At 43.4% G+C, this 111,415-nt stretch overlaps 1 protein-coding gene across 4 annotated transcripts; it reads left to right on the top strand.

Moving 5' to 3' along the window:
- Positions 1-8,246: 8,246 nt before the first annotated feature.
- Positions 8,247-103,339, top strand: LOC115137254 (sema domain, immunoglobulin domain (Ig), short basic domain, secreted, (semaphorin) 3Fb). 4 transcript variants are annotated; one of them, XM_029673471.2, is made up of 19 exons: positions 8,247-8,635; positions 11,034-11,189; positions 64,653-64,813; positions 65,255-65,317; positions 66,836-66,955; positions 73,347-73,436; positions 75,262-75,355; positions 84,190-84,306; positions 84,593-84,732; positions 86,105-86,219; positions 94,204-94,273; positions 94,421-94,565; positions 94,807-95,029; positions 96,012-96,100; positions 96,208-96,249; positions 97,418-97,575; positions 98,358-98,425; positions 98,630-98,763; positions 100,499-103,339. In XM_029673471.2, exons 2-19 carry the CDS (start codon positions 11,072-11,074, stop codon positions 100,931-100,933), a joined length of 2,382 nt encoding a protein of 793 aa, XP_029529331.1. In that variant the 5' UTR covers positions 8,247-8,635; positions 11,034-11,071; the 3' UTR covers positions 100,934-103,339. The 4 variants fall into 4 exon arrangements, with proteins under 4 accessions (XP_029529331.1, XP_064883902.1, XP_029529347.1 ...); XM_065027830.1 differs by having other exon boundaries at positions 97,418-97,574; positions 98,342-98,425; XM_029673487.2 differs by lacking the exon at positions 73,347-73,436.
- The last annotated feature ends 8,076 nt before the right edge of the window (positions 103,340-111,415 follow it).

The raw sequence follows: 111,415 nt of genomic DNA on the forward strand, positions 1-111,415 counted from the left end.
ACCTTACAAAGGACCATAGAGTTTCGTCTGCTTCATGTTTTCTTTTTTGCCATGGAAAAATGTGTATCAAAGTATTGCGATATTGATATTGTGAAAAAGCTTACTGTGAGGTGGTGGACACTCATCCTGAGATTAGCTGAAGTGTACAAACACTTGTTCTGACAGTCCCTTTTCAGACAGCTTTTGTCAATTATCCTCTTGAAGGACCTGCGTCATACATCATGACTCCAGGTTAGGGTTAGAAACAGTATGAGTCAATTCTCTTGGCTCCAATTGGTCGGAAGCAAACAGGTGGTTTCAAGTTGCGATATCTCGACTGCTCATCTTTCCTGTGAACGATATGAGAGTGGGTTTCCATGACTTCTGGGTGGTGTGCATGTGGGAGTTATGAGTTATGTCCTAGAGTGACGTCTGGAGAGCACAACATGGCACATTGGAACCCTGGGCTTTGCCTGGCTTCCTGTGGGCTGGCACAGGGAAAATAAGCAAGCATCAGCAGGGAAGGGAAACAGAAACTACATGGGAGAATGTTTCCTTTATTATGAAATGACGTGATGAGGAGTGCGCCACTGTCCTGAATGACTGTCAGACGCACACCCTTTTTCCCGAAAATCCTCATGGTTAAACTCAGCCACTTGTGCTGTCTGCCACTCACACATTACCTGTACAAATCCCCATTGTAATGTGTTTATGAAGGTTATGAACATCATGGATACTCACCCACCGGTGTTGTAGTACATGAATAGGAAGGGGGACTGTTGATACCTTCCTCTCATAGGTCTAATGTATTCTCCAACCAGCATCCAAAGACAGCAGACAGAGCAACCAAAGTCTCAACACACCTCATTGACAGTGTGAATGTTGTCAGATGGTGTTTCATTCGGGTGTGGTACAACACAGTAGACACCACTGCTGTGTACTGTAGGCTATCTCCCATGTCTTATCTCTAGTCTACTCGATCATTGGGGGTGTCACCTCGATCAACGAGAGGAAGGGGAGTGCTCTGTTTCTGCTGCTGCATTAGCTGATAGGACAGCCAGTGAGATTCTCCCAGGCCTTTTTCACCCGAGACCTCTCTAGACTCTTTACTCTGGCAACCGTCATAAGCCCAACTCACAGTGGCCAGAATGGATATGAAGACAGATTCCGCAAAACAGTCAACCCATTCCATTACTACCATGGCTGTACAGTATGCAGGAGAGGTTTGCATTGGCAGAATGACATATTACATACATATTACACATCCCCAGTAGGATGTTGCGACAGGTGTCACAGCCCCACTGCCAAATAGGAAGACCAATTAGACAGAGGAACCCCTGCTCTCTTATCCAGTAGGAGCCTGCTACCTTCCCACAGTATCCTCATGAAGTATCAATGGACTGGGCAATGCCAAGCCTACAGCACAATAGACCAGCTGGGGAGAGAGGCCACTGAATGTTCCAACGGTAGCTGACTTCCTTTGGCACAAGAGAGGGACTAAGTAAAAGATGAATACAGAACTTGACGTATTTTTTTCTGTCACTTCAAGATGTGTATCATATAACTGGTAAAAATAAAAAACAGAGGGTAGACAAAAATACATCAAACATGTAGGGATAAAGGTTATTGGTTGAGCACAAAGTGGAAGGAAAAGGTCCCAGTACAGCCTCGTGTAAGCAGATGGTGGTGAGAAGTGAACATGCAGCCTGCCCGACGGAGTGCCTGCACGGTCTCAGTGACCCCACTGACATGACCGCCTGCTCCATGGGCTGTCCACTACATGAACATGATCATGATAAGTGATTCAATGTTGTCCTTGTGGTCGTTAGTGTTTACTGCCTATCTGTTACTCAATAATACCGAAGTCTATCTTTATGTAGTGGTATGCAACCATACAAGGTGATAGTGTTTACTGCCTAATGAGCACAAGGGACCACATTGAATCATTATCATGATCGTGTTCATATAGGGGACAGTGATGACAGAGACACTGGGTGTCTGTCATCACTGGGGCTGACAGGCCCATGTTGTCTCTACCTTCTTGCCCTTTGTGCTGTTGTCTGTGCCCAATAATGTTTGTACCATGTGTGTGCTGCCACCATGTTGTGATGCTGCCATGTTGTGTTGCTACCGTGTTGTCGTCATGTCGTGTTGCTACCATGCTATGTTGTCATGTGTTGCTGCCATGCTGTGTTGTTGTCTTTAGGTCTCTCTTCATGTAGTGTTGTGGTGTCTCTCTTGTCGTGTTTTGTGTGTTTTGTCCTACATTTTTAATCCCAGCCTCCGTCCCTGCAGGAGGCCTTTTGTCTTTTGGTAGGCCGTCCTTGTAAATAAGAATTTGCTCTTAACTGACTTGCTGAGTTAAATAAAGGTTAAATAAATAAATAAAACCTTGTTGTAGAGATGAACCCTCGCATTCCTCTGGGGGAGATGCAGATGTGTCCTTACATGAACCACCACCGTAGCTGGAAGTGAGACTGTGTGGCATTGGCAATGTGCTGGGGGCATGCAGCGATGAGAGAGAGACAGCTGCTGATATGTTTTTTAAACGTACCCATGCCTCTCAGTTGCTTTCCACGGTCTCCGTTTGTCTGATGGACACACCACAATGTCAGTGTAGCAATACGATACGATACAATACGATTTTCTTGTCCAATGTAACATCTTGATTGGTGGTTTTCATCATTGGGGACAGTAGAAAATGAAAAAGGCCTGGTGATATCACAATCAGATGTTGGATTTACAGTATATTGGTATTTGCAACTGTATGGAGATTTACTCTTATTCAAATGAACTTGTTGTAAATACTGTAGACACTCCTAACGATGCCTGCCTTCCAATAATAATGCAATAATTACATAATAGACCATTTGACTTCTCGCAAGGGTACCAGCCAGCACAAAGCACAAGTCCACACAGTACTTGCTCTTACCTCCCTGAAACTTCCCCTGGAATGTCATCAAAGAATGACCCACCTTCTAATTGTGCTTATTTCCTTTTATCGAAACTGTTCCTTTTCCACAGAATGAATCACCACTCAAAGTTTGGAAGACGGATTGTATGTTTACATTTCTGCCCCTTGACTTTAGCAGCCAAGAATGGCCACAGAATTTGAAGTTGAGGTCCTGCCCTTTAAGAACAGAGGTTTATTGCGGAACATTTAGTTTGTGGCCACTGATATGTTCTCCATCCTAGCACTGTAGAGTTGTGATTTTATTAAATGACAGACTATTTACTTTAGACATATTTCAACATTGATGTAGGGCAGTCCTGGGTAAAAATTAAGTCACCTCTTCCTCCACACACACACACACACACACACACACACACACACACACACACACACACACACACACACACACACACACACACACACACACACACACACACACACACACACACACACACACACACACACATTAGGAAGTGGTCTAGTAGTCTCACTGGGATACTGGTATATTTGTGCAGCTTAGACGAGAGCAGTTTATAGTGCTACTTCCCTATTTGATGTGTGAAAGGTGGAAGGAAATCAAAGCCATTCCTTCAAATGGTTCTGGCTACAGTGGGTTGTGGCTCCAATGAGAGACTGGCAGTAAGGAAACACGGGGGGGGGGGGGGCTGCATTCAGTCTGGGAGGGAGGGAGGGAGGGAAGGAGGTATGGAGATGTGCTGCATGCAGGGCTCAACCCTCTGCCAAAAACAACAGGGGAAACTGTGGCTCAATCCCTCCAACCACAGGTACGGGAAAAGAAGGTGGCCCTGTAACATTAGTGTTCTTGTGAGTACCATGCTATTACGAGCATTCAGAGAACATTATCAATACATATAATCTTTGAAATGTAGTTGATTTCTGGCACTGGTCAAGCTGAGGGGGCAGCTGTATAAACAGGCACGGTTATGTGGTAAGAGCTGCAGAGGGTTGTGGTCTGTTGCTAAAGGGGCCATCACACGGCCAGTCGGCTTGTTCAACACTGCTGCCAGGCCACACTCACTCCCTCTCTCAGCCATTCGCTCGCTATCTTGCTCACTCACTCTCTCACTCACTCTTGCTCGCTCACTTGCTTCTATACATCATCTCAGGTGGATTCATAGTGCATGTGTGTTTAATTTGAAAAGTATTTTCAGCTGAAGTACTTCTGACTGTCCTTCATTAGACCTGCGGCAGGTCTATAAGTTCATACCAACGAAAATATAAACACTTTTCCAAAAACTCTCACTCTAGACACGGGTCTTTCCTATAAGCAGTATAGGAAAAGGTTTCTTCCATGATCAAGGTGAGATGCTGTCTACTGCAATATCTTCTTTTCCCATTTAAATGCAAATAACTCTGAGAACATTGACTTCACACTAGCAAAGAGTCAGGCTTTTTGTCATATCTCGTCACACCATAAGGTTAAAGCTTTTCTATGGAAGCTGAAAGATTACCACATGTGCAGTCCTGAAACTCAACAGGGCAATCTCTTTCTGTGTTTAGGGTCATGAGTAAAAATGCCCAGTTGCCCATTATTCTGGCCACCATGACTAGAAGAAGAGATCTCAGTGACTTTGAAAGAGGGGTCTTTAACGGAGCAGGGGGGGGTTAAAGTGTGTGTGTGTGTGTGTGTGTGTGTGTGTGTGTGTGTGTGTGTGTGTGTGTGTGTGTGTGTGTGTGTGTGTGTGTGTGTGTGTGTGTGTGCGTGCGTGTGTGCGTGTGTGCGTGCGTGCGTGCGTGCGTGCGTGCGTGTGTGCGTGTGCGTGTGTGCATTTTTCCTTTTAACATTGTTTCTCCCTTGGTGATGTTTGTGATTATGCTTTACCTTTAGGCTTATTGAGAAGGACTTAAAACTCTCACGAGTTTCACAAACAGAGTGTTTGTGATTGGAATTCCCTTTGTTATGACCATGGAACAGGGTCAATATTGTCCTGTTGACTTCCTGTTTTCAGGGCAGAACAACCCATGGGGTTACGATATGTATCTTTCTCTGAACACAAAAGAGGAGAGCGGAGAGAAATGATCTCTGTATTAATTAACATCAACTCACAAAACATAGCAGGAGGGGTTGAAGACTTGAAGACTCAACAGCACTATGTACCAAGAAAACGTTCATTGAAATGGCAACACAGCATGTGGAGACAGCATGTGGAGACAGCATGTGCCAACACAGCATATCACAACCACATTATAACCAGGTTCATATGTGAATGATAGATATTGTAAAATACCAATGAGTTGGAATTTCCCCAAAATGAGAAAAACACCACTGCTAAGAAAATGTTCATTGACATGGCAACACAGCATGTGGAAACTGCAATACCCATTTCCAGGACGAACAAAACACCTCGTGTTTTTCTCACAAAATGGCGAAAACATGTCCCACAACTTGCCTGAAACATTGAGCTTAGAGACAGAGTTCAGGGCTGACAACTACACCTTTCAGCTCAGCAGCACCGACTCGAGGTGGATTCTGAACCCTGCCTTGCTCAGCAGAACGCCAGCAGCACTGGATCCCATGCAGTCACAAAGAGTGGAGAGTGAGACATGCACCAGGGGTGTTACATCTCCCTACACAATAAGCCTACACAATGTGGATGAACCCTGGAACTCTGCAGTGTGGTGTCCAATGCCAGCCCTCCATTTGAGCCCCAAAGGCAGTCAGTGGCCCTGAGCAGGTATTGCACACTCCATTTGGAATGCAGCGTATTCTGCAGAACACTAAAAACAACGTCATACACCACTTAGATAGATGTCAACAGCATCATTAAATCGTGTGCTGGCAAGATTTTATCCAAAATATTATAGTTCAGGCCCACTTAAAAAGTCATGTTGGCGGCAAAATGTGCACATGTCATGTTGTATTTCTATCAAGCAAAAAAGCTCAACTCCCATATGGGCAGAGTGGAACTAGATCTGACACCCCCAACTTTTGTCTTTAAGCGTGAAGACTGGATGGGGAGAAGAATGTAGAGATGGCTTTGCAGGACTCTCAGGCTTGCTTCTCATCTCAGCCAGCAAATCCATTCTCACCCTCAGCGAACAGATAACTTGTCGGACCTTGCCTGAAGAGATGGAGAGGAAAAAGTCAACTTGGAATCACCGGGGAGATCTTTTTCATTTGACCTCTGCCAAGTGGATTTGTAAAAGGACCTTTATGGAAGGCCAGAATAGATTGGAGATTCAGGAGTATAGAGTGAATGGCATGGCTTTGTATGTGTGAATACTTGGAAGGGACAGTTTCTTTTGACCACATTGATTCCATCCTGACACTTCCAGCTAACTTCTTTCAAGTCATTGGCAGGCTTTCTTGAGAAACTAATGCATGACATTTAAAGGGATGAGGTTGAATAAGGAACTGATAATGCAGGTAGGAAAGGACGGTGAAAAGAACGAGTCTCCTTTTGAAAATTAACAAGTCTTTATAAGCAATAACTCAATGAATATATTAAGTTCTATCAGTTTGGAAGGGGAAAGTAACAATTTTAATGGTAATTTCCCAATCGCTGTTAAATAAATTACACCGGCTGCCCTCTGAAAAGTACTATTCAAATGATCATCATTAAGTACGTGACGAAGATAACACTTTGTAATTTCTGACATTTGCAATGGGGTTATTAATCAGCACCTGTTAAGGTGCTCTGTCTTCAGTCGCATTAGTGGAAGTGAAAGTCAAACATTATTTGGAAAGAGATATGAATGAGGTTTAAAGGCTTAAAGGTCAAGTTAGTATGTGATCTCACACAGTATTCATGGCCACAGAGGTAGCGAACTGAACGTACGCAACATGTGCATTACCAGTGATTTGCAATAGGTCTTCATTTGTCCATTTTTCTTCGTACATGAAGTTCCAGTGAAAACACACAGAAAAGTATATTTTATACCACTTGTGGATTGGACAAGCATTGAAATCCGTAGGAATACACAACACATTATTAGGAAGTGTATACTCAGCCAAATCCTGTTGAATATTTCCCGTCCACATTTCATGTGAGGGTGGCAGATGGTGCGTTGCTGGCTGTCGGTGAGACGGGAGATGGAAATAATACAGACAGGCAGTTGATTCAAAGCAAACAAACACCCTCTCAATAGTCAGATTCAGACATGGTCATATAAATTCCAAAGGAGGAAATAGAGTATGAATAACCGGATTTTGAGTCATTCCCATTCCCAAGTGCTGAAAACATAAAGACGTCAGCGGTTACTTTCTCTAACATATTTTTCATATCCATTACAGTTTTGAGAACTATTTTGTAACATTGGAATACACATTTCTGTGTTTACAGGATAAGTCACAGCTGTTCCATAAGCAAGTCTCTGATTTGTTGACAATTGAAAGGAGCCAATCAAAGGGGAATGTAGAATATTTGAAGGTGAATGTTTTGTTGACCTTTGTTTGAAGGTAATCTTGTCAGTTTGTCTCAGCTGTAATAGCAATGCAATGTGCTACTCCTGTTGTGTGTAATGAAATATTGCCTATAATATACAGACCTAATGTAAATCTTCCAAAAGTCTGACGTTCGAGTCGAGCAACAATATCCATTTAACTGTGTTTGAACTTCCTTCTTGTTGATGTATGGCTAGATGTGTGCCTTCCTGCTATATTGTTAGTGGCTGTCTGTCTTCATTTGAGTCCATACACCACACCTACATTCCAACATCAAAGACATTGTTCATGGAAGCGTGTCAAAGACCAAGATGTTATTGCTGTCAGGTACAGTATGTTCCATCATAGGTAAGTGATTTAATCTTCTTAATTCCGGATTCATCTCTGATATTTTCTTCTCATATCATTATCATACAGACTAAGGCAGTATGCCCTGTGAGCAGGTAAGGTCTACACGTAGGCTATAACAATGTGTAGGCTAGTAGGGGTGGCAGGTAGCCCAGCGATTAAGAGCGTTGGGGTGCAGGTTAGAATCTCTGAGCTGGCTAGGTGATGTGCCCTTGAGCAATGCACTTAACCCTAATTGCTCCTGTCGCAATTGTAAGTGTTCACTGTAATTACAATAGACGTCGATAAGAGTTTATAATATAGGTTTAAGGTCATATACATTGGTAACACACTATCAAAGCAAAAAGCCTTAAGCGTATGTGTTTTTCATAATTGTGGAAGCAATCTGGTTTGAGGGCCACTGTTGTCCAGTTAGTCACCACAATACTCCGATATTTTCTAAAAGCCTGCTCATCGAGATGCTGGAGGAATGGGCGGTGGCAGCTAAGGTACTTCCCGCCTAGTGGGCGTGTTTTACGCAAATGACCATTGCATCCACCTGCCAGCGCGTTTCCCCAGCAGTCAGGAGCGAATACACTTTCACCAGTAACACTGGCTGCATGTTTAGCCGAGTTTCAGACGAGGAATTCTTTAAATTGACAATTTGGAAGGAGCTGTCACATTGGACTTGTCACAACTTCTGGTCATTAAACTTACACTAGATTTACTTGGAGAGACGATATTTTCAGCTGCGCCTCATGAGCATTGGACCGGGCAGCGGTAAACACACCGGGCTCCAGGTGTATCTCTATAAGGACTCCTGCAACGGGGCCACGGCACCCCGGATCTTATACATTTTAAACTTGGAGAATTGAGGCGAACGATTCCGTGGAATTCTGTTGGTTTCTTCGATGACTTGTAAGGTTGGACTTGGACTCAAAGTTACTTGTGTAGAGTAAAGTGACAATCAGGTATGCATAATTATTTATAACGTTAATGATTTGCATTCAAACAGCCTGCAATTGGCTCGCACAGCACTGTCATTTTTAATTTACTTTATATTACCGTGAGAGGTATACCTGTGCTGTTTACTTTACTGGTGTGTTACATGGGACATTTGGTTACCTCAAAATAACTGTGACAAAATGGTTTTAATAAGTTCTATACTGGCATTGTAACCCGTAAACATGTTAATTCGATTAGGCTTAATTAGCCTTGTGAAAACCATCATGAGGCTATTTCAATTATAACAATCAACTTTAGCATTTGAAAGTGTGACAGTAATATTTGGACACTTAGACTTTGTTATAAACATCGAATTAAATATTATATTTCATGTCAGTGAGTTTTAACGTGCTTTAAATTAGTATTTTGATGTTATTATATGCCCTCTTGCAAGTTGCGCATGAACTCCTAACAGGTTCAAATTGTTTACAGCATTAAAATCAGAAAAATGTATAGCTTTTATCTCTCGCAGTCCAACACCGATAGTGTTGATGTGAAATTGGGGAAATATTTCTCGATATCATTCAATTCAATTGCCAGACTACTTATTCATAGCCTATTGCTTTGTTCGCACTGGAATTTGACAGCTGAAGTGTTTTCAAAATAGCATAACAATAAAAAAAATGGTTGAAAGTGGTTTTGTAATACACTAGGTGTTTTCTTTTTAGAATAAATATACGGACGGGATGGATTTAGTAATCCACAAAGTTTATGTTGCTGCTGGTAAAAGCGCACAAATCATTAACAGCGCACACATGTCTCTAAGAAAAGCAATGCAGTATTTAGCCTACCCACGCCTGAAAGGGAAAAATAGCTAATTACCAAATAATTGGGAACATGAACAAATGTAGGCTACTCTTGGAATACGATCCCCTATGGACGGTTGAATTTACAAGCGCGACTGGACCAAGCAGGGAGGGTGATTGGCTGAAAGCGCGTTTTAATAGTGGTCTTTACCACCCTGCGCTTGTAAATCATGCTCAACATGTCGATTGTCTTGACTCTTGACTCACAATATAGCAATAAGTTAAGTTTGGCTGTCTAAAACACATGCAAGAACTGCGAAAAGACAATTGGTCAACACTCACCTTTTATAGGAATGGTCTTGATAAAAGTAATAAACGAGGTACCGTTCAAAATGCCAGTGAACCGATGGCGTGGGGGATACGTTGCCTTAATGTAGATGTCATGTTTATTATACATGGTTGATCCTTTGATTAGAATTATGTCAAGGCTACTGACCTTGATTCCTGTATTTAGCGCCAAATATGTTTTAGCGTGTGTGTTTGTGTCTGCCTATGTGGTGTGTGTTGAAATGTAATTTGTAAATAGTCTGTTGTTTAATTTAATTGTGTAAATATATCTGCCCTTGACTTAGAATAAACAGCTGGCCAGTTAACACATTGCCCATAAATAGCTGAGGTTTGCGCTGATGTTTATACTCGTAAATCCCCCCTAACCAACCCGTTTGGTTCGAGGATATATTTTGGACTGTAGGCTCTGGCTCCAGCTCTCCAGCAGTCTACATGTTGAGTTTGTGTTTGTGGTGGAAGTGCCCTTTAAAATGTGCCCTCTGGCAATCACATGCAGAGTGGTTAGATGGCCGTCAAGCCATTAAATAAGACCAATTTGTAGATTTGTTAAATAACGTTTCTAGGCAACCCTCTATACCCATAAAGAAGCATGCAGTATTCTGCTTACCCTTTCTAACTTGAGTTTATTGCACATTCCTGTTTGATGTGGTTGGCTCCTTTACACAATTTAATTACAATGTTATATACAGTTTCAATCAACAGTCCCAAATGGTTCTGGCAAGACTGATTTGATTTATCTTCAGTACCATATTGTCCTTTGTAGAGATGCGATTACATCAGTGACCATTTGTCACACTGAATTGTGTGACAACAAGGTATATTGCGTGACGAAGACAAGGTAGAACCTTACATTAGGTGACTACAGTACATAATTACAGAGTAGTGCACAGGGTTGGTGGTCATGCAAGAGGAATGTGTTTGGTGGGACTAGGAGACAACAGCATCTTCTTGCACAAGAGGCAGGGAACAGTGGAGGAGGCATCATTGTGTCACACATACATAAAGGTCAAATATGACTCTTGCCAAATGGAATTGTATAGAAAACTAAAAGGCTGGATTCTCTACGTTCGAAAGGCATTAGGTCCCAATGGTCTGGTTATAATCCCTGAACATCAGTGATGTACTTCAGATGTTCACATCTCTCACAAAGAAGCTCTCATGAAGACCAATGTTTCGAGATCTACACTCAAGGATGCTGTGTTATAATGTGTATGGCTTTTCGCAGCGGAAGTTTTAAAATCTTTAATTGTTGACCTCTTCTTTCCTCCAGCGTTCTGCGATCGTTCTATTCCTGGAGGTTGGTTTACCATGCTGTTGGACAGTCTGTGGACGGTCCACATGCTCCTGGCCCTGGTTGTCGGGGCTCTGTGCAATCACAACATCATCGACCCTCATGCTGCACCCCGCGTCTTCATCTCCTTCAAAGGTAAGAGGCAAACGTCTCTGGTCTATTTCTCCCCCAACCACATCCCTATCTCTTTAGTGTTTTGTGCTAGTGGTTTCTACGTGGTGTCTTGAGTTCATGCAGTGCTCTCCTCTAATAGCTCGGTGTATCGTCTTTAAAATGTGCTGTTTTCTGCTACTCTGAAATGTGTGTGTGCACCCTTATGTGTGACTGAAGAGTTGATGATCAGATAAATGGGACGATTCTGGCTTTGATAAGTGCTCTAGATTCCATAGGAAGAACTCAGACTCTCAGGTTACACTGCAGACCCGTCCCAGTGACCACTAACAAATCATGCAATGCTAATTTGCTTCCCCTCTTAAACATCCTGGCATGGTAATTCTCAGCAGCTGCTTCCACTTGACTGTATGTACGAATAATTAAAAACATAAACAAAGATGGAAAAAATGGTTCAAATTGAGGTTAACAGAGACAACAGTGTATTTTTGAGAAGCCTTTTGCGTCTGGTACAGAATGCTTAGTTATAAGGTGTCCTTGAATCAACATGATTAGATTCTCTGATGTTTTTGAAATTGAAAAGGAACAATCTAAAAGTGAAAGTGATGCATTAAAAAGACTTCGCCTGCAGCATATTAGCATGTAATAATAACACTATCATGGTCATTATCAGATTGGGGGTCCCTCTACAGAAAGACACATCTCAGGGCTTTGTTCATGCACTTCAGTGGTCATGTAGATGAGGTGGGGTAGGGAGGGAGCAGGTAGCGGGTATTACTGAGAGCAAATTGCCTGGTTCAGCCAAGCAGAGCGCTGTCTGTCCCTAAGGTCTGTCCCACTCTCAGATCTAGCTTGCGATTAGCAGCCGGAGCAGAGCTAAGGGACTGAGCAGTGCCCCTGTTTGCTTTGCCTTCCATTTCCCTGGGCTCTCTCCACGGCACCAGTTGACTTAATTAACTGGACAGGCACAGTTCACTACTAAAGGTTCTTTCCCTTTTTAATCAAGTCGAATTTTACATGTCACTGAGCACATATCCAGAGCTCAGCAATTCCTTCATGTTTTTTTTCAAAATATTATTTACCCAGTTCTCTAGTTTAATATCTGCAAATATATTGCTTTTACTCAACTGTAGGTTGGTCTTTTCGTTTTTTTTCAGTTCAATGATTTTCTTAGAATGGATGACTTTTTATTCAAATCTTTTTCTCAGAAGTATGTAGTTGAAATTTTTGCCAGTTCTTTATTCACCTGCAAGACTCTAAAAGAGTCATTCATTTCTGTTAAACCAGCTTACTATAGCAGTATTGTTTAGCTGACGAGAAGACGGAGGAGTCCCTTGCTCTCTTGCTTACCTGTTTGTTTTTCTCCCGTCAACATGCATGTCACGGTCGACTCTGCTTTTCTCCAAAGCTCTGGAGAGAGCATTTTACCTTTAAATATTGTGAAATGCACTTAATTGTTTTTCTAATCTCTTGGTAACCTCACCTATATATCATAGTGTTTTAGTACGTTGACTATTGGCCAGCAATTTAGGTTACTAGATTGTTGGCAACAAGTTTTAGATCCTCTTTAGCACCCTTAGATGTTTTGGCTATGGGCTTTGGCACAGCATAAAGTTGATAATGATATATTTTTTGCTAGAATATACTCGTTATGAACGTGCCGTATAAAGGTGCTGTATCATATTAAACATATCTCTAATTAAAAACTTTAAGCTTACATCCCTCTCTTGGTTACCTGACGGTCCGGTCTCTCAATATTACAAAGTTGGCTGCCTGCCAAAAACTGATTAACTCTGTTTCTCCCGAGACGGTTTAAGGACCGTGACCTCTTACTCAAGAGGCCCTCACTTCCCCATTAAAACAGGTCGTACACATGTGGAGAGTAAATCAAGAACCTCTTAATTGTTTTTTCTTTCTTTCCCCTTTATTTTGTGCTTCACTTAAATGTTTCCCCGGGGAACACCATCTATGATCCACAGTCTGGTCTACTGACTGAGTGTCCATTAAATGCAGATATGTTAGTTAGTATGTCTCAAGATATTCACTCTAATGCTTGATAGTTAGAAATGCTTATGTACTGCACATACAGTATGTTTTGGAGCTAAATTATGTAACTGTTGATATGAACCACAGTGAGGAAGTGTAGCCATCAAAAGGATACTCCTCTGTAGCTCGCGAAAACATGAGGTAAGAGCCTTGTAAGCCTGACCAAAGTCTACTTTTCCAACTGTCTCCGGCCCTGCAGGATCACAGCCAGGGTGAAGGACTTTGATAGCCAGAGCTGTGAAGTCTGCTTCAGTTAGGAGAGCTTATAGGAATCTGTGTAATCAATACCGCACAGCTTGTTTAAATTGCCAACCTAACTTAGGCATAAAGAGAAGTGTGTCGCCATAGATAATCAATTGCACTCTATGGGTGTAGCTCAGACAAGACTGCTGTCTCCAGAAATCTCCAAGAAGGGAATGTCTCCTCCCCTCTTCGCACGTAAGTCAGAGGGCCTGGAAAGAAAATGGAAAAAACAGTGAATTTGTTTGAGCCTTTCCCCAATGACCGTATTTTAAGGATCAAAGTTGAGTTCCGAGCCAGCGGGAATTCATAGGGAGTGAAATCTGCCGTAACTCTGTGTGCCTGAGCCCAAAAATAATATTCCTTTCTACGGAACTCGATGACCAACACAGTTCTATATTTATGTAATAAATGGAGTTAAGGGCATTATTCCAGATTGGGTTTATTGCCATGCAAAAGGATTGTGTGAGAGAATACAGGCCTCCAATGTGACAACTACTAAGTTATTGTTTACATGCAAGGCCCCTTGTAAATCCATTTAAAGATTACAACAGATGTATCTGTGTACTTTTACAGATTACTCATTCCGTATCACAGTTTGACAATAGCCATGGAGAATGACAAATCATTTGGATGAACAAATGCACTGCTAGGCATTGCTCCAGGGAAGTTTCTTCATTATGTTTTGGTATAGAATTCCCCTGCATCACAGAAGTGTAACCTTACTATGTTGGCCCATATTCCCCCTCTGACACATTTCTGCTCATGTGTTACAGATCTAAATTCATGCTTATAGCTCTGCTTTTTGAGGTCTTAAACCACACGTGGACCCTGGCTACAGCTGTGCTGGTAAATACGTAGCTTACTATAACTGACTCAATGCTTATTGTACTCTTATAGAACGTCAGCTTTTGTTTAATGTTATTGTAAAAGGCACAGGGTCAAGAGCCACTACAGTTGTAAATAACATGACCATGGCTGTGAAGGTGACATGGCCCTCCCCTGCAACCGCCATCACTAGATACATGCTGATAAGACCATGGAGCACACTAGTGTGTATACTCGCATATAATTGGTTGTGTTTGATGTTGTGTTTGATGTTTCTAGCTTCCTATTAACTGCTAGTGAGAAGTTATACATGCACCTTTACTCTCCCTTTCACCTTTTCCCTGACGGACTTAATGACATTTGAAACGGCTGTTCTCCAGTGTAGTCCCTGGAATTATGGACCATGGTGGGAATGCCGTGACATCACATTACTCCCCCATTGGCGTACAGGACCAAATCCACTGGAAGGGGGTCACTGTTACCACCGTGGTTGTGGTCGGGAATGCCAGCGGTAGGTGTCTCAGAGCAGGAGGAAGCTACACTGAATGATTGCCCCTGTCTTTCAATCACAGTTGTCATCTGCATCCTCCCCATCCATGCCGGGGGTAGCAGCAGACTCTATTTCGGGTGCTGTTGGGGTTAAAAACTCCCCTTCAGGGCTAAAAGCCCTGCACTCATGAATGGCAGTGCCCTTGAAGTACAGTATTAATTTATCTGTAATCTAAAGTGTTATTTGCCAGTGTTTTTCTGGGTTAACGCATTAGAACCTGCACAACAACAGAGAAGGATTTAAAAACCATGAATAAAAAGCAGCTTAATACTGTTAGTACATGCCGTTTAGCAATAGTTGTTTTCCTTTTAAAAAATCTGAGTGCCAGTTCATCTTTCAGCTAATCCCCCAGTTGTGCCCTCTCACTGTCTCCACTAGTCAATGTTTAAAACATTACAACATTGATACAGAATACAGACAATAGCCCAAGTGTTCACTTAGGTTAGGAATACATTAGACAGAGTTGTCTCATCCTGAACTCCTGAGTATGTTTGTTTACATGCACACTAATAGTTTGATATTAAACTGATTATTATTAAACTGATTATGGCAGTAGGTCGTACACATAAAAAAAGTGTGATTTATCAAACAATCCTATGAGTGTCATACACACATGGAAACATGACTCTCTTGGGATATACTGTCCCTGTCCATACAGCCAGGCTTCTCAGTACATCGCGCAGTCAGGAATAAAGAAGTCTTCAGGAAGAATGGTGTGATTGTGATAACATACAGAAACTCAATTCCTTTTGTTCCCCACACCTAGAATACATCACAATCAAATGCCAACCATATTACCTCCAAAGAGAATTATCTTTGTTTATAGTCAGAGCCGTGTATATTCCCTCTCAAGCCGATACCATGACGGCCCTCAAAGAACTACACTGGACTTTATGCAAACTGGAAACCACATATCCTAAGGCAGCATTTATTGTATCTGGGGATTTTAACAAAGCAAATGTGAGGAAAATGCTACCGAAGTTCTACCAACACATTGGCTGTAGTACTCACGCTGGGAAAACATTGGACCACTGCTACTTTTCGAAATTCTTACAAGGCTCTCCCCCGACCTCCCATTGGCAAATCTGATCATGACTCCATTTTGCTCATCCCTTCCTATAGGCAGAAACTCAAACAAGAAGTACCCATGCTAAGGTCTACTCAACGCTAGTCTGACCAATCCGAATTCATGCTTCAAGATTGTTTGATCACTCGGCCTGGGATATGTTCCGGGTAGCCTCTGAGAATAACAGCAACAAATATATGTATACGGTGACTGAGTTCATCAGGAAGTGTATAGGAGATGTTGTACCCACTGTGACCTACCCAGACCAGAAACCGTGGATAGATGGCAGCATTCGCGCAAAACTGAAAGTGCAAACCACTGCATTTAACCATGGCATGGTGACTGGCAATATGGCTGAATACGAACAGTGTGGTTATTCTCTCTGTTAGGCTATCAAACAGGCAATACATCAATACAGAGACAAAGTGGAGTCGCAATTCAACGTCTCAGACACGAGACATGTGTGGCAGACAATTACTCACTACAATGGGAAAACCAGCCACGTTGCGGACACCAACGTCTTGCTTCCGGACTAGCTAAACACCTTCTTTGCCCGCTTTGACGACAACACAGTGCCACCAACGCGGCCCGTTATCAAAGACTGTGGGCTCTCCTTCTCCGTGGCTAAACGTGAGTAGGACATTTAAGCGTGTTAACCCTCGCAATGCTGCCGGCCCAGATGGCATCCATACCCGCGTCCTCAGAGCATGCGAAGACCAGATGGCTTTAGTGTTTACGGACATATTCAATCTCTTCCTATCCCAGTCTGCTGTCCCCACTTTCTTCAAGATGTCCACCATTGTTCCTGTACCCAAGAAAGCAAAGGTAACTGAACTAAATGACTATCGCCCCGTAGCACTCACTTCTGTCATGAAGTGCTTTTAGAGGCTAATTAAAGATCATTTCACCTCTACTTTACCTGACACCCTAGACCCACTTCAATTTGCTTACTGCCCCAATAGATCCACAGACGATGCAATTCCCATCGCACTGCAGACCGCTCTTTCCCATCTGGACAAGAGGAATACCTATGTAAGAATGCTGTTCATTGACTATAGCTCAGCATTCAACACCATAGTATCCTCCAAACTCATCATTAAGCTCGGGGCCCTGTGTCTGAACCCCGCCCCGTGCAACTGGATCCTGGACTTCATGACAGGCCTCCCCCAGGTGGTGAAGGTAGGAATCAACACTTCCACTTCGCTGATTCTCAACACAGGGGCCCCACAAGGGTGCGTTCTCAGCCCCCTCCTGTATTGTCCACCCATGACTGCGTGGCCAATCACACCTCCAACTCAATCATTAAGTTTAAAGACAACCCAAAAGTAGTAGGCCTGATTACCAACAATGATGAGACAGCCTACAGGGAGGAGGTGAGGGCCCTGGGAAAGTGGTACCATGAAAATAACCTCTCACTCAACGTCAATAAAACAAAATCAAGGAGCTGATTGTGGACTTCAGGAAACAACAGAGGGAGCACGCCCCTTTCCGGGATCGCAGTGGAGAAGGTGGAAAGCTTCAAGTTCCTCGACGCGCACATCACTGACAATCTGAAATGGTCCACCCACACAGACAGTGTGGTGAAGAAGGTGCAAAAGTGCCTCCTCCACGTCAGGAGGTTGATTTTTTGGGGGGGCTTGGCCCCTAAAACCCTCACAAACTTTTACATATTCACAATTTAGAGCATCCTGTCGGGCTGTATCGCCGCCTGGTATGGCAACTGCACCGCCCGCAACTGCAGGGCTCTCCAGGGGGTGGTGTATCACCGGGGGCAACCTACCTGCACTCCAGGACACCTACAGCACAAGATTGTCACAGGAAGGCCAGGAAGATCATCAAGGACATCAACCACCCATAATGTGGTTTCCATATGAAGATCATTAATATAGGGACAATTGGCTGTGTGTATGAGGCTATTAGCTCCATGACAGTTTCCATGGCTGTCTCTCCAACCTGCCCTGATTTTCATGGCACCTCAAGCGTACACATTTAGACACACCTTTACACCGAATACCTAGCTCATAACACTCCTATGGACCACAAGACGTGTTGAATCTATGAAACCAAACCGCTGTCATCTGGCACAGATGAAAATGTTTGGCTATGTTTTCTAATTACAGTTAGCAGGCCAGTGGTGGAGAGGTAATTACTGAGAAAGCATTAAAAAATATATATTACATTGGCCCTGGCCCAGACCTCAGTTTCTCCCCATAGCAGCTATATTTAGTGAGAAATGCTGTGCTCCGCTAAGTGTCAGGCACATAGCGCTCATCTGTAATATAGTTGTTAATCAGAGACAGATGAAGGCCAGTGGATATGTGGAAACACTGCCTGGTCGTGCCTTTCTCTCTGGGTTTTGTATTCATGATACACGTGTCAAGTGTGTCACTTCTGTCAGGCAAGCAAGTCTCACTCTGTCAGATGCATATTGTTTGTGTACAAAATTGTGTGTGTGTGTGTGTGTGTGTGCGCGCATGAGAGACAGAGAGAGAGAGATTGTTGAAGCTCTATGCTGTGAGGTCAGTAGATTGAGCTCTTGTGTTCCAAAACCAGTTTTGATCCTCCACTTTGGTCCACATGATAGGAGGGGGTGATGGGGAGGGGAAGGGAGTGGAAGGGAAGAGATGGGAGGGGAAGTGAGGGGGGGGGGGGTAGTGGAAGGGAGGTGAAGGTAAGGGTGTGTAAGGGGTGAAGGGGAGGGTGGCATGAGTCCCCCCCACTTAGTGAGTGGTTGGCTGGCATACCAACAGTATAGCTCCATGGATTAGTAATTAACCAAAACTATTTGTAAATCTGTTTACACAGTGTGAGAGCACTAAAGGCAGAGCTGTGTTTCCTACTTGACAGGATTAGTCATGTAGAAAGCTGCCTTCATCTTACACCTACCCCTACCCCTACCTCTCACCCTTACCCCCCCACCTCACCACCGCACCCCCTCACCCTTACCCCCTCACCCTCACCCACATCAGGTGGTGTGTTAGAGGGGTTTGTGATCCCAGAAGGGTCACACATGGGGGAGTGGTTCTGCACATACTGTCCTAAATTCAGTTGTAATATTGTCTCACATCTTCATGTGTTGGTCAGTAAAGGCACACTGTAGGTTTTATGACAGCCCATGAATTGAGGTCATTGTAGTGATGGGTTATAGAATTGCTGTTACAGAATCTTGCCAGTTGGCACTTGAGTCTGCAGAAAGCTTACAGTACAGTATCTAAGGCCATGTGGCCATTTTATTTATTTTTAATTAACCTCTATCTAAGCAGGGAGTCATGCTGAGACCACGTTTTTATGCCATACTGAGACCACAGCCATGAAGTCTTTAAGAGAATATGTATCAAAAACCACTTGGGTGGTCCTCATTTTTTATGCTGATAATGGGTTGGGGCTTCTCTCTGGAATCTATTGGGGTTAAATAAGAGTTAGTAGCATTGCTCAGTGTGTGCACATCTGGGCCCAGTTGCTGAAAGATAGATGTTGATAAAGTCTGTGCTTTCATGCTTTCATGAGGGATCTGTTGTGTGGTAGTGCGTGTGTGCGGAGTGCATATGTGTGTGTGTGTCATTAAGTGTGTAAACAGATTCTGTGGAGGAACAGGAGACACAGGCAGGTCCAATCCCCACTGTGCTCGGCAGGGACCCTAAGTGCAGCAGGCGGATTATTCTGGGGAGGGAAACTGAAGGTGACAGTGTGTCATCTAAACATAGCCCTCCCCATCTCAGCCGCTCAGTTTTCTGGTGCAGAGCTCCCTCTCCTACTCCCACTCCCTCTCCTACTCCCACTCCCTCTCCTACTCCCACAACCTCTCTCCTACTCCCACTCCCTCTCTCCTACTCCCACTCCCTCTCTCCTATTCCCACTCCCTCTCTCCTATTCCCACCCCCTCTCTCCTATTTCCACTCCCTCTCTTCTCAAACTCCCTCCCCCCTTTCTCTCACTCCTTCTTTCTTCCTTCTCTCTTCAAATAACAAGGAAATGGCAGTAAATGCAAAGGGAGTGGAGTGTTTGGGATTCCTGGAGTGGCAGTGGTGATCTCTTTTAGCACACACAGGAACAGAGCTGCTGGCGTGTGCGTGTGCGTGTGCGTGTGTGTGTGTGTGTGTGTGTGTGTGTGTGATGTCCACTTTCACCTGTGGACATCCTCGCTGGACTCGGGTTCCTGATTCTTTTAGAGCCTTGTCTTCATTGAAACTGAGATTGTCCCAAAAAGACTTCTGTTTCGCAGCCATGTTGTTGCATCTGTTGCTCCCTCGCCATGCTGCAAAATCCAAATCATCCAGACACTATGAATAACTTCTACCCTACTGTAGCAGACCAGCGGGGCCTGTACACATTTGTTTTTATATTGATATTGTGAAGGTTACACTGAAACTCTTACAGAGAACGTGTGCAGACATTTCCAGTCTACAAGCAAAGTCAGTCTTCTCTCCCATTGGTAAGGAATGACATTTAGTGAACTACATGCAGCTACAGTTACAGATGGCTTGTACAGTGCCTTGCAAAAGTATTCATCCCCCTTGGCATTTTTCCTATTTTGATGCATTACAACTTGTAATTTAAAAATATTTGGGGGGGGATTTCATGTAATACACATACACAAAATAGTCCCAATTGGTGAAGTGAAATGAAACAAATAACTTCAAAAATTCAAAACAGAAAAGTGGTGCGTGCATATGTATTCACCCTCTTTGCTATTAGGCCCCTAAATAAGATATGGTGCAACCAATTACCTTCAGAAGTCACCTAATTGTTAAATAAAGTCCACCTGTGTGCAATCTAAGTGTCACATGATCTGTCACATAATCTCAGTATATATACACACGTGTCCTGAAAGGCCCCAGAGTCTGCAACACCACTAAGCAAGTGGCACCACCAAGCAAGCGGCACCATGAAGACCAAGGAGCTCTCCAAACAGATCAGGGACAAAGTTGTGGAGAAGTACAGATCAGGGTTGGGTTATAAAAAATATATCAGAAACTTTGAACATCTCACGGAGCACCATTAAATCCATTATACTTTTTTTTTAAAGAATATGGCACCACAACAAACCTGCCAAGAGAGGGCCGCACACCAAAACTCACAGACCAGGCAAGGAGGGCATTAATCAGAGAGGCAACAAAGAGACCCAAGATAACCCTGAAGGAGCTGCAAAACTCCACAGCGGACATTGGTGTATCTGTCCATAGAACCACTTTGAGCCATACACTCCACTGAGATGGGCTTTATGGAGTGGCCAGAAAAAACATTGCTTAAAGAAAGAAATAAGCAAACATGCTTGGTGTTCGCCAAAAGGCTTGTGGGAGACTCCCCAAACATATGGAAGAAGGTACTCTGGTCAGATGAGACTAAAATTTAGATTTTTGTCCATCAAGGAAAACGCTACGTCTGGCGCAAACCCAACACCTCTCCTCACCCCGAGAACACCATCCCCACATTGAAGCATGGTGGTGGCAGCATCATGCTGTGGGGATGTTTTACATTGGCAGGGACTGGGAAACTGGTTAGAATTGAAGAAAGGATGAATGATTCTAAATACAGTGAAATTCTTGAGGGAAACCTGTTTCAGTCTTCCAGAGATTTGAGACTGGGACGGAGGTTCACCTTCCAAAGGACCATAAGCATACTGTTAAAGCAACACTCGAGTGGTTTAATGGGAAACATTTAAATGTCTTGGAATGGCCTAGTAAAAGCCCAGACCTCAATCGAATTGAGAATCTTTGGTATGACTTAAAGATTGCTGTACACCAGCAGAACCCATCCAACTTGAAGGAGCTGGAGCAGTTTTGCCTTGAAGAATGGGCTAAATTCCCAGTGGCTATATGTGCCAATCTTATAGAGACATACCCCAAGAGACATGCATTTGTAATTGCTGCAAAAGGTAATAGTATTGTTGTTGTAGTATTTTTGTTGGGGTGAATAGTTATGCACACCCAAGTTTTCATTTTGTTGTCTTATTTCTTTTTGGTTTCACAATAAAACATATTTTGCATCTTCAAAATGGTAGGCATGTTGTGTAAATCAAATGATACAAACCCCCCCCCCCCCCCCCAAAAAAAATATATTTTAATTCCAGGATGTAAGGCAACATAATAGGAAATATGTTAGGGGTGAATACTTTCGCAAGCCACTGTATATGGACAAACTTAGAGAGCAAGATTATATTGTCACTTTGTCCAAAAATATGATACAAAAACTGATAGAGCAATACATGGTTCTCAGAAATGAGCTCTCTTTCAGAACAGGCTTGCCAGGTTCAACCGGAACAGTGAAACTAACATGTTTCCCTCACCTGCAGGGTTTTACCCTTCAAGGTGACTCTTTTCTAGGTGGCACAATTGGCACATCCTGTGGGATTTGGTGGCTTTTCTCACCAGTCAAGACAGAGCATTAGTGCTTACTGGATAAACAGGTCTAGAATCCTGCCAGGCTTTGTCCTGTTGTACCCGGCACTCTCTGCTCTCAGTTTGAGACCTGAACCACAGTGTATTCTTAGATGTAGTACTAAGCCTGTGGAAGATACGATTAAGGTGTCAGTGAGAATGATAGTCCAGATGGATTAGATGCCTAATAATTAGTTACGTGTGCATGCATGGATGTATCCTCCCTAAACCTGAGCTGAGGCTGGAAGGCTACCTGAAAACAGAACCCTGGTGAAAGTGAGAGTATTATAACAGGACCAACTTAAAATGCTCTGATTTACTGGAGTGGTGGGAAAAAGAGAGAATGAGGGAGGGAGAGACAGAGAGAGAGCGAGCGAGAACCTGAATGCAGTGACCCACGCAGTGATCAAGTGCAGTTTGACTGTGCCATGACCTTGACAGGCTTCTTTGTCTTCTCATTTGGATACAGGGAGAAAACCCAACAGAGTTGGGGATGGGTGGTTGCACAGTAAATTCATGTAGTTTTAATCATGTTTTGTCCTCCATCTGTTTAAGGAAATCTCTCTCAGGGTGTCAGGGTGGGAACAAGATGGTTGTGATGGCTCCTGTCTTTCATGGTAGCTACTGTTGTTTAGTAATTGGCTAAATCTCAAACTTGTCTCTCTCTCTCTCTCAGCAGTATGGGGAGCACGTTGAGGCACAACAACCATCCTCTGAAAATGTGTCCAGCTGGATAATCTATTTATTTAGTTGATGTTTGTTGGTATATCTCAGGAGTTATGCCACGTAACATGGGGTATGGACTTAACCCATACCCCATTTGTCTTAAACAGATAGACAGTAGCACTCTTACATGTATTCATGGACACTGCTCCTTTCTCCCAAGAGGTGAGCTATGTGGGAATTCCTCCGAAAGTTTGTGTCAGCAGGCCTTACTCTGACTGAGGAGGTCAAGGGCGCTCTTCCCCTCTGATCATTCCGCCCAACCATCATTTCTCACCCTTCTGTCAGTCGGAGATTCTGTTACCGTAGTCTCTCTCTCTCTGGGCTGACACTGGGAACACCATGCAGTCACCAAGCTGAGTTATGAGAGTGGGCGAGTAAAGTTTAGACCTGAACCAAATGGGCTCAACTGAGTTGGACCTCAGGAAGAAAAGGTCATATAAGTTGGCCATAGTACGATGTTGCAAACCAACTATTTAAAAAAGAAGACTCCATGCACCATGTCTGAACGTACAGTTCTGGGCATTAAAACATTCTGTTTTATCAAAATGCTAGCTACATCGTTAACTTCAGGTTAACAAGCTGGAATAATATGGATAATATAACAATATAATTTCCAGAGGTACACCTCTAAACGTCAAGTACGTTTTCATTTCTTCTGACTTCTGATTAAATTACCATCAGCATTTCACCCACTCTCTCTCGGTTCCCTTTATGACTGTCAAGTCCCCCCCACTCCACCTCTTCAACTGGTCAGCTGTAGTCATATCCCCCGTTTGGAACAGGGGAAACTAACTAATCCCTTAGGAAGGCACAATGTATGGGAAGTGGCCCCAAAGAGCACTCAGGCGTAATAGGATGCGTGTTGCTTTGATGCTTTTGTGGCGGGGCGTTTTGAAATGCTGATTTCTACTTTTCCCTTTGCTGCCTCTTGCATGTTGGCGGGAGTAGGTAGGTGTTGATTGTTATGTGAGGAGATGGACTCGCATCCACATCAATTGAGGCCATGCCAGGGCAGCTTCTACCCCCTCTGGTTTTGTTTGTGGCTCATCTTTTCAAGCCCCCCCCCCCCCTCCTTGGTGGTGCCTCCTCTCCATTGGTGAGGGAGTGAAAGGGGGGACCCCGGCATGCATTCCCCTTGTTGTTGTTGTTGTTGTTATGTGTCGCCCACACACTCTTCCCCCTGTGAAGGTCCCGCAGGCCTCTCAAGCCACAGGGCGTTTGTATAGGTCTGCCTCCCATTCACAGAAGTTCATTCACATTCTGGGAGACCTGGGGGTGGGTGTCAAACTGGCATCAGGCCTTTTTGTCAATGAATGCACCCGCACCGCATCCCACAGGCCTCTTTCGGTGCTGCATGTACTCTATAGGTCGGCCCCAGAGAGGTTTCGCTTTGGAGATGCAAAGGGACGACAGCTGCTTTGAATATGGGTGAAAAATGAAGTCCTTGGGTGGACATGGGGGTGCTTGGATGGAGTCAGAGGAGCTGGGAGGATTGTTCACTCTCTCTCCTCTGGCTGGCCTATCGCCATGTCGACATGAGCCCGGTGTTGTAATCGGAAATATCTGTGGATATTATGGGTGTGGAGAGAAAAGAGAATGCTTTTTTAAATGCCTTGGTGAATGCTATGACATAATACTCCACTTAACCCTGGGAGATTTCATTCATCTGATTTAATTTCTATTTGTTCCAGCTCTGGAGTTCTCTTATTCTCTTACCTCCCTCAGGTGCACCCCAAACCTGAGCTCATCAATGGCTTCCCATTGTTTTACAAATCTAGAAGGGGGTTTACAATGTTAAGTCTGTTTGACTTATTAACTTGGCCGCTTGTTTCGCCCGCTTCCTCTCTGAATGGGGGTTAATGAATACTTTATTGCTACTTTACTGTGTGTATCTCAGTGAGCGTATTTAACCCCCCCCCCCCCAGAGACGTCCCATGGCGTTTCCCAGAGTATCACGACAGCCTCATTTGCATTTCCTTTCTGTGGGAGGACAAACGAACCCAGAGTCTGAGAAAAACCACTCGCTCATACACTCCGAGAGAGGGAGAGAGGGAGTAAGAGCGAGAGAGAGAGAGGCAGAGGATAGGATAGGATTACACTCTCCCACTCCTCAGTTAGGCTCTCCATCGGTCCACAGACAATCTCTCTCTTGGGCTACAGCGTGGATCACATTTCATCCACAGTTGTTCTCTTCCACTTGCCCAGTTTTGGCATGTTTGTGCTGTGTCTTCCAGGACATGAATAGAGCGTAAGAGCAAAAGAACGGGGTGAGAGACGGAGAGACAAAAATTGTAGACTAGCGGAGGAGGATAGGGATGGAGTGAGTGAGCTGTTTGGGGGCAGAGCGTTGGGATTTGGCTGCAGCCCTGTCTGTAACTGTACACTGTGGTCCGTGGCGGCATGCGGGCACTTCCCTGGAGTTGAGAGCTACTAGTGAGTAGTCAGGCAGGGGTCCATGTGTTTGTCACCATTGAGGTTTTATTTCTGCTTCCTTTCGTGCCCGTATGAACAAACTACTCAACCTCACGCTTTTTCACTGTTGGATGACAGATATCATCAGCCCCTTTGTAACGTTGCTTTTTACTCCGTGGACTAAGAAAAGATACAGCGCATAACTCTGTCTGTTTATGGTAAATGACATGGCACGGCGGTGATGATGACAGTTGGCTATTTTAATCTATGTTATTAAGTAAATGCACCTCCTCATTTTCCGCTACGGGGGAGGAGGGTGTGTGTGACCATGCAGAGGAGGGTGCCAGCCAGGGAGGGTCTCCCTCTGGATGCACCTCTGTCCACCCCAGGACCCCTGAGCGAGCTATGTCTATTTAATGGGACCTGCCTTCTCAGCAGAAATCAGGCTGAGCTGAGCTATTGAAACAAACCAAACCAAGCCGGGGGAATGTTTAAGCGGTGGGCCAAAAGAGCAGCGGCACATAAGCACCTCTTCCTGTTGTGTTAGACATGAAAGCAGCATTGAGTAAATGTAATTGATCGTAACTAATTAGCGGAGCGCAGATAAACGATGCCGAGCGGATGAGATGCAGTGGTTTTAATGACACACTGGAGGATAGAATGCACTGTGGAATTAACTCTTCAACATCCGTCTTGACACGGCTTCAAGCACAAGACGCTTGGTGTGTGTGTGTGTGTGTGTGTGTGTGTGTGTGTGTGTGTGCATGAGTTTTTCTCATTGCTGGCCATGCTGGTTTATGGAAACCTATGCAGTTTAGATGATTTAATTGACAGATTTTTCCTGTCTCTAACATTTATACCCAAAAGCCTTTACAAAAAGGTTTTTGGTGGAAATAAATAGGAGAGGGTTTAATAGAGCTAGGGTTTATGTCCGCTCCAGGGAGAAGTAGTGACCTTGTTGGGCTAGTTTGGGTTGACTCTCTCTTCTCTCTTTACTCATCTTGGCTTCTGCTCTCTTTACTAATCAGCACTATACCAGGTTGACTCTCTCTTCTCTCTTTACTCATCTTGGCTCCTGCTCCCTTTACTAATCAGCACTATACCAGGTTGACTCTCTCTTCTCTCTTTACTCATCTTGGCTCCTGCTGTCTTTACTAATCAGCACTATACAGGGTTGACTCTCTCTTCTCTCTTTACTCATCTTGGCTCCTGCTCTCTTTACTAATTAGCACTATACCAGGTTGACTCTCTCTTTACTCATCTTGGCTCCTGCTCTCTTTACTAATCAGCACTATACCAGGTTGACTCTCTCTTCTCTTTACTCATCTTGGATCCTGCTCTCTTTACTAATCAGCACTATACAAGGATGATGTTGCCATGGTGAAAGCGAGAGAGGGTGTGGTTCTGTACTGACCAGACCTGTTCTACTGTTCTACTGCTCCAACCCCATGCCAGTCCCTATAACAGCCACTCCTCTCCATGTCACACGTCAGCTGGCATTGCCAGGAAGGCCCACGCAGCACAGCTCTGGTTTTGTCTAGTAGCTGGAATAAATAATGGGCCTTCCTGAAAAGAGAATCTGGCAAGACTGCAAAATCTCCCAAACAACTCAGAAGTGACTTTATTATGCTTCCACTTGTAATGATTTCTGTAGTTTGATTTGGAAAGAGAAAGTGTCTTGTGGTGGTTAAGCTGAGGCTTCAGTTTAGTTGTTTTAGTGTCATAGATGCATTACCAATGGGAGCTTTTTTAACACACCGTAATTACATTTTAACAGCTACGAGGGACCTGTTAATTGGATTACCGTAGGACAGAGAGAGTAAATCAATACAAGATCATAATATTGCTCTCTGAGGCGTTCATGGCCTCCTTTCAAATGAAGGTCCAGGAGATGTTTTGCAATTTGCTTTTGAGTTGTGTTACAAGAATACTTTCTTATTGTTTCAAAATGTGTATTTTGTCAACCCCTTAGCTAAGTGTTTCTAGGTCAATAGTGAAACTGAGAGTTGGTTTTGGATCACTTGTTTAGTTTTTTTTTTCACAGTCAGGCTTCTATCTCAGCTAAGCTGTCATTGTCCTCTGTTCAAAAGAACCCCAATTCTCCTTCTCAGTAACATTCTTAAGTTACCTGCCAATGGCTGCCATTTGAGATGGAGAGGAGATTCACGTCCATCAGTGAAAGACAAAATGCGGTACGCAACTGCCTGCCATAATTCCTGTCATAGAGTTTCATCTCCTACTTTCCTGTATCAAACACAAAAACGGTTGCCAGCAAGATATTTTCATGCCAGATATTTCCACATTTGATTAACATCATGTTGATCTGCATCAGTGTGTTATACAGAAGGCCTATGGGCATTACTTGACTGTTTTTGTCTGTGCTCTAGGAGGCTGGCACAAGTTACTACAGCAGCTGCACCACGATCAAATGTGATTAGCTAAACAACACCGTTTTTCCTCTAATCAGTATATGAAGATGCTTGTCTTGTCAAAATGCCTCTCTGTGTACAACTATGCAGTGCTTGTGGTTTGAGTAATGGGAATATACAGGAGAGCAGATCTGAATCTTGTGATTGTAGGTGTAAGGTACTCAGTTTCAGAGTAACTTAGGTTCTCACTTCATTCTTCAGAAGCTTGTGAGGAAATAGAAACGGTCTGGAGGTCGATGGTGGTGTACATCATCTGTGAAAAGGAGTTTTCGAAGGTAATGTATCAATGTCAACACATTCTGGTTTAGAGTGCATGGATAATCCAAGTTGTTCTCTCTCCATTCTTCTCAGCTTCACAGTAAACCCGATCTGCCCGCTGGATAAAAACAGATAGGTTTGCATATGTCTCAACATTATTTGAATGCTGTTGAAGTCCCCACACATGGAAATGTGTTTTAACTACAGCTAGGAATGACAAAAGAACATTGCAACAATTCAATGTTTCTTTCTCTACACCCAACATCTCTCCCACATCATATCACAGCTGAGACAGTGTGGGGTTGATGCATAAAGCATCCGACAAAATTGATTTAGGACATGTTAGCTGTTGATGTATTGCACTTTCACATTATCCAACAGACCAAATATTTCCCCTTCAGTGCACTTTCTCTGGCTTTGATTCAAGCCAAAGATCTTCAACGGACATTCTGCATTCTCTCCGAGCGTTCTGTGGAAGAGAAACTTGCCCGGGGAAGCAGATTACCTTCTACCTTACACACAAGCTCCGTTTTGACTTGTCTTGCGTAATTGCCGTGGCAATTAAAACTGTTTTTCAGAAACATCACGACGGTGCGATAGAGGCCAGGCGAATCGCAGAAGGCTACATCTCGATCTTGTTCACAGCTGTGCAACGTCTCTAGTGTAGCTGCTGTAGAGAAGAAAATCTGGCGAGCAGAAACAAACAGTGGGCCAAGAATCATATCTGTGGTCCAGTCCAAATCAGATGAACAATATTACTAAGATTCCAGTAAGTGAGAGGCACCTCCTTTATCATGATATACATGTGGTTCTTTCTGGAGCTCCTCTGATATCATCTGCATTGACCTGATGCAGATGGAAGGAGTGGAGCTTGGTTGGCAGTCGTGGTAAGAGATAAAAAAATGCCAAGCAAAATCTTCGTTGCAGGTGGTACCACCCTGTCAGCAGGGCTGGCAAAATGATTGTATAATCGTGTAACCAACAATTATGGACAACAACCCGTGAACAAAATAAAATGATCGTCATAATCATCTTTATACATTCATTTTAGGAGCAGTAAAGAATCAACTTTATATTAAAGTAAATCGAGTTTACCCAATAGCAGGTTTTCATTTTTATATGAAGTGGGTAAAATGGGTAATTATTTTATGAGCAGAATGAATGGCATAGTTGGGAGAGGTTTCACTTCCAAAAGTTACAAGCGGTCAATACCATTTGTTTTTAATACGGTGTCAGGGTTTTCGCTGCTGGTCATTCGAGTCAAGTGCAGGAGAGCAGAGATAGATGATCAGGTGACTTTATTTGCCAAGAGCAATAACAGACGGGCGCAAACAGCTTACAACTCAAGCCAACCGGAAAAAGTGACAAGCGCAAAATACCGTCAAGAATACAACCATAAGTTTCACCAACATTTCCCCAATAGGGTACAGGCAATGCCCAGGTTGAAAAAAAAAACAGACTAGCGCGATACAATAAACACAAAACAAAAACAATTCCACACAAAGACTTGGGAGGAACAGAGGAATATATATATATATGCAGTGTGATTATGGAATGTAAACCAGGTGTGCAGGGAACAAGACAAAACAAATGGAACAATGAAAAATGGAGCGGCGATGGCTAGAAGACCGGTGACGTCGATCGCCGAACACCGCCCGAACAAGAAGAGGAGCCAACTTCGGCGGAAGTCGTGACAGACAGAGGTGTCACCAAAGCTGTGTTGTATTCATTAGGGATGTCGTAGCTAATTTTCAAAGATGCATTATGATGCATTACAAGCAACAACAACAAAAAATCTACTAAAATGACAATTATGACAACCGTGGTCATTTGCATGACAATTAAACATGACCCAAATTTCCGGTCAGTCTCTTGCTGTGACCTTAGCACATGGGAAGTGCTGAGACTAAGAGACAAACTGAAAATGAATGTACATCAAAAGGAAACAGACAATTCAAACAAGAGAGAATTAAACCAAAGGAGAAAGACCCTAACAAGAGAACAACTTGGTCGCTGTTGTAATCGCAAACACTTAAAAAGGGTTTTGTGTTCATCTGTTTCGTTGTGCCTCTTCAATAGAAGAGCACTGGCACCAGAGATGGAAGACTACTGACCCTGTACAGAACACCCGGTACCCTCCCAGCATTCAATCCTGCCTCCTCCTCCTCCTTTGTGTATTGTTAGGTCCTCATGCTGGGTGGTCGTGGTTCTACACCCCACACAGACATTACATTTGTGGAACACCCTTTTCATTCCACTTTTTTCCCCCACTGGATCAAATCATCTGTTTGATGTTCAAAATCCTTCCCACAAAGCCCCTTCACTATACATTCAGATTTTTTGGAAGAGTATGACTTTGATTACTTTGTATAACTCAATATGAAGTCATTCTCATACTAAGTGGATAGTAAGCACTCTCGTAAAATGACTCTGGGGCCCCCTCGTTGTGAATGATGTAACTATTAGAGACGTGCCTTTCAGTGTATCCGTGTTTTCTTGCTTGAATAGAGCCAACAATAACATGCCATATTAATTGCTTACATACTGGGATTGGGTTTTGTTCCACTTGGCACAGCATGGGGAATCCATTAATCTCTTCCCTCAAACAAGGGGATGCTCTCCATCCATGGTTTGATGCCCAGTTGATGGTTAATTGCTGAGACATGGAGGCCACAAAGGAGTGCTGAGAAGTACTGGAGCATGCTGGGCTTTTACACAGGGCCAGGGCCAGACGGAGATCTCAGCTCCACAGAGCAGTTTGGGTGCATCAAAGCATAACACTGCTGCCTCGGAGGAAGAGGAAACGCTGTGATAACCCCAATTATAGACAGACCAAAATAAGTTAGTCACTGGCTTCCATTGTACTTGTTCCTTTACTTTTCTCTCCATCTCTCTCTGCCTTGCTCCTTTTTACTTTATTTATTCAATTTCCCCTTTATCCATCTGTGTCGTTTCCACACGGCTACACCAACAGGCACTCTGTCTGCAACCAGGTGTGAGGTATCTCATCTGTGATTTGTATGACATTTAGAGAGCACCCTCTCATTGAGCTTGTACTTGGTCCCGTTGCCTCCTCCCAACCACATCATTGCCTTACTTGCTATCTAGAAATTCACTGAGAAAAGCAGTTGGAATATATACTTCCGACCTCACTCACTACCAAAACTCCTCCAGCGATGGGCTACAAGGTCATGGGGTAGAATGCCAATTAAACATTAAGACTGTCAGTTTAGACTGCAGTTTAAGATTTAGTTCCTCTGGGAGAGACTACCTGGACAGTCCCCGCTGGGGGAGAGGAATAGCCTTTATTTCACTCTTTTGTCAACCTGTCTTTTATTTACGGTGCATTCAGAAAGTATTCAGACACCTTCCATTTTTCCACATTTTGTTACATTACAGCCTTATTCTAAAATTGATTAAATACATTTTCCCCCTCATCAATCTACCAACAATACCCCATAATGACAAAGCGAAGTATTTAGACCCTTTGCTATGAGACTCAAAATTGAGCTCAGGTGAATCCTATTTCTATTGATCATCCTTGACATGTTTCTACAACTTGATTGTAGTCCACCTGTGGTAAATTCAATTGATTGGACAATATTTGGAAAGGCACACAGCTGTCTATATAAGGTCCCACAGTTGACAGTGCGTGTCAGAGCAAAAATCAAGCAATGAGGTAGAATGAATTGTCCGTAGAGCTCCAAGACAGGATTGCGTCGAGCCACAGATATTTCTGCAGCATTGAAGGTCCCCAAGTGGCTTCCTTCATTCTTAAATGGAAGAAGCTTGGAACTACCAAAACTCTTCCTAGAGCTGGCCGCTCGGCCAAACTGAGCAATCAGGGGAGAAGGGCCTTGGTCAGGGAGGTCACCAATCAGGCCTTTATGGTAGAGTGGCCAGACTCAAGCTACTCCTCAGTAAAAGGCACATAACAGCCCACTTGGAGTTTGTCAAAAGGTCCCTAAAGGACTCTCAGACCATGACAAACAAGATTCTCTGGTCTGATGAACTAGATTGAACTCTTTGGCCTGAATGCCAAGCATCACGTCTGAAGGAAACCTGGCACCATCCCTACAGTGAAGTATGGGGGTAGCAGCATCATGCTGTGTGGATGTTTTTCAGCAGCAGGGACTGGGAGACTAGTCAGGATCGGGGGAAAGATGAACAGAGAAATTCTTGATGAAAACCTGCTCCAGAGCTCTCAAGACCTCAGACTGGGGTGAAGGGTCACCTTCCAACAGGACAACAACCATAAGCACACAGCCAAGATAATGCAGGAGTGGCTTTGGGACTAGTCTCTGAGCGTCATTGAGTTGCCCAGCCAGAGCCCGGACTTGAACCCAATCAAACATCTCTGGAGAGACCTGAAAATAGCTGAGAGGATCTGCAGAGAAGAATGGGAGAAACTCCCCAAATACAGGTGTGCCAAGCTTGTAGCATCATACCCAAGAAGACTCAAGGCTGTATTCAGGTGCTTCAACAAAGTACTGAGTAAAGGGTCTGAATACGTATGTAAATGTGATATTTCAGTTTTATATTTCTAATACATTTGCAAAAATGTCTAAAAACCTGTTTTTGCTATGTCATATGTCACTGACCTCCTTGATTCGGTCTTATGTAGCACAATTTGAAATTGTGTTTTTTGGATGAAAGCATAGACACAGAGCTACAAAATGGTATATCATACATTGCATTTGAGGAACAATGGGAAAGTATTTCTGCTTTGAAAGTTGATTAACTCGTTACCTCACTTTTGAAAAAATGGCCTTGAATGCTTTGGTAACTACTGGAGAGCTCTTCTTTGTCTACACCCATTCAGCATTGTCCCTACCCTTTTAAGCTTTAGCTCCACCCATCTCTTTAAGGGTTGATTCGCGCATTCTGTCCTAACAACAACCGTCAAGCACCCAAGCTAACTGGCTAGCTACTTCCAGACACAAATGATAGAACAGCTCACTGACCATTTTACGCACCCTAGAATAGCTGGTTTGGCTGTTTTTATGTTATCCTGAGCGTTGGTGACTGCAACTGTACTGCTGGCAACAATTCACTCTTTTTTGGTAATGTTTACTGACACTGGCCATATTCAACAGGTGTTGAGCATTTGTAAATTCATCAGTTATTCTGCTCTCTGGCACACTCAAGATGAGAGTGCTCTGAAATTGGAGTAAATAACCAGAGTGAATTTACCAGCTACGTCTATCAACAGTTGTCGCAGTGGCATTCTATTGAAATGATTACTTGCATAGTGGAGTCTGTTAAGACATGTAGCTACAGTAGCGAGCTAGGTAAGCAATAAACCATAATCCTAACTCTTGACGTTACTACCGTTCATGAATCTGCAGGTAGCTAACCAACCAGGTTCAATGTTAGCTAGCTAACATTAGGCTATAACTAGCAAAGCAAATGGCTCTGAGATACGAATAATAAGATCATACATGTAATGTTAGCTAGTGAGCCAGCCAGCCAGCTAACGTTAGCTCGCTAGCTAACAGTACACTTTAACTTTAAATGAAAAATACTTTCTGTCAAAATTAGAAACATGTCAAATCCAGAGACAGGTGTTTTCCATTTCCTTAGCTATCATACTCTAATTCCACTGATTTCAAAACTCAGTCCTTCAGAAAGTGGAGAGCAACACTTATGCGGTTCTACTATGCAATACATTAAAAAAGACTCATTCGACAGGATTACCTACACATGCTGACCAGCTCAAAACAAATTGAGTGTGCTATATGGCAGACCAATTCGAACTCATTTCTCGGCATGTTCAGCCCACTCATTATCTCAGCCAATCATGGCTAGCTGGAAGGTTGCCTCTTTTTCTGTGGCTAAACCAACTAGGATTGTAATTTAATAATTTTATTTGTATTTGCAGATGGCATATAAATATGTTATTAATGCACATGAATGTTCTAGAAGGTTTGTTCAAATGGCTCTCCTGTGAAGTAGTGACAGGCGACATGTGCCTAGTTTCCTGAAACGAGTCACATATGGGGTATTGTGTGTAGATTAATGAGAGGGAAAAAAACAATTTAATAAATTTTAGAATAAGGCTGTAACGTAACAAAATATGATAAAAAGTAAAGGGGTCTGAACACTTTCCGAATGCAAGTGTAGTGAACACCTCACTGACCCCAGACATAAGAGTATGAAAACAGCGAGAGACCTTAGCTTTGGTGAATGGAGGTTACTGGTTGGGTCGTCTCTGGCTCTCACTAGATATTCTCATGCATCTAGCCCTGGCCTGACCCCCGTAGGGCTCAAATGAGATTAATGTCAGGGCCACTGGATGCTGGAGGGCTGCAGAGAGCTTAGAAGTGCTTTATTCTCGTCTCTAAGAGTGGACCCATGGATTTAGAGTGCCTGATGTGGATGACCAATAGGGCTGCAACGCAACTCGGACTCCCGAGTGGCGCAGCGGTCTAAGGCACTGAATCCCAGAGCTAGAGGTGTCACTACAGACACCCTGGTTACATCACACCCAGGCTGTATCACAACCGGCCGTGATTGGAGTCCCATAGGGCGGCGCACAATTGGCCCAGCGTCGTCCGGGTTTGGCCGGTGTAGGACGTCATTGTAAATAAGAATTTGTTCTTAACTGACTTGCCTAGTTAAATAAAGGTTAAATAAATAAGTAAATAAAATAGGCTAGCTGGTATTTGACAGGCCTACTATGTGTTAGAACGTAACGCTTAGACCTTGAGTGATGGACTTGATTCAGAACAATACAAAATCCATATTTTATTTGTTTTTAAAGAGTGCTCTTAGTGTAATATCATCCATATAATGTTATTATATGAGAATATAATATACATATACAGTGGGTCAAAAAAGTATTTACACAGCCACCAATTGTGCAAGTTCTCCCACTAAAAAAGATGAGAGGCCTGTAATTTTCATCATAGGTACACTTCAACTATGACAGACAAAATGAGAAGAAAAAAAATCCAGAAAATCACATTGTAGGTTTTTTTTATGAATTTATTTGCAAATTATGGTGGAAAATAAGTATTTGGTCAATAACAAAAGATTACCTCAATACTTTGTTATATACCCTTTGTTTGCAATGACAGAGGTCAAACGTTTTCTGTAAGTCTTCACAAGGTTTTCACACCTTTTGGCCCATTCCTCCATGCAGATCTCCTCTAGAGCAGTGATGTTTTGGGGCTGTTGCTGGGCAACACAGACTTTCAATTCCCTCCAAAGATTTTCTATGGGGTTGAGATCTGGAGACTGGCTAGGCCACTCCGGGACCTTGAAATGCTTCTTACGAAGCCACTCCTTCGTTTTCCCGGGCGGTGTGTTTGGGATCAGTGTCATGCTGAAAGACCCAGCCACGTTTAATCTTCAATGCCCTTGCTGATGGAAGGAGGTTTTCACAAAATCTCACGATACATGGCCCCATTCATTCTTTCCTTTACACGGATCAGTCGTCCTGGTCCCTTTGCAGAAAAACAGCCCCAAAGCATGATGTTTCCACCCCCATGCTTCACAGTAGGTATGGTGTTCTTTGGTGTTCAAATGCTCTCTAGCAAACTTCAGACGGGCCTGGACATGTACTGGCTTAAGCAGGGGGACACGTCTGGCACAAGCAGGGGGACACGTCTGGCACTGCAGGATTTGAGTCCCTGGCGGCGTAGTGTGTTACTGATGGTAGGCTTTGTTACTTTGGTCCCAGCTCTCTGCAGGTCATTCACTAGGTCCCCCCGTGTGGTTCTGGGATTTTTGCTCACCGTTCTTGTGATAATTTTGACCCCACAGGGTGAGATCTTGCGTGGAGCCCCAGATCGAGGGAGATTATCAGTGGTCTTGTATGTCTTCCATTTCCTGATAATTGCTCCCACAGTTGATTTCTTCAAACCAAGCTGCTTACCTATTGCAGATTCAGGACAGAGAAGCCTCTTAAAGAAGAAGTTACAGGTCTGTGAGAGCCAGAAATCTTGCTTGTTTGTAGGTGACCAAATACTTATTTTCCACCATAATTTGCAAATAAATTCATAAAAAATCCTACAATGTGATTTTCTGGATTTTTTTTCTAATTTTGTCTGTCACAGTTGAAGTGTACCTATGATGAAAATTACAGGCCTCTCTCATCTTTAAGTGGGAGAACTTGCACAATTGGTGGCTGACTAAATACCTTTTTGCCCCACTGTATTTATGTATATATATATATATATTACACTGATTGTACAAAATATTAGGAACACCTGCTCTTTCCATGACATAGACTGACCAGGTGAATCCAGGTAAAAGCTATGATCCCTTATTGATGTCACTTGTTAAATCCACTTCAATCAGTGTAGATGAAGGGGAAGAAACAGGTTAAATAAGGATTTTTAAGCCTTGAGACAATTGAGAATTGAGACATGGATTGTGCCATTGAGGGTGAATGGGCAAGTGCCTTTGAACGGGGTATGGTAGTCGGTGCCAGGCACACCGGTTTTCGTGTGTCAAGAACTGTAACGCTGCAGGTTTTTCACACTCAACAGTTTCCTGTCTGTATCAAGAATGGTCCACCACCCAAAAGACATACAGCCAACTTGACACAACTGCGGGAAGCATTGGAGTCAACATGGGCCAGCATCCCTGGGGAATGTTTTCGACACCTTGTAGAGTCCATGCACAGACGAATTGAGGCTGTTTCAAGGGAAAAGGGGGGTGCATCTCAATATTAGAAAGCTACTCCTAATGTTGTGTACACTCAGTGTGTATGTATATATATATATATATATATATATATATATATATATATATATATATATATATATCATGTTTTCATGTTAATAAAGGATTGTTGTTGAAATCTGTGCAGTTTAAGAATTTGAACTCTTGTTGTCCAAGTGAGAGTGAGAGTAGGCTCAACGAATCCAAACTGTTCAGAAGGAAGTTTATTGTATTTGTCATACAGTTTCTGCTCTTTCTTTTTCTACCATGTTTCCTTTACTCACAGCTTGACTCATAGCCTCCTCCTCCCATACCACTCCCTGCTGCTTTCTGTTGTCATGCCATCCCAAAAGTTATAACTGAATGTAAATGAGTAAGCCTGTCATGGGTGTGCAGAGGGAGTCCCATTGTGAGTTTCAAATGTTTGGGGTCAATACGAGGCTATCGTACACTGGGAAGAGCTATGGATGTCACATCGTGTGAGATGCTAGTTTTAGTGTTTGAGATGATAACAGGAAGTCCGAGTGATGCATGTTACCACTCTTCCACTGGAAGACAAAAAGATTGGAGGAGATAGAGGGAGAAGGGAAGCCCTCTAATCAGGGGGGACATACATTCCAACCAGAGAGATGGATGGAGCTTTTCTTCTACACACAGACTGAGTGCTCTGCTACCATAAGCAGCCGCAGCGCCTCCGCTGAGCTCTAAGTGCACTTAGCGGCGGTGGAGATTGGGGGTGGCTCGTGAGAGATATTGAGCTTGGACCACTAGCTCAGATAAGCCCGGCAGGGATTGAGACGCTTCGATCACTGAGTCATTATGGGGAGTCTATGGTTATAGCTCTCTGCCAATGTACAGAGCAGGATGCTTATGGTCCGGCTTAACAGGCACTGCAGCCCAGCATCCCCCCTACAACCCACGCCCAGCCTGTAGTCAGGGCATTGTGGTTCAATAGGATCCCTCAGGGATTTACTACTGATTCTATATAAGACTGGGAATTGAAAGGGACCTCATGATACAATATTATCATGATACGTAAGATGCAGATACGATATGTGTTGCGATTCTATATATGTCTCAATTCTATACAGTGCCTTCAGAAAGTATTCACACCCCTTTACTTGTTCTACATCGTTGGTGGCATTAAGGTGGGATTCAAATGGATTTAATTGGTATTTTTGTTGTCAACAATCTACACAAAATAGTCTGCAATGTCAAAGTGTAAGAAGAATTCTACAATTTGTAAAACATTTTACATTTATTGTGCTGATAAGATTAAACTATAATTATGATACCAATTGAATTTGTATTGAACTTTTTCCATTGTTTTGAACTTTTTTCATTGTTTTTGTTTCTATTTATGTTTCTGTCATATTTAATGATAAAATTAAAATTAAATATTTGGTATGATGCCCTGGTGGGTGAGTGGATGGATTGGAAGGAAGGGTGGAGGGGAGGGTTTGGGGTTGTACTATTTTTCTGTTCTCATATCTGAAACTCTATGAATAAAGTACTACAAAAATGTAAAAATTTAACACAAATATATCTTGATTACATAAGTATTTAACCCAATGAGTCAATACATGTTAGAATGACCATTTGGCAGTGGTTACAGCTGTGATTCCTTCTGGGTAAGTCTCTAAGATTTTTGCACACCTGGATTGTACAATATTTGCACATTATTCTTTATAAAATATTCAAGTTCTGTCACGTGGTTTGTTGCTCATTGCCGGACAGCCATTTTTTTTTGTCTTGTCCCAGATTTTCAAGACAATTTACGTCAAAACTGTAATTTGGCCACTCAGGAACATTCAATGTTGCCTTGGTAATCAACTCCAGTGAATATTTGGCCTTGTGTTTTAGGTTACTGTCCTGCTGAAAGGTGAATTTGTTTTCCAGTGTCTGTTGGAAAGCAGACTGAACCAGTTTTTCTTTTAGGATTTTGCCTGTGCTTTGCTCTATTCCATTTATGTTTTATCCCCCACAAAAGCACCCTAGTCCTTGCTGATGACAAGCAAACCCATAACATGATGCAGCCACCACCATGCGTGAAAGTATGAAGAGTTGTACTCAGTGATGTGTTGTGTTGGATTTGCCCCAAACATAACGCTTTCTATTCAGAACATAAAGTTAATATCTTAGCCAAATGTTTTGCTGTTTTACTGTAGTGCCTTATTGCAAACAGGATGCAAGTTTTAGAATATTTTTATTCTGGACATTTTTATTCTTTATTTTACTCTGTCATTGAGGTTAGTATTTTTTTGAAACTACAATGTTGTTGATCCATCCTCAGTTTTCTCTTATCACAGCCATTAAACTCTAAAACTGTTTCAAAGTCACCATTAGCCTCATGGTGAAATCCCTGAGTGATTTCCTTCCTCTCCAGCAACTGAGTTAGGAAGGACACCTTTATCTTTGTAATGACTGGTTGTATTGATACACCATCTAAAGTGTAATTAATAACTTCACCATGCTCAAAGTCAGCTTTTTTTTTTACCCATCTACCGATCAGTGCCCTTCTTTGTGAGGCATTGGAAAACCTCCCTGGTCTTTGTGGTTGAATCTGTGTTTGAAATTCAGTGCTCGACTGAGGGACATTGTATGTGTGAGGTAGAGAGATGAGGTAGTCATTCAAAAAACACTATTATTGCACACACAACCTTTCTAAAAACATAATTCCAATTTGACATTATGGGGTACTGTGTGTGGGCCAGTGACACAAAATCTCAGTTTAATCCATTTTATTAAGGCTGTAACACAACAAAATGTGGAAAAGGTCAAGGGGTGTGAATACTTTCTGATGTTTAGGTTGAGAAATTAGTTTTACTGCAGCTACAGCCAAATAGTGCTAGCTAGCGTTTCTTGGCGTCACAGTATTGACATAAAATAGGCAAAAATATATATTTCTATACTACACTGTATCAATTATTTTCCCCCTTCCCTAATTCTATGTCAAATATACTCTCCAGGAATAATGAGCAAAGTTTTCCATGTTTTAACAGGACACTTTCTAGGACTGTGAATGAGTTTAATAACCCAACGTGCTTTTTGTTTATTTCCAGTTAGGGCTTTACTGTGGGATGCGCTGATGGTGTAGGACTTGTTGCTTCTACCTCAGACCATGCACCGTACACAGACCGAGGGCTCAGGTAGTGCTTTACTGGGATGTAGGCCTACAGTAGTGGGATTAATTAAAGGCCCTGCTCATACAGGAACATTGAAACCCGCTACAGATGAAGAGCGCTGTTCTTTCGGTGGTTGTTTTCACAGGCCTGAGGCAAGGACTATTACTGATACGGATTCAGTGAAGCCTGTGATGCCAATGTAGAAATGTGTTTGTTTATGTGTACGGAGGACTTGTTTTCTCTAACATCAACAGGCTTTTCTCTCCTGCTCTGTGGCAGCGATTACATTTTCGTAACCAGGGCACAAACTCTACTGTGGCAGCAGTACTAGTTTCATAGTGAGTGCTGTGTATTGTTGAGAGGGCTGTACTGTTATGTTATCTCTCTAAAAGAGCAATTCACCAGATGTTCACTCTTTTTCTGACCTCAGTCATACCGCATCATTATGTTCCCTAAAAGGAGATATTTCATAACATTATGCGTGATTAAGAGTGTTGAGCAAAATGTTGATGCTCCCAAGTAGTGAAAAGGAGGATCCAGTCTTCCTGGTGATGTCATTGTTTGAAAGGACAGTAGCCTTTTGTTTGTATATGTCGTGCATGTCCAATGACATTATGGTCAGAAGCTAGCCTGGCATGCTATGTCTCTGTATTGGCACTATCTTAGTAGAGAGGGTGACTTCTCTTTCATACCTGGGGATCAAGTGTAGGCAGGTCGGATGTAGGAACTGTTGTGGGGTTTGGTATGCTCTGGTCACATGTCTGCCTTTCCCTTTCTCTCTCTCTCTCTCTCTCTCTCTCTCTCTCTCTCTCTCTCTCTCTCTCTCTCTCTCTCTCTCTCTCTCTCTAACTAATTACCCCTCTTCTTCCATGGCCCAGTGTCCTGTTGGCTGATTGATCAATGTTGAAAGGGGATCCCTTAAGTGAAAGTGTAAAAACTCTCTGCAATAAATGATTGACAGTTTGGTTTTAGTCTATTAAGGTCACCCAGACAGACAATATTAGCCTGTCAGAGCTGTAGGCCAATCAAGTAATGAGTGGAAATGAAGGTTTGTTTTGTCTCTTCAGATTCTCCCCACTGGGCACACATGAATTGAATCAACGTTGTTTACACATCATTTAAATGAAATTACGTTGAGCCAACGTGGAATAGAGGTTGAATTGACGTCTGTGCGAAGTCGGTCTAGTACCTGAGGGAAGTAGAGAGGTGGGGGATGCAGTCAAGCAGACTAGGATTTAGTGCTATGAGCAGGACAGAACAGAACCAAGAGGGAAGAATGATTTTGTGTTGCTGTCATCTCTGCTCCCTACAAATGCAATTCAGCTTTAGGCTACAGTACTTGTTTAATATACCATAGGCCTGATAGATTAGCTGGTTAATATACAGCTACATGTGGTCATATACTGTATCTGATCAGTATGAGTAAATCCTAATCCCAAAGTATGTTGTGTTTAGTCATCTGAGTCATGAAATTGTACCGTTTGGCATGAAAACATGCAGAGGTACACACCAAAAAGCTATTGCATATCACGGCTAAAACAGCTTGCACCTGCAGTTGGTAAATGCATTTCGACGTAATTCACTTTTCATTTAGTGAAAGTGAGGAAATTAATCTGGGTGTTCCAGTTGAGGATCTGTTGGCCTGTCATGCTAGCAGCTCACACATGACTTTATTTAGAATAATATCCCTGTGTTTCCCCTTCAACAAAGGAGACTTGGCTGTAATTGGCTCGGCTCACGGACAGGCAGACTGAAGACGTTTTCACATAGGCCCCCCATCTCTCTCTCACTCTGGGGTGGAGATGGGGTGTTTCTTAATTCAGAAAGCATATTGTCAGAGGCGCGAGGTCTCGGTGAGATGACAGGTGTACGGCGTGTGGGGGTATGGGGAGGTCACGCTGTGGTGTTTTGAGGGAAGGGAATGAGGGATACTTTGGCTTCGTAGCTAGCTGAGGTCCTAAGCACAGCCAAACTAAACACCTCAGGAACCGGCCTGATACGAACGTTGCCTCGTTCACACGCTTCTTGCTTTACACTCTTTCTCTGACCTTGGTCTTTGATTATCTCATTCTTTCAATTCTAAAAGCTAGAATCATTCATTGAAACAATAACAAAGCGGCACCCTGCCTCTGTTTTGGGAAAAAGCTGAGGGGTGGGCATGGAGAAATGTAACCACACTCAAATTCATAGACAGGGCTATGGATGCGAGGATTGACCATCCATGATATAGAAATAATGTCTTGATTTCAGCGAATAGGCAGAACTTAACACACTGGATTTAAAAAAAAAACGCTGCTAGCTTGATTGCAAATGGACCTACAAGAATTAACCAGCCGACCAGTTGATCTCTTGTTGTCACCGTGTCAAGTGATGATGATACCAGACAGCTGGTCTAGATTCACTACTAACCCTGATCTTGATAAGAAATGATCATTCAGATCATTTTATTTTCAAGTATTTAATGGATTACATAAATTCGAAACAAATGAAATAATAACAGTAGGCTACACCAACATTAGTTTTCCATTCATACGTGTCAGGTAAATTCCCACACAGTAGATTTGCCTGGTTTAAAACGAGGAAATACTGTATTTCAGTTGTATGGACTGATTGTCAAATAGATTAATCACCCCTTAGTCTGCTCAAAGTAGGACAAATTTATTCGCTGGGCAATGTTGGTTGCAATTTAAATCAGCTTTTTGGGGTTCTTAATTAAGTAGTACAACAGTTCAACTAAGCTCATGAGGCATTTATAAGTTTTGTTCTTCAAGAATCAATGAGTATATAAAAATGGATGTAGCAACTAAGGATTCTAGCTTTAACCATTTCCCTCTCAATTTTGCCCTTTAAGCTGTTAAGAAACATGAGGAATGTTGGGGATTATTTTGGTCTGAACAAATGTGTGTGGGTGTGTGTGTGTGTGTGTGTATGTGTGTCAGAGAGGGAGAGTTGAAATCAGAGAAAGCCTGTCCTCATCAGCTTAAAGTACTTCCCACCCCCTGTCCCGCCCTGTCTCGTCCTGTTAGCTGCAGAGAGATTACCAGCGACAAACTGGGAGGACCAAATCGGCTTGGCAAACTCCAACTCGCTGACCCTGGCTCCCATTCCCCTTATCCTGTATCTTCTTTACACCTCCAACTCACATGGACTGGGAGTAGAGCAGGTGTAGAGTAGAGCATAGTTGAGTCTGATAAAGCTCTGGGGATTGCAGGAAGCCATCTGAACCATTTGTGACTGTTGTGTGTACATTTTTAAGTAGGCCTACCAACGTGTGCTCATTATTCCATACAATCCATACAGTGAAGTAGAATAATTGAGATTGTTTTAGCAATTCTGTCATTATTTATGTTATGAATTATTATTGTAATGGACATTGAGTATTGTACAGAAGTAAACCACTGTCCAATAATGTGAAGGGACAAGAGCATTGACACAAACATGACAAATGGAAAGACAGGACTTTTCTGACCAGATAGAATGCTAGTGTCTTAAGGGAGACTATTACCTCTTTCTGGTTCCCGAAGCAGATCAGACAGCCAAGGCTAGAAAGGCCCTTTAAAACTGCCATGCAGGTTTAAAGGACTGTCACACAGTCACAAACCACCATGGCTTGAGCTCAGTGACTTCTGCTCCCTGTGTCTGGCTGAGGCTAGCTGTCTGATAGTGTTGTGCTGGAGGGGTTAACGCTGTGGACTCTCGTTCCCATGGGAGCAAGTGTTGGGGATGTAGGGTACTTCAGCACACTGCTTGGAGAGGCGGCAGCGGACCAAAAACACCATGCTGTTGGTGATGGGCTAATCACCCTTATTTCAGATGAGTGCCCTCTCAAAAGAGAAAGAAAATGATGAGGCAAAAATGCATGACCCTGCTGACATAAGCGTGAGAAAACACCCGCTTTGACTCCTAATCCCATTTCCTGTCCTTCCGGCATGGGAAACGGGGCACCTGCCTGGGGACTGAGCCGGGTCCGTTGCTATAGGAGGGGCTGACTGGGCCACCCGCTGGCCCAACCCCCATAACTAACCCTATCTCCCCTAACCAAACTCCATGTAAGGGGTGCAGGCTGCAACTGTTGGACACTTGGGAAGGGGATGCTGATAAAGCAATTAGTGTATCCTCCTTCATTCCTCCATCCCTAAAAACAGAACACACTCACACAAAGGGCCACACAATGCCATTCCCCTCACACTACATCCCTCCCACAGGTCAGGAAGATAAACGCTGAGGTGGCGCTGTGCAGTGGAGGCCAGGCCCAAAGTGAAGCAGCAGCAGGCTGGTGGGAGGAAGAGCCCCGTCACAATGGCCTCTGTCACATTCTGTCTGCTCTTCCTGTCCTCCACAGGATGAGGAGAAACAATAATGCTGTCCAACACTGTGACCCCACACTGGTGTACAAATAGGTCGGAAGTTTACATACACTTAGGTTGGAGTCATCAAAAAAACTTGTTTTTCAACCACTCCGCAAATTGCTTGTTAACCAACTATAATTTTGGCAAGTCGGTTAGGACATCTACTTTATGCATGACACAAGTAATTTTTCCAACAATTCTTTACAAACAGATTATTTCACTTATAATTCACTGTATCACAATTCCAGTTTAATACACTAAATTGACTGTGCCTTTAAACACCTTGGAAAATTCCAGAAAATTATGTCATGGCTTTAGAAGCTTCTGATAGGCTAATTTTAAAGTCTACCTTAAAACTCAGTGCCTCTTTTCTTGACATCATGGGAAAGTCGAAAGAAATCAGCCAAGACCTCAGAAATAAAATTGTAGACCTCCACACAAGTCTGGTTCATCCTTGGGAGCAATTTCCAAATGCCTGAAGGTACCACGTTCATCTGTACAAACAATAGTACTCAAGTATAAACACCATGGGACCACGCAGCTGTCCTACCACTCAGGAAGGAGACGCATTCGGTCTCCTAGAGATGAACGTACTTTGGTGCGAAAAGTGCAAATCAATCCCAGAACAACAGCAAAGGACCTTGTGAAGATGCTGGAGGAAACAGGTACAAAAGTATCCACAGTAAAAATGAGTCCAATATCGACATAACCTGATAGGCCGCTCAGCAAGGAAGAAGCCACTGCTCCAAAACCGCTGTAAAAAAAGCCAGACTACGATTTGCAACTAGACATTGGGACAAAGATCGTACTTTTTGGAGAAATGTCCTCTGGTCTGATGAAACAAAAATAGAACTGTTTGGCCATAATGACCATTGTTGTTATGTTAGGAGGAAAAAGGGGGAGGCTTGCAAGCCAGGGAACACCATCCCAACCATGAAGCACAGGGGTGGCAGCGTCATGTTGTGGGGGTGCTTTGCTGCAGGAGGGACTGGTGCACTTCACAAAATAGATGGCTACATGAGGCAGGAAAATGATGTGGATATATTGAAGCAACATCAAGACATCAGTCAGGAAGTTAAAGATTGGTCGCAAATGGGTCTTCCTAATGGTCAATGACCCCAAGCATGCTTCCAAAGTTGTGGCAAAATGGCTTAAGGACAACAAAGTCAAGGTAGTGGAGTGGCCATCACAAAGCCCTGACCTCAATCCCATAGAAAATGTGTGGGCAGAAGTGAAAAAGCGTGTGCGAGCAAGGAGGCCTACAAACCTGACTCAGTTACACCAGCTCTGTCAGGAGGAATGGGCCAAAATTCACCCAACTTATTGTGGGAAGCTTGTGGAAGGCTACCCGAAACGTTTGACCCAAATTAAACAATTTAAAGGCAATGCTACCAAATACTAATTGAGTGTATGTAAACTTCTGACCCACTGGGAATGTGTTGAAAGAAATAAAAGCTGAAATAAATCATTCTCTCTACTATTATTCTGACATTTCACATTCTTAAAATAAAGTGGTGATCCTAACTGACCTAAAACAGGGAATTTTTACTAGGATTAAATGTCAGGAATTGTGAAAATCTGAGTTTAAATGTATTTGGCTAAGGCCTATGTAATCTTCCGACTTCAACTGTACATTTAGGGGTCATCATATGGGGTCACGTTAGGTCACCATCCTCTTTCCTCTGGTTTGTAAATCAACTGCAGACTTGAGGATACAGCTTAAATGTTAGAGAGAGAGATATGTCCAGTTATCTTCCAAAGCTCTGCATGTTGTCTCCCCATGACCCTCATTCTCTTACTCAGTTGAAACCCCTGTCTCTTCTTACTTTCCTTCAGTGGTGGAAAAAGTACTAAATTGTAATTCTTGAGTAAAAGTAAAGATACCTTAATAGAAAATGACTCAAGGGACAGCATACTGTATCAGTTTTCAGGTAAGACCCAAGGGCCGACTGTGTTGAAGTAATTTATTGCAACAGGGGCAGGCAAATGACAGGTCAAGGCAGGCAGGGGTCGATAACCCAGAGTAGTGGGGCCTAGGTACAGGACGGCAGGCAGGCTCCGAGTCAGGCAAGGGTCAAAACCAGGAGGACGAGAAAAGTGAGACTGGGGAAAAGCAGGAGCTGAGACAAAACACTGGTTGACTTGAACAAGCTAGACAAACTGGCAAAGACAGACAGAAACCACAGGTATAAATACCCAGGGGATAAGTGAAGATGGGCGACACCTGGAGGGGGTGGAGACAAGCACAAGGACAGGTGAAACAGATCAGGGCGTGACATACTGTAAGTCACCAAGTAAAATAGTGCTTGAGTAAAAGTCTAAAAGTATCTGGTTTCAAATGTACTTAAGTACAGTGTTGGAAAAATTACTCAATTGTCATACTTGAGTAACATTTTAAGTAAATGCTGTACATCAAATTCCTTATATTAAGCAAACCAGATGCCACGATTACGTGGCATCCAACACTCAGACCTTTTAAAACTGAGTATTTGAGTTGAGTGAGTTTGTCATCCATGCTGCATCTGATCTGACAATGTGTTATATTGATAGGTGCATGAATTGGGCCATAATTCTGTTATGCCTGAACATTACAAATGCAACAAGTACTTTTTGACGTCAGGGAAAATGTATGGAAGTAAAAAAGCACATATTTTCTTTAGGAATGCAGTGGATTAAAAGTAAAGATATGTCCATATCCTCTGCTTGATGTAAAAAATGCCAAAAGAGAACAATTTACAGTTTTATTTATGGAAAATAGAGCAATTGCTTTACCTCTATACACCATAAAAAATGACCTTGCAGAAAGAAAAGCGCACTGAATCAAAAGGAAATCAGTGGTGTAAAAATACTTGAAAGTACAACTTAAGAAGTTTTGAGGGGGTATCTGTACTTTACTTTACTATTTATATTTTTGATAACTTTTACTTTTAGTCCACTACATTCCTAAAGAAGATAAAGTATTTTTTTCCTCATACGTTTTCCCTGACACGCAAAAGTACTCTTTACATTTGGAATGCTTAGCAGCAAATGGTCCAGTTCACCACTTATCAAGAGAACATCCCTGGTCATCCTTACTGCCTCTGATCTGCCGGACTCACTGAACACAAATCTTTCATTTGTAAATGATGTCAGAGGGTTGGAGTGTGCCCCTGGCTATTCGTAAAAAACAACAACATTTGTGCCATCTAATTTGCTTAATATAAGCAATTTTTAAATGATTTATTCTTTTACTTTTGATCCTTAAGTATATTTAAAACCAAATACTTTTAGACTTTTACTCAAGTAGTATTTTACTGGGTGACTTTCACTTTTACTTGAGTCATTTTCTAATAAGGTATCTTTTACTCAAGTATGACAATTGGATACTTTTGTTTTTACCACTGTGCGCGTGTGATCGTTGTGTTGGATAAATAAGATACATGATGGCTAACGAAAATACACACGGGACCCTTTAAATCCACAAATAATGCAAATTGCCCTGTAGACTGATAAGCATTTTGGTCAGATGTATTTCCATCGACTGGTATATCCATCAATGAATAAAAAGCGTTATTTTGCAATGTTTTTTTTTTTTTTCAACGGTCATTTTGGCCGGCACCTTTTTTATTTATAATCTTTTTTTGTGGAGCTGAAAGCCAGAAATGGCAAGAAATGTGGCTAGACACATACTGTTAATGCATGTGATTCATGGGTAGACAGGGCATAGTAATTCATAGTCACACATTGTCTTCCAGTGAGTGGAACCTAATGGAAGACTGTTTCAAAGTGATGGCAGGGGTCACGACCCTGGGCTCAGTGAAACATGGATGAGCCTCTTTCTGCCCATTCTTCTCTGTGTGTTTGGTCTCTGCATCTCTCCTCCTCTCCTGGTGAACACAGGCTCATTTGGATTCTGTGCACTGTGCAGTAATGCCACTTCACCCCAGGACAATCCCTGTTTCCTGATTCCTCTCAGGCCGGGGGGAGATAACCCTGACAATGAGTTAATCCCAGATTATACTGGAGCATGGCCGGCCACTGCTGACCACTGCTGACCTTTCACCTCTCGGTCTCAGAGCTGATGCTGGAGCATGCTCAGCACTGCTGAACAGCACTCAAAACACTGTGAGATGGAAACCAGGTCAAAGCCGGTCGACCAGAGACACAAGCCATGTCATCTCTCCAAGCATTAAAATCCACTGAGTGCCTACAACACAGATACAACACAGGAGTGTGTCTGCAATAATCATCTTAACATTTGGTTTCAAACCCCCAGAGAAAGAGATGGGGGAGAACTTGATCCAGAATGCACCTGATTAACAGCAGACTGTGGTGTAGACACACTGACTGGGCTCGCAGTCCGATGGGGAAGATGTGGGGAGGGGACGTGTGAGATAGGAGCAGGGTTGAGATTTGTCACTGTTGAAAAGGAGATAAAGCACATGACCACAGAGAGAGAGAGAGACGTTTTTACCCAGAGAGGATCTCCTTCCCTCTCATTCACCTTCTCCTTTTCCTCACTCTTTCTTTTGCACCCTTTCTTAAGCTGTTTCTCTGTATGAGATGGTGCTTGGACAGTGCTCGGGCAAACAAAGCAATTCCTTCCCATTTCTGCTTGTTTCAAAACAAACTGTTCTAATTACATTTTGCCTCCCCCTACCTTCTGAACAAGACGAAACATTAAAAGAGGAGAGTGTCTTCTTCATGAGAAACGACTCCCTTAGAAATCCATCATCATCCTCCCACCCATGTTGACACTGAAGTAGGCCACAGCTGTCTGCGGCTGCAACATTTAGAATGACGATAGAGACAAACATACAGTATGCCTCTCCCCATATACCTTCCCAGCCTGTATCCTCTCTCACCAAGCCTGTCCATCACTGGTATGGGGCTGGCTGGCAGCAGGAGAGGAGAGGGCTTAGGCCCCAGTGAAGGGCCATCACTCCACATGACAGCCCATCAGAGCTGACAGTGAATACAAATGAGTGCCTTTAGCTGGAAGGGAGCAGCCATGAGTGGGTCCTAATTATAGGGTAGGTGAGTCCCGGGGTCGGGGGTGATAATGAGGTGGCGATGGTGGTAAACAGAGATGTGTCAGAGGCATAGAGGGACATCACAGCACAACCTCTGAACTCTGTGGGGTCAGAGCTATACACTAATGATCTTCATCTGGTAATGCACATTCATGTGACACACACACACTCACACACCATGCTTTGAGACATTCTTAAGCAGTTCCGGGTTCACACCTTTTTTAATATTGAGGGAGCTCTATGCAAGAGACTATCAACAGCATGCCGTGAATGCCTGGGTATGTATGCATTATTGTGGGACAGCTGGCGAGATGGGGTGGGATGATATAGTACCCTGTGCAGTTGTCAAATCAAAGATGCCTAAGGATTCGCTTTAGCATGGCTTTCTTGCTGTATATACAGGTTTCGTGCAGGAGAAGCTAGAAATTAAGTAGAGTATTGGTATTCACACAGGCCACTAATAAAATGAAATTGCAAAGGTTTCGGTTCTAGCTCCACATGTAAGAGACAGCAGTTAGGTAACACACACAGCACAGGACACAGGCATGCTGTCACGTCTCTATTTGTTTGCTTCTCCAGCAACAAGGCGCCGGGCTGTCTCTACACTTAGATACTAAAATACAGTGTGCAGGGAAACGTGACCACACCACTGAGAAACAAAAACATGAGTTTACCACCCCCTCTCCATTGGCCTCTAAGGCATCACCAAGGAAGACTGATCATACAGTATCTCCTCATTCTAACCATGAAGCCGTGCTCTTGTATCTACGTTATTTGGTGATTCATATTTGCTGTCTGATCTGACACTGCCAGCCACTCTGACCCTGTCCATTATGCTTTAACCCTCAGTGGTTTTCTAGAAGCACTAGCTCAGTAAGCAGCAGCTGCTGTATTTCCGTGTCCCATGCTCTTATCATCATTCCTTTTCATTTAAGTAGCACAGCTACTCATACCAGTGGCGGTCGGTGCTGTTTAAGAGTAGGGAGGACATTTTTGTTTTATGAGAATGATCTTATTTCTATAACATCATATTGGATGACTGTCATTCATATTCCATTAAATGTAACATCGATAGGTTTAGACTACTACGAAATACAGTTTTTAACAAATTGGAGTAATCGAAGTGACAGAGTGATTAGTCCAAAAAGTTGCAAATTCATTCAGGTTTTTATTGGAGTTTCTATTGGACAAATTCAGATTTTTATCTGTGTGTTTATCCCCACTTCATTCTGTTTGCTTCCGGTTAAGAAACATTTTTCAGAATTGGCAGAATGAATATGCCCCTGATCACCTGCACACAAAGTTCACTTTCATAGCAGCCACATACAAACAGCATCATCACTTTGCTCATTGTATAATTCCTTCTCGCATCTACACGCTTTCCTCTCACCTTTACCCATTCGCTTGTGGACTTCAGTGCACAACACAATGGCTATCTGTGACAAGGCGAAAAAACCTTTCCAAGCCAAACCATAGTCAACTTAGCTACTAGAACTAACGCGCTAGTAAACCCACTACAATCACGCAGTACAATGTACATCAAACAGTTTAGCAGTTACATCATCAATGAAACATTTGATTTCAATTCATTTTTTTGTTCCCAAAACTAGAATCTGTTATGAACAGAGTGGACTAAGTTACTTTGCCAAAGTAAAAACAAAAGTTTTGTTTAGAAGGAGTGCAATGGCGAATTGACTTAATGCATCTCTCACTTCACAGAGTAGGTGTTCCCGAACAGAAACATGCAAATACATGCTAGAACGCTAGCTCTTGCTTGGCTCTACACCTCTCATTGCATGTTCTATGACTCATTTGTTCCCATTGGAGATGACAGACTGTGGTCTATCTTGGGTTAGGTATAAAAATCTTTGGTTCCAGTGTTGGATAGCCTTAGCCAGCTAGCTAACATTATTCTCAGAGTAGTTAGCTAGCTGCATTAGATAGCTAAGTAAGTGAATGTGTAAAATATACAACAGAATATAGCTAGCTCTCTCTCTCGCTCTGCTGCTTCTTCTTATTTTTTGAATAGATTTTTTTTTTAACTGTTCAACTATTGTCTTTCTCCCTCTGAGTCAATTACTCACCACATGTTATGCCCTGCAGTGCTAGCTATGCTTTCAGTACTATATTCATTCTCTGATCCTTTAATTGGATGGACAATATGTCAGTTCATTCTGCAAGAGCTCTGATAGGACGTTTTCATAATTACTGTGTAAGTCTATGGAAGGGGGGTGAGAACCGTAAGCCTCGTAGGTTTTCTATTGAAGTCAATATATATAGAGGAGGATGGAAAATAGATGTCCTCCGGCTACACAATTTTGCTTCCCAGAGAGTGCTGTTGCGGCAACAAAACATTGGGTTTCAATCACTTATTTATTGACGTGATTATATTTAGAATGATTTTTATCTAAAAAGGATAACATTGTTAATGTATCACTATTTAAATTGTTCTGAAATTCACTGAGTAGGATGGTCCTTCCCTTCCTCCACTGAGGAGCCTCCACTAACTCATACTCTCTACAGTACCAACCTCCAGCAATCACACGGGCATTCTTTTTACATGTGTCACCTCGCATGCAGCCAACTCAAAGCCAAATAACTCCTGTTAATGTTTGACATGAAGAGAAGTCGTGTTGAAAGGAGCTGTTAAAGGCTAATCAAAGACCCTGTAGGCTCTGGGCTGCTGATTAGAAGAGGCTCCCCTGTGGCTCATGTGTGCAAACTGGGACTGAGGGGATGTCAGTGGTGGTGTCAGGCTTAATCTTGTTCCACTGTAGTGGAGATCAAATCAAATCAAAGTTTATTTGTCACGTGCGCCGAATACATCAGGTGTAGTAGACCTTACAGTGAAATGCTTACTTGGAGGCTCTAACCAATAGTGCAAAAAAGGTGTTAGGTGAACAATAGGTAAGTAAAGAAATAAAACAGCAGTAAAAAGACAGGCTATATACAGTAGCGAGGCTACATACAGACATTGGTTAGTCAGGCTGATTGAGGTGGTATGTACATGTAGATATGGTTAAAGTGACTATGCATACAGTATATGATGAACAGAGAGTAGTCGTAGCGTAAAAGAGGGGTTGGTGGGTGGTGGGACACAATGCAGATAGCCCGGTTAGCCAAAGTGCGGGAGCACTGGTTGGTCGGCCCAATTGAGGTAGTATGTACATGAATGTATAGTTAAAGTGACTATGCATATAAGATAGATAGAGAGTAGCAGCAGCATAAAAAGAGGGGTTTGTGGGGTTGGGAGGGCACACAATGCAAATAGTCCGGGTAGCCATTTGATTACCTGTTCGGGAGTCTTATGGCTTGGGGGTAAAAACTGTTGAGAAGCCTTTTTGTCCTAGACTTGGCACTCCGGTACCGCTTGCCATGCGGTAGTAGACAGAACAGTCTATGACTGGGGTGGCTGGGGTCTATGACAATTTTTAGGGCCTTCCTCTGACACCGCCTGGTGTAGAGGTCCTTGATGGCAGGCAGCTTAGCCCCAGTGATGTACTGGGCCGTACGCACTACCCTCTGTAGTGCCTTGCTGTAGAACCTTTTGGTTCAGGACCCATGCCAAATATTTTTAGTTTCCTGAGGGGGAATGCCCTCTTCACGACTATCTTTGTGTGTTTCTAGTTTGTTGTTGATGTGGACACCAAGAAACTTGAAACTCTCAACCTGCTCCACTACAGCCCCGTCGATGAGAATGGGGGCCTGCTCGGTCCTCCTTTTCCTGTAGTCCACAATCATCTCCTTAGTCTTGGTTACGCTGAGGGATAGGTTGTTATTCTGGCACTACCCGGCCAGGTCTCTGACCTCCTCCCTATAGGCTGTCTCGTCATTGTCGGTGATAAGGCCTACCACTGTTCTGTCGTCTGCAAACTTAATGATAGTGTTGGAGTCGTGCCTGGCTATGCAGTCGTGGGTGAACAGAGAGTACAGGAGGGGACTGAGCACGCACCCCTGTGGAGCTCCAGTGTTGAGGATCAGCGTGGCAGATGTGTTGCTACCTACTATCACCACCTGGGTCCGGCACGTCAGGAAGTCCAGGATCCAGTTACAGAGGGAGGTGAATAATCTAACCGAATCCAAACCGAGCTCAAAAAGCACTAATCGCTCAGCACTAACAGGAAGTCACTGTGAGAAAGTTAACAACCGGTCTTAGACATGCAGGTATCTGGAGATGGACCATATCTGTGTAACTAAACTACACTGGATTCCCCACGGTTATGGTTATGGTGGCATCTTACTCTGGTAGGACGAGGTCACATACTCCGATAACGCTCTTAGAGTATCGCGGTGGTTGTTTCAGAGGGTGTACCAGTTAACTGCCTCATCACATTTACTTTTACTGCTTTGTCCTGACACTTGGTAGTGAGGTGCAAATTCATTCACGCCCAACCGCTAAATATCACACTGCATTTCCAGAGTTAAACACAAGCTGGCTCATTAACAGCTGATTACCTCTTCCTGAAAAACTCTGATTACATACAAATCTCTCACATTATTTGAGTGGCTATGATGATTAGATTAATCTATTATTAGATGATAAATCAACCAAAACGCTGCATGCAGAATTTTCTCATATTTGTCCTTAAACTAGTTGAAGCATGTTTACAATAGAACCGTGAAGGAGAACCTTCTTGGCAGCATTAAGCTGCCACATCATGTTTTTCTCTTACAATTTGGACTAGACGGTGACAGAATGGCACAGTGAATGGTTGTAGCTCTGATCTCCAGATAGCAGAGCCTGAGCGCCGAGCCCATTCCCAGGTCCATCCTACCCCTGGCAGGCCTAACCAACCACTGACATTTACTCTGCCTGAGAACAACTGAGCCTTTCTTATATGTACAGGGCTACAGGCAGCAGACACTTCCTAATTATGGCAGGGAGAGAAGAATAACACAGACGTTAATGAGAATGTCTGACTTAGACTTCCATAAGGTAATGGATGACGGGTAAATCTGTTAAACCTGTGGCACCGTTGCCTGGTTGACACATTACTGCACCTCGTAAAAATTGGACAGAACTGCCAACACGGCAGCTCATTCTGCCCTTGCTATTGGCGTTCGGTTTTTCCTTAGGTCCTAAATCTATAGGGGTTGAGATCCCGTCCACTGGTGTTGAAACGGAGTGGGCGTAAAGGAGTAGTGTTGACCACTTTGCCATTTTTCTTCACGACATTGACAGCTTAAAAAAAATATTAGACCCCAGTTTCTGACATGCACATCCTTTCATGTGAGTGAGCATGCCACTTCTCCCGCCCCCCTCTTAAACACCCTAATTATCACTACTGCCACTCCAGTGTGTGTGAACTCACACACCTCGCCTCGCTCCAAGGAGCTGAAAACGGCCTCGGGCCTCTAGTAGTAGTAGTACAGGCTTGTGTTAGTGTATCCAAATCACATTGTTTGTTTTTCAATAAATATGTCCCAGTGAATGAATATGGTTTAACTGGATAGACTGATGTTACTGCATGTATTCTAGCCTTAAAACTCACTACAATTCCACTAAGGAGAGACTGTCATTTTTAAAACGGAAACCACAGAACCTAGATGGCTCATGTGGTATAAAACCAGATATTTTTGCAATCCCTGCCCCTATCTTCAATCTGGCAGATTCCATGTAACTATTCAGCCCCCCAACCCTGTTTCCCTCCACTCTGCCACCCTCCCCTTCCTCCAGGCCTCTGCAGAGACACAGGCAGTCTTCATGCAGCAACATGCCCTGTTCTGTCGTTCTTTGGCAGGGCCCACACTTTTAATTTACCCAATTCGAAACCAGAGAAACACTGTATGTAGCTGGGTGGAACACCCACATCAGGTTCATGTAGCTAATGTGAGCCGCACAGTTGGGTGCCAGAAGTATTTTTTTCCCCCTTTGTTATGGTTAACCATACAGTCAAACATTTTCCATTATTCAATCATTCGCCTCATTCATCTTGTAGATTTGCCAGGAAAGTAAATACACTCTTAAATCATGGTAGATGCGGTAATCTGTCCTTAATGAGAGGAAGTGCTCATGTTTCTAAACCCACCACAAAACATGATTCATTAATACAGTCTAAATTATAAATCTACAAGTTCTGGTTATTTTGGTTATTTGAGTGGATTGTGCATTTATATACTTAACAAAAATATAAACGCAAAATGTCAAGTGTTGGTCCCATGTTTATTGAGATGAATAAAAAAATATTTTCATACCCACAAAAAGCTTATTTCTCTCATATTTTGTGCACAAATTTGATTACATCCCTGTTAGTGAGCATTCCTTTGCCAAGATAATCCATCCACCTGACAGGTGTGGCATTTCAAGAAGCAGATTAAACAGCATGGTCATTACATAGGTGCACCTTGTGCTTGGGGACAATATAAGGCCATTCTAAAATGTGCAGTTTTGTCACAACGCAACGGCCACAGATGTCTCACGTTTTGAGGAAGCATGCAATTCAAATCAAATTTTATTTGCCACATGCGCCGAATACAACAGGTGTTACAGTGAAATGCTAACGTACATGCCCTTATCAAACAATGCAGTTTTAAGAAAAATACCAACGAAAAAAATAAGAAATAAAATGAACAAATAATTAAAGAGCAGCAGTAAAATAACAATAGTGGGTACCGGTACAGAGTCAATGTGTGGGGGCACCGGATAGTCAAGGTAATTGAGGTAATATGTACATATAGGTAGAGTTATTAAAGTGACTATGCATAGATAATAACAGAGAGTAGCAGCAGCATAAAAGAGGGTAGGGGAAGCTGTTTAGAAGCCTCTTGGACTTAGACTTGGTGCTACGGTACCGCTTGCCATGCGGTAGCAGAGAGAACTGTCTATGACTAGGGTGGCTGGAATCTTTGATAATTTTTAGTGTCTTCCTCTGACACCGCCTGGTATAGAGGTCCTGGATGGCAGGAAACTTGGTCCCAGTGATGTACTGGGCCGTACGCACTACCCTCTGTAGTGCCTTGCGGTCAAAGACCGAGCAGTTGTCATACCAGGCAGTGATGCAACCCGTCAGGATGCTCTCGATGGTGCAGCTGTAGAAACTTTTGATGATCTGTGGACCCATGCCAAATCTTTTCAGTCTCCTGAGGAGGAATAGGTTTAGTTGTACCCTCTTCACGGCTGTCTTGGTGTGCTTGGACCATGTTAGTCTCGTCATTGTCGGTGATCAGGCATACCACTGTTGTGTCATCGGCAAACTTAATAATGGTGTTGGAGTCGTGCATGGCCGTGCAGTCATGAGTGAAAAGGGAGTACAGGAGGGGACTGAGCACGCACCCCTGAGGGGCTCTGTGTTGAGGATCAGTGTAGCACATGTGTTGTTACCTACCCTTACCACCTGGGGGCGGGCCGTCAGGAAGTCCAACATCCAGTTGCAGAGTGAGGTGTTTAGTCCCCGGGTCCTTAGCTTAGTGATGAGCTTTGAGGGCTGTGAGCTGATTGGCATCCTGACTTCAGGAATGTCCAACGGAGCTGTTGCCAGAGAATGTAATTAATTTCTCAACCATTAGCAACCTCATATCGTTCTAGAGAATTTCCACTTCCAGCTTCTTCACCTGACACCAGCTGTCTGACACCAGCCACCCAGACAGCTGATGAAAACCGAGGATTGTTTCTGTCTGTAATAAAGCCCTTTTATGGGGGAAAACTCATTATGATTGGCTGGGCCTGGTTCCAAAGTGGGTGGGCCTATGCCCTCCCAAGCTCACCCATGGCTGAGCATCTGCCCAGTCATGTGACTTAATGTATTAATGTATTTATTTAAATGTACTAATTTCCTTTTATGAACTGTAACTCAGTAAAATTCGAAATTGTTGCATGTTACGTATATATTTTTCTTCAGTATATTATATAAGACAGCTTTAACCTGTATAAATATACAAAAACTTGAAATGGAGATGTCCAGTTTTGCCAGGGGATCTCAAGAATATATGCCCTTGAACTCAGCATTTTCATGCTCAAAAAAAAGAAAAAAGTAATCTAAACCCATGGGCAATTAACTGAAGATGGTGAGTTATAGGTAACTGTCAAAATAAAGGAAACACCAACATAAAGTGTCTTAATAGGGCATTGGGCCACCACGAGCGGCCAGGACAGCTTTAATGTGCCTTTGCATAAATTCTACAAGTGTCTGGAACTCTATTCGATGGTTCTTCCATGAGAAATTCCATAATTTGTTGATGGTGGTAGAACATGCTGTCTCAGGCTCCACTCTAGAATCTCCCATAAGTGTTCAATTCGGGCGAGATCTGGTGACTGACACCCTCATTTACTCAAGTGTTTCCTTTATTTTGCCAGTTACCTGTATGTGGTAACATGCGTGCCTGCAGCCAAGGGATCTCATTGTCAGTAGCCAAGTATTCTCTCAGGAGGACTGATCCTGTTTGACTGTGGGGCTTCTGAGTTCCCCCTTTGATTTCTGCCTCCCTCCTTTAGCCACCAGAAACATGGATTGGCTCTCTGGCCCGTTTCTGTGTAATCCCAGAGGAAGTCCTTATGGCTTACCCTGAACCATTAGAGATGGGGAAATCAAATCTGTGGCCATTTCACAACATAGTGAAGTGCACATATGCATTTGAACCTGTTGCTCCCTCTTAACATGTGTCAATGTGTCATGTGTGACTGTGAGCTTGAGTTTGGGCTGTATGGTGGCTGGCTCAGGAGTTAGGGACTTGGGGCATCGGCCAGAGAATAGGCTATTAAGAAACAGTGGGTTTGGGCTTCATCTTACATGACTCCAAGCTACATCCACTAACATAACCTTTTCTGCTAATAGAATGGGAAGCGGGCACCATCTAGAGATATCCAGACGGCGGTAAGAGGATTGTCCCTGTTCAGTAGACTAGAGAGGAAGGACAGGACCGCCACCAACGACTTTACTGACAATTCTCAGCTCAAGCTACAACGGGATCAACTTCCTCTCTGTGCACCATTACTCCTGGGAGTAACGTTCATTTCAGTGTGTGTTTGAGGGATCAGGAGTACACGGATCAGGTTCCGTCACCAGCAACAGGAAGTCTAACTTTCCCCACTAATAGAGCCATTGCCATTCAACTGGGGGAACTTGTCCACTCCCGAAACAAAGCCCCCCTCTGTCCTACAGGCCCCCCAGAGAGAGCTAAAAACCCACACGCAGTAATGGACTACTTTAAGAGCTGATCTGCCTCTAATATATACGCTCTTATGTTGCTCCGGGTCTCCTGAACTCCAAACTGTGGTGAAAATGGCGTCCTGCCCTAATGCGGATGACTCAGAGGAGTTCAGGTTTTGAGCCTCTTCCTGTACTAAAACTCCCCTGACCTGCCCTGCACAGGTCAAATTCCTGCTGCTTCACTCCCTCTACTGTTGGGGATCATGCACCTGTCCTGTAATATAGAGAGAACCAGCACTTCTTGGAATAGGCCTTAGATTGGCTATATATATGGTAGTCTTGAATGAAGTAAGAAAAAATAAGAAAAATAATCATGTGGTATGAGGCACCCTGTTCCCTCCAAACTCAACCAAATCTCTCATTCTGCTTGTCAAATGGTTTGACAGCAAATGAAGTAGCCTGGTTAAAAATCTTGATCATGCACGTTTTCCCCTCTGTCGTTGTGTGCCTTAGCTTGCTGATGGTGTCTCAGTGTTTGTCCAGTCCCTCTCCAGGCCTCCTGGGCTTGTTTCCACAGGTGGCCTGACCTCTGAGGCAGGGTGGCGTAGCTGAGCCCAGTCTCCCGCCATTATGAGCCCTGGATCAACATTTAATATGAGCACACTCCCCAGTGCTTCTGTCTGTCTGAGCAGAGGGTCGAGCAGGGGATAGGAGGGGAGAGGAGAGCAGGGGATAGGAGGGGAGAGGAGAGCAGGGGATAATGTACAGTAGCTGGCAGACTTTTCCTTTCAGATTTCCTCTTATTTTTTCCCTTGTGTATTTACCCCCAACGAGACCCAACGAAAGTTCAATTTCTCTGACTGATACGACAAGATCCCTAAGTGGCATGTTGGGATTACAATGAGCTCAATGCCAAATCACCGGGAAAATGGCCTCTAATGCTAGTATAGGAACAGTAGTTTCCTCTTAGTAATGCTTTAACTGCAGTGCCACAGGAGCATTAAGGAACAGATGGAATATGATTTTCTACGCAGCCTAGTAAACGTTCTGTATTTGTTTAGAGAACGTTCTTTCACTAACAAGGGGAGGGAGTTATTATCTGAATATGTATATCTAATGCATAAGATATATGCATAAGTTCATCCACCTCTGGCCTGCTCGCCTCCCTACCACTGAGGAAGTACAGTTCCCGCTCAGCCCAGTCAAAACTGTTCGCTGCTCTGGCCCCCCAATGGTGGAACAAACTCCCTCACGACGCCAGGACAGCGGAGTCAATCACCACCTTCCGGAGACACCTGAAACCCCACCTCTTTAAGGAATACCTAGGATAGGATAAAGTAATCCCTCTCACCCCCCCTCCCCCTGAAAAGATTTAGATGCACTACTGTTCCACTGGAGGTCATAAGGTGAATGCACCAATTTGTAAGTCGCTCTGGATAAGAGCGTCTGCTAAATGACTTAAATGTAAATGTTAAATGTAAATGTAAATAACAGTATTATTATCTAAATATGCATATCTAATGTATGACAATATTATATAAATATGTATATCTAATACATAACAGTATTATTATCTAAATCTGTATATCTAATGCATAACAGTATTATTATGTAAATATGTATATCTAATGTATAACAGTATTATTATGTAAATATGTATATCTAATGTATAACAGTATTATTATGTAGATATGCATAGCTAATGTATGACAATATTATATAAATATGTATATCTAATGCATAACAGTATTATTATCTAAATATGTATATCTAATGCATAACAGTTATTATGTAAATATGTATATCTAATGCATAAAAGGATTATTATGTAGATATGCATAGCTAATGTATAACAATATCATCCAAATATGCATATCTAATGTGTAACAATATGATCTAAATATGAATATCTAATGCATAACAGTATTTATATCAAGTGTTATGGATGTTTAAGGTTTTTGGTTTGTGGAAATATGGCTAGCTAGCTATAGATGTTTAATAAAAGGGTCATATGTTTGGTTTGTCACCACGCTTTAGTGTACATTATGACTCCATTATCTGTCCGTTGTCAGATGATTATGGGCTTCGATTACATATGTTTTGGAGCTGGATACGGAGAGCTCTATAGAGTCTGTTGTTGCTCTGTAGTGCTCTGACTCCCTCCTCACCAAACAGATGGTTACATTCAGCTACTCTCTGAAAACAAACATACGCTCAGGAGTTGCTGACAAACTGGTTCAGAAAGGGCTTAAACTGGCCCCTGGAGTGTCTGTCTGTCTGTCTGTCTGTCTGTCTGTCTGTCTGTCTGTCTGTCTGTGTCTGTCTGTCTGTCTGTCTGTCTGTCTGTCTGTCTGTCTGTCTGTCTGTCTGTCTGTCTGTCTGTCTGTCTGTCTGTCTGTCTGTCTGTCTGTCTGTCTGTCTGTCTGTCTGTCTGTCTGTCTGTCTGTCTGTCTGTCTGTCTGTCTGCAAGTGTGTATGTGTGTATGTGTGTGTGTACATGTGCATGTGTGTTAAACTTCACATCCAGTAGCACACAGCCAATGATATACAGAGGGGTGTAGTTTGGGGACTCATCATTCAACCCAACTCTCAAACACAAATAATCACGGGGTGAGACCACATGTCGCAGCTCTTATGCATAGGGCCTCGACAGCTGTCAATCACACAGATGACCTATAAACAGACCCTTGGCAGACACTCTTATTAAATCAAACTGTACAAATATAGCAAATCTAATGCTATGAATCGTTGATTATTGACGTAACCCAGAGTTAAATTTAGATACGGTATGGAAGACTGGTAATATCAGATTCCATGGTAAGTATGTTGAGAAACGTCTGTGGATGGAGTTTATTTTAAGGTCCTGTGGTTTGATGGGGGACATGGGGATGGCTTTCGTCTTGTCTTGGTATTCAGATAACTTCCTGAGAGACAGTCAGATAACCAGATAGGAATGTATTTTTCACCCTGTTCAAACAGGGATTGAATATAAACCAGCACACACCTTCTTTGGCTTTATGGAGGCATGTTTTTTTCCCAGAGTAGGGTGACCAGTTTAGAAACAGGTCCTGCATAAACATGGATATTAATAAACTTATTTTTACCCTTTTGCTATATCAGAAGGATTTGTTATTTGAAACTATGTTGTGCAGGTTTTGACTTTGAAGCTACAACAGGACCATTTGAAGCTGTGATACAACAGGACCATTTGAAGCTGTGATACAACAGGACCATTTGAAGCTGTGATACAACAGGACCATTTGAAGCTGTGATACAACAGGACCATTTGAAGCTGTGATACAACAGGACCATTTGAAGCTGTGATACAACAGGACCATTTGAAGCTGTGATACAACAGGACCATTTGAAGCTGTGATACAACAGGACCATTTGAAGCTGTGATACAACAGGACCATTTGAAGCTGTGATACAACAGGACCATTTGGACCATTTGAAGCTGTGATACAACAGGACCATTTGAAGCTGTGATACAACAGGACCATTTGAAGCTGTGATACAACAGGACCATTTGAAGCTGTGATACAACAGGACCATTTGAAGCTGTGATACAACAGGACCATTTGAAGCTGTGATACAACAGGACCATTTGAAGCTGTGATACAACAGGACCATTTGAAGCTGTGATACAACAGGACCATTTGAAGCTGTGATACAACAGGACCATTTGAAGCTGTGATACAACAGGACCATTTGAAGCTGTGATACAACAGGACCATTTGAAGCTGTGATACAACAGGACCATTTGAAGCTGTGATACAACAGGACCATTTGAAGCTGTGATACAACAGGACCATTTGAAGCTGTGATACAACAGGACCATTTGAAGCTGTGATACAACAGGACCATTTGAAGCTGTGATACAACAGGACCATTTGAAGCTGTGATACAACAGGACCATTTGAAGCTGTGATACAACAGGACCATTTGAAGCTGTGATACAACAGGACCATTTGAAGCTGTGATACAACAGGACCATTTGAAGCTGTGATACAACAGGACCATTTGAAGCTGTGATACAACAGGACCATTTGAAGCTGTGATACAACAGGACCATTTGAAGCTGTGATACAACAGGACCATTTGAAGCTGTGATACAACAGGACCATTTGAAGCTGTGATACAACAGGACCATTTGAAGCTGTGATACAACAGGACCATTTGAAGCTGTGATACAACAGGACCATTTGAAGCTGTGATACAACAGGACCATTTGAAGCTGTGATACAACAGGACCATTTGAAGCTGTGATACAACAGGACCATTTGAAGCTGTGATACAACAGGACCATTTGAAGCTGTGATACAACAGGACCATTTGAAGCTGTGATACAACAGGACCATTTGAAGCTGTGATACAACAGGACCATTTGAAGCTGTGATACAACAGGACCATTTGAAGCTGTGATACAACAACCATTTGAAGCTGTGATACAACAGGACCATTTGAAGCTGTGATACAACAGGACCATTTGAAGCTGTGATACAACAGGACCATTTGAAGCTGTGATACAACAGGACCATTTGAAGCTGTGATACAACAGGACCATTTGAAGCTGTGATACAACAGGACCATTTGAAGCTGTGATACAACAGGACCATTTGAAGCTGTGATACAACAGGACCATTTGAAGCTGTGATACAACAGGACCATTTGAAGCTGTGATACAACAGGACCATTTGAAGCTGTGATACAACAGGACCATTTGAAGCTGTGATACAACAGGACCATTTGAAGCTGTGATACAACAGGACCATTTGAAGCTGTGATACAACAGGACCATTTGAAGCTGTGATACAACAGGACCATTTGAAGCTGTGATACAACAGGACCATTTGAAGCTGTGATACAACAGGACCATTTGAAGCTGTGATACAACAGGACCATTTGAAGCTGTGATACAACAGGACCATTTGAAGCTGTGATACAACAGGACCATTTGAAGCTGTGATACAACAGGACCATTTGAAGCTGTGATACAACAGGACCATTTGAAGCTGTGATACAACAGGACCATTTGAAGCTGTGATACAACAGGACCATTTGAAGCTGTGATACAACAGGACCATTTGAAGCTGTGATACAACAGGACCATTTGAAGCTGTGATACAACAGGACCATTTGAAGCTGTGATACAACAGGACCATTTGAAGCTGTGATACAACAGGACCATTTGAAGCTGTGATACAACAGGACCATTTGAAGCTGTGATACAACAGGACCATTTGAAGCTGTGATACAACAGGACCATTTGAAGCTGTGATACAACAGGACCATTTGAAGCTGTGATACAACAGGACCATTTGAAGCTGTGATACAACAGGACCATTTGAAGCTGTGATACAACAGGACCATTTGAAGCTGTGATACAACAGGACCATTTGAAGCTGTGATACAACAGGACCATTTGAAGCTGTGATACAACAGGACCATTTGAAGCTGTGATACAACAGGACCATTTGAAGCTGTGATACAACAGGACCATTTTATTTGAAGTTGATCCTCTGATTATGTGCAGACATACCTTAGTTCTGATATATAGTATGTAAACAGTCAAATACTTGAATTAGATCTACATCCTTCCTATCTGTCATCGACTATTTTTTCCTGACCACAATTTAACCACTAAAATTACCATAGTTGTGGCATTGTGGAGATGTTGTTTTTTGGTGGACTCCTAAATTAGTTCAGTAGAAGCTTATTGAGTAAAACTGCAATGTTTGTCAAGCAGCAGTATATGATTGCCACCCTGCTAAGCCCTACACTGTAGGGTCCCATTGATTGTTTATCTTTGGTGTCGGGCCCGAGCAGCGGAGAGACAGTGGGCCTCTCAAACAGCACTGCCCTGTCTGTACATGGCTGCTGAACCGTGGAGAACGTATCAAACAAAGTCTCACAGGGAAGGGTCTATAGGAAGGGTCCTGTTACTCTTGACACAGGAATGTCTGTCAACTGCATTCTTAATGTAGCCGCAGAAGACCCACTCAGACCTTCAGATGACCAGAGAAAAGCATCCTTGGCAGATGTCCATGCCGGTATTTAACAGAGATATGGAGGAAAAACAGTATTGAGATGGCAACACAATGAGACGCTCTCTAGCACTTGTCACTGACCGACTGTATTGGGTTTCAACAGTGTTGATAAAAAAAACATCTCATAACCCCACATGGGTATGCAGGACAGGGGTGGAATGTCTCAGTTGAGACTGCATGTGTGTGTTAATATGTTTGTGTACAGCAGCTGTCTTTCCCTAATGGATATTTTTGCTCTCTTGTTCCCCCTCTCCTCTCTGCAGAGCTGAGGTCCACCGGCACTGCCCAACACTTTGCCTACCTGCTCAACACGTCTGACTACCGTATCCTGCGTATGGACGAGGACCACGACCGCATGTACGTTGGCAGTAAGGACTACATCCTGTCCCTGGACCTGCATGACATCAACAAGGAGCCGCTCATTGTAAGACCTTACAGTCACGAACCCTGTATCTCTTCACCTTCTCTTACCTACTCTCACCTCTTCTCCCCTCACCCTTCTCCCCTCACCTCTCCTCCCCCCTCTCCCCTCTCTCATCTCCAGAGCTCTATGATCCGGGGTGAGGCTAACCCTTTGCCTCAGCTCTCAAAAACGGCTCCCGAGGGTCATATGTCTCATTTCGCTGCCCTGTGTCTGACATTTTGATTAGCTCGCCTACAGTTTGTATTGGACTGCACTATTTTCTGGAGACAGGGGTTGTAAAACACTGTAAAAACAAAATCTGGATATGACCATTCCAAGGGGGCTAATGGTACCCTGTGGCAGGTTTAGCCCCACATCTATAAAGTCCAGTGATGTTGAACGGGTTGTGCGATGTGTTGGGTTATTGCTATAAAATAACCTTTGTTCCCCCCCTGCCTTCAGCTCCACTGGCCTGTCTCTCAGCAGAGGAAGACTGAGTGTGTTCTAAGTGGGAAGGACACCAATGTAAGTATTTCTGTTGACTCTCGATCTCCACACAACTAATTCAGGATTTATGTTTCAGATCAGGTGACTTGTGCCACCTGTAATATGTAGTAATGTATTTTCTATATTTATCCATCTATATATATATACATATACATTTCCGGTCAAAAGTTTGGACAACACCTACTCATTTCTACATTGTAGAATAATAGTGAAGACATCAAAACTATGAAATAGCACATATGGAATCATGTAGTAACCAAAAAAGTGTTATTTTTTTATTTTATATTCTTCAAAGTAGCCACCCTTTGCCTTGACAAGAGCTTTGCACACTCTTGGCATTCTCTCAACCAGCTTCATGAGGTAGTCACTTGTAATGCATTTAAATTAACAGGTGTACCTTTAAAAAAATATATTTGGGGGATTTATTTTGTTCTTAATGCGTTTGATACAATCAGTTGTGTTGTGACGAGGTAGGGGTGGTATACAGAAGACAGCTTTATTTGGTAAAAGACCAAGTCCATATTAAGGCAAGAATAGCTCAAATAAGAAAAACGACAGTCCATCATTACTTTATGTCACGTTTGTCATAATGATGAGACCAAGGCGCAGCGTGAGTAGAGTTCCATATAATTTTAATAAACTGAAACTCACCTAACAAAACAACAAACGAAACTTGAATCTACTGATGTACACCAAGGCAATTATACATAGGCAAGATCCCACAACACAAATGAGGCAAATGGCTGCCTAAATATGATCCCCAATCAGAGACCACGATAAACAGCTGTCTCTGATTGGGAACCATATCAGGCCAACATAGATATACAAAAACCCCTAGACATACAAAAACCCTAGACATACAAAAACTAGAGTACCCACCCTAGTCACACCCTGACCTAACCAAAATATATAGAAAAACAGAGATATTTAAGGTCAGGGCTTGACATTTTAAGACATGAAGGTCAGTCAATACGGAACATTTCAAGAACTTAGAAAGTTTCTTCAAGCGCAGTCGCAAAAACCATCTAGCGCTATTATGAAGCCCAGTTGAAGGGCATATTTTTTCCCTTTATTTAACTAGGCAAGTCAGTTAAGAACAAATTCTTATTTTCAATGACAGCCTAGGAACAATGGGTTAACTACCTTGTTCAGGGGAAGAATGACAGATTTTTACCTTGTCAGCTCAGGGATTCAATCTTGCAACCTTCGGTTACTAGTCCAATGCTCTAAACACTAGACTACCTGCCGCCCCATATACCTACGGGGATTTAATTTGGCCCTGTAAAATCCTGGTTCCGCTGTGTCTGGACAAACAGACAGGGCAGGACTGGCACCAACTAGTCTCACTCTTCCCCATCTGCCAGTGTAGGGTGTGGATAAATAGATTATACTGGCATTATACTGGCACACTAATATATTGACATTTCCATTGATGTTAAAGATAATTGCCTCTTGTAATATGCTTTATGTTGTATATAGGTATTATCATACATGTTGATAATCCATTCATGTCTGTCTATGTTTGTTCCCATGCAGGGCGAGTGTGGGAACTTCATCCGTCTGATTGAGCCATGGAACAGGACCCACTTGTATGTCTGTGGTACTGGGGCCTACAACCCCATCTGCACCTACGTCAACCGTGGACGCAAACCGCAGGTTAGAGCTCCACACCTTATTGAATACATTGAGTCTGTGTTCACATAATGAAGAGGTGAGGGAGCATATGGCTCTGTCTGTAAAATCAAATCAAATGTATATTCATCATATTCAGTGTAGACTGTGAAATGCTGACTTATGGGCCCTTTTCCAGCAATGCAGAGTTAAAGATCAAAATGTCATACAAAATTGAAATAGTGACACGAGGAAAACAGTTGACGTCGGAAGTTTACATAGACCTCAGCCAAATACATTTAAACTCAGTTTTTCACAATTCCTGACATTTAATCCGAGTACAAATTCCCTGTTTTAGGTCAGTTAGGATCACCACTTTATTTTAAGAATGTGAAATGTCACAATAATAGTAGAGAGAGTGATTTATTTCAGCTTGTATTTCTTTCATCACGTTCCCAGTGGTTGAGAAGTTTACATACACTCAATTAGTATTTGATAGCATTGCCTTTAAATTGTTTAACTTGGGTCAAACATTTCAGTTAGCCTTCCACAAGCTTCCCACAATAAGTTGGGTGAATTTTGGCCCATTCCTCCTGACAGAGCTGGTGTAAATGAGTCAGGTTTGTAGGCCTCCTTGTTCGCACACGCTTTTTCAGTTCTGCCCACAAATTTTCTATAGGATTGAGGTCAGGGCTTTGTGATGGCCACTCCACTACCTTGACTTTGCTGTCCTTAAGCATTTTGCCACAACTTTGGAAGTGTGCTTGGGGTCATTGTCCATTTGGAAGACCCAAGCTTTCACTTCCTGACTGATGTCTTGAGATGTTGCTTCAATATATCCACATAATTGTCCTACCTCATGATGCCATCTATTTTGTGAATTGCACCAGTCCCTCCTGCAGCAAAGCACCCCCACAACATGATGCTGCCACCCCCGTGCTTCACGGTTGGGATGGTGTTCTTCGGCTTGCAAGCCTCCCCCTTTTCCTCTAAACATAACAATTGTCATTATGGCCAAGCAGTTCTATTTTTGTTTCATCAGACCAGAGGACATTCATCCAAAAGTATGATCTTTGTCCCCATGTGCACTTGCAAACCGTAGTCTGGCTTTTTTATGGCGGTTTTGGAGCAGTGGCTTCTTCCTTTCTGAGCAGCCTTTCAGGTTATGTTGATATAGGACTCATTTTATTGTGGATATAGATACTTTTGTACTTGTGTTCTCCAACATCTTCACAAGGTCCTTTGCTGTTGTTCTGGGATTGATTTGAACTTTTCGCACCAAAGTACGTTCATCTCAAGGAGACAGAACGCATCTCCTTCCTGAGCGGTATGGCTAAGTGAAATGGTCATGGGACCACACAGCCGGAGATTGCTCTGAAAGATAAACAAGACTTGTGGAGGTCTACAAAATCAGGCTGATTTCTTTTGATTTTCCCACGTGGTCAAGCAAAGAGGCACTGAGTTTGAAGGTAGGCCTTGAAATACATCCACAGGTACACCTCCAATTGACTAAATGATATCAATTAGCCTTTCAGAAGCTTCTAGAGCCGTGACTTAATTTTCTGGAATTTTCCAAGCTGTTTAAAGGCACAGTCAACTTAGTGTATGTAAACTTCTGACCCACTGGAATTGTGATACAGGGAAGTATAAAGTATAAAAATGACTTGTGTTATGAACAAAGTAGATGTCCTAACCGACTTTCCAAAACTATAGTTTGTTAACAAAAAAACGGTGGAGTGGTTGAAAACGAGTTTTAATGACTCCAACCCAAGTGTATGTAAACTTCCCGACTTCAACTGTATATTGTGAATAACAGTTCCTCTCTCATCGCGAAACATCTTTCAAACACTCGCCCTAGATAACCACCAAGCCTTGGTATGAAATAGATCATTGTCATTCTCTGATCCCACATTTCCACATAGTTTTGCGTGAGCACAGTGGGTGTGGTTTGATGTAGTTTACAATTTAAGTTATCTGCTACAGTATATTTCCTAGTTCTGTGCTCAGCTCTTTTGCCACCAGTTGCTCTCGGTGTATCATACAATGCATCCATTGGTCAGAGGAAGACATACATATTCATAACTAGAGTGCAGAGGCCTGCCCACCATCCCACCGTAGATGGAGCCACATCTGTGTAAAAGCCCACCATTTAATCCCATAGAATCTGTTTTTCGTCAACATAGCACACTGAACATCCCGTGCCATTTAATGCTCGGGAATCGTGAGACAGAACTATATGTCTTCGTGAATAGCATCCCCCGACATATATATCGAACAAAACTCAATGCCACCGGGGTCTGACAATCTGGATGGAAAATTACTGAAGATAATAGCAGATGATTTTGCCACTCCTATTTGTCACATCTTCAATTTAAACCGACTAGAGAGCATGTGCCCTCAGGCCTGGAGGGAAGCTAAAGTCCTTCTGCTACCCAAGAATAGTAAATCCCCCTTTACTGGCTCAAATAGCTGACCAGTCTCTCAAATATAATCCAGTTAGAACCAGGAATTCCCCAAGGTAGCTGTTTAGGCCCCTTGCTTTTTTCAATTTTTACTAACAACATGCCACTAACTTTGAGTAAAGCCAGTTTGTCTATGTATGCGGATGACTCAACACTATTCATGTCAGCTAGGACAGTGACTGAAATGACTGCAACACACAAAGAGCTAAGTTATCCCTAAATATTTTCGAAAACTAAAAGCATTGTATTTGGAACAAAACACTCACTAAACCCTAAACCTCAACTAAATATTGTAATAAATAATGTGGAAATTGAGCAAGTTGAGATGACTAAACTGCTTGGAGTAACCCGAGATTGTAAACAGTTATGGTCAAAACATATTGATGCAGTAGTAGCTAAGATGGGGAGAAGTCTGTCTATAATAAAGCGATGCTCTGCCTTCTTAACAACACTATCAACAAGGCAGGTCCTACAGGCCCTAGTTTTGTCGCACCTTGACTTCTGTTCAGTTGTGTGGTCAGGTGCCACAAAAAAAGGATTAGGAAAATTGCAATTGGCTCAGAACAGGGCAGCATAGCTGGCCCTTGGATGTACACAGAGAGCTAATATTAATAATATGCATGTCATTCTCTTCTGGTTTATAGTGGAGGAATAGATTGGACTTCATCACTACTTTTATTTATGAGAGGTATTGACATGTTGAATCCACCGAGCTGTCTGTCTAAACTACTGGCACACAGCTCGGACACCCATGCATACTAGAGATCGACCTCTAATGCCTACCCCACAAGACATGCCACCAGAGTTCTCTTCACAGTCCCCAAGTCCAGAAACAGCCTATGGGAGGAGCACAGTACTACATAGAGCCCTGACTACATGGAACTCTATTCCACATCAAGTAACTGACGCAAGCAGCAAAGTTAGATAAAAAGAAAATAGATTAAAAAAACACCTTATGGAACAGCGGGGACTGTGAAGCAACACAAACATTGGCACACACACACACACACACACAGATTTAGTAATGTAGATATGTGGTAGTGGTGGAGTAGGGGCCTGAGGGCACACAGTGTGTTGTGAAATCTGGGAATGTATTGTAATGTTTTTAAAATTGTATAAACTGCCTTAATTTTGCTGGACCCCAGGAAGAGCAGGTGCCTCTTTGGCAGCAGCTAATGGAGATCCATAGTAAATACAAATACAAATGCATGGGCATCTCGGCCCTCACAGCTAACATCCATTTGGAGAGCATAAGCTGGGGAGTTTGAGTTGTTCAGTCAGTTTCCTCTTGATTGCAATAGCAAAAATTCTGTGTTTAACAGTGTTCTCAGAATGATATTGATGTGAGTTTCTGTGCCTCTGCCTCCGCACACATTGTTTTCACCATATCAATTGCGTCCGGTAATATCAAAGTCTCTGCAATAGTGTGTGGCTTCATAGCGTAGCTGGCCTAGCCATTCACCATGGGAATGATTCAAGTGCAACAAGTAAGGCCTTTTCCTATAAAGGCACAAGGTGAGACCCAGATGCAGACACAGGATGCAGATGGTTAGAGTCCAAGATGTTTATTAACAATCCAAAAGGGGTAGGCAAGAGAATGGTCGAAGACATGCAAAAGGTCAAAACCAGTTCAGAGTTCTAGAGGTACAGAATGGCAGGCAGGCTCGAGGTCAGGGCAGGCAGAATGGTCAGGCAGGTGGGAATGGAGTCCAGAAAAACAAGCAAAGGTCAAAACCGGGAGGACTAGTAGAAGAGAATAGAAAAGCAGGAGCACGGGAAAACATGCTGGTTGACTTGAACATACAAGACGAACTGGCACAGAGAGACAGGAAACACAGGGATAAATACACCAGGGAAAATAAGCGACACCTGGAGGGGGTGGAGACAATCACAAGGACAGGTGAAACAGATCAGGGTGTGACATTTAGTCTTTTAGATTTGAATAATTTTGATTTAGATTTTTAAGGTTAGCCACATTACAATGCTTTTTTAGATACAAAGACAATATTATAATACATATGTATTTTTTGGGGGTAGATTTTGGAAATTCACCCGTGACCCCATTTTCATATCAGGTGACACCACATTGGGTCGCGATCTCTAGTTTGGGAACCACTGCTGTAATCCATGGCTTCTGGTTGGGATATGTACAGTCACTGTGGGGACAACCTCGTCAATGCACTTATTAATGAAGCCAGTGACTGATGTGGTAAACTCCTCAATGTTATCAGATGAATCCTGGAACATATTCTAAGTCTGTGCTTCTGAAACAGTCCTGTAGTTTAGCATCCGCTTCATTAAACCATTTCCATATTGAGCACGTCACTGGTACTTCCTGTTAAGAGTTTTTGCATGTAAGCAGGACGCAGTATATAGTTATGGTCTGATTTGCCAAAGGGAGGGCAAGGGAGGGCCTTGTATGTGTTTCTTTGCACAGGAGACATGCTGGTAAAAATTTGGTAAAACGGATTTCAGTTTCCCTGGATTAAAATCACCAGCCAAGTGAAAAGTCGCCTCTGAGCTGTAGAGATCATCTCCACATTTACTCTCCCTCCCTCCCTCCCTCTCTCCCTCCCTCTCTCTCTCTCTCTCTCTCTCTCTCTCTCTCTCTCTCTCTCTCTCTCGCTCTCTCTCTCTCTTCATCCCCACATCTCTCTTTCTCTCTCTACATTTCTCTCACCATCCTACCTTCATTCCTACCTTTCCACATCCTCTACCCCCCTCTACCCCCCACTGCTTCATCTCCAGCCCCAGGCCTAAGCAGCCATTGGAGTCTCAGTCTTCACAACTGTCGTCCCCAGCGTTACTTCTCACCTTTACTGTTACGGCGCTGAATGTTAATTCTCACTCTTTAAATGGAGGTCTTGAGTTTCGTAGAGCCAGGCATCACCACCATGGAGTACTTTACCCCTCTGCTATTTAATGTGGATCCATATGACCGTTACTAACAAAGGGCATCCATCCCTACATCTATCCATCCATCCATCCGTCCATCCACTCATAGCTCTAGAAGCCCTGTGTGATTCTCAGTTGGCCTGCTCCCGCTATGCTCCCTCAGCCTCCAGTCCTCACCATATGAGAAGTTGAGAGCTCCCGTTATGGGGTGCCAGTGGAATGTTCTAGTTATAGTACAGTAATGAGATGGCTTTTATTTTCCCCTTCATATTAAACAGACAGGTCAGACTCTTCCCATGAGTCCCCTCTCTCTCTCTCTCTGCTGGTCTGGAGTTAAGTATGGGAGCAGAGATGTGAAATGGTACACCACCATACACACAGCTTTTCCAGACAGGAAGCCAGGAGAAGGCGAAATGCTGCTCATTGCCAGAAATCTACTGTTCTCATTGTCTCATGTAGATGTATATACACACACACACACACACACACACACACACACACACACACACACACACACACACACACACACACACACACACACACACACACACACACACACACACACACACACACACACATACACACACACATACACACACACACAGATTTAGTACCATCATTCTTTCTTTTTCAGACGTTATTCAGACACGTACTATTCACTCAGTTGTAGATCATTTCCTTTCTAAATACCTAAAGGATATATATTAGCCTACACGGGGCTATGATAGCTAGTATTGTCTTAAAAGCCAAATGTTGGTTCTTGGCGGTGGCTCAGGCCAGGATTTAATGTATGTACCATACTGTGAGAGACTGTATTGACTCAACCACATGGTACAGAACTAATATTGATGATTTTCACACCATCTGGTGAAGTTGAGCCACACAGGCATTCCTTGCACAGAGAATGTAGAGGATAAGATGTCCACACATTTTACCCACAGGCTTTCCAAATTACATTATTGAAACAGTCATGTAGTTACGTCAGTCCCAGACCAGTTTACAGACTTACTGAGCTCACGTCAGGTCCCACCTACTGCAGGTGCGTAACATCTAGAATGTGTCGCTGTCTCCTGTTTTAGGCCGCCATGCACCTGCAGATGCCCCAGACCGGAGGGAGGGCTAGCCGCGCGGCCCAACCAAACGATGTGTCCGAAACACTGGGACTAAAGGTGGGACGTGGGTCTGGGTCAGGTGCCCATCACTAGCATGGGCACGTCTGCCTGCCTGCCTGCCTGTCTGCCCCTGAACCTTACGTTTATGGGCTGGGGAGACCCACTATGGGACTCAGCCAACATGCCATGCCTTTGTCTCTCACTCTCTCTCTGTCTCCCTGTAGGGGAGGGCTGTGCATGTCTCCCGACCCCTCAGTTCTGTCTGTGCTCATTCTGTGTCTTGAAGCATTTCTGTTCTGTCTTTATCAGTTGAATTGTCCCACTCTGTTGGGTGTCTAGTGAAGTGGATCGCTTATCTCCTCATGGCTACGCATCTCTTCTCTAGACCCTGTCCATTTTAAGTTTCATCCATCATGTTTGTGTTATCCGTTGCTCTCGTTGTTCATCTGTCCATTTTTGTGTAAGCCTCACTTTCTGAGCGCTCTCTCCCTCTCTTTCTCGTTCTCTCTCTGTGTGTGTTTGTTGAACTGATTTGTCAGTATTTGCGTTGCCTGCTTCTTATGCATGAGAGAGATGGAAGCCCAGCATTTTGTGATTTGCTACACAAGGTCACAGAACATGTTGATACAGTACACAATCAAATATACATGTTTCATTTGTGATAGATAAATGAGTAACTTTCCTCTCCTCCTCACATTGTCTTGTCACTTGTCTTAGAGGGCACAGCATGCCCCATCCTCCATTTCTTTACCCCCCCCCCCTCCCTCTGTAGGAATGCGGGCCAACCCCTCTCACAGGTCTCACACGGTTAATGTCTGACCCTCTCACACTACCGTTGGTTCAGGACAAACACCAGTCGACTGTGTCCAACTACTAAAGCAGAAAGGAAATAATAGACCCACATAGCTGAGCATTACTTGAATGTTTGTGCTCTCCCACCATTCGCAGCACAGGAAGGAACTCTGAACCCTTTGAAATGACAGGGCCATCATGTTTTCAGCCTTATGTTTTGAATGTGTTGCATGCAACACTTAATCCTCTGAAGGGTCAAATCTTTCATAAAGGTTTAAAAACATGTTCAGAGAATATCCCTTGGCGCATGTAACCGTTGGTGACTTGGTGCATGTCAACATCTGGCATCTCTTGCACGGAGCTGCCAACACCTTCAGATTTACATGTGCGGTTGATTTTAAACAAAGGTGAGAGGGAGTCTCATAAAGGTGCACGTAGGAGCCAGTGGAGAATAACTTTGGCAAGCACCTCACTTTCTCCTGCTCGGTTGTTGACGGACAAGGACAGAGATGTCTTCGTCTCTGCTCCCCTTCTTCCTCGATTGAAGAGCGAGGGTTTGGGGGATTTGGTTTGTTCTGGCTTGTGGCAAGGCTATGTCATTGCATGCCATTGGCTGGTCCCACCCGCAAATGCAAATACCTGCCAATGACCTTTCAGTGCTGCGTATAGAGATACCAGGAGTCATGAGCATCAGTCATCCAGCATCCATCCAGGAAGTGTTTTCACTGAGCAGGATTGCAGGTGTCAGCAGCAGTAGGGGTACATAAACAGTTATAATCAAGAGGGGATGAGAGACATTTGGCATAGGAGACATTTCTGTGCAGAAAGAACAGCTTTTGACGCATTATTCCCCCAGTCCTTCTAGTGCACTATGGATGGATTTAGAAGAGTTGAATTGAAATTTTTTCTGTATGAAGGAACTCTCATTATTCTATGTTTCATCCTCTGAAACCACAATGCCTTATAGGCCCCAGAGGACCTACTGGAAACATATTGCACTGCCTCATTTCCCCTCCACTAGGGAATTACTGTGACATGATGAAGAGCACTATGAATGTATCGCTTCTTTCTTATGATTTTTCTATTTCAGGAATACATATGGCATTTGGAGCCGGGCAAAGTGGAGTCTGGGAAAGGAAAGTGCTCCTACGACCCAAAGCTCAACAGCGTCTCAGCTTTGATCAGTGAGTATCATCTACACTCGGCCACATGGCTGGAGAATGGCTGGAGAGGTCCCCAGTCCAGTCCCAGATCATCCAGTCCGTCCCCATGGCTCTCTCAGTGACTCTGAGGGACCTTGAGGCCATGTCCCCTGTGTACGCCTCCTTTTATTTCCCACTACTAAAAATGGCCACCTCCTCTATCCTCAACTTAATGGCCAATTTTGCTTTTGGCACACTTAAAAAATGTTTCAATGCCTAAGTTATGTCCAGACAGTGTCCTTTTCCATTCTGTGCCTATTTCCCACGAGATAGATCAGAGTGGAATGGTCATCTCATCTCTCATGATAAAATCAGAAGGCATTTTGCTTTGTTAGGATTGAAAGAGCTGTGGGCAGTCTGGACACATACCACTGGGTTCACTGTTTTAATAAGCCAATCCTTTCCATCCTGGTTTCGTGACTTCCAATGGAAAAATACCCAAGAACATATTCACATGATTTGTTGTGGTCATTTACCTTCATGAGAAATCCAATATTTTGCTTACCTGGCCCAAGTTCGAGGAGCAATCACATGACACCTTGCAACATGTTTGGTTTCTGGTAACTTCATGATGTGATGTTTATGATATTGGTGTTTATGAGGTAGTAGAGCGTTCTCCGTCTGCCACTCAAGATCAGTCAGCCAGGGCCAGACCTCACAGTTGCCACCAATGTAAGTTGATTCTGACTCTGTGGGGTGGAATAGTCCGTATAAATTGTCAGTGTAGCATACTGCCAGCTGACCAGGGCGGAACCAGGAAACCAAGGGACTGTTGTCTTCTGAGACCAATTACCCCGCCGCCCCACCCCCCATCTCCACCAGTTAGCATCAGCTATGGGTGACTGATGGCAGGAATTGAGAACTGGAGACTACTTTGTGTTAAAAATGTTTTATTGATACCAATCAGGAGAAACATTTGAGTATATATTGTCATAGTTTGGGACATTTTTTTAAGGTTACAAATGGTCAAATGTAGTCATAGAATGTGTGAAAAAATAAGAAAAAATTGTAACTTTCCTTCCCACTATCCCAGCCCAACCCCACATCCCCAGTTCCCACCCACCGGGAAGATAGTAAGATCCTTCCTGGCTGTCACTTCAGTCCCACGGTTCACCCTCCCTCCACCCTTTAGAAAGAACATAATGTCTCTCAACCACCACACATGAGAGGGTGGGGCAGTCTCCTTCCAATTCGGCAACAATAACAAAAACATGTCGCGCCAGAACGGAGGCAAAGGTTCTTGTGTCTCATTGTAGTTTTGGGAAACACAACTCTTCTGGGGTGACGCCAAAAAGATCAATCAACAGGTTCGGTGAGGTGAGGTTGTGAGTGTCCAGAATTTTTTGGGGTGGTCAGCGTCATTATCAGCTGATTTACATGGCATTATCACAACACACAATGAATGAGTATTGTCAAAAAGAAAGAGTATTATTAGCCATGTGGGTACAGCGATTGGATGTAACTACATAGTCATAGTCAGTCAGGCCAATACAGGGGAAAACAACAACAATCAAACCTAATGTACAGTGGCAAGAAAAAGTATGTGAACCCTTTGGAAATACCTGGATTTCTGCATAAATTGGTCATAAAATTTGATCTGTTCTTCATCAAGGTCACAACTATAGACAAACACAGTCTGCTTAAAATAATAACACACAAATAATGATCATGTCTTTATTGAACACACTGTGTAAACATTCACAGTGCAGGGTGTAAAAAGTATGTGTACCCTTGCATTCAATAACTGGTTGATCCTCCTTTGTCAGAAATAACCTCAACCAAATGTTTTCTGTAGTTGCGGATCAAACCTGCACAATGGTCAGGAGGAATTTTGGACCAATTCCTCTTTACAAAACTATTTCAGTTCAGCAATATTCTTGGGATGTTTGGTGTGAACTGCTCTCTTGAGGTCATGCCACAGCATCTCAATCGGGTTGAGGTCAGGACTCTGACTGGGCCCAGGTAATTAGCAAAGGGTTCACATACCTTTTCTTACCACCGTAGATTAGCCAAAATAAAAGGTGCTTAATATGGGAACGATTACAACTTAGTGCTTGACATTGTCACAACGCACAATTAGAACGATTACAGCTAACGACAAAAAAAGACACAGTGGTGGTCGCTGCAGCAGGGAGGAAGGAGAGATAACGGGTGCTTGTCACACAGTCACTCGCTTTCACTTTGTTTAACACAGCACAGCAATTCTGAGTCCGGCCCGCCACAATCAAATCAATTGCGTCTTAATCAAATCAAATCAAATCAAATGTTATTTGTCACATACACATGGTTAGCAGATGTTAGTGCGAGTGTAGCGAAATGCTTGTGCTTCTAGTTCCGACAATGCAGTAATAACCAACAAGTAATCTAGCTAACAATTCCAAAACTACTACCTTATAGACACAAGTGTAAGGGGATAAAGAATATGTACATAAAGATGTATGAATGAGTGATGGTACAGAGCGGCATAGGCAAGATACAGTAGATGGTATTGAGTGCAGTATATACATATGAGATGAGTATGTAAACAAAGTGGCATAGTTAAAGTGGCTAGTGATACATGTATTACATAAGGATGCAGTAGATGATATAGAGTACAGTATATACGTATACATATGAGATGAATAATGTAGGGTATGTAAACATTATATTAGGTAGCATTGTTTAAAGTGGCTAGTGATATATTTTACATCATTTCCCAACAATTCCCATTATTAAAGTGGCTGGAGTTGAGTCAGTGTGTTGGCAGCAGCCACTCAATGTTAGTGGTGGCTGTTTAACAGTCTGATGGCCTTGAGATAGAAGCTGTTTTTCAGTCTCTCGGTCCCAGCTTTGATGCACCTGTACTGACCTCGCCTTCTGGATGATAGCGGGGTGAACAGGCAGTGGCTCGGGTGGTTGTTGTCCTTGATGATCTTTATGGCCTTCCTGTAACATCGGGTGGTGTAGGTGTCCTGGAGGGCAGGTAGTTTGCCCCCCGGTGATGCGTTGTGCAGACCTCACTACCCTCTGGAGAGCCTTACGGTTGTGGGCGGAGCAGTTGCCGTACCAGGCGGTGATACAGCCCGACAGGATGCTCTCGATTGTGCATCTGTAGAAGTTTGTGAGTGCTTTTGGTGACAAGCCGAATTTCTTCAGCCTCCTGAGGTTGAAGAGGCGCTGCTGCACCTTCTTCACGATGCTGTCTGTGTGGGTGGACCAATTCAGTTTGTCTGTGATGTGTACGCCGAGGAACTTAAAACTTACTACCCTCTCCACCACTGTTCCATCGATGTGGATAGGGGGGTGTTCCCTCTGCTGTTTCCTGAAGTCCACAATCATCTCCTTAGTTTTGTTGACATTGAGTGTGAGGTTATTTTCCTGACACCACACTCCGAGGGTCCTCACCTCCTCCCTGTAGGCCGTCTCGTCGTTGTTGGTAATCAAGCCTACCACTGTTGTGTCGTCTGCAAACTTGATGATTGAGTTGGAGGCGTGCGTGGCCACGCAGTCGTGGGTGAACAGGGAGTACAGGAGAGGGCTCAGAACGCACCCTTGTGGGGCCCCAGTGTTGAGGATCAGCGGGGTGGAGATGTTGTTGCCTACCCTCACCACCTGGGGGCGGCCCGTCAGGAAGTCCAGTACCCAGTTGCACAGGGCGGGGTCGAGACCCAGGGTTTTCCTCACGTTGGCTGCAGTGAAGGAGAGTCCGCATGTTTTAGTTGCGGGCAGTGTCAGTGGCACTGTATTGTCCTCAAAGCGGGCAAAAAAGTTATTTAGTCTGCCTGGGAGCAAGACATCCTGGTCCGTGACGGTGCTGGTTTTCTTTTTGTAATCCGTGATTGACTGTAGACCCTGCCACATACCTCTTGTGTCTGAGCCATTGAATTGAGATTCTACTTTGTCTCTATACTGACGCTTAGCTTGTTTGATTGCCTTGCGGAGGGAATAGTTACACTGTTTGTATTCGGTCATGTTTCCAGTCACCTTGCCCTGATTAAAAGCAGTGGTTCGCGCTTTCAGTTTCACGCGAATGCTGCCATCAATCCACGGTTTCTGGTTTGGGAATGTTTTAATCGTTGCTATGGGAACGACATCTTCAACGCACGTTCTAATGAACTCGCACACCGAATCAGCGTATTCGTCAATGTTGTCGTCTGACGCAATACGGAACATATCCCAGTCCACGTGATGGAAGCAGTCTTGGAGTGTGGAATCAGATTGGTCGGACCAGCGTTGAACAGACCTCAGCGCGGAGCTTCTTGTTTTAGTTTCTGTCTGTAGGCAGGGATCAACAAAATGGAGTCGTGGTCAGCTTTTCCGAAAGGAGGGCGGGGCAGGGCCTTATATGCGTCGCGGAAGTTGGAATAGCAATGATCCAAGGTTTTTCCCGCCCTGGTTGCGCAATCGATATGCTGATAAAATTTAGGGAGTCTTGTTTTCAGATTAGCCTTGTTAAAATCCCCAGCTACAATGAATGCAGCCTCCGGATATATGGATTCCAGTTTGCAAAGAGTCAAATAAAGTTCGTTCAGAGCCATCGATGTGTCTGCTTGGGGGGGAATATATACGGCTGTGATTATAATCGAAGATAATTCCCTTGGTAGATAATGCGGCCTACATTTGATTGTGAGGAATTCTAAATCAGGTGAACAGAAGGACTTGAGTTCCTGTATGTTGTTGTGGCCACACCACGTCACGTTAACCATAAAGCATACGCCCCCGCCCCTCTTCTTACCAGAAAGATGTTTGTTTCTGTCGGCGCGATGCGTGGAGAAACCAGCTGGCTGCACCGTCTCCGATAGCGTCTCTCTAGTGAGCCATGTTTCCGTGAAGCAAAGAACGTTACAGTCTCTGATGTCCCTCTGGAATGCTACCCTTGCTCGGATTTCATCAACCTTGTTGTCAAGAGACTGGACATTGGCGAGGAGAATGCTAGGGAGTGGTGCACGATGTGCCCGTCTCCGGTGTCTGACCAGAAGACCGCTTCGTTTTCCCCTTTTTCAAAGTCGTTTTTTGGGGTCGCCGGCTGGGATCCATTCCGTTGTCCTGGGTGAAAGGCAGAACGCAGGATCCGCTTCGCGAAAATCATATTCTTGGTCGTACTGATGGTGAGTTGACGCTGCTCTTATGTTCAGTAGTTCTTCTCGGCTGTATGTAATGAAACCTAAGATGACCTGGGGTACCAATGTAAGAAATAACACGTGAAAAAACAAAAAACTGCATAGTTTCCTAGGAACGCGAAGCGAGGCGGCCATCTCTGTCGGCGCCGGAAGTACTGTACTATTTCATCAAATAGTGTGCTTAAAGCATCAGACAAGCTCAGTGCATATAGTTGATTTGATTAAAACATATATGGAAAAATACACATTTAAACATTTTGACCAATCGATTGGTCGAAAGAATAGATGACTCCTGGACGACCAATATTTTTTTTTAGTCGGGGAAAGGCCTACATCCATTAGCTTAACCTCTTAGTCCGCCCCATCCCGCATGCGGTATCGTTACTACAGCCTCAAGCTCATTAGCATAACGCAACATTAGCGATTTTTAAAAATCGCAAATGAAACGAAATAAATATGCCTGTTCTCAAGCTTATCCTTTTCTTAACAATCCTGTCGTCTCAGATTTTCAAAATATGCTTTAGAACCAGAGAAAATCACTAATTTGTGTAAGAGTGGTGATAGCTAGCTTAGCGTTAGCATTAGCATTTAGCATGCAACATATTCACAAAAACCAGCCAAGGAATCAAATAAAATAATTTACCTTTGAAGAACTTTCAGATGTTTCAATGAGGAGACTCTCAGTTACATAGCAGATGTCCAGTTTTTCCTGAAAGATTCTTGTGTAGGACACATCGTTCCCTTTTGTTACTATGCATATGGCTACCGAAACTAACCGAAAATTCAGTCACCTACATGTCGAACTTTTTTCCGAATTAACTCCATAATATTGACTGAAACATGGAAAACGTTGTTTGAATCAATCCTGAAGGTGGTTTGTCATATTTCTCTCCGTTGAAAGCACCGTCCTTGTAGCCTGGTTTGTTCTGAGATTTGAATGGAAAAATACCGGGACCTGACTTTTGCGCACCAATTGCCACGCAGCCACCTAGCGGGACACCTGGTAAATGTAGTCTCTTATGGTCAATTTTCCAATGATATGCCTACAAATACGTCACAATGCTGCAGAGACCTTGGGGAAACAAGAGAAAGAGTCCGTTGATTCCTGTCGCATTCACAGCCATATAAGGCGATCATGGAAAACGTAGCCTCAGAAATCCTGTGCATTTCCTGGTCGGTCATACATCTTGGTTTTGCCCGAAACATTTGTTCTAAGGGACTCACAGTGAAAATCTTTGCATTTCTGGAAACGTAAGACTGTCTTCCTTCCAAAGCTATCAATTCCAAGCATATTCGAGCATCTTTTCGTGACAAAATATTGCGCTTAAAACGGGCACGTCTTTTTATCCAAAAATGAAATACTGCCCCTATAGGACTAACAGGTTAAACAGACAATAATGAACTGAAGGTCCCGTACCTTTGTCTCCAAAAAGTTTTGTGGTTTGGTAGCAAAGCCAGTCTCAGCCAAACTAGCCAGTGTTGTAGCCCAGCTAGTCGGTGGCAACTCAGGGCAAACTTTTTCGGCCATAGTTTTCCAAGTCTTCTACTCCCTAGTGGATTTTTCTGCAAGTTCCATGAATCTGTCGGACTCCACGGCAGAGTGCAGCCACACCACTTCTACGTTTTGGGTGATTCTCAACTGGGCAGGGTAGAAGAGGGAGGGTCGGAGGCCACGTTCGTAGAGCTTGGACATGGCATCTTTGAGCTCAGCCCTCCTATTATTGGCTGTAGTTCTCATAGAAGCGTACAGTGTGCCCATGGTATTTCAGGGGCCCCTTCACCCGTGCAGTCAACAACACAAGGTCCTTAGTTTGGTAACGGTGGAAGCAAACAATGACAGCACGAGGCTTCTGGCCTGGTCCAGGCTTCTGAATGAGGCTGTGGTGGGCCCTGTCTAGCTCCGGAGGAGAGGGGAAAACATCTTCCCCTAGGACCTCCACGAAGAACTTGGAGAAAAAAGCAGTGGGATGTGTGTCCATTTCTGTCTTTTCGGGTAAATTCACAATCCTCACATTCTGGTTCCTACTGCGCCCGTCTAGGTCCATTACCCTCACCATTAGGGTAGTGGAGTGTTGCAGTGGTCTAAGATACTGCATCCCAGTGCAAGAGGTGTCAGTGCAGTACCTGGTTCAAATCCAGACAGCATAATATCCGGCTGTGATTGGGAGTTCCATAGGGTGGTGCACAATTGGCCCAGCGTCTGCCTCGTTTGGCTGGGGTAGGCTGTCATTGTAGATAAGAATTTGTTCTTAACTGACTTGCCTAGTTAAATAAAGATTATATATTTTTAAATTGCATTTCAATGTCTCTCTTCAGCTTGACGTTTCTAGTGTTTAGACCCAGGTATTTTCAGCAGCTGCTTCAAGGTTGACGATCCGCCTTGAGAAATAACTAGAGTGTGGTTGTTGTCCAATTTCGCATCCATTCTAGCAAATTAAGTCTTGAATCCTCAGCTATTACGACAAAATTGGCGGGCGATGCCCGCCATTGTTGCCTGCCAATGCGGTTTCTCTCGCAGGGCAAAGTTAGATCTTAGTGAGGTGGCCTCTGGTTTGTCAGGTTTTGGCAGTTTAGGCGTTTTCGATTGCCACAGGTATTACAAAACTGCCTGTACTAACTGCTAGTTAGTACATACTAGTAGTTTAGTTGTTTGCCCTGAGCCCCTGTTGTCCTGATAACCCCACCCAACCAGCCAGGTAGGCTGGTTGAGAACAGGTTCTCCTTTGCAACTGTGACCTGGCCAAGATAAAGCATAGCAATTCGACACATACAACAACACAGCGTTACACATGGAATAAACAAAACATAGTCAATAATACAGTAGAACAAAAGAAAACAATATGAGGCCCAACCAGCAACTGAAGGACCAACACCCAGCCTCCCCACTGACTAACAAGACTTGTAACGGTTTTCCTTAGGTGAAAGAGAGTCAGACCAAAATGCGGCGTGGCTATTGCGATCCATGTTTAATAATGAAACAAAGTAAACACAAATCAAATACCAAAAACAATAAACGTAACACGAAAACCAAAACAGCCTAATACTGGTGCAAAGTAACACAGAGACAGTAACAAGGACAATCACCCACAAAACCCAACACCAAACAGGCTACCTAAATATGGTTCCCAATCAGAGACAATGACGAACACCTGCCTCTGATTGAGAACCATATCAGGCCAAAAATAGAACTAGACAAACTAGACATGTAACATAGAATGCCCACTCAGCTCACACCCTGACCAACCAAAACATAGAAACATACAAAGCAAACTATGGTCAGGGTGTGACAATGGTCCTCCTTCTCTGTACATAACTTTAAAAGGCCTGGTTAGTGGCAAACCGTGCAATCTTCCTTATGTATGATTGTGTAATATAATGTGTGTTGTTCATCTGTCTTTATCCACATTATGTGCTAAAACTGTCTTTTACACGGGCACCGTGATGATGACAGTCTAAAGATATGTATCTGGACGTAGGGGATGGAAAGCCCTGAGGTATTGGGCACTAGGGTCCTGTCAGGGGACCTGCCGGGGACTAAAAGTTTAATTATGGGGGTGGGGGGTTCTGCGTAAGGAGAGCCTCAGTCCTTCATGCCAAGGGTGTGGCTGGCTTTATATCAAAGAGTCAAAAGTATTTGGCTCAGCCGATTTAATCTCTCTCTCTCTCTCTCTCTCTCTCCCCCTCTGTCCTTCCGTCTCTCTTTTCCTTTTCTCTCAGACGGTGAACTCTATGCTGGGGTCTACATTGACTTCATGGGAACAGACTCTGCCATCTTCCGTACTGGGAAACAGACCGCCATGCGTACAGACCAGTATAACTCCAGATGGTTAAATGGTAAATAAATAAATGGCTTCTTTGGCACTCGAGATATGTGTTATACAAGAGCTTGTCTATGCTATTAAGACGACTGTGCTGTAATTTATGCATGGGATGGCACGGATTTGAAAGTGCCATTTGTCAACATGTGAGCCGAAACTATTGAAAAGTTTAATCATGTTTACAAAATCGAATCCTTAATTAAACACGAAATGCAGACAGTTTGTAAATGATATTAACCAGACGTTCAGTGAAATTTATCTCCTCCTAAGCTTCTCGCACTCCTTCTCTCTCCTTCTTCCAGACCCGTCCTTTGTCCATGTGCAGCTCATCCCTGACAGCGCAGAGAGGAATGACGACAAGCTTTACTTCTTCTTCCGTGAGACGTCTGCTGAGATGGGCCAGAGTCCCGTGACTCAGGCCCGCATCGGTCGGATCTGCCTGGTGAGCACAGCCTCAGAATGGAGTGTATTAATAATGAGGCCACGTTCACCTCAGAACTGTCAAATAACAATACATGTGACATGCACAACATGACAAATAAACACTAGTTTCTTTAAGAAAGGGAAAGGAACCAGTTTTGTCGGGACTTCCTGGGTGTGGAACTACTTGTGTTAGTCTAACACTAACTCGCTGAAATCCACATGTCTATTTAACCTTCCTGTGTACAATGCATGCCTCTGTCCATGAGATGGTACTCTGACCTAAGACCCCATGATCCTCTGACCTCTCCTGACTGGTAGTCTTAAAAAACTCTAAAGGATGTAGTATATTAGGTATTCAGTTAACAGCTTGGTAAAGTCCAGAGCCTCTAAACCAGCCCAGCAGCCCTTCGACATCATTATTCTCTAGTGCCTGTGGTAATTAACCACACACTGTCTTAATAAAAAGCACGGCCCTGACCTTCTACCCCCAGAGCTACAAATTGAGAAGAACAGCAAAAACGAATAACAGGGAATGTGTTTGTCCCCTGTAGGGTATACTTGGAGCTTAGGATGCATCTTTCTGGGCTTAGCTTACAAACATGGAGAGCGTAGTGTTTATTCAGTTAGTCACCATGCTCCAGTTCTTCCACAGCTCACCACTGTGTTTATTTGAATGGGTGAGGCAGTGACCCTGCACACAAACACTCATTCCCCTCTCAATGTTTTTTACACTGGTCCCCAGGGATGCTGTTCTATCATTCTCACTTCCATACACATCTGGATGCTCTTAATGCCATTCACTTTATTGGCTCTATACACTCCTCATACCCCAAAACATGATCAACTGTACAGCGTAGTTGCTCTAAAAATGGAGTACAAAGTTTGTGAAAACAATTTCAAATCCCATTTAGGGATTTATTCCAAATACATGTGTGTAGAAGGTAGCGTGCAGTATGTACAGGCCTACAACCGTCATGTGGGTATTAAAATGTTATATGTGGTGAAAACAATTTGCTACAGCAATATTTTTAAAATATATGACACGGCAGTGTGTTGTCCCCATCAAAGTGGAACGTGCTTTAAGGAGAATGTGTTGGTTAAGGAGGAGGAAACCTCTAAATCACATCTACTGGGTTTGACTGTCCCTCACTAGACTGGAATTTGGCCCTGCTCCATGACAGATGGGAGAGGCTCTAAATAAGAGGAGACAGTGTTTACCATCTCATCCCCCCACAACTAAGCATTTCTCAACGTTTTGCAGGGCTGCTCTCAAAACCGGCCTGCTTTTTAAAATGTGTACAATGTATGTGGGTGGCTCCACCTGTTTGTTTTTGGACAGAGGATGTGAGTGCGTGTGTGATGAAGACTGTGTTTTCTCCCCCTCTCTGCAGAATGATGATGGTGGACACTGCTGCCTGGTCAACAAGTGGAGCACTTTCCTGAAGGCACGGCTCATCTGCTCAGTGCCGGGGGCCGACGGAATTGAGACTCACTTCGACGAGCTCCGTGAGTTCTCCTTCCTCCCCTTTACTGTGGTTTCATCCACTATCCACATCAAAGTAAGAAACGAGGAACCAGACAGCCGGTTGAATATCTTGAGGTTTCTCATCAGTATTAAAACTGTGTCAAATAGAGACCAGTTAAAGAGGATGGTGGTGGAACTGACTCCAGACCAGTTTCAGGGGTGGGCAACTCCAATCCTCAGGTGCCTGAATGGTGTCACACTTTTTCTCCATCCCCTAAAGCTGATTAATCATATTGCATTCTAAACTGAAGACCACGATTAGGTGATTATTGGAGTCAGGTGTGTTAGCTGGGGCTGGGGCAAAACTGTGACACTAATCAGGCCCCTGAGGACTGGAAATGCCCACCCTTGATAGAGGAACTAGTTGGTGTTGCCTGTCTTTTATAACCCTGCTTGTACTATCCAACCAGGCTCATCTAAGGCCAGTTTTAGCTCTGCATACCACCACCTGACAAGTGCCTGACTACACTGCGCTGCACTGCACACAGCCCAGTCTCTGCACCATATGGCAGCCTCTTCCATTACACAACCTCCTCTCAATCCTCCCGTGGCCCATACGGCATGCTGTAATGGGAATTGCGCACACTCCGGTACTATAGTTGTTATTTTCTTTCAAGATGTCTCAAACAAAAGGCTCCTTTTTCCTTGCTGTGCAGTAAAAGGTGTCTGGGAAGCACTCCCATCCTGTCATAGACTGGATATGAGGGGCTTGCTGCCTCGTGGCAGACAGATCAAGTAGCCAGGCAGGACTGTCAAGCCCATTACCATGTCTTCCTATCTCTGTCTCACTGCTTCCAAATAGAATGTTGGAATGATAAGAGTTCTGATTATTCTACGACCGAGCCTACAGTAGACACGTTCTAATCTCAAGAATGAAAAGCTTGTGTTACTTTCTATTTGACCTCTGTTTATAGTCCCAGAGTGCGCTCTTGCATTATGCCTAATTGAACTACAGTGTAGGTTATGGTTGATTCATTTTGCTTGCGTGTGCATTAGTCTTGCAAGTTTTTTTTCTCTCTCAGTAACGTTTCCATCCAAAGTTTTTATGCGAGTTAAGTCATACCGTATATTAAAATAAAATCACTAAAGCTGCGATGGAAACAGTACGTTTCGGTACAACTTTATAAATGCCGACAGACCATTTGTTAGTTCAACATGGTCGGTGAAATTAAATACGCGAGAAATGGCGATGGAAATGCCTTTATCCGCAAATATAGATATAACAACTATCATATCGAAGTCAACTTGGAGTCACGCGATGACATGGTCTGTATTCCTCCCACTACGACTCGGGAAACCGTGCAGCCTATTAGGCTAAATACGAAATAAGTTACAGAGAGGAAAGTGCACAGTGATCTTGATCTCCTTTCCAATAATGGGGGGACGACCCTGGGCTAGAGCGCACATGTCTCGCCAGTAGGCACATTTCTATTTAATGCAACAGTTTAATGCAACAGTTACAGTTTTGTGCAACAGTGACTAAACTATTGGTAGAGTTTAAAATGCGATGGAAACACATTGAACTTTAGATTTTTATTAAGTACATGGAAGCGAAGAAGTACATTTTGTGTGCACTACGTCATCACACACTGATTCTTTATCTGCAACAAGTCAGTTTGGTGGAAACACGCCACTTGGTTGGAAAATGCACAGATTTTTTAGAATGTTTGCATGAAAATCTGCGGCAATTGTATGTAAACCTAGCTGCTATAAAACAATTTTGCCCAAGTAAATGAAAGGATATCCAAACCGTGAGCAGCGTACTCGACGGTTATAAACTACTTTGTGTCTTTATTAGTCGGCTCAGTGTTGACACAGGCATGCCGTGCACACTGGGTTTAGAGGAGTGTGGAGGGCTGGCACTGGTTCACATGTACAGTGCACCGTTCAGGATAGTACTTTAATAAAGCTGTAAATGTGTAAAGACACGGGCTGTTGCAGTCTCCTAATGAACAGTGCAGACTCAGCTTAGCAACAGGCTGTCCATACAGTACATCCATACAGTACGTCCCGAACTAGGAAGAAAAGGTCAGACAGACCTGATGCCAGTGGCCACTGCCCACTCCTGCCAGGCACTGTACCCCCAGGAAGTGCATGTGTTTAACTGGGTATAGGTGAGCTCCATGCCAAGTCTCCAGTTTACTGATGGGTTATAATGTCTGGTCTAAATACAGGTGTAGGACCTTTATTTGAGCCAGTTTGCTACAGCAGGAAAGTAATCCTGCGGCAACAGGAAATGTGAATTATTTTGTGGATTTTATGTATGTACACTACCATTCAAAAGTTTGGGGTCAATTAGAAATGACCTTGTTTTTGAAAGAAAAGCACTTGTCCATTAAAATAACATCAAATTGATCAGTAATACAGTGTAGACATTGTTAATGTTGTAAATGACTATTGTAGCTGGAAACAGCTGATTTTTAGTGGAATATCTACATAGGGGTACAGAGGCCCATTATCAGCAACCATCACTCCTGTGTTCCAATGGCACGTTGTGTTAGCTAATCCAAGTTTATCATTTTAAAAGGCTAATTGATCATTTGGAAACCCTTTTGCAATTATGTTAGCACAGCTGAAAACTGTTGATCTGATTAAAGAAGCAATAAAACTGGCCTTCTTTAGACTAGTTGAGTATCTGGAGCATCAGCATTTGTGGGTTCGATTACAGGTGCAAAATGGCCAGAAACGAATAACTTTCTTATGAAACTCGTCAGTCTATTCTTGTTCTGAGAAATGAAGGCTATTCCATGCGAGAAATTGCCAAGAAACTGAAGATCTCGTACAACGCTGTGTACTACTCCCTTCACAAAACAGAGCAAACTGGCCCTAACCAGAATAGAAAGAGGAGTGGAAGGCTCCGGTGCACAACTGAGCAAGAGGACAAGTACATTAGAGTGTCTAGTTTGAGAAACAGACGCTTCACAAGTCCTCAACTGGCAACTTAATTTAATAGTACCCGCAAAACACCAGTCTCAATGCCAACAGTGAAGAGGTGACTCCGGGATGCTGGCTTGCTCAGAGCCCTGACCTCAACTCCATCGAGCACCTTTGGGATTAATTGGAATGCCGACTACGAGCCAGGTCTAATCGCCCAACATCAGTGTCCGACCTCACTAATGCTCTTGTGGATGAATGGAAGCAAGTCCCTGCAGCAATGTTACAACATCTAGTGAAAAGCCTTCCCAGAAGAGTGGAGGCTCTTATAGACGCAAAAAACCCATGATTTTGGAATGAGATGTTTGACGAACAGGTGTCTACATACTTTCTGTCATGTAGTGTATTTTGTAGGGGGTGTTAGGGCTGACATTTTAAAGTGGAAATGACAAACTTTAGAAGTCTTTTTAAACCTTGAATGCACCACAAGTTTGCAGTTCCTGCTGTGCCACAAAAATTCTCAGCAACAAAGGAGTGATCCAATGAAGATCCTACATCTGTCGGTCCATGCTCAGGTTGTGGTGTTGACAGGGGAGAACAAGGATGGAAGGATTACTCCAGTACTGCAGGGCAACAAGTTCTATGTGCCTGCTACACTGAACCAAAATATAAATGCAACGTGATGGTCCCACCCATGTTTCATGAGCTGCAATAAAAGATCTCAGGAATGTTCCATATGCACAAAAAGCTTATTTCTCTCAAATGTTTTGCACAAATGTGTTTACATCCCTGTTAGTGAGACAAAATAATCCATCGACCTGACAGGTCTAACACATCAATAATTAGTTGTTTAAAAAGCATTATCATTGCACAGGTGCACATTGTGCTTTGCACAATAAAGCCCACTCTAAAGTGTGCAGTTTTGTCACACAATACAATGCCACACATGTCTCAAGTTTTGAGGGAGTGTGCTATTCGCATGCTGACTGCAGGAATGTCCACCAGAGCTGTTGCCAGAGAATTGAATGTTCATTTCTCTACCATAAGCCTCCTCAAATCAAATCAAATCAAATTTTATTTGTCACATACACATGGTTAGCAGATGTTAATGCGAGTGTAGCGAAATGCTTGTGCTTCTAGTTCCGACAATGCAGTAATAACCAACAAGTGATCTAACTAACAATTCCAAAACTACTGTCTTATACACAATGTAAGGGGATAAAGAATATGTACATAAGGATATATGAATGAGTGATGGTACAGAGCAGCATAGGCAAGATACAGTAGATGGTATCGAGTACAGTATATACATATGAGATGAGTATGTAAACAAAGTGGCATAGTTAAAGTGGCTAGTGATACATGTATTACATAAGGATGCAGTCGATGATATAGAGTACAGTATATACGTATGCATATGAGATGAATAATGTAGGGTAAGTAACATTATATAAGGTAGCATTGTTTAAAGTGGCTAGTGATATATTTACATCATTTCCCATCAATTCCCATTATTAAAGTGGCTGGAGTTGAGTCAGTGTCAGTGTGTTGGCAGCAGCCACTCAATGTTAGTGGTGGCTGTTTAACAGTCTGATGGCCTTGAGATAGAAGCTGTTTTTCAGTCTCTCGGTCCCAGCTTTGATGCACCTGTACTGACCTCGCCTTCTGGATGATAGCGGGGTGAACAGGCAGTGGCTCGGGTGGTTGTTGTCCTTGATGATCTTTATGGCCTTCCTGTAACATCGGGTGGTGTAGGTGTCCTGGAGGGCAGGTAGTTTGCCCCCGGTGATGCGTTGTGCAGACCTCACTACCCTCTGGAGAGCCTTACGGTTGAGGGCGGAGCAGTTGCCGTACCAGGCGGTGATACAGCCCGCCAGGATGCTCTCGATTGTGCATCTGTAGAAGTTTGTGAGTGCTTTTGGTGACAAGCCGAATTTCTTCAGCCTCCTGAGGTTGAAGAGGCATTGCTGCGCCTTTTTCACGATGCCGTCTGTGTGAGTGGACCAATTCAGTTTGTCTGTGATGTGTATGCAGAGGAACTTAAAACTTGCTACCCTCTCCACTACTGTTCCATCGATGTGGATAGGGGGGTGTTCCCTCTGCTGTTTCCTGAAGTCCACAATCATTGTTTTAGAGAATTGGTCAGTACGTCCAACAGGCCTCACAACCGCAGACCACAGTGTCGTATGGCGTCGTGTGGGCGAGCGGTTGGCTGATGTAAACGTTTTCAACAGAGTGCCCCATGGTGGCGGTGGAGTTATGGTATGTGCCTGGATAAAGAGAACAGATGAACTTACATTTTCACTCTCTATTAGTGTAGTAGTAAAGTAAAGAGGACCTTGGGGTAATTATTGTGAACTTTGATGAGCCTTCCAGCCCAGCTGTATTACTTGTGTGGCAACAGTTTTATGTGTGACTTGCTGTTAGCTTCGGACGCCAGAGACCCAGAGAGTTTTACAGTTGAGAAGAGTTAAAGATTTGGCTCTACTTGAGAACTTGCACCCAAATGACCCCCAGTAAATTGAAACACAAGGTAGAGGCCCTTATCCAGGCACATGTGCTTGTATTCTATGTCAAAATTAATAATGCAAAGGAATTATAGAAATTGATATTGTAAAGGTTTAGATTGTATGGTTTTATATGAATAAGGAAGTGCATTGCATGAAATTGAGCATCAACAATATTTACACTTTTGAAGCTACTCTAATCAATCTCACTGCTTCAACAATCCGCAGGTACCTGCGCATGGACTTTATGAGAGATGAACAAGAGTGGTAGAGGGAAAGAAAGACTGAAAGAGAAGGGGGAGAGGTAGAGGGCAATATCACGCTAAGCTCTAGGAAAAATACATTCATACTTTTGAGGAAACGAAAAATGTTAAGACAGGATTTTTATTGCCTTGCAAAAGTAGGAAGGTGAAAGGGCAGTTTGGAGTCTGGATTCACTCACAGCTCTTACTAACATGCACGTGAGAAGCCTTCCTGTTGCCAACTCTTCTGTGCCTTGTCAGAATATTTCAATTTCAAATCAAGTAACTTTTTTCATAATAATAATAACATTTTTAGGAGACAACAGACTCGAACAGCCAACTGTATTGAGCTAATGATAGCTCTGGTTTTCTGGCTGTTTGTGATTGCAGTGTAGTCTACGGTATCTGATTCATCACTTCCTGTAGTGGAACAGCTGTGTTTCTTGGTGGGGCTCATCTGTTATATGACAACCCTGACAGCCTTTCTCTCTGTATTCTATTAAGTATGTCGAATTGCTAATCCTAGTGAATAACAATGTGCCCAGTCTACGCAAAAGGAAGAATTGTAGACTAGCAGAATTTATCATAAGTCTCATTGGAGTCCATTGCATGATGATGCTTTCAATTTGATTTATCACAGGCTCTTCACAGGCTCTTGCATGTAGACATGCAGTGTCTTTATCCTCTGGCCAATGGCCATTCCCCTACTGCACACAAGTAGTCTGACTTACTATTGAGTTCTGTTCTGTGAGGTGGATGTGACTCCTGAGAGGAGAATGTGGGCCAGTCAGAAAGCAGGCCAGCGAGGAGAGACTATCACTATTGGCCGGAGGCCAATCAGATCTAAAGTAGGTCTCCTTCTGCAGCCACCTGGGCTCCAACCAGAAATAAACTGGTTGGAGTTTCTCTCTGGGACCCCCAGAGGCATGTGAGGTATGATTTCATCTTCCTCTAAGGCACGTGTCAAACTCATTCCACGGGGGGAATGTCTGCAGGTTTTCGCTCCTCCAATGTACTTGATTTGATTAATTAAGGTCACTGATTAGTAAAGAACTACCCTCACCTGGTTGTGTAGGGCTTAAGTGAAAGGAAAAACCAAAAACCAGCAGACACTAGGATTGAGTTTGACACCCCTACTCTAGGGCTTAGAACAAAGCCCAACTGCCACCCCTCCCAACCTTGGACACCGGACGTGGAAAGTGTCTGTTCGTCACGTATTAAATAACTCAGATTCCGGAGAAAACTCTCAGGTGACACGGCAATCATGTTGTCTCACTCAAACCTAGACACCTCAGGCGACTGTGTGGGTTTCATTGCTATATATCTTTACATGGTGTCCCAGTTTGGTGTTTTTTATTAATTGTTCTGCATACATAGATGCTCAATAATGAGTTTCATTACCCTCTGGGTTCAGTTGGGAGTATCCGCTACTGGATAGAATGCTTACTGTTCAAGGGTGTGGTCTCTGAAGCGCTTTGTCTTTGTTTTATCATATTGTGTACTGTACAGACAGTACTGTAGCCTTCATCTTGGCCTAGGGAGGAATCCTGTGGACGTTTGTCTCTGTTAGTTTCCTGTTGCTCTGTAAAGATGTGTCATGGGCTTACCCTTCCTGTTTCTGTCAGCAGTATGATGGATGTCAGTCGTACAGCCCTGGAGGAAAAGGCTAGCCACATCTTCTCCTCCTTTCATTTTGACCCCATCCTCACTGCTAGGCTAGTTTATCTCCAATTCCATCAAGCCCACCGCATTTTTTATTTAACTAGGCAAGTCAGTTCAGAACAAAATTCTTGTTTACAATAACGGCCTAGGAACAGTGGGTTAACTGCCTTGTTCAGGGGCAGAACGACAGATTTTTTACCTTGTCAGCTCGGGGATTCGATCTAGCAACCTTTACGGTTACTGGCCCAACACTCTAACCACCTGCCACCCCTGCATGATTGTGGTCCGGTCACACAACGTCTTCAAGCAACACAAAGCTTGACATTAGATTTAGATTAGAAGTCGAATCGCTACATGTAAGTGTTGCAGGTCTAATCACAGGGTACAGTGAAAATGTTAAGCTCCGAGCTCCAGCAATGCAGGTCAAAGTGAAATAGAAATGATTCATGTGATGATAAAGATAAATTAAATGCGTGCCTCTGAGCTGCCCTCTAAAAGAGGAGAGGAGAGACACTGTGTGCATTTGCTCCTCCGGTTTGATATCCATAAGATCAGAAATGTTCTGATGGGAGTTCAGGTTTTGCCAAAAGGTGTGAAAAGCGAAAGGTGGATTGACTGGACCTCTGTAAATACTACCTTCTCTTTGCACTGACGTGATTCTTGCTGTGTATCTCTTTAAGGAGACGTTTACATACAGCCGACCCAGGACACCAAGAATCCTGTTATCTACGGAGTCTTTTCCGTCTCGGGGTGAGTGGTCAAACTTGTTTTCAGAAACTTTCATTAGAAACATTGAAGAATAATTATTTAAATACACTTTCGTTGTCATATGATGCCCCTATTAGTTGTTTCAGTTCTTAACCCAATGAGCTGTCTGTCTCTCCCCTCTCCACACAGCTCAGTGTTTAGGGGCTCAGCAGTGTGTGTCTACTCCATGGCAGACATCCGCCAGGTCTTCAATGGGCCCTTCGCCCACAAAGAAGGGCCCAACTACCAGTGGGTCGCCTACACTGGGAAGATCCCCTACCCTCGACCTGGGACGGTGAGCCTCACCCTCCCATGGCCATGAGTGTTAATACCAAACCACGCTGGCATAAGAAACACTTAGACTTGAAATAGAAACCGTCTGTCTGTCAAGCAGGACACAAACATTAGCCTCCATAGCCGTGTTCTCCTGCTATAAGAGTCCTCATGTCTCCCATGTTGATGCTGTGGATAAGTGGTTGTTGTTGTTTCTGTGGTGAGAGGCAAAGTTTTAATGCTCATTTCATTTTCAACCACAGTGCCCAGGTGGAACGTTCACCCCCAACATGAAGTCCACCAAAGACTACCCAGACGAAGTCATCAACTTCATGAGGAACCACCCCAACATGTACAATGCAGTGTACCCAATGCACAAGCGCCCCCTGGTGGTCCGGACCAACGTGGACTACGAGTTCACCACCATCACTGTGGACCAGGTGGCCGCCGCAGACGGGAACTATGAAGTGCTGTTCCTGGGAACTGGTGAGTCGTCACTAGTCTATATTCATGTGAAATAAAGTAGGCCTACATAAAGTCACATTAGCTTTACTTTCTATAACTCTTTGTACAATGTCCAAGGATGCTCAACAAAACCTCCGCCAGATGGACCTGGTGTCTTTCTCATGATCATTTATCACCAGGAGAAAAGCTTCTGACCCCCTTTTTGTCAAAATGAATGTTTAACCAATAAACAGGGTCGTCCTTTGTGTCATTCACTTGAAGTAGAAGCTTTTGAGGTCTCTACCTGCAGGTCAGGGGGAATGGGTGAGAGGAGGGGGAATGGAGGTGGGGGGTTACAGTAATGAAATCCATTATACTAATCTCACCACCAGCATAGTGAGGCAGTAGAGATTTTACGTTTTTGTTTTCCTCCCACACGCGCATTATCCCTTTAGTGTGCCGTCTTTGTTCTGCTCTGCGTCTCTTGGAGACTAGAGGGTTTTTATACGAGTGCACCGTGCTCCACTGTGCCCGGAGTCAGTGGAATGTCTCTCCTTTGAGCCGCCGTCAGGAGCACGCATTCATCGCTGAGTTGGGGCACATTGAGAGTCATAATAAATCTCAGGTATCCTGCACTCAGGAATGCCTGGGTGCAGAAATAAAACATGCCATTCTGTTGGGGCGCGGCTGGGCTGTCTGGGGGGAAATTCCTACCTCCTGGCTCCTGTAGAACGGGGCGCAGGGAGGAAGAGGAGAACGTTATGCCAGTTGACATGCGGTACTAAGCAAGTGAAAGAGATGATGTTCATATAGGGGAGTACAAAGGTGAACACTGAGAGAGATCTGTCTGAAAAAGGTGAAGAGTACTGAAGTGTAAAGCCTGATGGAATGAGCAGTGAGGATGAACCTTTACATAAGCAGACTGTGAGGGCTGTTTGATTGACAGGCAGCAAGGCAGGGTAGTGTCAAGCCACAGTAGGTGTGTGTAGTAATATTAACTCTCAGGTGTTTCCCTGGGCCACAGACAGGGGGACGGTTCAGAAGGTGATTGTTCTGCCCAAAGACGACCTGCAGACTGAAGAACTGGTCCTGGAGGAGGTTGAGGTGTTCAAGGTGAGCACTCACTGTCTTTCTTCTGTCTCTCTCTCTGCCTATATCCACGTCTATTTTCAATAAAGATACTTTAGAAGACTCATCAATGCATTGTCTCTACATTCCAGGTTCCAACTCCAATTATAACCATGAAGATTTCGTCCAAAAGGGTAAGCATGTCTGTATAAACTTACCTAATAGACTTAGAAATCACTGAGAAATGTCCTTATTTTTTAAAAAGAAAAACACTTTTTTTTGTCCATTAAAATAACTTCAAATTGATCAGAAATACAAGTGTAGACATTGTTAATGTTGTAAATAACTGAATAGACTGACGAGTTTAAGAAGGAGGTTCTTTGTTTCTGGCCATTTTGAGCCTGTGATTGAACCCACAAATGCTGATGCTCCAGATACACAACTCGTCTAAAGATGATCAGTTTTATTGCTTCTTAAATTAGAACACCAGTTTTCAGCTGTGCTAACATCATTGTGAAATGGTTTCAATTAGCCTTTTAAAATGATAAACTTGGATTAGCTAACACACCGTGCCACTGGAACACAGGAGTGATGGTTGCTGATAATGGGCCTCTGTACGCCTATGTAGATATTCCATTCAAAATCAGCCGTTTCCTGCTATAATAGTCATTTACAACATTAACAATGTCTACACTGTATTTCTGATCAATTTGACATTATTTTAATGGACAAAAAAAATGTTTTTCTTTAAAAAATAAGGACATTTCTAAGTGACCCCAAGCTTTTAAAAGGTAATGTATATTTCGTAGGATAAAGAGGAGGGAGTGAATTAAATGAAGGGAAATTATTTAAGAATGCCATGAGCTACCTATATGAAGCTGTGGAACTAATGTTTCCCTTCACAATTCATAGAATGCCTGCAGTCTGGTCGAAACAATAAAAAGAGAAATATGGTAAACGCATTAAGTTAGTGTTGTCTTTCGCTGTGGTTAAAATAGTTGGCCTTGGATACATGACATGACATCCTTCTTAGAAAGGGTTACAATTTTACACAGGCTGACAAGAATGATCAATTCAAAACAGCTGATCGTAAAAGCTGAAGGTGCATTGTCCTGGGACAATGGAAATCTTAGTTATACAGTAAAGATGAGCTCTCCCAGTGTGCTCGCAACTCTTCCAAGTAGCAAACTATATTTACATGTGTTTTAATAGTTATATTATCACATTACATTGTTATAGCTTTGACCGACTCTTGGCCACTGTGACCCTCTGCACTGTGACTTGATCTTTGGTAAATATTGGATATTCCCCTACTTTATCCAGCTGGGATCTCACATCCTCCTTTGCGTTCTACTCTCACAGCAACAGCTCTACGTGTCTTCTGAGCTTGGTGTGACCCACCTGGCCCTCCACCGCTGTGATGTGTATGGGGAGGCGTGTGCTGACTGCTGCCTGGCCCGGGACCCCTACTGCGCCTGGGACGGAAAGTCCTGCTCCCGCTACTCCACCTCGCAGAAGAGGTGAGCATCAGCATGAGCTGCTCAGAATGGCTCTATAGATTGTAAATGGCTTTATACTGTAGATTGTTGAATGGCTCTATAGATTGTAAATTGCTTCATACTGTAGATTGTTGAATGTCTCTATATATTGTTGAAGGGCTCTATAGATTGCTGAATGGCTCTATAGAATGTTGAATGGCTCTATAGATTGTTGAACGGCTCTATAGATTGTTGAACGGCTCTATAGATTGTTGAACGGCTCTATAGATTGTTGAACGGCTCTATAGATTGTTGAACGGCTCTATAGATTGTTGAACGGCTCTATAGATTGTTGAACGGCTCTATAGATTGTTGAACGGCTCTATAGATTGTTGAACGGCTCTATAGATTGTTGAACGGCTCTATAGATTGTTGAACGGCTCTATAGATTGTTGAACGGCTCTATAGATTGTTGAACGGCTCTATAGATTGTTGAACGGCTCTATAGATTGTTGAACGGCTCTATAGATTGTTGAACGGCTCTATAGATTGTTGAATGGCTCTTTAGAATGTTGAATTGTTTCCATAGATTGGATGGTTGATGTATATGGATTGTTTGCTGGCTCTATAGATTGTTGAATGGCTTCCGGTATATGGATTGTTGAATGGTTGAAAAGCTCTATACTATAGGCCGTTGAATGACTACTGCATGCAATGTTTTATGGCAGATTGTTGACTGACTCTATGGAATGTTGAATGGCTTTGCATTTGCATGGTAATTTATTCTCTTCTCTTATTCGGGAATACTGGTCTGACCCCTTTAGACGCAGCCGGAGGCAGGACGTGAAGTACGGGAACCCCATCCGTCAGTGCAGGGGCTTCAACTCCAATGGTAAGACCAGTGTGTGCCCGAGGGTGGATGGAGTAGAGATTTTCAGTGGCGGTGAATACATCTCATCCATTCATTGACTTTATTTATGCCATCACACGGCAACATTTTCATCAAATAGAAATGAAATAAAACATTGCTCTTCTGGATTTTTGGTCTTTGTGGAACATGATACTGAATCTATGATTGCCATGGTGTCTTTCTCAGCTAATAAGAACACCTTGGAGATGGTGCAGTATGGGGTGGAGGGCAGCAGTACCTTCCTGGAGTGCCAGGCCCGTTCTCCCCACGCCGCCATCAAGTGGCACCTGCAGAGGGACAACAGTGACCGCCGGAAAGAGGTGAGCGGCCATCTATGACACACACAATATCACTCAAACTAGTATTCTTCCCAAAACACTGTTGCGCTCTATACTCTCTGCCAATTGAGCCCAGACGTATTATATATTATATATATATGCCACCACTGCGACCTGTATGCTCTAGTCGGCTGGCCCTCGCTACATATTCGTTGCTAGACCCATTGGCTCCAGGTCATCTATAAGTCTATGCTAGGTAAAGCTCCGCCTTATCTCAGCTCACTGGTCACGATAACACCCACCCGTAGCACGAGCTCCAGCAGGTATATCTCACTGGTCATCCCCAAAGCCAACACCTCCTTTGGCCGCCTTTCCTTCCAGTTCTCTACTGCCAATGACAGGAACGAATTGCAAAATTAGCTGAAGCTGGAGACTTATATTTCCCTCACTAACTTTAAACATCAGCTATCTGAGCAGCTAATTGATCACTGCAGTTGTACATAGCTCATCTATAAATAGCCCACCCAAATACCTACCTCATCCCCATATTGTTTTTACTTTTTTGCTCTTTTGCACACCAGTATTTCTACTTGCACATCACCATCTGCTCATCTATCACTCCAGTGTTCATTTTCTAAATTGTAATTACTTGCTACTATGGCCTATTTATTTCCTTACCTCCTCACGCCATTTGCACAAACTGTATATAGACTTTCTTTTTTTCTATTGTGTTATTGACTGTACACTTGTTTATCCCATGTGTAACTCTGTGTTGTTGTTTGTGTCGCACTGCTATGCTTTATCTTGCCCAGGTCGCAGTTGTAAATGAGAACTTGTTCTCAACTAGCCTACCTGGTTAAAAAGGTGAAATAAAATTTTTAAATAAAAAATATAAAAAATATATGGGTTTTTGGTATACTATGACCTAAGGTAATTCAAACCATACATCAACTTCGTGACAGGGGATGTGATCTTGTTCAGATAAAGTGGGATTAGTTTAGGAGTAAATCTCCCAGGAAGGACATGATGTTCCCCTCTGTCGACTGCACTTCTCATTCTGTTACATAATGATGCCGAGGGGTCTTCTTCAGGCTACAGTATGTTTCATCTGAAAGCTGAAGTTGTCAGTCTATTGATGTATTACTGTTGTCAGTGTATTGATGTAATACTGTAATAAAGAGATAACAGCCATACAGATATGATAACCAGGTGGTTGGTTTTCAACCTGAAGGGATAAAGCCCAAACTGTCCCAGTACCCAAAGGGAGGGCCCATCCATAAAACAACATAAGACCTGCTCATAGTTTCTCCCCCTGAGGCTATTCTTGAAGTTTACTGTGAAGCTATAGTGTAACGTCTGTTTTATTTGGCTTTTCGGTTGGATACTGCCTTTCCCCAATGGCATGGCTCAATTGGCTGGGCTGTTGCTCAACCCATCTGATTCTGGGTATAAAAGCTGTCAGCAGCTAAGCAAACTCTTGGATATGTTTCAGGAGTTACATCGAGAGACAATGGAAAACATCACGAGAGCACTTTTATTGAAGTGGAATTGACTGTCGTATTTAACTGCAGATCAATGTGGATCATGTTAGTGGAAGAATGTACAGGTAGACATAACACTGATATATTGATATAGTAGGTGGTTGGTGGTGCTGGGCTGCCAATAAGAACAGGAGATTAGCTGTCAGCTTGGCCTCTCCACTGATGTTACTATCCAGGCTTGACATCGTGCCTCATTTCATCATTGTAGATTCAAGTCATAACTCTCTCTCTCTCAGATGCGCTCTGACGGGCGGGTACTGAAGACAGAGCAAGGTCTGCTGCTGCGTTCTCTCCAGCCCTCAGACTCCGGGGTCTACCAGTGCACGGCCACAGAGAAGAACTTCAAACACACGCTGGTCAAGCTGCAGCTGGTGGTCCTGTCCGGCCGAGCCATCAACAACGTCCTGGTGGAGGGTGGGGGACTGGGGCCATCTGCTCTCCAGTCCAGCGCTTGGACGCCCAGCGCGGGTCAGTACAAGGACCTGCTGACCATCCTGAGCCAGCCAGAGATGGGCCTGATCAACCAGTACTGTCAGGACTACTGGCAGCTGGGAGACCCCATGATGGGAGCCATCAAGGCCAATGACATGAAAGAGCTCAAGGAGCAGAAGAAACCACGCAACCGCCGACATCACGGTGAGGGAGAGGACGAAGAGGAGGTGGAGACATGAGGGGTCCCTCAACTCTCCCAAACTTCAACCGCACCCCAGGGAAACTGGGAAAGACTCAATTCAGGAGACTGACAAGGTGAAAGAAAATCAAAACCCACAATAAAAGAAACGGAAGTAGAAAAAAAACAAGTCATACAAACAAACACAGCCCACATCCCTTCAACAATAAAGTATATGATACACAGTATTTATTGTAGGTTGTATATAGTATCATTCTGTGGATTTCTTTGTACTTATAGAAAAATGCTCTTTGTGTATAGGTACCTTTTGGGTAAATGTTATTGTATTATTGTTATTAATTGTATTATTGTTGTTACTGTCATTACAAAAATCTTAATCTTTCCATCTTTCGACATTGACAGCTCTGTTTGGAATGTAAACTCTGTTGGTAGTAAGCTGAAATGGGTCATTGTGTAAACAGATACGTTAACCGAGGGTTGGGGTAGATGGGGATATAATGGTTTCCTGTTTGCTTTGATTGAATGTCAATACTCATATTCTCAGCTCACCAGGAAGTGTTTGAACATACAGTAACCTCACAATCAGTGCATAAGGACAAAGACTCCTGTCTCCAATTTCAGAGGATGCACAAATGGCCCCACTCATTGGCTAGCTGTCCATTCTCCCTGTGAACCTGTTGTCTAGATGACTATGTTGAATACTGTTGCTGCTAAGCATAATTGGCTCCCCTAATAGGTTGAGGCTATTTATTTTCGGCTTCATTGGTTATTCCTCACTGTACAGTATGTGCCATTAACTCAGGCAAACCAATTGTTAAAAATACAGTGTTGCCATGTAGCCTATGCATGAAATCATCTCTAGATTACCAGTCCGTGAAGGGGGGGGGGGGGGGGGGGGTTATTATTGAATGGCCAGGTCAATCGAATAGATTTTTTAACAAAGAATGAAAAAAGGATTAAAACCTTACCTTTCAGCAGCTAAATTGTGGTAAATGACATTGCGAGAATCAGAAAGTAAACTTATTCAGAAGAGAAAAAAACACTGTAGATACTTAGCAAATAAATATTTTAAGGACGTCTATGAGCTTTGTTTGGTATATTTTGCAATCTAAACATCGAATGGGACTGAGTGTGAGGTACAGTAAAGGGTCAAGATTGTGCACAAAGGGCATTATTCTCTTACCTTCAAATTATTCAATTGAATCTTATGGAAGGTATAAGATATTCAAAACATTGGCCAGGGCCAAACCTAGCACACTTTGGCCAAATACATTTCCTTTTGGTCAACAAAAACAAAGCAGAATTCAGTTTGAGATCAAGCGATGCTAGAGCGGAAGAGGCGAAGCGAGGGGGATAACTGGGCCCAAAATCTGTCTTCACCTGCCATTTGTTCTTGTTTTTTTCCTCTCACCAAGCAGAGTTTTTGTATGGAGGTCAAAGAAAGTGTAGAATTTGGTTAACAGAAAATGTAATGGCTTATTTGCTACTTGTGGCTTATTTGATCGAACAGAAGTTTCGCAATGCTTAAGGTTGTTACGAATGTACTGATAGAAGAAGGACATGTCACCTCCCGGCAACTTTGAGAAAAAAACACTTTGTATCGGAGTGGTGCCTTTTATCACAATCGTATCTGCCTTCTCATTGGCTAGAATGGTCCCACCTGATATTGCCTCCTACCAACTACCTTCCATTTTTGAAGGCATTTATTTTCATTATTAGAGAGGTGAATGGAGTATCTGATCAATATAATGGATAATCTATGGCAATGCCCAGATCACTTTCACTCAGCAGCCATGTTGGTTCAAACTAAGAGCCATCTCTTTTCATTTACCGGTGCATTTGGATTCTTCGACTTTACATGTGAAAAAAAAAAATGTCCTCCTTACACAACAAAACATTGTAACAACGTTGTGACAATAACCAAAATATTCATTGTGTGCATGAATATGTATTTGTACTGTAATTATGAAACAAAAAAAACTATGTTGTAGTTTTTCTGTTCTTCAAGTGTACAGTATGGTCAAACGTCAGCGAAGACATGAGGGACAGCCTCAGTGCAGCATAAAACAGAATGGAGGAGAATTACTATGTGTAATGTACCAGCAGATATTGATAGGCTCTCTTTTCCACGCTTCACTATGGGATAGTATTCATTCCCAGAATAAAACCAGACGGCCCCTGTTACTCTCCTCCAGTTGAAAACAGGGTGTTACAGCAAAAAAATGATTGTACAATTTCTTGGTATTTTTACGGTGTCTTTTTTTTCTTTTGGTTTTGTATTTCTTTTTTTGTGTTCTTTTTGCTATCAGTTAAGATTCAATGCACAGAGGTGATGTTATTGTAATTACTTGTGTAAATTACTTTCTCTTCCCTTTCCATTGTTGTTGCTGACTAATAAATTAAAGCTCTATATTTTATAAAATATAATGCTCTGCTTTTATTCTGATGTACGGTGTGATGTTTCCATATTATATTTTGTGTATCACTCAGAACTTTTGGGAATAAATGTTCCAAGCTACCATAGAGAGAGAAAGATGAGCTACCAGCCATTTATGGCAGACAAGGTCATCATTGGCAGCTTGACTGACAGTGACGCTCTGTTATTATCCAAGATGGAACCCTGGGAGGAAATAGATGCGTAGAGCTTTTCTTCAGCCTTAACATTTTTATCATCTCCTCTCATATTTCATTACGGAATCACATGGCCTATACCCTCATTGCTAGTAGATATCATGATCAAATGGACTGTATGATTTGTTGTGGTCGTCAAGTAACCCCAACAGCACACATTGTTGTTGTAATCCCGGACAAAAACACCTGAGTCAACTAACCATCAAGTTGAAAAGTAGAATCAGATGTGCTTGTCCGGGGCCACACACAGAAATTTGATCTGTTGGAGGTACTCGAGGACCGGAGTTGGGAAACACTGCCTTAGAGGATGGCGCTGACTACAAGGCCATGGGAGACTGCATGGTTAACCTGTTGCGACGAGCAATCCCGTATCTGGGAGCATAATTATAGCCTCAAGCTCATTACCATAACGCAACGTTAACTATTCATGAAAATCGCAAATGAAATGAAATAAATATATTGGCTCACAAGCGTAGCCTTTTGTTAACAACACTGTCATCTCAGATTTTCAAAAAATGCTTTTCAACCATAGCTACACAAGCATTTGTGTAAGAGTATTGATAGCTAGCATAGCATTAAGCCTAGCATTCAGCAGGCAACATTTTCACAAAAACAAGAAAAGCATTCAAATAAAATAATTTACCTTTGAAGAACTTTGGATGTTTTCAATGAGGAGACTCTCAGTTAGATAGCAAATGTTCAGTTTTTCCAAAAATATTATTTGTGTAGGAGAAATCGCTCCGTTTTGTTCATCACGTTTGGCTAAGAAAACCCCCCGAAAATTCAGTTATTACAACGCAAACTTTTTTCCAAATTAACTCCATAATATCGACAGAAACATGGCAAACGTTGTTTAGAATCAATCCTCAAGGTGTTTTTCACATATCTATTCGATGATAAGTCACTCGTGGCAGTTTGGTTTCTCCTCTGTTCAAAATGGAAAAATGCACGCACCTGGAGATTACGCAATAGTTTCGACGGAGGACACAGAGCGGACACCTGGTAAATGTAGTCTCTTATGGTCAATTTTCCAATGAAAATGCCTACAAATACGTCACAATGCTGCAAACACCTTGGGGAAATGACAGAAAGTGTAGGCTCATTCCTTGCGCATTCACAGCCATATAAGGAGACATTGGAACACAGCGCCTCAAAAATCTGGCTCACTTCCTGTATGAAATTTCATCTTGGTTTCGCCTGTAGCATTAGTTCTGTGGCACTCACAGACAATATCTTTGCAGTTTTGGAAACGTCAGAGTGTTTTATTTCCAAAGCTGTCAATTATATGCATAGTCGAGCATCTTTTCGTGACGAAATATCTTGTTTAAAACGGGAACGTTTTTCATCCAAAAATGAAATACTGCCCCCAGAGGTTCAAGAGGTTAAAGCAGGGCCTTGAGGATTTCCACACCTTGTAAAAGCCAAGACAGCGGGTTAGAAATGACCCTTTCCAGGCAGCACCAGAGTGAGTCGCTTTCTCCATGACTGATCTAGCTCATGGCCAAACTGACATAGTAGCCCCTATTATACCTTGTTCTAACATGTGTCTGTTGTGCTGATCTTGTCCACATTCTGATTGAGCCCACATTTGTCGACAGGTGTAGACAATCAAAAGTCTCATTGTGATTAGATCTTCCTGACCGCCTCAGGAGGTAGTCGAAGACGCATATTGTGCGGATGTCTTTGAAGTGTAAATAAATCCGGACAACAAAAGCGTATACATTTGGCCAACGTCACGGTTGTCTCGCCCTGAAAAAAATCACAATGGCCAGCTGAATTAACCTGTTCCGTACTTCCGGGTTGGAGCGAGCGGTCGCATTCGCACTTCGGCCGCAGGTTGTATAACTTTTCATTACATTTCATTACATTTCACTATAGTACAACGGTTTGATTTGTCTAATCTTAGCAATTTCTTCTTAGCTAGCTACATAGCCGTCTTTGTATCAAAGATAATTGCGTAATTATCGTATTTCGTCGTCCTAACGCAGTCTACACTGCTATCTGCCCAGCAGCTAGCCAGCCAGCTAGCCAGCTAGCTAACGTCCACCGTCTATCGAATAGCAGCACTAAAAACTATTACACTCAACTGAATGACCTGATTAGTGTAGTGTTAGCTAGCTACATAGTTGTCTTTGCTGTCTTCGTATCCAAGATAATTGTATAGTTTAGAGTGTGTAGTCTTAGAGTGATTATCTTAATTTACCGAGGTTAGCTAGCCAGCTATTTGTCGTCCTTAACGTAGGAGACACTGCTAGCTAGCCAACAGCTAGCCAACGTCCACCGAATTGAACTTCCTCACTCAACAACCCGGTCGCATTCCGCTTCGCTCCACAGGTAGTATCACATTTTCATTTCATTTCATTACAGTACAACGGTTTGATTTGTTTGATCGTAGCTAGCTACATAGCTAGCTACATAGCCGTCTTTGTATCAAAGATAATTGTGTAGTCTAGAGCGATTTTCTAGGTTAGCTAGCCAGCTATTGTCGTTCTTTTAACGCAACGTAACGTAATCAACACTGCTAGCTAGCCAGCTAGCCCCCGAATAGCAGCACTGTCGAAACTATCACACCCAACAGAACGACTTGATTAGTGTAGTGTCAACAACGCAGCCACTGCCAGCTAGCCTACAAAGTCAACAACGCAGCCACTGCCAGCTAGCCTACTTCAGCAGTACTGTATCATTTTAATCATTTTAGTCAATAAGATTCTTGCTACGTAAGCTTAACTTTCTGAACATTCGAGACGTGTAGTCCACTTGTCATTCCAATCTCCTTTGCATTAGCGTAGCCTCTTCTGTAGCCTGTCAACTATGTGTCTGTCTATCCCTGTTCTCTCCTCTCTGCACAGACCATACAAACGCTCCACACCGCGTGGCCGCGGCCACCCTAATCTGGTGGTCCCAGCGCGCACGACCCACGTGGAGTTCCAGGTCTCCGGTAGCCTCTGGAACTGCCGATCTGCGGCCAACAAGGCAGAGTTCATCTCAGCCTATGCCGCCCTCCAGTCCCTCGACTTCTTGGCACTGACGGAAACATGGATCACCACAGATAACACTGCTACTCCTACTGCTCTCTTCGTCCGCCCACGTGTTCTCGCACACCCCGAGAGCTTCTGGTCAGCGGGGTGGTGGCACCGGGATCCTCATCTCTCCCAAGTGGTCATTCTCTCTTTCTCCCCTTACCCATCTGTCTATCGCCTCCTTTGAATTCCATGCTGTCACAGTTACCAGCCCTTTCAAGCTTAACATCCTTATCATTTATCGCCCTCCAGGTTCCTCGGAGAGTTCATCAATGAGCTTGATGCCTTGATAAGCTCCTTTCCTGAGGACGGCTCACCTCTCACAGTTCTGGGCGACTTTAACCTCCCCACGTCTACCTTTGACTCATTCCTCTCTGCCTCCTTCTTTCCACTCCTCTCCTCTTTTGACCTCACCCTCTCACCTTCCCCCTACTCACAAGGCAGGCAATACGCTCGACCTCATCTTTACTAGATGCTGTTCTTCCACTAACCTCATTGCAACACCCCTCCAAGTCTCCGACCACTACCTTGTATCCTTTTCCCTCTCGCTCTCATCCAACACTTCCCACACTGCCCCTACTCGGATGGTATCGCGCCGTCCCAACCTTCGCTCTCTCTCCCCCGCTACTCTCTCCTCTTCCATCCTATCATCTCTTCCCTCTGCTCAAACCTTCTCCAACCTATCTCCTGATTCTGCCTCCTCAACCCTCCTCTCCTCCCTTTCTGCATCCTTTGACTCTCTATGTCCCCTATCCTCCAGGCCGGCTCGGTCCTCCCCTCCCGCTCCGTGGCTCGATGACTCATTGCGAGCTCACAGAACAGGGCTCCGGGCAGCCGAGCGGAAATGGAGGAAAACTCGCCTCCCTGCGGACCTGGCATCCTTTCACTCCCTCCTCTCTACATTTTCCTCTTCTGTCTCTGCTGCTACAGCCACCTTCTACCACTCTAAATTCCAAGCATCTGCCTCTAACCCTAGGAAGCTCTTTGCCACCTTCTCCTCCCTCCTGAATCCTCCTCCCCCTCCTCCCCCTCCTCCCTCTCTGCAGATGACTTTGTCAACCATTTTGAAAAGAAGGTCGACGACATCCGATCCTCGTTTGCTAAGTCAAACGACACCGCTGGTTCTGCTCACACTGCCCTACCCTGTGCTCTGACCTCTTTCTCCCCTCTCTCTCAGATGAAATCTCACGTCTTGTGACGGCCGGCCGCCCAACAACCTGCCCGCTTGACCCTATCCCCTCCTCTCTTCTCCAGACCATTTCCGGAGACCTTCTCCCTTACCTCACCTCGCTCATCAACTCATCCCTGACCGCTGGCTACGTCCCTTCCGTCTTCAAGAGAGCGAGAGTTGCACCCCTTCTGAAAAAACCTACACTCGATCCCTCCGATGTCAACAACTACAGACCAGTATCCCTTCTTTCTTTTCTCTCCAAAACTCTTGAACGTGCTGTCCTTGGCCAGCTCTCCCGCTATCTCTCTCAGAATGACCTTCTTGATCCAAATCAGTCAGGTTTCAAGACTAGTCATTCAACTGAGACTGCTCTTCTCTGTATCACGGAGGCGCTCCGCACTGCTAAAGCTAACTCTCTCTCCTCTGCTCTCATCCTTCTAGACCTATCGGCTGCCTTCGATACTGTGAACCATCAGATCCTCCTCTCCACCCTCTCCGAGTTGGGCATCTCCCGGCGCGGCCCACGCTTGATTGCGTCCTACCTGACAGGTCGCTCCTACCAGGTGGCGTGGCGAGAATCTGTCTCCTCACCACGTGCTCTCACCACTGGTGTCCCCCAGGGCTCTGTTCTAGGCCCTCTCCTATTCTCGCTATACACCAAGTCACTTGGCTCTGTCATAACCTCACATGGTCTCTCCTATCATTGCTATGCAGACGACACACAATTAATCTTCTCCTTTCCCCCTTCTGACGACCAGGTGGCGAATCGCATCTCTGCATGTCTGGCAGACATATCAGTGTGGATGACGGATCATCACCTCAAGCTGAACCTCGGCAAGACGGAGCTGCTCTTCCTCCCGGGGAAGGACTGCCCGTTCCATGATCTCGCCATCACGGTTGACAACTCCATTGTGTCCTCCTCCCAGAGCGCTAAGAACCTTGGCGTGATCCTGGACAACACCCTGTCGTTCTCAAATAACATCAAGGCGGTGGCCCGTTCCTGTAGGTTCATGCTCTACAACATCCGCAGAGTACGACCCTGCCTCACACAGGAAGCGGCGCAGGTCCTAATCCAGGCACTTGTCATCTCCCGTCTGGATTACTGCAACTCGCTGTTGGCTGGGCTCCCTGCCTGTGCCATTAAACCCCTACAGCTCATCCAGAACGCCGCAGCCCGTCTGGTGTTCAACCTTCCCAAGTTCTCTCACGTCACCCCGCTCCTCCGCTCTCTCCACTGGCTTCCAGTTGAAGCTCGCATCCGCTACAAGACCATGGTGCTTGCCTACGGAGCTGTGAGGGGAACGGCACCTCAGTACCTCCAGGCTCTGATCAGGCCCTACACCCAAACAAGGGCACTGCGTTCATCCACCTCTCGCCTGCTCGCCTCCCTACCACTGAGGAAGTACAGTTCCCGCTCAGCCCAGTCAAAACTGTTCGCTGCTCTGGCCCCCCAATGGTGGAACAAACTCCCTCACGACGCCAGGACAGCGGAGTCAATCACCACCTTCCGGAGACACCTGAAACCCCACCTCTTTAAGGAATACCTAGGATAGGATAAAGTAATCCTTCTCACCCCCCCTTAAAAGATTTAGATGCACTATTGTAAAGTGGCAGTTCCACTGGATGTCATAAGGTGAACGCACCAATTTGTAAGTCGCTCTGGATAAGAGCGTCTGCTAAATGACTTAAATGTAATGATGTAAATGCGACGAGCCATCCCGGATCCGGGATCGTGAATACAGCCTCAAGCTCATTACCATAACGCAACGTTAACTATTCATGAAAATAGCAAATTAAATTAAATCAATATGCTAGCTCTCAAGCTTAGATTTTTGTTAACAACACTGTCATCTCAGATTTTCAAAATATGCTTCTCAACCATAGCAAAACAAGCATTTGTGTAACAGTATTGATAGCTAGCGTAGCATTTAGCATAGCATTTAGCGTTAGCATTCAGCAGGCAACATTTTCACAAAAACCAGAAAATCATTCAAATAAAATAATTTACCTTTGAAGAACTTCGGATGTTTTCAATGAGGAGACTCTCAGTTAGATAGCAAATGTTCAGTTTTTCCTGAAAGATTATTTGTTTAGGACAAATCGCTCCGTTTTCTGCGTCACGTTTAGCACCAAAAAAAACCTGTATCCAGGATTGTGTAAATCTATCCGCAAGCTCATTAGCATAACGCAACGTTAACTATTCATGAAAATCGCAAATGAAATGAAATAAATCTATTTGCTCTCAAGCTTAGCCTTTTGTTAATAACACTGTCATCTCAGATTTTCAGAAATATGCTTTGTCAACCATAGCAAAACAAGCATTTGTGTAACAGTATTGATAGCCTAGCATAGGATTATGCCTGACATTCAGCATGCAACATTTTCACAAAAATCAGAAAAACATTCAAATAAAATCATTTACCTTTGAAGAACTTCAGATGTTTTCAATGAGGAGACTCTCAGTTAGATAGCAAATGTTCAGTTTTTACAAAAAGATTATTTGTGTTGACAAATCGCTCCGTTTACTTCATCACGTTTGGGTAAGAACAAAAACGAAAATTAAGACATTAAAACGCGAACTTTTTTCCAAATTAACTCCATAATATCGACAGAAACATGGCAAACCGATGTTTAGAATCAATCCTCAAGGTGTTTTGCATTAAGTACCAATTTCAGTTCAACAAAGGCAGATTGTAGCTCAGAAAGAGCCTTGTAAACCGTGGGGGCAACAGCGTACACAACAGTGTCAGCTGCATACAGGTGTATGTACTTTTTTAGTAGATAGACCAATATTGTTTATATACACAGTAAAAAGTACAGGACCTAACAGATCAATGAAGAGGGCAACACAGTGTTTACTTTTGTCCATACAATTTACCACATCAATTAAAGTGATGCATTGGAGATGGTGTTATGACCTGATCTGAAAGCAGATTGCTACGAACTGTGTTTATAAACACTTAGAATACAGTTCGTAGCAGATTGATAAACACTTAGAATACAGTTCGTAGCAGATTGATAAACACTTAGAATACAGTTCGTAGCAGATTGATAAACACTTAGAATACAGTTCGTAGCAGATTGATAAACACTTAGAATACAGTTCGTAGCAGATTGATAAACACTTAGAATACAGTTCGTAGCAGATTGATAAACACTTAGAATATAGTTCGTAGCTAGGAAAGATCTAAGCTGAGAGTTGATCAAAGAGTAAAAAAAAAATATTCACAAGACAGTTCAGAGATTGGCCGATAATTATTTAGGTCGGAGGGATCACCTCCTTTGTGGAGATGGAGCACATGGGCCGCCTTCCAAACCCTGGGGAAAGTACCTGAGATAATTGTCAGGTTAAAAACATGTGTCAATAATTCTGCAATCAGGGGAGTAGAAAGCTGCAGTAAGAAAGGAGCAAGCAGATCAGCCCCAGTGGATTTATTTTTTATTTTTTTACATCAATCTTAATCAAGGCGTCTAACACATCACAAGTAGAAAGTTGTTGAAATGAAAACAAAGATGAACTATAAATTGACAGGTATTCCATCGAGCTAGCTAGAGGTTGGGAGATACATTGAAGTAGACCAATGTTACTTTAAAGACAGCTATAACAACATGATGTGCTCTCTCAGCTAGCCTACAAGGCCTAATTATGGTAAAAGTAATACTTATTATTGTAATGATAATAATAGTAAGGGCAAAAATA

This window comes from Oncorhynchus nerka, linkage group LG2, assembly GCF_034236695.1.
Source record: "Oncorhynchus nerka isolate Pitt River linkage group LG2, Oner_Uvic_2.0, whole genome shotgun sequence".
NCBI lineage: Eukaryota > Metazoa > Chordata > Actinopteri > Salmoniformes > Salmonidae > Oncorhynchus > Oncorhynchus nerka.

Excerpts from the sequence above, each read along its gene's own strand:
- LOC115137254 (XM_065027830.1), top strand. The coding sequence starts at position 11,072 with ATGCTGTTGGACAGTCTGTGGACGGTCCACATGCTCCTGGCCCTGGTT. Across the intron at positions 64,814-65,254 it reads TCAACAAGGAGCCGCTCATT|CTCCACTGGCCTGTCTCTCA; the intron begins GTAAGACCTTAC and ends CCCTGCCTTCAG. Across the intron at positions 98,426-98,629 it reads CAGGGGCTTCAACTCCAATG|CTAATAAGAACACCTTGGAG; the intron begins GTAAGACCAGTG and ends TGTCTTTCTCAG.